The sequence below is a fragment of the Hibiscus syriacus genome, unplaced genomic scaffold, assembly GCF_006381635.1.
Source record: "Hibiscus syriacus cultivar Baekdansim isolate YM2019G1 unplaced genomic scaffold, ASM638163v2 tig00112864_pilon, whole genome shotgun sequence".
Lineage (NCBI taxonomy): Eukaryota > Viridiplantae > Streptophyta > Magnoliopsida > Malvales > Malvaceae > Hibiscus > Hibiscus syriacus.
The window spans coordinates 358,472-502,650 of NW_024063414.1; the positions used below are offsets into that span (position 1 = coordinate 358,472).

A 144,179-nucleotide genomic window follows, 5' to 3' on the forward strand; every position below is an offset into this window, starting at 1 on the left:
AGAGATAGCCGGCCGTTGACCACCACCATCGCCGGCCACCGTGAGCGGTGGCCGGAACTCCCAAATCCCCCAAAATAAAGCTATGAACACCCTAAGACCGATTCCAAACTCCTTTTCTTCTAAAAAGCTGTAAAATTACCTAGATCTATGGAAATACGTTCGGTATTTCGGCTTCTTTAGTGGCTCGTGTAGGTTCCTATGGCCGTGCTCCTTCCTCGGTAAGTGCTTCTCTTCTCTTTTCTTTCGGTTTTTTTTTTGGTTTTGGTTTCTGTTGATGTGTTCCTCGTTACTGCATCTCTCTCGTTTTTGGTTGTGGCTGTCCTCTTCCGTTTTTTTCTTTTCTTTTCTGCAGGTATGGTCGATGGCTTTTATAGCCATCGACGGTATGGCTCTCGGACTGGTCTCAAATGGTGACCCTAGGTGAGTCACCGGACTATGGTGGTGACTCACCATAGGGTTTCAACGTGGGGCAGAAACGAGGTGCTTCTGGAGTCTTCTGTTGGTGTCGACAATGGCGGTGGAGGTGTTGACAGTGGGGCATTGGACCACCTGGCAGTGAAGCGACGGTTGGAAGCTTGGAGATAGCTGAGGCGGCGCCGCATGGTTGCCCTAGGGTATCATACCCTAGGGTTTTGGTCTGGAAGCATTAGAACCGTTGGATTTTGGCTAGATCCAATGGCTGTGAGCAATGGCGGCTGGGGCATGAAATGAGAAACCCTAGTTGGGTTTTAGGGTTTTTGTTGGGCTTCTGTATCTGGGCCAGAATTGGGCCGGTCCAATCTAATTTGGGCCTGTAATAATATTTATTAATAATAATAATAATAATAATAATAATGATAATATAAATAATATTTAAATGAAAAAAAATGAGTATCTTCACTCATGAGGGATTGCTTGCATATGTTAATGCTCCAAAAAGCTTGTAAATATGGTTAAGTTCCTTCTCGAGCGTGTTTGTTGTTCTATGTTAACGCTCCAAAAAGCTTGTAAACGTGGTTCAATTCCTGCATGTTTGTCTGATTCTGTTAAAGCTTTTAGTTTGATCTTCACTGTATTTTACCCTAAAAATATATATTTGTTTATTTTTCTATTAAAATATAAAAAAAATTGCTTCATATATTAAAATATATTGAAATAATACATTATAAGGCGACAAAAATACATACAAATTACAAAAACATAAGAAAATATAGAACTAATCAAATCAAATTAAATATTTGATTATTTATTATTAAAGTGTGATTCAAATTTAATTTGATGTTATTTTTTTTAATAGAATCTGTTAGTATTTTTTAAAAAAAATATCCGAAATTACAATAATAGTTTACAATTATCATCGTAAACTAAATACATAATTTGGACTTTTCCTATAACATTGAAACTAGTCACTTTAGATCATACAAGGATTATACATGAAAAAAGTTAAAAACTCAACCAAGAGACTAAAATAGATACAAATAAATCTAATTGCATCGGTAAACGAACCACAAAAGGTATTTAAGCTATTGAAAGACCACCGAGAAATGCATATCAGAGCCGAGTGTCGTGACAAACTAACCACAAACGCAAAATCACGCATCCAAATTCAATCCGAAGGTCCATAGCATGGAAGATCAACAAGATTTCGAATAAGTGCAATCCAACCCCGAGAAAATATAAATAAAAGAACGGACAAACGACAGAGAAAAAAATATTGAAAAACGTGTCACAAAGGCATATAAACGTGCAACACAAGCAAAATTATTTTTAATAAAGAACAAAAGAAAAAATAAAGAGAAAAGAGAATCGGGGACTGGCATCAAAGTCGATTTCACCGTCGATTAAAGAAAATCAAAGAAGAAAAAGTTGATATGTTCTATAAAAAATGATACAAACTCAAAGGAAAAAAAAGAGAGAAAAAGGAAGACAAAAGAGGAATAGAGCGGCTAAGGAAAGGGTGAGCGACTCCGTTTGATGTTATTCTTAAATTCTTAAATTTATGATGAAGAAATAAATAAATTAAATTTATGAAGAAATAAATTAAATCTTAAGTTTGAAGTTCAGTTTGTGTTAAGACAGAGAATAATAGTTGTATGATAGACGTGCGTTTTGTCTTTCGGATGCGATGGTCCTTTGTATATAGTATTACTCCTAGTTGTATTTACTCTTTTCTTTTAACTAGAATTAAAAAAGTTTTTAACGAGGTTCATAATTAAGTTTTAGACGCTTATAATATTAAATAAAATTAATTTATCGAGAAAAAAATATGAGAGATTACATCAAAGGTTAACTGTCGAGATTAATTTGAAAATAAAAAGGTTAATTGTTGAGATTAATTTGAAAACAAAGACTGTGTCCACTTCCAACGTCATGGTATTGATCCCTCTTGATAAAAAAAAAAATTAATTTTGATCCTTCTAAACCTACCGAGAAAGGGAAAGAAAAACTCATTTTGATTGAAAAGAAAGAATGAAAAAGTTAACTCTTTTACCCTTAAATTTACAAGATGAAAATTATAAGATAATTGTTTGCAATAATGAATAAAGATTTGAGTGGATCTCATAAATATTATTTATTTATTTATTAAGAATAAAACCATTTTGATACACAAAATAAATTAAAAAATATATATTTATACTCTTGAATTTAAACAAGATTTTATAGGAAAATATATATTTATACTCTTGAAAAAATATATTTTAATAAATTTTTATATAATTAATATTTTAGTCATTTAGTCATCATATTTTGTATTTTATAATCATAGATTATGCACGTGAATTTTTTAATAAATAATTCATGGTTGGATATATAAGTGTACTTCCGGTTGCCGATGGATAACACGAAAGGCTCATTTACGGGGTTTCATTGGCTTCTACGTAAAACAAGAAGCTTAACATCCAAGTGATTTCCAAAGAGATGGTGAAGCTTGTTATGTTTGACTTGAAATTAAGTTTGGCAATATTGGAAATTTTATCTTGGTTGGTGGCCAACTTATTAAAAAATTAATCTTGGTTAGTGACCAATTAATTGGAAAAATCTTTAGTAGGTGGCCAACTCATTAGAAAAATCTTTAGTAGATGGCCAACTTATTTTTCATGTTTGGTCCTTAAAATTTTAGGTTATTTTTAAGTTTAATCCATATAACTCAACTATAAATAGACCCAAGTATTTCATTAGAAATCATCCTAAAAAATAAGTTCTCTCTTCCTCTTATTTTCTTCATTCTCTCACTTTGGGAATTCTAAAGAATTACATTTGTTGTAATATTTATTGATAGTGAAGTTATCATCCGGTGTGGTGCCCGAGGAGTAGACGATATTCTCGTCGAACCTCGTAAATTTGGTGTGTTCTCTCCTTTATTGTTCTTTATTCGATTTTTACATTGTGTTTCAATATTCAATAGTTTGACGGGTTTATCCGCTGTGCAACCTTTGGTGGTTTTGATCTTGACATTTTAGGACAATTTTGAAACTACGTTCGTGTGGGAAATAACTTGGTTTCCCCAACAATTGAAATCAGAGCTTCGGTTGAGGTTATCCTAGTGGTTCCGTTGCTGAAAAGATACAATTCGTGATATTGAATATTATTCGTTAGAATTAAAATGCCAAAATACGAATTAGTTGAGACATCAAGCTCTTCATCTGGGCCGGTGAGGAGTGTGATGTCAAATGCAAATTTCTCGGTGGAGTTGTTCAACGGATCCGATCATTTTGACATATGGCAAGGCGATGTGTTAGACGTTTTATTCCAACAAGGTCTAGACATCGCCATTGGGGAAGAAAAACCCGAATATATGGAGGAGAAAGAATGGAGAACAATAAATCGTTTGGCGTGCAAGTAAGATGTGGAAAGTATTGGAGGAAAATTTCCTAAAGAAAGCTCTCAAAATCGTCTCCACATGAAGAAAAAATTGTTCAGATTTGATTATCAACCAGACACCACTATGAATGAACACATCACTGCGTTCAATGAGCTAGTGGCAGACTTATTGGGCATGGATGAAACCTTCAATGATGATGATTTAGCCTTGATTTTGTTGTTATCTCTTCCAGATGAATTTGAGCACCTTGAGACAACATTACTTCATGGTAAGGATAATGTTACCCTTAAAGATGTAACTGCTGCTTTGTATAGTTATGAGCTCAGGAAGAAAACCAAGAAACAGAGCAAGTATGAAGCAGCGGAGGCCATGGTGGCAAGAGGTCGCTCGAAAAGTCAAAAGCCAAAGTGGAGAGGGAGATCAAAGTCAAAGTCTAGACTGGGAAAAGATGAATGTGTCTTTTGTCATGAGAAAGGCCATTGGAAGAAAGATTGTACGAAGCTGAAGAAGAAATGAAAAGCTGCTCCAGATGCATGTGTTGTAGAGCATGATGCAAATGACTATGACATATCATTGGTTGCTTCATCAACAACATTCCATTCAGATGAGTGGATATTAGATTCGGGTTGTACCTATCATATATCCCCTAATCGAGAGTGGTTCTCCGATTTATTAGAACTAAATGCAGGAGTTGTTTATATGGGCAATGGCAATGCCTGTAAAACTGTTGGGATAGGTTCAATTCGATTGAAGAATCAAGATGGATCAACCAGAGTTCTGACTGATGTCCGATACGTGCTCAGTTTGAAGAAAAATCTCATCTCATTGGGAGCCTTGGAATCCAAAGGCTCAGTAGTCACTATGAGAGATGGAGTTTTAAAAGTCACATATGGCGCACTTGTGATGATGAACGACATCAGGAAAAATAATTTGTATTACTACCAAGGTAGTACAGTTATTGGAGTAGTTGGAGCAGCTTCCGGAGGTGATTATTTGGACGTAACCCAGTTGTGGCATATGCAATTGGGACATGCTGGAGAAAAATCCTTACAAATTCTGGCAAAGAAAGGATTGTTGAAAGGTACAAAGGCTTGCAAATTGAACTTTTACGAGCATTGTGTTCTGGGAAAGAATAAGAGAGTGAAATTTGACACCACTATACATAATAAAAAATGTATTATGGATTATATTCACTCAGATGTATGGGGTCCTTCAAAGACATCGTCTTTGGGATGAAACCATTATTTTATAACTTTTGTAGATGACTTTTCCATAAGAGTTTAGGTGTATCCGATGAAGTCTAATGATAAAGTGCTTCGAATTTTCCTGAAATGTAAAAATATGATCGAGAACCAGACTGGTAAAAAGATCAAACTTCTTAGGACGGACAATGGAGTGGAATATAAAAGTGACCCATTCTTTGACGTTTGCCATGAGTATGGTATTGTTTGACACTTCACTGTTAGAAATACACCACAACAGAATGGGGTGGCAGAGCATATGAATCGAACACTATTGGAGAAAGTTCGATGTATGTTGTCTAATGCTGGGTTAGGCAAGGTATTTTGGGCTGAGGCTGTGACATATGCTGGCCATCTCATCAATCGTCTGCCATCATCAGCGATAGGAGGAAAAACACCACTGGAGGTATGGTCTGAAAAACCTGCTACTGATTATGATTCCTTACATGTATTTGGATCCACTGCTTATTCTCATGTGAATGAATTCAAGCTTGATCCGAGAGCAAAGAAGACTCTCTTTATGGGAATCACCCATGAAGTGAATGGATTCCGCCTTTGGTGTTTAGACACCAAGAAGATAATTTGTAGCAGAGACGCTACCTTTGATGAATCTGCCCTAGTAAAGAAGGTAACAAATGAAGTTGTCCAGACAAGTAGTACTTTGCAGCAGGTGGAGCATACTCTAAAATAGGTGGAGTTTCAGCAGACGATGATCCCAGAAGTTGATGTAGTTGATTCTTCAACTCCAATAGAAGAATCAGAAGATGAAGAGGTTCAAACCCAAGAACCATTGGAGACACCAGAACCACTTGTAGTTACAAGGTCGATGAGAGAAATTCGTAGACCTGCTCGATTTGTTGATATGGTAGTCTATGCTCTTCTAGTTGTTGATGATGATATCTCTATCACTTACCAAGAAGCAATACAAAGCTTGGAAAGTGATAAGTGGAAAAGTGTCATAGATGAAGAAATGTAATCTCTCCAAAAGAACAACACTTGGAAACTGGCACAATTACCGAAAGGTAAAAGAACAATTGGATGTAAGTGGGTATTTGCAAAGAAAGATGGATCTCATAGCAAGAAAGATGTTTACTACAAGGCACGGTTGGTAGCTAAAGGCTACGCTCCAAAAGAGGGAATCGACTACAATAAAGTATTTTCCCCGGTTGTGAAGCATTCCTCCATTAGAATATTGTTGGCCTTGGTAGCACAGTTGAATTTAGAGCTAGCTCAACTTGATGTAAAGATGGTTTTCTTACACGGTGATTTAGAATAACAGATCTATATGACTCAGCCAGAAGGGTACAAAGATGGTAGTTGTGAGAAATGAGTTTGTAAGCTGAACAAATCACTATATAGATTGAAGCAATCTTCGAGATAGTAGTACAAGCGATTTGATAGCTTTATGAGGAGGCAAAAGTACACTAAAAGCAAATATGATCATTATGTGTATTTGAAAAAGCTTAAAGATGGATCTTTCATTTATCTTCTCTTGTACGTTGACGATATGTTGATCGCTTTGAAGAGTCAAAAGGAGATAGACAAATTAAAGACTCAGTTGAATCAAGAGTTTAAGATGAAAGATCTAGGCGAGGCCAAGAAGATTCTTGGTATGGAGATAAACAGAGATAGACAGAGAGGGAAGCTTTGTTTAACTCAGAAGCAATATCTGAGAAATGTATTACAATGTTTTGGCATGAATAAAAATACCAAACATGTAAGTATCCCACTGGCTTCTCACTTGAAACTTAGTTCTCAATTATCTCCTAAAACTAACGAAGAACGAGAGTATATGACAAAAGTTCCATATACTAATACAGTTGGGAGCTTGATGTATGCAATGGTGTGTACGTGTCATGACATTTCACAAGCAGTTGGAGTTGTGAGCATGTACATGCATGATCCTGGAGAAGGACATTGGCAAGCTGTGAAATAAATTCTACGGTATCTCCAACAAACCATGAATATTGGTTTAGTTTTTAAACAGGATGAAGCACTTGGTAAGTGTGTGGTTGGATATGTTGATTCCGACTATGCTGGTGATTTGGATAAGCGTCGATCAAGTATTGGGTATTTGTTTACTCTTGTTAAAGCCCCAGTATGTTGGAAGTGTACTTTACAATCTACAGCGGTTTTGTCTACTACAAAGACAGAATACATGGCAGTTTTAGAAGCTGTAAATAAAACAATTTGGCTTAACGGGTTGATGGAAGACTTGGGAGTTGTTCAAAGTCACATTAATCTCTATTGTGACAGTCAGAGCGCTATTCACTTAGCGAAAAATCAAGTCTACCATTCAAGGACTAAGCATATCGACGTGAGGTATTACTTTGTGCAAGAGATCTTTGAAGAAGGAAAGATTATGCTTAAGAAAATTACGACAGTAGAAAATCCTGCAGATATGATGACCAAGGTAGTATCAGTAATCAAGTTCAATCATTATTTGAACTTGATTAACATCCTAAAAGTATGAACACCTTGGGGTGTGTGGCACTTGTGAGCGCAATTAGAGGCACAACATCAAATTTGGGGAGCTGAAGAAGTTGAGTAGGCTTGGTAATTTCAAGCCAAGGTGGAGATTTGTTATGTTTGACTTGAAATTAAGTTTGGCAAGATTGGAAATTTCATCTTGGTTGATGGCCAACTTATTGAAAAATTAATCTTGGTTGGTGGCCAACTCATTGGAAAAATCTTTGGTAGGTGGCCAACTTATTTTTCATGTTTGATCCTTAAAATATTAGGTTATTTATAAGTTTAGTCCTTAGAACTCAACTATAAATAGGCCTAAATATTTCATTAGAAAACATCCTAAAAAACAAGTTATCTCTTCCTATTGTTTTCTTCATTCTCTCACTTTGGGAATTCTAAAGAATTCCATTTGTTGTAATATTTGTTGATAGTGAAGTTATCATCCGATGTGGTGCCCGAGGAGTAGTCGATATTCTCGTCGAACCTCGTAAATTTGGTGTGTTCTCTCCTTTATTGTTCTTTATTTGATTTTTATATTGCGTTTCAATATTCAATAGTTTGATGGGTTTATCCGCTGTACAACCTTTGGTGGTTTTGATCTTGACATTTTAGGTCAATTTTGAAACTACGTTCGTATGAGAAATAACCCGGTTTCCCCAACAAAGCCATCATCTCCGACCACCGACCAACCTCACCACTACCGGTTGTCGTTCCTCGATCAATTAACTCCCTCACTCTTTAACCATTGGGTCTATTTCTATCCCAAAATATACGACATCAGAATTGTAATATCTCAAAATCCGGGCTAGTGACTAAAATGAGAATTTTGAAAGTTTTGTGCTCAATTTTGAAATAAGTTAAAAGTTCAGGGACTTAAGTAAATAATTTTATTGATGGATTAAATAGCATAGATGGATGAATTAAAGGGGTAATTTGGTCTTTTCAGCTTAAAAGATATTTTCCCCCTTTAAATAAGAGTTAAAATGTGGGTTTGGGAGATTTCTGGAAGTCTTCTTGATTTCTTTTTTTCTTCTTCTCATAGCTCAAGCTTAAAGGTAAGTTTGATTTTAGTTGTTTAATTCTTGGATTTATAAGTTAGTTTTGATTCTATGGGTGTTATATAAGCTTAAGAAAAGCTTATATAAGTTTAAAAATCAAGGAAAGAGTATTAGAAAGGAAATTATATTAAGGGTTTATAAATGAAATTTTGATATATAGAGGTTTTTAAAGTTCTATTGATGAATTTGACTTGTCATTAGAAGGAATAAGAAGATTGAAACATTAAAAATGAATTTAGAAAATGTGGAAAGTTTGATAAAATTCTTTGATTCAAGAATTATTGTTAATTATGAAAGATGATGAAGTGTTATAGTGTTATAAAAAGGTTTAAACATGTATAGATAAGTTTTAAGGCATAAGTAGGGATTAACAAATAGAACTTGGGGGAAAAGTGTAAAATTTTCGGGTAAACAAGTATATTATGTGCAGGGTGTATTAGTACCCTATGAACAAGTATCGATACATTAAGATCAATTTTGAAGAACATCTTCATGGTGTATCAATACATTAAGGAGTGTATCGATACCCCCTTGAGATAGAAATATTTTGAATGTGATTTGTGTACCGATACATAGGCAATGTAACGATACACTAGTGAAGGGATCTATTGATACCCTATATTGTGTATTGATACACTTCAAAGGGAAAATGAAATTAGATCTTTCTTTTAGTTTAAGAAATGAAAGATTAGAGTATGTCAAGTGGAATGTTGATATGTATATGTTACGTGTGATTGTGTAGATATCAATCGAGAGCAATGTCCGGACAAAGTGTCAAGTAATGGCTGTCAAGAAGTGATAAGAGAGCAATATTGAATAGTGAGGCCAGGTGAGTACATATGCATTGGTATATGATGTGTATGGAAAAAAACTCGCAATGAGTCTATTTCCAATATTTGATTGCATGATTTATGAATTGTTAATATAGGTGATATGATTATTATGTATGCATGAATACATGAATATAATTATATGTGATTTCATGTGCAATAGGTATATGTAATGATATGAGGATAAGGTATAAGATATGTGACAAGATATGTGTAATACATGAAAAAATGATATAAGTTGTGTAATAAACCATGTGAACTGATATAAATAAATAGGTGACGAAATCAAAAAGTGAGATAAAATAAGTAGTATTTATTTATAAGGTAAAATAAAATTATATGAACATATAGTATTGATAGGGTATTGAAATAGTATAAATAATCTATGTGATTATATAAGAATACGAAATAAGAGATAAAATAAGGAATTATATGAGCATGTGACATAAATTATAAGAATTATATAATATATATAGATGAACATAAAATAACTCAAGGGTAAGTTATATGATACAGTATAAAGGATTACTCAAGGAAGGTTAGGAACTCAAGGAGACATGAATTCTATGATCAAGGTAAGCATAAGAGAACAAATATAAACTATGTAATATATGTGAACAAGATTAGACATACATATTGATATGAACACATGATAAGTGTTATGAGCTATGTGACATGAATATGAGATTATATGAAAAGTGATATGAACTATGTGAATGTGCCTATGTGACAAGTAAACATGTGATATGAGACTCTATGAGAGTATTACAAGATATGTGATATTAATGTGTATATGTGAAGGACATAAGTGACAATGCCCATGTTATGTGTTATGAGAGCTAGGGTATAGTTGGCATGCCAAGAGTCGAGGGTTCTACGTGGTCATTCGGGACATATGTGATATGTATTATATGTGGTCTTTCGGTACATAGTGGTCATTCGGGACAAATTCTACGCACCCCTAGTGAGAATTATACGAGCTGTGGTGACAGCATAGTGCACAACCTCTATGTACTCACATACCTTAAGTTCTCAGTAATGTATATGGGCAACCAAAAGATAATATAAATAAACTTGATATGATCATGCGTTGTGATTTGTGTGAAGTGGTACATGTGATATATGATGTGCATGAATAAAAATTGTTATATGAATAGTTATATGATATTTATATTAAGTCAATATATGAAATATGTTACAGAAACATATATGATGATATACATATGCATGTGTGTATTTGTTATATGAAAAATTATATGTTTGTAGATGATATAAGCGTATTAAGTGTTCATGCATTGTTATGAGTTAGAGTTTCCATTATATGTTTATATGCCTCACGAAGTCATAGACTTAGCGTGTGAATGTTTCACACGTAGGTTTGGAAAGCGAGAAAAGAAGTAAAGAAGAGCAAGACATGTTAGCATCTCCCTTATGAAGATCAGATCAGAAATATATTGAATTTATGTATTTTGTTATATAGAATTTAGTTGGTATGTAGTTACAATATTTGAATTGAATATGCTCTGATCGGTTTTGAAAAACAATTTGATTTTAATTATTAATGTAAAATACCCATTTTCTTAAATGATGAATTTAAGATTTTGCGGATTTGTAAAGAACAGAGTTTTGAAAAGTCAATGTGACACATTGGACTTGGATACGGGTTGAAGGTGTTATAAGAATCCCATAAATATTTCTGGAAAGCATACCAAAATGTTATTTTAATAATTTTAAAATTAATATTTTATTAAAAGAACAAAACATTTTTGGGTGACCCAATCACACCCTAAACAAAGATTGGTGGCGACTCCCTCAAACCATCATGATTTTTAGTCAAAACGAACCCCTAAAATCAAACCCCTCGATTTCTCGGGACGTTGCGACACCATCGAAAGAAGAAGAGAAATCATCAATTTCAGAAGGGGAACAAGAAGAAGAATACTCAATCGTGCAATCTTCATTTCAACCACCACCACCAACAGTTGAAGAAGAATATGAATACTCAAGCATGCAATCATCATTTCCACCACCGCCAACAACTGAAGAAGAAGAAGAAGAATATTCACAAATGAGACCGACTTTTTCTTCTGGAGAAAACCGACTTGGTGAAGATGGAAAAGACCGACAAGGGAGAACCACGTCATGATTCTACTAATGAAAGATAGGTTCCATGGAAGGAACAATAATAGAGAAACTGGGGAGCCTATGGTTATGGATGTTCGAAAACAACATGCAGCAAACCGGCATGCCTGTTTTTGGATAGGTTTGGTGGTACTGGTGCTTGCTTTGAAGAGAGGAGGAGAAAGAGGGAGAGAAGAAGAAGGAAGGAAGGAAGAAGGAAGGAAGGAAGAAAGAAGAAGAAGAAGGGTTAACTGCTATGTCTGCAAAAATAAAAGAAAATTAATTGTCACGTTAGCAAAAACTAATGGAAGATAACGACAGAGAGAAAAATGAAAACGAACTACAAGTTCGATAAATGTATTGCAATTTTCAAAAGTTGGGTGACTAAAATGCAAGTGCCCTAAAAGTTCGTGGACTATTTATATCCTTTACCTTTTTTTAAATGTCCTTATCAAGATATGAAATATTTGAGTTTAACTAAAGCCGACCGAAAGTAGTCCAAACACTGAAAAGCATCTGTTGTCACCTTGTGTATGTATGCGAGTGTTTCAGATTTATATATTTTGTCTTAAAATCTTGGTCTCTGTCTCAAATTGGACAATCGAATTTTTTATCAGATTAAAAATCAGATTGAAAAAAATCGGATAAAAAATTAGTTTTTTATCCGGAAAAAAATTCGGTCTGGGGTTTAAAAAATTGGATGACCGGATTTTTTACCATATTAAAAATCGATTTTTTTAAAAAATGATTTTTTTCAAACCGAAACCGGTTACACCGCTTACATCATCCGGCCCTCCAAACCGATTATGATCCGAACCGATTTTTTTATAAACCATTTTTTGACTTGATGAAAAAACTGGATTAATTTTTATCTGATCCGAATCAGATTTAAATCCGGCTATGTGCATCTCTAATTGTCACCTTGTGTATGTATGCGAGTGTTTCAGATTTATATATTTTGTCTTAAAATCTTGGTCTTTATCTCAAATTACGTTTAATTTTAATGTTAATTCTTGATATAATATCTATAAAAAGCCAAATATTTTTAGTCCTTTTAATTTATAACTTTTTATCAATTTCACCCTCAAAAGTTGTAAATTTGGATAATTAAGAAACTCTATTATTCAATTAGTGGTAATTTATTTATTTTTTAAAAAATTAAAGTCACATTGATAAAAAAATTATAAATTTATACGACTAAAATTTTATTTTATCATTATAACTTTCAGATTAACAATCAGGAATAAAATTGAACAAAAATTATTAAAGACCAAGTTTTCAATTATAAATAATATAATAAATGTTGATTATAAGTGGTAGTATATGTTCTAAAAACATTCAACTATTTGACAATAAACGTTCAAAAATTAATTTTATAATATTATTAATTTAAAATATGTTAGGTTGTTAAAGTATAAAAGCATATAAATAAATAAATGTAACCAAAATAAAATAATATAAAATGATAGATTAAAAATGATAAATACTTTTAAAATAATATGAATATGAATGATTGAAAATGAGTTTATGTTAATTATTTATAAATATGAACGAGTTTGAATAGATTTTGAGATTCATATTTTAAGTCAAATTAGATTTAGACAATGTTAAATATATTAATCAATCAACAACACCTCAACAATTTTCATGTCAATGCAATATATCATATTTATATTTAAACTTTTAATTAACGTGTCAATTAAGTTCATTTTATACGTCATCATTTTAAGACATTTTACATTTTTTAACGTTTCTAACAAAAAAAATAAACCTACAAGTGTCTTGAATAACGTGTAAATAAATTTTCTTACACGTATACTCAATCATATTTAAGTAAAGTTTACAAAGATTTTTAATCACGTAATCATGTTTTAACAAAATCATGTTTTGAGAAGTTACTAATTATGAATAATCTCAAACAATTATGAACTTCTTTATATCTCGAACTCATTTGACCGACTAATGCATATCGAGTACTGGAGAGGCGGGGGCGACCCTACCAATCCAGTTTGCTCTATTCACAAACATCAGGATTCGAACTCCTGACCTGTCTTAAGGTACCTAGTGTTTCATTCCACTAAATTAACTGATTGTTGGTTAATCTATATTCTTTTAATTTCTATACTAAATAAGTTTAAAGAATGCTAAACTCGTCATAGCATCTTTACAAAAATGAACGCATTAAATAATAACGACTAAGTAAGTTACTATGAAAGAGAAGTAGTACGCTGAACACGCTTAAATAACATGTCTTTCATAGAATTAATTCTAGACATGTATTTTCATATGTTTTCTGTATGTCGTTTATGACTTATTTTTCTTTCTTTAATTAATGTCTCTTAAAGAATTAGGTTTAATTAACGTCTAAAAACGTTTGAAGCAATTAAACGAATATATAAGCCTCATTTATGGATCGTATATATATAATAATTTAATCTTCAGATTTTATACCAAGTCATCCTATATATGAAGTGTACTTCCACCGGCCAATAGATAACACAAAAGCCTCATTTACAGGGTTTCATTGGCTTTTACGTATAAAATGCAGCTTAACGTCGAAGTGATTTCCAAAGAGATCGTGAAGCCATCATCTCCGACCGCCGACCAACCTCACCACCTCCGGTTGTCGTTTCTCGATCAATTAACTCCCTCACTCTATAACCATATTGTCTATTTCTATCCCAGAATATGCGATATCCATGCCGATGAAATCACGATTCCCGATAGGCTAAAGCACTCCATTTCCGACGCTCTCGTCTATTTCTACCCTCTGGCTGGTCGGATGATGGAGGGCCAACTGTTGGTCGATTGTAATGATGAAGGGATACCCTTTGTGGAAGCTCTAGTGAAATGCAAACTTTCAGATGTTCTAAACAATCCAGTTCCCAAGGAGCTCAACAAGTTGCTTCCTTTCGAAATCCATGGCGACCACAAAATTCTCCTCGGAATCCAATTCAATGTTTTCGACTGTGGGGGAATAGGGATCGGTGTGTGTGTGTCTCACAAAATCGGAGACGCCCTCTCTTTCTTCTCGTTTGTGAAAAAGTGGGCGGCCATTGCTCGAGGGGAGACGAAGATAACCGCACCGAACTTCGAATCGGCCTTGCTTTTCCCACCACGAGAACTTCCGGGATTCTCACCGAGAATGACTCATTTGGAAAAGGACAAACTTGTAACGAAGAGATTTGTGTTTGAAGCCACCAAATTGGAGGAAATCAGAAGGAAATATGCAGACAATAATAACCAGATACGCCCAACTCGCGTTGAGGCCTTATCGGTGTTCATATGGGAATGTTTGTTTACTGCCGTCGGTGCAAAATCAATGTCCGATAAGCTTTTCTTTATTACTCACACGGTAAACATACGTACAAGAATCGAGCCCCCGTTGCCCGAATCTTCATATGGAAACCTACACAGCGTTGCACTGACATTCCCATCAATGGACAAGAACATAACTACCCAGATAAGGGACTCCATAAAAGCAGTGAACGATGAGTACGTGAAGAAGCTCCAAGATGGGTATAATCACTTCAAAAGATTCAGAGTGATAGCAGCAACTTATGGGAAAGACCAGATTGTTCCCTTTGGTGTGACGAGTTTATGCAGGTTTCCTCTATACGAAGCTGATTTCGGTTGGGGGAAACCCGTTTGGGCAGCTTCCGGTGATAGACAAATCCAGAACACAGCTGTTTTCTTGGACACCGTAACTGGCCATGGAATAGAGGCTTGGGTTACACTAAACGAGGAAGTGATGGCGAAACTTGATTCCAATGAGGAATTGCTTGCGTGCGCTGATGCTAAAAAACTCTTGTAATGATGATTATATAAGAACTTCCTGCATGTATGTGTTTGTGTCGAAGCTTTTTAAAACCGTGAGCTGTGAGAGTTATAAGGTGCTACGTTCTACTGTAAGGTTAAAGAAACATGCTACTTAAAATAATATAATAATTTAGGTTGTGCGTAACTTAAAAATCATATTTTTTTAATAGTTTCGGTTACAACCTAAAATATTACGAAAATGATATATTTTCGGTTAGGTTGCAGTCTATAATATGTTTACAATCGGAAAAAAAAAAGAAAAAGTTAACATTTTAAATTGTGCGTAAATTAAAATATTATGTTGTTTTATAATATTTAAGTCACACCTTATATTAATTTTATAATAAGTGATTGTACCGTAGAATTCTCCGAGTCCTACCTCCCCTTACCCCATTACATATGGGAATAAAGTTCAGTTAATTATATCATTTAGCTTAAAGCCTCTCTTTGAGGGTCGAGAAACAAGTTTTGAAGAAATTCAATTCTCTATAACCTTGTTGTCCGGTAATTCAGTAACAGTTAATTACTTTAATCTGTTAATAAAATCTTATGAATTAATATTAAAGCTACATTAAAAACATTTGTTTAGTATATAGTATATCCGTTTAAGCATTGACACGACGGTTTAAATCTAAATGATGTTCTAAAATTTGGATTTAATTCACAAATCAACTCATATTAGTTGTTGATTTTCTTAGAGGTCATGGGTTCGAACACAAACGGTTGCAACATGGTGATTGAGCGTTTATTATCATTTTCATAGAGGTCATGGGTTCGAACACAAACGGTTGCAATAGGGTGATTGAGCGTTTATTATCAAATGATTGACGGTATTTAAAACAGATACTACTTTATAATCTCCTTTAACTTAATAAAAAAAAGTTGGTTTTAATTGATTTTATTAAAAATTCAAGAATTCAATTAATTTTAAAAAAAAATTATAAAATATTTATTTTAAAATTAAGATGATTTAGAATACTTTTATAAATTTGAACAAAATTTAAAACTTATATTTTAAATCAATTTAAATTCTTTTTTCAATAATTTTAAATGATTAATTATAAAATAATATATGTAAAACTTAAACAAACATTAAATATATTAATTTCATGCATTCACTCAACCTAGAATTGGTGTCACGGATTAGTAAGATATCAACTCAATTAAAAAATGAATTATATATCTTTTTTAATGTTAAATAATATTATTATAAATATAGAAAAAATTTATTATAATTTTAGATAATTTAAAAAAAAATTAAAAGTATTATTTAAAAGTTAAACATATGACTAATAAATTTATATACAAATCTCCATCCCTTTAATTATATCTTTCATTAAATTACTTTTTTATATATAATGTTTATATTCACTCACATAATTTAATGCCACAATTTATATACAAATCTTCCACTCAATCAACCGCAAAACTCTCAAAAAATATATTAAACTTTAGGATGCTTACTAGGGATGGCAAACGGGCGGGTAGGGTGCGGATACCCCCTCCCCCATCCCCATACTCACCTAATATTTTTCAATCCACCACGCGTCCACCACCCATGATGGGTACAAATTTTCAAATCCACACCCGCCCACGCGGGTACATTTTCAAATCCATCCCCACACCCACTACCCACTAGCGACATACCCATCTAGACCCGCCTGACAGCAAACTAATGGGATGTTGGAGTTGGTTCCCAGATAGTTCGTGATGGGGTAGCAGCGCATGCTTCAATTTGTCAGAGGAGTAGCTCTACAAATGTTATGGAGACAGATTGTAGGGAGCATGTAGTCGCAGAGTTGGATTGTTGTGCTGCTTTCGATGTTAATGCTCATAGTGCGCCTAATATGGGTTTTGAGGGGCTAAAGAACATGGAAACTGCTGCTTTTGATGTTAATGCTTATAGTACGGCTAATTTGTGTTTGGATGGGCAACATGGGCTAAAGAACATGGAAAGTGACGTGGTTAGTGGGATTATGGGTTTAATCAAAGAGCTGAATATTTCCCTAATTAAAGACCAGATTAAAGACTAAGCGATTTTCCCGATATATCACCGGTGAACAGTATATTTCCCGATCTAACACCGGTCAGATTATATTTCCCGATCTAACACCCTTAGCAGTAAAGCGCGCCCCCTGCACTGCGCTATACGATGATTTGGCGCCACGTGGGGTATAGCGCGCCCCCTGCACCGCGCTATACGGTGATCTGGCATACACGTGGGTATAGCGCGGCCCCTGCAGCGCGTTATACGCCACGTAGGGGTATAGTGCGGGGCAGGTACCGCGACATACCTTTACTCCTGACATAATTTTATATAGCGCGGGGCAGGTACCGCGTTTTGTATAACTTTCCTCGCTATAAATACCATTCTCCGCCGGTTAAGTTTCTCACATCTCTCATCTCAACTTATAAATTAATACAACAATTCCGTCAACGAGTCAATAATTCTGGCAATCTTCTCATATTTTATTTAGAAGTTCGTGCTATTTTTCGTTATAAGGTAATTTTGTTATAATTTTTTATTATATTTATTGTTTATTATGATTATTTGAAAAAATATTATACTAATTATTTTCAATTAATTTTTATGTTTGTAAAATTAGAAAGCGGGAGCATACGTCGAAATAGTTTTGCGGTGCAGGTAATAATATTAAATTAAATTATTTAATTTATTTACGTTGATGTGTAAAAATTTTATTGTGTTATATGTTCGTTCATATATAATTTATTAAATCAGGTTTGTTTCATTTATTTTTTTTACAGATATAATAGTGTCGCACTTTTAAACTCAAATAATGGCGCGACTTTCAGCTATTGTTTATTATGATGGTGAAATTCGAGAATATGAAACCGGCGTTGTTTTCGTATCAAATGAGCGTGTTAAAATATCATTAAAGATAAACATAACTCTTGAGGAGCTGATAACGAAGATTTCGAGGAAGATTCATGTTGAAAGTAGTAGAAGAGTGTCGTCGTTGCAATATAGATTTCCAACATCATTGTTGCCATTAACTTATACATCGTTCGAACTTTCGAACAATGATGATGTTCAAATGATGGTTGAAGCTCAAAGTAATTATTCAGACGACTCTATTGAGATGTATGCACATTTTGTTCAAGTGCGTGCTGTTCGGGGTCAATCATTAAGCTCCCACTATGGGCTGACTGAACAAGTTGATCAAGTTGACAACCCAACGACAGTAATGTGTAATGATTTTAATGCCATAATGGGGAGATATTCATCCGCAACTCCTTACGATATGTACTGAGGTAGGTCGACGAACAATCCGTATGACAACATCGCATCCAGTTCAAGGGGAAGGTATTCATCTGCAAATCCCTTTGACCTTAATATGGAGATGTCATCGACGCAACCGTCTGTGCAGTTTCCATTTGACGCGATAGCTTCAAGCTCTAGGGGGAGGCATTCGACTGTGAGCTTTTTCGATCTCAATGTCGATATGCCTTCCATTTCAAGGGGAAGGCGTGCAAGTAGTAGGTTCTACGACCTAAATGTGGAGAGCATGAAGGAATCATCATCTCTACCAGAAGAACCGCTTCGTGAGCCTGGTGCGGATGGTGCTGAGACTGGACTATTCATTCACCCAGAATCACCGTAATTCAACTCTGATGATGATGAAGTTCCAGGAAATGTGGCACAAACTGACCCTCCTGCACACATGTATGAAGTTGATTATGGTGCAATGTACGGGCCAGAATTTGCGGATATGCCTCATCTCGGTGACTATGGGTATTACTCATCAATAAATAATGGTGAGTTATCTTTAGGCATGGAGTTTTCAAGCAAAGAAGAAGCGATGATGGCTATAAAAAATTACAATATCCGTAATTCTGTTCAGTCCAGAGTAGACTGCTCCACGACCGAAAAATATGTATGCTACTGTGCCCAGTATGAAGAATGATGCAATTGGATGGTTCGTGTATCGAAGAGGAAGAGGAAAAACAACAGATGAGAACTAACAATATACAACGGTCCTCACACATGTTGTGCTGGAGGGGTCAACCAAGATCATCCCAACTTGGACTCTGAAGTGATATGCCAAGCCATCATGCCCATGGTCAAAGCAAGCTCTCATATAGCTGTTGCAGTGTTGATTTCAGCTATACAATTGTAGTATGGGTACACTGTCTCCTATAAAAAAGCTTGGTTGGCAAAACAAAATGCCATTGTCAAACTTCATGGCGAATGGGATGCATCTTACAACGAACTTCCAGGTTGGTTTAGGCTGGTGCAGACATTGAATCCTGGGACAATTGTGGACTTCGAAAGCTCCTATGCATACCATAATGATCTAGTTCTTCGCAATCGATGCCAATTCTACCGGGTATTTTAGAGTTACCCACAGTGCGTTAATGCTGTCAAATACTGCAAGCCTGTGGTCCAGATCGACGAGACTTTCTTGTATGGAAAATACAAGCAAGTTTTATTATTGGCAGTTGTCCAAGATGGCAATCGCAACATTCTTCCAGTTGCTTTTGCTCTTGTCGAAGGAGAACATACAGCTTCTTGGGCTTTTTTCCTCCGAAATTTACGGGCACATGTTATCACGAGGGAAAACATCTGTGTCATTTCAGATCGCGGAGCTGGGATCAAAGCAGCAATGGAGTCTTTGGGTCCAATGTGGCAACCACCATTTGTCCAACATAGGTATTGTCTTCGACACATTGCCGCGAACTACCATGGAAGGTACAAGAAGAATGATGAGCGTCAATTAATTGTGCGCATGGGTAAGTGAAACTTAGCAAGTTTATTTTCTTTCGATCATTTTAATTTTGCAAAGACAGCAAGTTAGTTAGTTATACATTTTTTGATCAGGTTACGAACTACTTCCTTGAACGTTTGAATCAATGTTTCAAGAGTTACGGGCGAAGAATGAGGAATGATATGATTACATCAGCCTCATCGATAGAGAAATATAGACGAACGCATATGATGGTGGATATCGATATGGACACATGACGACCAACTTGGCAGAGGCAATCAATTCAACCTTAAAGGGTGCACGTCACTTACCAGTAGCAGCTTTGGTAAAGACTATATATTTTCGTTTGGGGGCACTTTTAGCGAAGCTCGGGGGACAAGCTCAAACCTGGATGCAAGGCGGTCATATCTATCACCCTAGATTAGTTACAGATATACATAAAAAAAAATTGATGCATCAAATGGAATGTCTGTAACAAGCTTCTCTAGAAGGCATGAAATATTTCGTGTCACAGAGTTGCCGCGACCTCTTCAAGGGATTGAAGTTGTGTCGTTAAGAGTAAATCTAAGGGACAGAACCGGGTTTTTTCAAGCTCTGAAGTATCCATGCTCTCATGTGATAGCAGCTTGCTCGCATACATGTCAAGACTATAACCATTTTGTGGATCCCGTATACCTATTATCTGAAGTTTTTAAGGTATACGAATTTGAGTTTCCCCCATAGGTAATGATAAAGACCCTGATGAGGTTCAAGATTGGCTTTCGATTGTACCAAAACCGAGTTTATTGAGGGAGCGTGGTCGTCCAAATCCAATCGAATTCATTGCGATATGTATATTAGAGAAAGATCTAGACAAGACAGAAGATGTGTGCATTGTAGAAACCCAGGACACACTAGAAAAACATGTCCACTTCTGTTGTCATCAAGTAACAACTGATGAGGAAATGATGTATTTTATTATCAAATAATAATTCTTGTACTTTAATTTGCATTTACTTCAAGTTAATGTCATTTGATAATCACCGATGAAGATTAAAAAAACAAACACAATCATTAAATTTTAACAAACTAATAACAATAAGTATTAAATGGTAAATGATAACCAAATTACAATAACTGATATTAAATGGTAATAAACAAAACGAACTGAAATACATTAAAAAAGTCTAACAAATTTAACAAAATAAAGTAAGTATTAAATGAGAAATAATAAAAAAATTACAATTTAACAAAATAAAGTAAATACAAATATAATAAAAAACAAAAACTATCGATGCCTGCGGTGCGAATGTGTTCCGCAGGGCGGTGGCTGTCGGTCTCGAGGAGGATTTCTTCGTATCATTGGTTCTGACTCCTCGCTATCATCATCATCACCATCGTCTTCGTCATCGTCGTCGTCGTCTTGCGCAGGTACATTAGGTTGATGATGAGCTGATGACGATGAAGCACCTCCGTAGAATAAGAACCCTGAAGGTGTATGACTGACTATCCCACCGGCCTGCGAAAACTAGGAAAACTCATAAAACCCAGAGATCGCTGAGTGTGAAAACTGTACAGGAGGCGGTGTCTGTGCTGCGGCCATGGGTGATGAGGCTAAACCCGCCAAATATCCAGCATATGAACCTCATGTCGGATCTGCAAACATAGACCCATAATAGCCTCCAGGAGGGGTCATCTGTGACGGTGGCGGTGGCGGGGTCATAAAACAAGGTGAAGGCGGCGGCGGTGGCATCTGGTAATGGAAAGGCGATGGCGGCATCATATATAGTTACGGCATCATATATGGCTGCGGTGGCTGCTGGGAAGGTCCTGTTTGTGCAGTTGAGGATGAACCGGAAGCACCTGTTCTCCGTCCACGAGTCGGGGGACGATGGTGCTGTGTCGGTGAACGTCTCTATCGATGTCGTAGAAATGTCTGCCCTCGTGCATCCTCGGGAAGTAGAAACGGTTTCCCGTTACTGTTGAACCACTCATAATAATCCTCATCATACATCAAGAAGTTAGTAAAAATAGGCTCTCTACGTGGAAGGCGCCGATGTCGATCCTCCCACAACACGATCCACCCATGATGCCTCACCATTCAATCTGTATCTGTCTTACCGCGTCTATCTAAGCTATGCAACTCGTCCATATTGCGAGGTGCTTTCGGAATTGGTTGAAAACAACCAAACTACCGAAGCACGCGATCAGTGGAGTGCCACTCGACGGTCGCATAACAGATCAGAGGGACCATCGCCATCCAAACATCTAATAGACCCCTCAACTCAGGTGGGATCACCGCCCTCACATCATCAGTAGAATATGGCACCCATTCAAACTAAAACAAATAATATATAATTTTTATCAAAATAATAATCTAATTATATAACTATAATCTAAAATCGATTTTTTAAACATTAAAATTCATACATGTGTGCCAACCTTCTGATCGATTAGAACCCTAATCTTTTCTAAATCATCAGGTAGCTCCTGATGATTTTTCCTATCAGTAGACCACCTATTCAAGGACAAAAATTTGTTATATGCTGTATAAAATTATTAATATACAAAAAACAGTTTTATAATTACCTCAGAAGTAGTGGAAATACGAATGGGTTCTTCACAACGGATAAAAAGGGTAATCGATACCATGCCCAAGACTGCAGCAGCAGGAGACATCCGCCGATAGCATTACGCCTGTAGTCAGTGGCTCTATACATCTCCCTGTACAGCAAAGCCAAAACTGCCGAGCCCCAACTGAATGATCCGGCGAGACAAAAGTCGCTAAGATGTCGCAACCACATGCAGTGAACTAGGTTGCGCGATTTGTCCGGCATCAGCAACCCTCCTATCAGCTGCAGTATGCATGCCCATGCATACATCTTAACCTCATCCTCAGAGGCGTCTGCGCTCAACTCCCGAAAATTGGCATCTAACCAATTTAACGGTATCCTACCTCCGATAAAATTTTTCGGGACACGTCCTAGACTATCCCGACACAAAGTAGTCCAAGAACCGGAAGCTATCCCCGATATCACATCTCCATCCACCGGAAGCCCCAGGTGCATAGAAACATCCTCAAGCGTGATCGTGCACTCTCCGCATGGAAGATGGAATGTGTGGGTCTCCGGCCTCCACCGCTCTACTAAGGCAGAAATCAGGTCTGGCTCTATCATACAATGACCCTAATATCTACCTATGTAACCGAATCCAACCTCTACTAAATACGACAAGACACGGCTGGGTATCACTAACTTAAGATTTCTAATAAAAGGATCTAACACACGGTCCTTCTCCTAAAAATAAATAATTACAAAAATTAATTCTTAATCTAATAATCATGCATTAAATGCATCAACTAATTATTACTAATAATTTAAATTAAATTAAAACGTTAAAATGTTATTGTATCAGCAAAGTGTAGAGATATATGATTTCCATCCGAGCGAAGTAGATTGCCTTCCATTATATATCTGCAAAAGAATTATATTAGTAAAATATTAAATAAAGTAAAAATATAATAGTAAAAAATATTATAAAATATACCTTAAAAAGAGAGTATTTGAGAGAAATTTAGAGAATTTGAGAGAATTTGGTGTGATAAAAGTGATTGAGGATGGGGGTATTTATAGGGAGGATGGGGACGGGTAATTAGGGGTATAGCGCGCCCCCTGCACCGCGCTATACCCCACGTGTCAGATATCCAGGTATAGCGCGGTGCAGGGGGCGCACTATACCCCACGTGGCGCCAAATCATCGTATAGCACGGTGCAGGGGGTGCGCTTTACTTCTAAGGGTGTTAGATCGGGAAATATAATTTGACCGGTGTTAGATCGGGAAATATAATGTTTACCGGTGATATATCGGGAAAATCACCCATTTTCAAATTCATCCCCACACCCACTAGCGACATACCCATCTAGACCCGCCTGACAGCAAACTAATGGGATGTTGGAGTTGGTTCCCAGACAGTTCGTGATGGGGTAGCAGCGCATGCTTCAATTTGTCAGAGGAGTAGCTCTACGAATGTTATGGAAATAGATTGTAGGGAGCATGTAGTCACAGAGCTAGATTGTTGTGTTGCTTTCGATGTTAATGCTCATAGTGCGCCTAATATGGGTTTTGAGGGGCTAAAGAACATGGAAACTGCTGCTTTTGATGTTAATGCTTATAGTACGGCTAATTTGTGTTTGGATGGGCAGCATGGGCTAAAGAACATGGAAAGTGACGTGGTTAGTGGGATTATGGGTTTAATCAAAGAGCCGAATATTTCCCTAATTAAAGACCAGATTAAAGACTAAATATCCTTAATATTTGGATAAATTATATGTTATATATTATACAATATTAAAATTTATAAATTAGTCTCTAAAATTACACCTAAATTCATAATGGTCCAAAATTTAATAGATATTTAACGGGGCGGGCGGATGCGGGTAATGTCTCAAAACCATTACCCGCCCACCACCCATGACGGGTACCACTTTATAAATCCACACCCGTCCACTACCCGCTAAAATTATACCCATCCCCGCTCCAATTGGAGCGGATGCGGAATCCACGAAACTGTACTCGTTTTCCATCCCTAATGCTTACCAGTGGTAATATATGTTTTATAGACTTAAATAATCATCATTCAAATTATTATTTAATAGTAATAATTAAATAATCAATAATTAAATAATAAAATCAGATACGAAATTAATTTTAATTATAATTTAATTTAAACTATTATTTTTGTCAACATCGATCGTTAAAACTTGGTGGTTTCAAATTCAAGCCAAAATTTTCTAATCTTATTGGCTTGTTGCTAATGGTTAAACAAAAGAAACAATTACTACCCTTCCAAATAAATGAAAACAAATATATATATATATATATATATATATATATATATATATATATTTTAGTTAATTAACGTTGATTTTCTATGTTTCTAGCGTATGTTTTTGCATGAATTGCAAGAATAATAATACCGCCTGCCGCCTCTTATTTATATAGTGTAGATACACTAACAATTTGGTACACAGAAACAGGGTTTAGCATGGAGCTTGACGTCGAAGTGGTCTCCCATGAGATTGTGACGCCATCGTCCCCGACGGCAGACGGACTTCGCCGCTACCAACTATCGTTCCTTGATCAACTAAACCCCTTGCTCTATAACTCTCTGGTCTATTTTTATCCGAAAATATGTGACACCGACGCCGATAAAATCACGATTTCCGATCGGTTAAAGCGATCCATTTCCAGTGCTTTGACGTATTTCTACCCGTTGGGTGGTCGGATGACGGAGGACCAACTGTTCGTTGATTGTAATGATGAAGGGATACCCTTTGTGGAAGCTCGAGTGAACTGCAAACTTTCCGAAGTTTTGAACAAGCCAGTCCCGAAGGAGCTCAACAAGTTGCTTCCTTTCGAAATCCATGGAGACCATAAAATTCTCCTCGGAATCAAACTCAACGTTTTCGACGGCGGCGGGATAGGGATCGGGGTGTGTGTTTCCCACAAAATCGGAGACGCCCTTTCGTTCTTCTCGTTTGTGAAAACATGGGCAGCCATTGCTCGTGGGGAGACGATGTTGATCGGCCCGGAATTCAAATCAGCCTCTCTTTTTCCACCACGGGATCTCAAGGGATTCACACCAAGAATCAGTCAGTTGAAGATCGAACAACTTGTAACGAAGAGGTTCGTGTTTAGTACCACCAAAGTGGAGGAGATCAGAAGAAAATATTCCGAGAAAAATACCCAAACACGCCCGACTCGCGTCGAGGCCTTATCGGCGTTCATCTGGGACCGGTTGACTACTTCCATTAACGTAAGATCGAAACCCAACACGCTGTTCATGATTAATCACATGGTGAACATACGTCCAAGAATCGAACCCCCTTTGCCGGAGTATTCAATCGGAAACTTTTTTAGCTTTTCACTGACGATCCCATCAATGGAGGACGGTAACCTCGTTTCCCAGATGAGAGACTCCATAAAAGCAGTGAACAATGAGTACGTGAAGAAGCTCCGAGATGGATATAATCACTTGGACTGCTTTAAAGAGAAGACAGCGAGTTATGGAAAATGCGAGATCGTTGCGTTTACTTTCACGAGTTTATGCAGGTTTCCTCTATACGAAGCTGATTTCGGTTGGGGGAAACCCATTTGGGCAGGCTCCAGTGATCGGGAAATCAATAACGTGGCTACTTTCATGGACACCATAACCGGTGATGGGATCGAGTCTTGGATTACCCTAAAAGAGGAAGAAATGGAGAAATTCGATTCGGATGAGGAATTGCTTGCATATGTTGATGCTCCAAAAAGCTTGTAAGGATTATTTACTTGTTGTATGTGTTTCTTGTCTGCTTTAAATATTGTGTACACAGTTCTCTGTGTTTGTTGAAAGGGGTGTTTATAATTCCGTTTAAACTGGATTAATCGAACTAATCAAAATTTTAGTCGGTTAATCATTGATTATTTTTGGATTTAGTCGGTTAATTGTTAATGATGTTTTCAAACTTCAATTATCGATTAATTCATTTTAAAATCGCTTAATTAATCTAATTAAACTAAATTATTAAATATTTGATATATTTTATATTATTTAGCTTCAAGGGTGTTTAAATTTTGGTTTTAACCGAATAAACAAAAATATTAATATTTAATATATGATATATATTATTTATAAATTTCAGTTAATTTGGTTAACCGACCAATTAATCGAACTTACTTCGGTTCAGTTAATTTTTTTTGAAAAAATTTCAATTCGATTAACTATTAACTAAAAAAAATTCAGTTAATGAATTTTGGATAATTCAATTGAACAAAATTAATCGATTGAACATCTCTATTTATTGAAGCACTGGGGTTTTAAGAGTAATCCAGCTCAATTCCAATAAATCCAAATAAATATTCTCTAATTATAAACATGTAATCAAGCCTAGAATGTACATATCATAAACTATAAACAAATCAAAACATTAGTAAATATTAAGATTTGAACATGACCCTAAGTGAATATTTTTAATTTTACAAATTACCTGAATGATAAAGAGAACTTTTAATTAATGTTGTAGCATTCACTCTATTTAAAAAATAATCTTTCCATCATCTCCTACGAAGAAATTGATTTTTAGTAGGTTGTCACGAAATATCATCTTAGAATGTTAGATTATTAAAAGTTTAAAATGAACAAATTGTCAAGTTTATGGATGATTTTTTTTTGTAAAAGGGTACTTTGTATTAGATAATACAAAGTACACCACCTCATGGACCTCATTAAAAAACCTCCCTAACCTTAAATGGAGGAAAAAAAGTGAACCAAGAGGTGGAAAAGAATAAAATCATGTATATCACAAAGCAACAAACCATTCAAACCCAAACCGCACCAAAACTCACACAAACGCCCATAACTACTTAACATGTTACATAAGACCTTGACAATCAACAACACTCAACCCAACACACAATAACCAACAATAACATCCTAAAGACCCTTTTGAAGTAAAATCAGTGGATAATCTCAAAGAACACAACCCTAAACTTCACACAATCCCAGACAATCATGCACCAACCTCAAAAACAAATCTCGTGCAACCCCAAATTGACCGTGTCACTCCTTATTAACTAACACAACCCACCTTTTTTAATTATCAGAATTAGATAATGAACTATCAGATAATTCAGAGGGATTTTTTTCAAAAAAAAAAAATTCAAGGACTACAAATTTATTTATACGTAAGAAAACTTGAAATCTAGATATATAAAATTTGAAAATATTATTGGTAAATGGCAATTATTAGTTGGTTTAACAAGATTAAAGGTTTGAGTAATGTGAATCAAATTAAAATGGTTGCTCTAATAACGAGTAATAATCCATAAATAAAAAAATTCGGGGAATTTTTGCATTACACTACACGTGTCTGTATGTCTGATCATTCATTTCTTCGTGTTAGAAGTCATTTGGTCTGCTAAAACAGGTGCCAAATTTCACCGATCTCCTGTTTCCGTCTCCTCCAAAAATAATAAAAATTAAAAGGAAAATAAATTCACTTCCTTTTCTCCACCTCAGCTCCGTCTTCCTTCTCGCGTTTTCTTGCCTTCCATAGAAAATAAAAACCTCTTCTCGTTGCTTGTTTGATCGGGTTTCCAAGTTTCTAAATTTGGGTCGAAATTCGAAGAGATTTTTGAAGAAGCGGAAGTTTCTTTGATCCATTTGATTCGTCGTGAACCCTGATTTAGACACATCCACTAGAAGATAAATGTGCATTCCCTCATGAACTGAAGACATGTCTATCAAGAAATAGTTTCTACCCTAATAGAGGCATCTAAGAAATGAGGATTGCTATAGGTTGCTTTATGTATGTTTTTCTTTTCTGCGCAATCAACCTAAGTGTAAGTCCAATGCATTTATGGAACTAATCAAAGTTACTGTTAGCTTTCTTAAATTATTGTTTACCTTCTATTTGGCTAAGGTGCTTTGTTGCCTAACTCTAAATCAACATCCGATATTGCATTTGAATGCAATGACATACATAGATTTTATTTTTATATATATGTGTGTGTGTTGAGTTCTTTGTTCAGATTGTTGGAGGCTACAAATAAAACCTTGATGTCTCATTTCCAAAATCTCGTGTTGCATGTATTTCCGAGATAATATCATGTTTTCTTGTGGATGGTGAGTGCTGAAGTTGGTGGGAAGCTCAGAGTTTTCCAACTCGACAACGAAGCACTCATCGACTTGACACGGTAGATCGAGGAAATACTTTTGGTCTCTGATGCAGGTTGGATTTGATCGTGATCGGTTTTCTTGCTGTATGGCGCTTTGCACGGCAGGCCCTGGTTTTTCTGCAAGCAGCGGTATACCATATCCGATCTCTTGAATCTCAACTTGCTTCCATAATAATTGGAATGTTTTCTTTTAACTTCCATGCTTGGGATTGGAATTAGCAACGGTGCAACTTGTTTCCTATTTGGTACTTGATTCGTAGTTGCTCTTCCATTGGATTGTATTAGACATCTGAGAATATATACTGCTGCTGTACATTTAAGAAAAGTTGAATGGATTTTATGAAATAAAGCCTTTACTTCCTCATCTAAGCGTAAATATAATTTTTGGTATCAAATTTCAGTATTTATGTATAACTAGACATCTCACGTTCTTCCTTTCATGCAATTAGCCACCTAAGATTTTGTTTTTAATTACACGTGCTCAATTTGATTTGTTCATACTTAAAATTATAACATGATTTAGCTAAAGAGAGAATATAAGTTATAAATTCAAAAGTTAACCATTAAAATTCTAAATATAAATAGTATTATATACCTAATTTTAACATATAAAAGTTAGATATCATGTTACACGTAAATACTAAAATTAAATGAAAAAACGACATTTACCTAAAATCTCGAAATCTTAAAGATATTAAGATGGTCAATATGTACTCATTATTTCTCTTATTACAAAGTGGAATTGTATCTCTTCAGTATTCTTTCTACTCTTATTATCATTAAGATGTACGACAATAAATTAACGCAACAAATCTCAAAATAACCTAAATCGATATATCTATAGTTTTTATTATTAGTCATTTATTAATCCGTTAATCTGAATTGACACGAAAAATATCAACTATATAAAAAATTATCCGTCTCTCTTAAAAAGAGAGAGAGTGCTCTCCCATCTCTCTATTCTTTCTCATACTTAAATCACCGAACATGGACACATACTTTAACCCTACCTTCGACAATAGTGAACAACAAATTTTCATTAAAAAAAATTTGCTATATATATATATGATCAAGGACGGATGTTAGATTTTATGTTGGGAGCGAATTTGAACTTATAAAATTTTATAGACGAAAATATATTTTCAATTGAAAATATATAAAAAAAAATCTAAAATAATTTTAAATTTTGAGGGACGACTACCCCACCTCCCAGGTCCATCCCCGTATACGATCACAGGAACCACTTTTCTTCAATATTGCGCTGCAAAACTCATGGATTTAGCTTATTCCAAACCTTTAGCTTTATTATTTTTCTCAATTGCGTTTAGATTTATCTTCAAACGGTTAGGAATTCATTTTCTTACTAATCCAAAGTTATTATCCGAAACATATGGATGCATGTCTTGTTTTCCAGCATGTTTATATTCCTTGGGGAACATGAGATATTAATCATGAACATACATAAATTTCTTCAAATGGGAATATACGTAGAAAACCATAATACAAAGAACAGTAAATGGATAAGAATCTTTATAGGGTTATGATCAGGATCCATCCATGGGAAGGTTTAATCTCATTCTTCTTGTTTACTTGTCATTCTCCTTTTGCTTACCTTTCTTCCTCAACTCTTTAATCCATTTGAAACTCAGAAACGACTTGCTAACCTTGACCTTGCCGGAACCTTCCTTCTTCTTCTTCTTCTTGTCGTCGGAAGCTTCCGTTCCGGGGTCTGGGTTTGGATCCCATTGATCAGCCCACGATAACCCTGAATCCATTTTCTTCTTCCCCGTCGAATCTCTTGTTAAGTGCTTCTCTTTATATATCAGATTTTGGTTTGACCGGAGAAGACAAGCTCGGCAAAAACTTGGTTATTTTGTGGGTGACCAGCATTGATCTTCGTTCGACCTTTTCTTTTTAGGTTATTTTTGGAGTTCAACGTTTGTTGTGTGTGTTTTTCTTGCATGATATCTATGTTGTCTATGGCTTAAACAAAATGCTAGGTTTAGCCATTACATTAATGTTATTTGTTGTAACATATTTAGTTAAGTTTAATGGACCCGACTCAACACGACATCTATAGTTCTAGTGAATTATATCTATTAATTTTAAAATAACTACCCACTTATTATTTTTACATAGGAAAGAGGTAAAGATTCACGTTGGAAAAAAGATGAAATTGAAAAATATTATTAATTGAGACCAAAGATGATGTGATGAGCCGAGTCCATCTAATAAATTTTAAGTTTAATGGGTTTATATAGGTTATTTGTTGTAGGTGATTTAAAAATATTTAAATTCAAGAGATTAATTATGGATGGTTATGTTGCGCAACAATTAATTTAAAGTTAATTCAATATGATTTTTAACTTAAAATGTTATTATGTTCCTCTAAAATATTATACACATATAAACATTTTCATATACAATTAAAAATATTACATTATGTTAGCTTTAGGGTTTACATTAGAATAAATTTTACAAATAACCAAAATAAAAATAATTTAATTTGTTTATATACTTATTGTTGAATGATGATATACTCTCGATTTTTTGTGCTTGTATGGTGATCTTTTATGGTGTTAATAATTTTGATTAAAGCATATTGCTGAAAACAGTGGAAAATATTAAATTACATTAAATTGAAGAATATAGTTTTAAAATTATAAATCAATTTGTATCGTACTCAATTCAAATTAATTATTTATATTGTTTATTTGAATTAATTAAAATTAGTAGTTACACATATTCTCAATTTCATTAGGTAAATAATAATTTAATTAAAAAATATAGAGAGAAATATTATAACAATTATCTCTAAATATATAAATGACATTTATATTATTATTCTCGAATGGATCAAATTGATTACTTTTACTCTAAAGTTGAATTTGACCCAAATTTTAAAAAAAATTGAATCTATAAAATCAAATTGAATATAACTTATCAAATTAATGAAATATATATATACTGGTAAATGTGATAAAAAAATAAAACAATAATTAAATATTAGATATGATTTTGAAAAAATTGAAAGTTTAGTTATTAAATCAGAATAAATATTAGGTACTAAATGTACAGTTTACCCTTATTTTTAATATTATAAATTTACAAAAAAAAACATCACAAACTCTCTTAAGACATTTCGACCGTCAGATCACTTACCACCGCATATCGACCAATAATCTTGATCTTCCATCACCAACTTTATTGAAGACACTGTAGACAATTACTCCCCATCTTGAAATTCCTCTGTTTACCTCTGAATTGTTCCTGGTTTTTTCACAACAACAACAACAAAATCAAATTCCCATATGTATGGGGTAAGGGGGAGGTAGGGTAGTAGGCTGCCCTCAACGTCAGGTTGGGAGTAGCTTCCGTGAAAGACCTCCGACAGTCAGAAAATTAAAAATATAGATAAAATGCAATGCATGTATAAATAAATACATAGCTAAACAGTATTCATATGCAGTCATTAAAATTATATGTGCGTTTGTAATGGGAATTAATCCCTGTAAAATAATCCCTGCGAAAGAATCTCTGCATATAGACAGAACCATAAGACCCAGCTAAATTTAAAAGAGGAAACATGAAGAGAATGATAAACAAACGTCAACGATATCAAGTCCAGTTCCTGGTTTTTTCAGTTGAGTCGAATCGCGAAGCATCAAGGATCATTGGCGGCATTTTACGCTATGGTACGCCATACTTCCAAACTCTTATTCCTTTCGTTTTTTCACTCGCGTTGGGTTTCTCGTCGATTCATCTAACTGTTTGATCGTAAAATGTTGTTTGTTTCTCGTTTATTCCTAGATCCAATCGATTGCTTTTTTTTTCTTATTTATATTCTGTTTTGATGCGGTTAACCTAGTGGCAAATGAGCGCACAGGAGAGAAGATTTTAGTTTTCATTTGCTAGAAACTAAGTTTTAGGGTTATGGAATTATTTTTAATTATTGTGTGTTTTAGTTCTGATTGTTCATTTGCATATCTCAGTGGAAGGAAGTTGAGGTGATTATCGAGGAGTTAGGAATTTTTTTAGTTGCTTAAAAAATTGGATGCGACTCATATTTTGCAATCCAGGAAGTAGTTTCTAAATTTATTTCTCGGGGAAATGGTTTAGTTACATTCATAGAGAAGTCGACTTAAGTTTTGACGGACTGATTAATTTGTATAATCGAAGTTGATGGATCTTTTGTTATTTTTGTTTCTTTATTTTTGTTGCTGCTGGCTGCACTGAGTGTATTATTGGCTTCCAGTTGTCTCTTCAGTGCTCCCCTTGGACTATTTGATAGGCTTTTCCTATGTCAGTTGCTTCATTCTAACATGTTTGCTACTTCATATTTGTTATTTTCTTCTTTAGTGTGTTGTATTTGTTAGATTTATTTCTGATAATTAGATCATTTCATGGAAGCTGAGAAATTGATTAGTTATGTCCCAATGTCTTTTTGGGGGTGGGGGTGGATGCAGTGGCGGATCTAGAAATTTAAAAATGGGGTGTGAAATTTTAATTTTCTTTTCTTAAAAATAATGGGTATGCAAAAATTGTAATTTTTTTTCTTTTTTCCTTAACACATTAAGCTAAATTTAACCAATTTTCCAAAATAATAGAGATGCACTTGGCCCCTATGGGGCTTAGTGCATCCGCCACTGGGTGGATGTTCAATGAAAAAGGAAGGATAAAGAGGTTACTAACGGTTGTTATTTCTTTGCGTAGGCACCCATTAAGGTCATTCTTTCCTTGCAAAGGGCTGCATTGTTCAGAGCTGGCAGTGAGAGGTGGAAAATAGGCATTAGATCGTTTAGTACTCAAGGAGAAACGACTGCTGGTGCTCCACAGCCACCTCCTTCGCCTCCGCCACCTGAGAAAACCCATTTTGGTGGTCTAAAAGATGAAGACCGTATTTTCACCAACTTATATGGGTTGCGCGACCCTTTTCTCAAAGGTGCCATAAAACGTGGTGACTGGCATAGAACCAAGGATTTAGTACTCAAGGGTGCGGATTGGATTGTCAATGAAATGAAGAAATCTGGACTCAGGGGACGTGGTGGTGCCGGTTTTCCATCGGGCCTAAAATGGTCTTTTATGCCAAAAGTATCTGATGGCCGCCCTTCTTATCTTGTTGTCAATGCTGATGAAAGTGAACCTGGAACCTGTAAGGATAGGGAAATCATGCGCCACGATCCTCACAAACTATTGGTGGGATGCTTGATTGCTGGGGTTGGGATGAGAGCTACGGCTGCTTACATCTACATCAGGGGTGAATATGTGAATGAACGTAAGAACCTTGAAAGAGCTAGAAAAGAAGCTTACGAAGCTGGACTGTTGGGGAAAAATGCATGCGGTTCTGGTTATGATTTTGATGTTCACATCCATTATGGTGCTGGTGCTTATATTTGTGGTGAAGAAACAGCACTTCTAGAGAGCCTTGAAGGAAAACAAGGGAAACCTAGATTGAAGCCTCCTTTCCCTGCTAATGCAGGGTTATATGGCTGTCCAACCACTGTCACAAATGTGGAGACAGTGGCTGTTTCTCCCACAATATTGAGACGTGGTCCTGAGTGGTTTGCCAGTTTTGGGAGGAAGAATAATTCTGGGACAAAATTGTTTTGTGTCTCAGGTCATGTCACCAAGCCTTGCACAGTTGAGGAAGAGATGAGTATCCCACTTAAGGAGTTGATAGAGAGGCACTGTGGAGGTGTCAGAGGTGGATGGAACAATTTACTTGCAATAATACCAGGAGGTTCTTCTGTTCCACTTTTACCCAAACACATATGTGATGATGTCCTGATGGATTACGATGCACTCAAGGCTGTCCAGTCAGGGCTGGGAACTGCTGCTGTAATTGTGATGGATAAATCGACCGATGTAGTAGATGCAATTGCAAGGCTTTCTTACTTCTACAAGCACGAGAGTTGTGGGCAGTGCACACCCTGCAGGGAAGGGACTGGATGATCATGGAAAGATTGAAAGTCGGGAATGCAAAGTTGGAAGAGATTGACATGCTTCAGGAGGTGACCAAGCAGATTGAAGGGCACACAATTTGTGCTTTGGGTGATGCAGCTACTTGGCCTGTGCAGGGTCTTATACGACACTTTAGGCCAGAGCTCGAGAGAAGGATTAGAGAGCGTGCCGAAAGGGAGTTGCTGGGGGCTTCTGCTTAGTTTCTGCCCAGGTTGCTTCTGTCATCTTTTGACTTTCAATTTTTTGGTGCAGTTTTTTTTTCCTTCCAAAATATGTAAGCTTGCATTATTTGGTATTTATAATAATCAATTTCCATTTTGTCACGTGAAGTTTTTTTTTCTATGGAATTCTGTATTTGATTGTCCAATTTCTTTTCGGTCATCCACATTATGCATGCTTTCACAACACATTGTACCCTCTGATACGTATGTGAATTGTTTCATGACAATTAACCTATTTCCTTTAGTGTCCTCGAGGAATTCATTGTAATTTTCCCTTCATATCAGCTGGTAGTGTCAACCGGTCCAGTAGTTGCCTGGTTACTTAGAAATGGTCGAAAGAACTTTACATAGTTGCTTTATTAATTAATATCTGGTTTCCTGGTCTCAAGATGATTTTGTTGAAATAATGTGAAAGAAACGGCAAAGGAGGCATAAGATATAATACGCAAATCAAGTTTAGTCATTTTCAAGTGGAACATGGCATATAGGACACAAGTTTATTGAGGCAGTGCATGCTTAACATTTAGTTCCCTCTTTTTAAGCCATGGAAATTAGTAGGATGGTATATATTATCACCATGTTTCTTTATCCGTTGCATATTCATATATATCAGTTCACAGCAATTGCTAGTTTAAATTTTGAAGTTTTTGACAAGTTGTTTCATTCTATGTAGGGAATTAATTTCCTATTGCAAGTGGCTATTATGGAATAATAATCAAAACTCGGAGCATAGGCGATTCTCAGGCATCTGATGGTGTCTGGTAGTGTATTATTTGTTTTATCCTAAGATGTGTTAACAACGTTTCATGTTTTAGAAAAATAATGAACGTCTCTAATGCCTAGGCGGGGATACTTGTTTTGTTTCTCATAGCATCCACAACATTTTCCTTTTTTCCTGGCCATTTTGATGAACATAGTTAACGATATCGGTATTCATTCTTTATTTTGAACATATAATGATGTCTGTTTTTCAGTGATCATAGATGTGGCTTCTGGGGTAACCGGCGAAAGGATAAAAACAAAAAATTTCCCTATAATTAAAAGTGGTTGCATCATGTAGATTTTAGATATTGAAATGAACGGTCATGGAATAAGAATAGCTTGGATTGTGCTAAGCTCTGGAGTCGCAGGTGTAATTGAGTCGAGTCGAGTTTAAGTTGCAAGATTCTTGACTTGAGTTTAATTTGGAACCAATGAAGTAACATTTTAAGTTTGGAATTGGGGTTCGTTTGTTTTGTTTTTTTCAAAATGTTCATGTCGTAAATATCTAGAAATAAGAATGTTCCAAGAATGGATGCTTTTCACATGTTATTCAAAGACCTTTTCTGCACATTTTGTTCTATAGAATTATGAGTTCATAGTTACAATACAAGACGGTCCAATAAGGGTCTATGGGTAACTAATGCGCTGGATTAGTTTAAATAGTAAAATTTGAAGCATTCAGTTCAAATACATTTACAAAGAGAGAATGATATGTTAAGGATAAACAAATGAAGAAGACTGTTGGATCATAAACTTGATCCATTATGGGAGCCTAAACCCAAACCCAAACTAAATTGATGTCATTACTTACATCATTTAATTAAAGATGTCATTGCTTACATCATTTAATTAATGATGTCATTGCTTACATCAATTTAGTTAGGTGAGAGTTAGATATTTGTTGAATTTGTAATGGTTTAAATTAGTTTATTTGTGTGGTGTAGGATTGTTCTTGAGTATAAATACCCCTTCCCATTTTAGTTTTAAGCATCAAGAAAAATTAAGAGCTTCTAAGTGAGTGAAGAAGCAAAGTCTTATAAGAGTGAGTTGTAGTTCTTGTTTTTGAGTGAGAGTACTCTTGTAATATTTGTTTGAGTTTCAATAAAAGTTGTTTGTGTGAGCGTTTTATTTCCAACAAAGTGGCATCAGAGAGAGTTGGAAAGATCGAAGGTCTCGACGAGGAATACGCGCTGCCAGAATTTTCTCAATCTGAGTTCTGACGCACCGCCACGCACCGCCGGAAGACTGCTGCCAGAAAATCGAGTTGACTCACCGAGTTGAGCCGATTCAGCCGAGTTGGAGCCCTTGACCGAGGTGTCCAAGTCCCTCCAAAGTTTTTTTTTTTCATCGTTCCGGATTCATCCGTGCAATCGGATTTTACAAAATCTCATTATATTGAGAGATATGGCAATGGTATGGCACCATTCCAAGTTCCGACACTCAACAACAACTACGACAATTGGAGTATCAAAATGAAGGCACTTCTTGGATCACAGATGTGTGGGATATCATAGAGAAAGGCTATAATGAGCCTGCGGATGATGATGTTTTTGCTACTCTTACACCAGATCAAAAGACAACTTTGAAGGATTCAAGAAAGAGAGACAAGAAGGCTCTCTACCTCATCTATCAAGCATTAGATGATGATGGTTTTGAAAAGATTTCAAGTGCAAGCTCTAGCAAGGAAGCGTGGGAGAAGCTGCAAACCTCTTACAAAGGATCCGAGCAAGTGAAGAAGGTTCGTCTCCAAACATTAAGAGGTGAATTCGAATCCTTAAACATGAAAGCATCTGAGTCTATTTCAGATTATTTCTCAAGAGTAGTAGCTGTTTCTAATCAATTAAAAAGAAATGGTGAAAAGTTAGACGATGTGAGGATAATAGAGAAGATACCGTTCGTTGGATCCCAAATTTGAGCACATCGTCGTGACGATTGAAGAAACTAAAGACTTGGAAGAAATGAAGATCGAACAGCTCCAAGGATCATTGCAAGCATACGAAGAGAAGCATAAAAAGAAGCATGAGTTTACTGAGCAACTCCTCAAGCTGAACTCAAGGATATGCATGAGAGCCAAGCAATGATAGAAACCAACGTGGCCAAGGCAGAGGTAGAGGCCATGGACGAGGTGGAAGTCGAGGTCGTGGACGAGGCTGGAATTACAACAATAACAATTCCAACAACAACTATGAGAAAGGAGAAAGCTCAACACGAGGCCGTGGAAGAATTAATCCAAACTCAAAGTATGACAAATCTCAAATTCGATGTTATAATTGTCAAAAATTTGGGCATTATGCTTCAGAATGTAGAGCTCCCAACAACAAAATTGAGGAGAAGGCCAATTACGTGGAGGAAAAGACAGATGGCAAAGAAACTCTTCTTCTAGCACGAAAGGAAACTGATGGTGGCCAAGCAAATTCCTGGTATCTTGACAGTGGTGCAAGCAATCACATGTGTGGAAGGAAAACATGTTTGTGGAGCTAGACGAGTCAGTAAGTGGAAATGTTTCGTTTGGAGATGATTCCACAATAGCAGTGAAAGGGAGAGGTAACATTCTTATCCGTTTGAAAGATGGGAGACATCAATTTATTTCAAATGTCTATGTGCCCAATATGAAAAGTAACATTTTAAGTTTAGGGCAACTGGTAGAGAAAGGTTATGATATTCATATGAATAATTATAATCTTTCTATAAAAGATGATAAGAATAACTTCATTGCTAAAGTGCCGATGTCAAAGATAGAATGTTCTTGATCAACATACAAAATGATGTTGCAAAGTGCCTGAAAGCTTGCTACAAAGATGCATCATGGCTTTGGCATCTTCGATTTGGGCATCTCAATTTTGGAGGTCTAGAGCTATTATCTAAGAAGGAGATGGTGAAAGGACTACCTCACATCAACCATCCTGACCAACTCTGTGAAGGGTGTCTAGTCGGGAAACAATTCAGGAAAAGCTTTCCAAAGGAGTCAGAGACAAGAGCTAAGAAGCCACTTGAGCTCATCCATACCGATGTGTGTGGACCAATCAAGCCAAGTTCTCTCGGTAACAATAACTATTTTTTCTCTTCATGATGATTTTTCAGAAAAACCTGGGTATATTTCTTGAAACAGAAGTCAGAAGTTTTTGAAGTATTCAAGAAGTTCAAAGCAGCAGTGGAGAGAGAAAGCGGTAGAAAGATCAAAGCCATGAGATCCGATCGAGGTGGAGAATTTACTTCAGGGAGTTTCAAGAGTTCTGTGAAGCAAATGGAATTCGTCGACCAATGACAGTTCCTAGATCCCCCAGCAAAATGGTGTGGCAGAAAGAAAGAATAGAACAATCCTCGACATGGCACGAAGCATGCTCAAAAGCAGAAACTACCCAAAGAATTTTGGGCGGAAGCAGTATCGTGTGCAGTCTACTTGTCAAATCGATCTCCAACAAGAAGTGTATGGGGAAAGACACCGCAAGAGGCATGGAGTGGAAGAAAGCCTGGCATTTCCCACTTGAGAACCTTTGGAAGTATAGCCCATGTTCACGTACCAGACGAGAGAAGAACGAAGCTTGATGATAAAAGCGAGAGTTTTATCTTCATCGGCTATGATGCTAATTCGAAGGGCTACAAGTTGTACAATCCAGACAATAAGAAGTTTGTGATTAGTCGAGATGTGGTCTTCAACGAAGAAGGAGAATGGGATTTTAACTCCCATACAGATGACTTCAATTTCTTTCCTCAGTTTGAAGAAGATGAGCAGACAATGAGGGAGCAACTAGATGAATCTCAACAAGAGCTTGCAACTCCACCCACTTCACCAACATCAACCATCAAGGAGACTCATCACCTTCATCATCGTCAAGTGGGAGTCAAAGTGAAAGAGTTGTGCAACGCACAAGAAGCCTTAGAGATCTCTATGAGGTAACTGAACGACAAGATAATCTTACATTATTTGTCTGTTTGCCGATTGTGAACCAGTGAGCTTTCAAGAAGCGGTACAAGAAAAGAAATGGAGAGATGCGATGGACGAAGAATCAAGGCCATCGAGAAGAATGACACATGGGAACTTACCTCACTTCCCAAGGAACATAAGGCGATAGGTGTCAAATGGGTGTACAAAACAAAGCAAAACGCCAAAGGAGAGATTGAAAGGCACAAGGCGAGGCTAGTTGCTAAAGGCTATAGTCAAAAGGCTGAATTGACTATGATGAGGTATTGCTCCTGTTGCTCGATTGGAGACTATCAGACTAATCATTTCTTTGGCAGCTCAAAAACAGAGCATGCTCTATATATCAAGATCAAAGATGAAGATATTTTGATCGTGTGCCTCTACGTGGACGATTTGATCTTCACTGGAAGCAACCCAAGCATGTTTAATGAATTCAAGGATGTGATGATGAAAGAATTCGAGATGACAGACATGGGGCTCATGGCGTACTACCTTGGCATTGAAGTTAAGCAACAAATGATGGAATTTTCTGTAAGCCAATAAGCACACCGGCAGAATACGGGATCAAGATGACCAAACATGAAGAAGGCGAAAGTGTAATCCAACATTCTTCAAAAGTTTGGTAGGAAGTCTACGCTATCTAACTTGCACGAGACCCGATATTCTTCACGCAGTTGGATTGGTTAGTCGCTACATGGAATCCCCAACAACCACCCATTTTAAAGCCGCAAAGAGAATTCTTCGCTATCTGAAAGGTACAATTGACTTTGGCTTTCTATTCAGTTTCTAATGATTACAAGCTTGTTGGATATAGCGACAGTGATTGGGGTGGAGACATAGATAATCGAAGGAGCACTACTGGATTCGTATTTTTCATGGGAGATATTGCATTCACATGTGTCAAAGAAACAACCGATTGTCACATTATCTACTTGTGAAGCGGAATATGTTGCTGCTACCTCATGTGTTTGTCATGCAATTTGGCTTAGAAATCTATTGAAGGAGATTGGTTTGATACAAGAAGCCTACCAAGGTTTGTGTCGACAACAAGTCAGCCATTGCCTTAGCGAAGAATCCAGTATTCCATGATCGAAGCAAGCACATTGATATTCGCTACCACTATATAAGGGAGTGTGTTGCAAGAAAAGATGTGAAGTTAATATGTGAAGTCACAAGATCAAGTTGCTGATATTTTTACCAAGCCACTGACCAGCGAAGACTTCTTAAGATTAAGGAACCTACTAGGGGTCACGAGATCAAGTTTAAGGGAGGGTGTTGGATCATAAACTTGATCCATTATGGGAGCCTAAACCCAAACCCAAACTAAATTGATGTCATTACTTACATCATTTAATTAAAGATGTCATTGCTTACATCATTTAATTAATGATGTCATTGCTTACATCAATTTAGTTAGGTGAGAGTTAGATATTTGTTGAATTTGTAATGGTTTAAATTAGTTTATTTGTGTGGTGTAGGATTGTTCTTGAGTAGTATAAATACCCCTTCCCATTTTAGTTTTAAGCATCAAGAAAAATTAAGAGCTTCTAAGTGAGTGAAGAAGCAAAGTCTTATAAGAGTGAGTTGTAGTTCTTGTTTTTGAGTGAGAGTACTCTTGTAATATTTGTTTGAGTTTCAATAAAAGTTGTTTGTGTGAGCGTTTTATTTCCAACAAAGACATGCTAGTGTTAACTCAGACGGGGCCTGATTAATGCAACTTGGTATTCTTCGAGCAATAGTTGAGTCATGAGGAGTGGCCTTGGAATTAAGGAAGCGTTCAGCTTCTGCGTTATCGGAATCTACTTCCAGGTTTCGAATACCATGTTTCCAAGCAATATGGAGACCCTCTAAAGTTGCCCTTAGCTCCGACTGTAAAACGGTCGAACATCCGATAAACCTTTGATCCAATAGACATTTGTATTCCGGATGATACAAACACTTGATGCTTTAATCGACGAGGGGTGCACCCCGCCATCCGTAATAAGTTTGAAGGTACCAGGAGGGGGAGGCTTCCATGTGTTCGGCTCCTTGGCCGCTTTGTTGTGTTGCGTACGCTGAAGAGTTTCCATGATCGTCCTCGCCCAAACTTTGGTCTCGTGAGTAATGTCCATTGCTGCTCGGATCTTCCCATTGAAGACGAATTCATTCCGGTTCTTCCACAGCTTCCATATAACAACGCCAAAGAGATGTCTCCAATACCACTCCTCGGATTTAATGAACTCACCTTTTTCTTCAAGACCATACCTTAGCTTCATTATGAATGCAAAACCGGAAAATGAACAATTGAAAAGAAAAGAAATTGAGAGAGAACCATAATTCTCTGATCCAACTCAACCAATAATTCGTAAAAATTAACAAATCGGAAAAGCAAAAACAAATCGCCCACCATGGGGCTCGAACCCACGACCACAAAGTTAAGAGCCTTGCGCTCTACCGACTGAGCTAGACGGGCAACTTGTCCATCTCAATGAGCACCAATAAACTAACCTAGTCCCACCTTAAACTCCCACTTCTTCTCCAATTGTGAATAAACACACAAGTATTACGCGTAGATTTTGCCTTATATAGCTTTGAGCTTTTCTTAGATATGTCTTGGCCTGGATTGGAGGGAATCATCTCTTACCTAAATTGTTTTGTATCAAATATATATATAATGATTTATTTACATAGCATTTTTTTTCGGTGAATATCTTTTTATTTTCAATTATTAATATCAGTCTTTAATTTATCTCATTTAATAATATTAAAAAGATATAAAACTAAAAGAGTTTATATATATATTTGGCATAAACCCGAAGGCTTTATATTCGAACTCTGCCATTCTGAACCCGCTGTTGCATTCGGATCATACACCACTGTTTGATCACCCTCCGCCGTGAAAAGTAGAAGCTTCCCACCCTCGTTCCCCAATCGGAACCCTACACTCGTGGTCCCCCTCGATGGGACCGGAACCCTCTTCCATGAACCGTTATCCGGGTCGAATATTGCCACCTTCCACGGGTTCTCCCACTCTATGCAGAAGAGCTTCTTCTCCACCACCACGTGTGGTGACAATGACACAACCGCTTTTCTTCATCTCGCACCAGCGGCGCTTCTTAGGGTCGTAAACATTAACGAACCTTGAGTTTTCGATTGTGAAGCTCGACCTTACACCAAAGATGTAAAGTTTCCCATTCAATCCGCATGCAAAGCAGCCCCACCGTGGTCGACGGAGGCTCTCGATAACAGTTCATTTACCTGTATCTGTACACCTCAACGGTGGAGAGGCCTTCGCCTTCAACACCGTACCCTCCGACGACATAAACCATGCCATTTACCTCCGTGCAGGCGAAATCGGCACGAGCAACGTTTAAGTCTGCTAACTTACTCCATCTGCAATTGAATATTGGCTCAAATTCTAATTGAATATAGGATATTTTATGATTAGGGTTTATAAACAAACCTGTTGAGGAAAGGATCATAATGGTAAACATCCGGGGAAGCAGAAGCAACCCCATTGATGACTGAGTAGCCCGCAATGCAAAGAAGCTTTCCTTTAACGACTGTCACCCCAAAAGCCATTTTTACAGGCCCAGGCATGGGCGGAACAAGCTGACGTTTATGTCCCAAACGATCAAAAACCTCCCACCGCCGATCCTTTCCATCGGAATCCACAGTCAAAACATAAAGCCACTCCACAAGCACCCCCGCCAACGTTCGTTCCCGTACGAATTCCTTGCTTTGAATGAACGATCTCCACGTCTTGCAAATGCCGCCCATGGCCGGGAAGCTCGAACGAGGAACGAGAGCAAGGCAGTACTTGGCTACATCATCCGGAAGATCGGGAAGCAATGGGATGCCTTCAAATTTATAGCCGTTATCCAGGGAAGTAAGACAGTCATTAGAGCCTTTGGTCCTCTTGCTTCCTCCCTCAAAACCAGTCATTTTTCTTTCTAAGATTTTTATGTACAGACAAAACAAAAATACAGACAAGTGTTTTTTCGGAATATGTAAGAGGATTTATAAGAAATTAATATAAATATAGCGGTGAAGATGGAAGAGACAGCGCGTGACGACGTCAGTCATGATTTGGATAAGATGGGTACATTACGTGCTGACTCCTACATGATAAGCTGATTTTAAATAACTCTCATTCGACAACGGTAACATTCTTTTTGGATAACGACTCCAAAAGACACCTACGTTGATTCTCATCGGTCCCTAAATTAAGGCAAGATTATTAGTATTGTCGTCATCATTTTTATCTAAAACTTCTGATGTTCGGAGGTTATACAAATTTTATGTCTGAAATTAAGTTGTGGAATTCGGGTTATTTGAATCATGATGTGAATAAAATAAGCCGAATTGGAAGAATTGTCCCCATAAAAAACATCTATAATACCCTGTTATTGTATGCTTCAAGAAGAACACTCTTCCATTAATTGTTTCATAGTTTAAAAAATTCAGGGAAATCAAGTAGATTATTGGTATCCTTCAAAGCACATAAAAGAAGAAAACATCGCTTCAGTCCCCTAATCAAACTCAAATGGTGCTAAGATCAAATTAAACGACCTTACTTCTTGGAGCCTTTCTTTTTCGAACTCACAGCCATCTGCAGCTTGGGATGCTTCTCGGCTTCAATGGGATCCAACCATTTGACTGGGTGGCGATTGAATGAAGGCCAATTTGGAACAGTGATCAATGTGGTGAGAGTCACGCCACCCGCATATACGATCATCATCATTTGAAACGATCCCAACACATACCCTGCGGCGAATGCAATCACCGCCGACAACAACAGCATTATCTGCTCTGCTAACTTCTGCCCTTGCCAATCCATCTAACATTACAATTCAACAACATAAGCCAAACTCTAGTGAACCAAAAAAAAATCCCTAAAAGAGACCTCAGTTGTACAAGGAAGTGTTGTTCTTACTAGAGGTCCCGGTTCAAGCAGAATCGTTTACAGATTTTGTGTGCCTTATCAGTGGCTAAGAAAGATTCTAAACAAATATTACATTATAATACCCGAGACTATTCAAACTAAAAAAAACATTATTACTAGCCCCCGGTAAAATTTCTACTGAATTAGCTTTTTTAGTTTGCCAACGGAGAAACATGGCATAAATCTTTGCTTCGTTTATTTCCGATTCTGCTACTACAACAGGCATCTATACCTATCATATGCAATTTTTTCTGTACACATGAATCCAATCCCCAAATCGGTTCCTCTAAGTTCCATTTTTGGTAAATCCTAGAGAGCATTGACTGTGATATGGGATCAAAGATCGATAACCTAAAACCCTAGAAGATGTTTGGTTCAATGTAAACATTGAAACTCGCAATAAGAAGATCGGAAATCAAGAACTAAAAAATCGATGGCCAAAATATTAAGGTTATAATTGGTTTCCTTTATTTTCGTCGTAATTTTAAATTTTGATCAACAAGCAAAAACATAATCAAATCAGAAAATTTAAAGAGGAGGAGGGGGAAAGCGTGAATCAATTAGGAAGCATAAACCCTAGAACTTCAATTTTACTATAGAATGAAAGAGCAAAAAGAGTGAAAACCTACCGCAAAGTGAAGTGAAGAAGCGAAGAGAACGAGAAGATGCCTGAAAGTGAAATTCGGTAACGAAAAAGAATTTTTTATATACTGGGAAGACGATAATTCATGGCCCCACGATCAAAAGCAAGAATGGTGTGACAGCCGTTGGATCAAATTGTGAATAACGTAATTGCATCTTAAATTAATTAATTCGGTGATATAAAAATCTTAAATTAATTAAATGTAGCTTACTTCTTCCCATTTAGTCCATAATATTGAAGATTTACAAATTCGTTGACACTAAAAAACCTTAATGTGTGCATCAAAATATTATTAAAAATAAATATATATTCTACAATTCTCAATTGATTGAATGATATAACCTTAAAATTTTATTATAATCAAAAATATAAATTTTGGAGCAAATTCGGGAAAAAATATATCAAATTTATGAATAATTTGTATTAGCTTTATCCTAAATTTATTCAACAATCTCCTTAATAAAAGAAATATTATTCTTTTTAGATTTTAAGTTTAAGCGGTTACATCTGCAAGATAAAATAATAATTCTAAATCATTTCAATTGATCAACATTACGATAATCATTTCATTTTAATTTAATTGGCATTTTATGTGCATAATTTCTAAATCATTAACAATGCAAAGGGCAGGCCAAAGATTGATCATTTAAAAGATCACATAAAGATGACCAACATAAATCTGAGATAACATTAAGACTAAATATGGTTTTAAAATAAGCAAAAAATCCAAATCACATATAGATAACAACTCAATTCTATTTTGAAAAATACAAAAAGCTTCCTCAAAAGCAAAATGTATCAAACCAACTCCTTTCACTCGCTAAAATATGGCAACTTTTAGACTCAAGAGGAAGCACCGCTGGACTTCTTGGACTTGCTCGCTGCCAATTGAGTTTCAGGCTGAAAGGAAACAAAGATTTTATCAATTTAATTACAAAAGAAAAGTGTAGTTTACATTCATAGAAATGTAAACTGAATCTTCGTTATTTGGACTACAGTGTGAATGTCGGATTTTATATCCTTATACCCAAGTCTGAATACGTCGATGTCACGACGAGTACTTCAAAGAGAATGGAAGAATAAGGGGGATTAACTAAATTACCTCTTTCTTGACAGGCTCTTCCTTCTCGGATAAAATCAACTCAATGTGGCATGGAGAAGACATGTAAGCTGGCAAAAAGAATGATACCATTAACATAAGAATATAAGAAAACAAAGTAGATTCAAGGTAACAATTAAGTCGTGATTTGATTACGTACGGTTGATTCTTCCATGAGCACGGTAGGTTCGACGTCTCTGTTTCTGAGCCTGGTTTACCTGGATATGAGAAATATAGAGTGCATCGACATCCAAACCTTTAACCTGCGAAATTAGTTTAATATTGTTAGAAAATGGAAGTGTGCAACAAAGCTGTTAAAAACTGAATCCACAGGATAGGAATACCTCAGCATTGCTCTCGGCATTCTTCAGCAAATCCAGGATGAACTTGGCAGATTTTACAGGCCAACGACCTTGTCCATTGGAATGCCTGTTCTTTGCCTGAGCTGTACGTCCAACACCACGACAAAAGCGTCGGAAGGGTATGGCCTGCTTGTGGGCCAAAACATCCTCCAAATACCTCTTGGCCTTAACCAAAGGCAACTTTCTTATGGCAAAAGCTGTCTCCCTAGTGTTCTATAGAACAATGCCATCAAAAACAACTCATTAGTTACCACAAGCAAGCAAGAATAGCACAAGATGGGCAAACATCGTGAAACCGATACCATAAGAACTCATTCCAATATCATAACAAAACAAGTTCCTTCAAAACAATTGGAAGATGTGTGGCATCATTTACTGAACCTTCAATCATTTCATTCACCAAGAAAGTCTAGAGGTTCACCCAATAACAATGAAAGCAAATTTGCATGAAGTTTATAAGAATCTCGTTCACAAAAGGAAACAAGAACCTTTCTTTTACTTCAGGTTTAAAACGCAAATAACAAGACAAAAAAGGTATAGCCATAAACGACACCAATTCAGAATTCTCCCTAAATTTTAAAAAAATGAACATTTTAAAGAAATTAAGAGAGAAGTTGCACAGCAGCATTGAATTATTAATCATGATAACAGTAACTGTACAGATGCTTCCAACAAAGCTACAGTTCAAAGCTAATATACATTTATCAGTGTCACACGATGATCTACTGGATCTCATAAACACTCAAATCAATACCCACAACTTCACATCAAGAAGCAAATAAAATTATATTAGATTATGATGTAATACCTTAAAATGAACCCTAAGATCTGATCCCCTTGCCTTGCAGGCTGCATGAAACCAACAATAAACATCACTGGTTGTTAAACCAAAATACTGGAATTCAAAATTTAAAGGGAAATCCTCCAGAATAAAGTAAAGAGTGGGCTCTTACACTTGGTGGGGTTATCAGGCTCCTTCGAATACTTCACCTGAAAAACGATTCAAAATAAAATCGAGTTCAATGTTATAAATATCATTTTTTTTAAAAACAACAAAATAGAGTTCAGAATATGAATTGTATAAGCTAATGAAGCAAAATCAGTACCATGGCTGCTGATTTGGTTGTTACTTGCGCTGTCTAAGGTGTTGTTTTGATGTCCGACTAGCCGAACTATCTAACACTTTATATAGGGTTCCTGTCTTTTAGGGTTTTAAAGTAGCCTGGTTTTTATAATCTAGGGTTTGGATTGGGGTATTTTATAGCAAAGTGAATTGAAAATAGAGGATCCAACCCAACTCTTTGATTTAGGGTCCATTGCTCTAATCTCTGGACAAAATTGGCCCAGTACGGTCTATGAGCCTTTTATTTAGTGTATTTTGGGATCTACAGTATTTTCTACCGTAACATAAAACTCGTCACGTCGATGTGATGAATTCTAATAAAAAATTCAATTTTTTAACTTGATGTGATAAATTTTAATAAAAATATATTTTATTAAAAGTTTGAACAAAAAAATATTTTTATTAGAACTTATTACTTCGACGTGACGAATTTCATAAATATTTTAAAAAATACCGTACGTCCCAAAATAAACTTTTACTTGTCATATTTTATCAAATAATTTACCCATTTGCCCTATTGAAAAAAAAACTAAGTTCTGCAATAAACATGAAACATTACATAGCAATCCGTTAGGTAAACTATCTAATAGGTGTCTCTATTATAGAAATCTATTCAAATTAGTCCAGTTTCTACTAAATAGATCTCTCTACTATTAAACAAAATATAATACAAACAAATACTCTTAACGTTTGACAATATATACAATTTTACCTTCTTTTTTTAAAACATTTGACCCCACGTTTCCTTTTGATCATATGGACTTTGACTCTATCTTGACTCGATCACCAACTCACCACTCACAAATACACAATACCCGCTTTCCTTCACTCTTTCCGTGATTAAACAATCATCACGATTTTCAACATAGCGATTATAATAATTGTTATTCAATCTATTTGGGAAGGATTAATGCATTAATCATTAAGAACATTACGTAAAGCAAGTCGTTGGTCCGCCCCGCCATGCGTGCCTTGTTATGTTGCAATACAAAATACAAAGCTTCATCCGTTGACTCGATTATTAAAATATTAAAATAAGAGTTTAAACTATACAATTTTCTTAAATATGTGTCTAAATTATGTTTTAACTCATTCAGATGTCTAACGTTACAAACATTATACATTTAAATGCTTGGACAGTAAACGATGTTGATTTTTCCGTTAAGTGACAAGTGACACAATATGATAAATTTAAAATTTTTATTTAAAACTAAAAAATTAAATTATATATTTAAAAAAACATAAATTTTGAAATAAACCCAAAACTTTAAAAACATTTACTTCAAGCCCTAAACCTACGCTTTGCCATCGGTGAAGCTCCACCCGACCTCCCCTCCCCTTGGTGACCAAAACCCCTATGAAATCGTGACCGACCGGTGGTCGATCGACGACGAATCTACGCTTTATACCTCGCGAACCCTAGGTTGAAAATCGTGATCTCACACGATTTTAACAGCCAATCGACGACAATCACTGTAACGTATGACTAGGAGGATGGAAAGTACTGCGTCGGCGATGATGATCATGGCAGGAAAGAGAGACGGGTGATAGGTTAAGGTTAGGATTTGAGGATTCTATGGATTTGAGTGCTATTCTATAATGTAAGAGAAATTAGGATTTTATTTAACGTCGTTAACTGCTCATACACCTAAATGGGTAACGTTTGACACTTAGATGAGTCAAAAAATAATTTAGGCAATTGAGAAAAGAAACATAATTTAGGCTCTTATTTTAGTATAAAACTTAAAAAAAATGTTATCTTCTCTAAATATCTCGAATTTGAACAATCACGTTTATAGGATACATATGCATTATCAATGACCTAAAAAGATTTTAAACAAAAGTTATATTATGATCTCCTCGTGCTATTAAAAAAAATCAATAGTAATCTCACCAAAAATATTAGATTTACCGTTTACCCAAAAAATAACTATTAGATTGACTATTTACCGGAAAAATAACTATTAGACGAAGAATTTTGTTGTCTCGTCTTGATAAACACTGGCTTCACAGTTGAAGCCTTCTAGAAAGATGAGAAAACTTCCTTTCAATCAACACAAGCCCAAACCAAGGCCGCAGTATATTGCGGGCTAAATGAAGATGAGAGTTTACTTTATTACTCCATTTCATAATAATTACATGAACCGGGGTTTTTTTTTTCTACTGCTTTAATTATTATTTAAAAATCTGTCAACGGATCTACCAGCACATGCCTAAACAAATGTTGAAAGTATACTTAAAGCTATCTAAATCATTCTTTAATTAAATTGCTATGTTGTTGACTTTTCTAGATCATCTCTGTAGCACCTTCCTAATAATAAAACAATTTAACTTAGGTATAACTCATAAATATACCGGTAAAAAGGACAGAGAATAGAGCGGAGTTAATTATGTAATTATGTATCAGGTTTTTATTATGTAATTATGTATCAGGTTTTTATTATGTAATTATGTACCAGGTTTTTATTATAAACAGAGATGTAACATAAACGTATGAGATATATTTAATAAAACTTCTAGCGTCGTCTAGGCACCAAGGGCGTAAGCACATTGTCGAACCTCGTTAAAATTCTCGTGTTCTTTCGTTTTCTTTACCCGATTCTTCAACAGTAAAAATAAATATTCGAAATATACTTAAAGTTAATTTTAGGTATTTAAATAAAATTTTGTTAAAAATAAGTGTTTCACGCTTTTAACGTTACACTTTTATGTGTCTAGATCATTACCAATGCTAAATTAAATCATTTAGTGATACGTGTTAGACATAAAAATTTTAAAATTTTATAAACCTTACACGTGTCACTTAACGATCGATTTTAACAATAGACACCTGATAGTGTAACATTGGAAACGTTAATCACTTATTTTTAACGAAAAATTTTATATACAGCTAAAGTTAACTTTACTTATTTTTGCATTAGGCCTAATAAATTACGGGTAAATTACTCATTTAGTACCTAAAATTTAGGGATAGTTTTGATTTTAGTTTTTATTTTATTTTAGTATTCCATCATTGAAAATTTAAGTTTTTGTTTCATTTTTGTACCAATTTAAAATTTAAAGTTAAGTTTTGAAAAGATAAAAAATTTAGGTATTAAACGGACCAAAACTGATAGTTTAGGTACTAAACGCGTTAAGTTTTTAATAGCAGTGTACTAAAATGAGATAAAAACTAAATGTTAGGTATGCTTTTAAGAAAAATGAAAGTATAGGTATTAAAATATACCAAAACTAATATTTTAGGTATTAAGTACATAGTTTACCCTTAGGGTGCGTTTAGTTCACGAAATGTAAGATTACCAGTAGGAATGTAATATTACCAGGGAATAGAATTACTAAGAATGTTGTATTTTGTGTTTGGTTGGCTTAGCAGGAATATAAGATTATCGTGTTTGGTTATAGGAATAAAATATTATTGGAATATATATTTGATCAAATTGTCCTTATTATATATTTGTTTTTCTAACAAGTTGAAAAATAATTATATATTTTCTTTAAAAAATTTAAATTCATAAAATTTATATAATTTTTTTACAAAATTGAAAATATAAAAAGGTTTAATGAAAGGATAAAATTTTATTTTAACCCCTGAACTTCATATAAAATTTTAATTATAGATTTTTTTTGTAAATCTAAAATAGTTTAAGGATAAATTTTTAATTTAACCTTTGTAGAATTTTTATTATTCAATGACAGAATAATGATATTTTTGAAAAAAAATTATGGGCATTTTAGTCCAAAACGTCGGTAATCCAGTAATACATAAGGAAAAGAAGGTAATAACATTCCCGGTAATATATTCAAAAAATCCACTATTGGTAATCTTACATTATCGAAAATGGGATTCGCGAGCTAACCAAACGAGGGAATGTAGATTCCATTCCCAATAGAATCTCACATTCCTCATCCAAATCAAGGATTGTGGTCTCACATTCCCATGTTTGGTTGGCCGGGAATCTCATTCTCGGTAATGTTTTATTACCAATAGTAGATTTTTTGGGTATATTACCGGGAATGTCATTACCTCCATTCTCTTAGGTATTGTAACATTACCGACATTTTGGACTAAAATGCCCTTAAATTTTTATTTTTTTTAAAAAATATACTTCTTCTGTCATTGAATAATAAAAATTATATGAAGGTTAAATTACAAATTTATCCTTAAATTATTTTAGAGTTACAAAAAAAATCTATAATTAAAATTTTATATGAAGTTCAGGGGTTAAAAAAAATTTACCCTTTCATTAAACTTTTTTTATATTTTTAATTTTGTAAAAAAATTATATAAATATTATGAATTTAATTTTTTTAAAGAAAATATATAAATATTTTACAATTTGTAATATTATACAAATATATAATAAGGACAATTTGGTCAAATATACATTCCAATAGTCTTTTATTCCTTTAAAAAGACACGGTAATCTTACATTCCTGCTAAACCAACCAAACACAAAATACAACATTCCCAGTAATCCTATTCCCTGGTAATATTTTATTTCCACTGATAATCTTATATTCCGTGAACCAATCGCACCCTTAAAGTTAATCCTGAAATCAGAGTATAATCAGTTTTCAAACAAATTTAATCACTTAAAACTGAGCAAAATATTTTATTTAAGTGAACCCTTGTTGTTTAATCTACATCCATGATCCAAGCATTTGTTTACAAGCAGGGAATAGCTTATTAGGGGTCAAACATGAACATGCCACTCCATCAATGGAGATTCATCTTTTCATTTTTAAAGTAATATCTATATTTAATTTCCGACACAAGTGAACCATGGCTGAAAAGGAGTGCCTCTAGCAAAACTGAGCGCCGTCGTGGCTGCTCATGTCAGCGGCGGACGGAATCTCAAAATGCCAAAGTCTACCGACGGTCTTGACCAAGAATTTTCTACACAAAAACTCCTCGGCGAAAGTCTTCTCTATCTTCCGATCAACGTCGTGCAAGAACACGTGCGTGACACCGGGACCTTTCCGGTTCCTCGCCATGACGGCCGCCGAGAAAATCGCCGCCATTCTACCGGGCGCCTCCGGGAAATAGCCACGCGGCGCATCGATCATTATTAAATCCCACTCCGTGTCGTAGAACTCATCGGGGAACCCCGTCAAGGCAAGCTTGCATTTCTCGTTGCCGCGCAAGTAAGCTTTCGAAGGGAAACAGCTCGGCTCCGAGCGGTAATGGGAGAGCAAACGGTCGGCTTCCATGAGCTGTGTACGGTACTTGACGGGATGCGCGTGCAGGTTCGGCGCGTCTCGGAGCACCGTCTGGACCCATTTCGGATCCTCTTCGAGGAAAACGGTGTTGCCGTTCGGGTTGAGTGAAGTCCACATCAAGGAATCGTACCCGAGTCCGAAGACGAGGAAATTACACGGAGAACGCTTCTTGAGGACGTCCAACGTAACGGAGATCTCCCCGAAGTTTTGCTGCGGCACGATTCGCGACGTGGCGTAGTGGACGATGGCTTCGAGCTGGACCGGCGTGGCGGAGTTTTCAGCTACGGCTGCTTGAGAGGATGGTCTGATGTTGGCGACGGAGCACAGCAGAGAGTAGTCGGCTTCTTTTAGGAAACTAGAGGTTAGTATAGCTCCGGCGACGAGGCCGGCGATAACGAGAGGGAAAATCCATCTCCTATCGGCCGGGAAATGCCCACTTCTAGCAGTCTCTTCTCTGTTCATTCTCTCTTTGTTTCACTTAACCAATAATCTGATTAAATGAAGAAAATAAGAATAAATTCTGGATTTAAATTTTGACGTACTCTTCTTATATAGAAGATGGAGGAGAACAGAAAGGTTATGGAATAGGCGAACCACATAAGAAATAAAATAAATATATTTCTTTATTTGATCTGGGAGCATCATATACATATATAATTAATATAATTAAACTACTTGTAGTAACTAATTTAGTTTATTTATAGATTATTCTGAACTAAATCTTACCAAATTTATTATAAAAATAATTGATAATATTGAATGTTAAAATTTAAATCCCTATAGTTATTTAAAAAATTTAACATTTTATCTCAATATATCAATTAATAATCAATATCATTAAAGTTAATTTAAAAATTGACAAAATTGTAATATATATATGAATTCCTTTGAATATTATTATTAAAATATATGAATTATTAAATTTTATTTTATATTTTAAACATTTTTTGCTAATGTAATTAATAATAATTTGGGGGAGAAGGGGGGGGGGGGGAGTTATTATAGGGCACCTCAGGAGTGGGAAGCATGATCCTATAGAATATCTGTCCCATGTTATGCTTGAGTCTTACCTTGTCTCATGGCGTAGCATCTGGTGGTTGGTGGATGTATTGCTGTGGGGTCCACACTTTTTTACTGTACGTTTAAATAAAAATATCTATATTATATTCATTTTTTATCTTAAATATTTATTTTCTTATAAAAATAATCTAATTATATTTGGTTATTATTTTAACTCTTCTTTTTTATATTAATCCGGGATAAGTTAAAAATAGTATATGTTCGAAGATAAATCTTAATTATTTGATAATTGACATTAAACGCTCACGATTATGATATTCTTGATGTTCAATATGGTATTGATTTTATTTAAATTGTTTTTAAATTAAATTTAAAAACAATAGATTCTGAACCTATTTATATTTTTTTTTACTATCTCTACCATTAGTTTAAAATCCGTCCATTTTATCATTCGCAATCACTTCTATTTCCATTTTATCATTTGATAGATCGTTAATTAAGTTAAACTGTATTCAAAAACCTTTAATCAAACTAAAATAATTTACAGATAAATCCTTATCGAACCAAAATAATATATACGGAAATAGTTAATTTTTTTTGAATTAATCATTGTTATCTGATCTATTGACCGACTAATCTAGATCGAGTACTGCAGAGGCGAGGGAGATCCTCCCAACCCAGTTTACTCCATTCGAAAAACACCAGGATTCAAACCCCTAACTTTGCTTAAGGAACTTAGTGTCTCATCCCACTAGATCAACTGGTTGTTAGTCGAAAATAATTAATTTAATTCAACGAATATCTTTCCAACTACATACGTGAATAAATACTGAAATAAGCTATCTCCTTAATTTATCAACTCTTTATGACTAATTTATTACCATAGCTTGTCTAGTTGGTGTTGTTAAATGTTAAGTATTATTTTTGATTTGTTGCCAGAGTACTCCCGGCCCTTCCTGCTCTTAATCATACCATGGACAAAACTAGATTGGCTTATATATTCAGGAAGTCCTTAAGCTACTATATCTTATTCAAATTAGTCCTTGAAGTTCTTTAAACCAAAATAAACCCATATTCTTTAATGCATGTTCATGAAAGTTTGATTTTGATCGGTTGGCATTTTCCAAAGCTCATCGCAAATTTATTGGTTGCAAAAGATCTGCATAACCATCCAAGCATAGCGAAATGTATTTTATTAAAATTATTTTAGTATAATAAAAGTTTAAAACAAAATCAAAAAATTATTTGCTTATCTATATGAAAGTTTTATTATTTTCCCCTTTTTTCGTTATTCTTTTTGTTTATAACATAAAAATATAAATAATTTCTTAATAGATTAATATATAGAATAAAAAATAGTTTAACACTTTTTGAAGACAATACTAAACGTGGCTTATTCGGAAGTGAGACATTAAAATAAAAAATAACATATAAAATATAACAAAGAGACAAGTAGTTGAGGTCTTATTCAAATTCTAAATGTATCATATGTTTCCTACATAACCAAATTTAAAAGAGAAAGCCAGGCAATTTCCTGAAATTGGGTTATGAGGGCTTATGCAAAGCCTCCGCTGGTCGCCGTCCTGATAATCTGGAAGAGAGCTGTTATAAAGAATGAAAGAAAGAAAATTTTCAGTAAAATGTTATATCGTTCCGACTTCTCATTTTTCCAAGTACATGCATTGTACATTCGTGTTCAACATATAAATACAAAGATATAACATCCAAAGATCCTTGGAACTGTGTCCAACATGTACTCGTATCGGAGACTCGTAGATCTTTAGGATGGGCAAGATGTTCTCGTTGCCAAATATATATACCTGGTGGTAAGCTATTGCTATAAAGACTATTTACTTAAGAAACAAGCATAAACAGCAAACAGGCATAAGCATAGACGCAGTATGCCATGTATTTTCTATCTGCATTACCAATGGCACTCTGACCATACTATGGCAAAACTCAAGCCTTGCATTTGCTATTTTAAAAAGTTACCGTGGGATATATAAGGGAAATATGATCGTTAAAGGATTAGCTGCAGAGAATCTTACATGATCCAATGACAACGAACACGAAGAACCCAAGCAGTACAGGTCCCACAGGATAGTCCTTCCCTTTCTTTGTGGTCGTTTCGGGCACAGCTCCTCTCTTCGTTATGTTCTTCTGGAATTTCTCCACCTTCTTCTCTGCAAGGCGCCTTGATGTAGTCTGCACATATAAAAAAGGACACCATGTAAAGGGATAATATTTTTTCCCTACAAAGTTTAAAGCATTTCGTTTGCTACCATAGAAAGGCGAAATGTGTTTTGGTCATAATTTTAGCATTCGATGCACAATGAAAAACCAGTAGTTTCAAAATTTTGAGATAAATCACAAACTATACATGAATTTCAAATCAAGGTGTAATTTAATAGGAAATTATGATACTTTTATTTTGATTCAATTTGACATATTACTATTGTACATACAAATAAATCTATTGAATCAAATCAAGGTTTATCGCAATTCACATTGGATAAAAAGAATCATATCTCATTTAAGGAGTTGTATTTTTGAAATCTGAAAAGAAAGAGAATTATGAACTAGAGTTCTAACCATCTGCAGTTGATCATATCAAGAGTTCTAAATGGATGATACAGCTATGAAAGGTACTACTAGTTCAGGAAATAATGCGATTAAATTTTGTATCCAATAAAAAGCTAAATAAAGGTTATCCGAGCTAATTTATTCGCATGTTATGGAGTTTGAACGCATACATGATCAAATATTAGTCATATAAATCAGCTAAATTGAGATCTACAATCAAAACGCGCGCTCACACACATATAGATCAGATCGTTTCAGGTACAAGCAGATTAACGGAAAAATGAATTCATAAAAGAGAATTGTGAAAATCGATACCCGATGATCATAAAACAAATTAACAGTTTCGAAAAAGAAAAAAAAAGAGGAAAAACAAAAAAATTACCATGGCGACGGCAAGATCAGGCAGTCGGGGACGATTGCAGCGATAAAGTGTACGAATATTCCAGACGATATGTTAATTCTTCCCCCGAGCAAGATTTTCTTCTCTAGTTTTCTCGCGAAAAATCTCCCAAATTCATAGAAGGAAATGACAAACGAATTCATCCGCGTTTTATATAACAGAAATGATAATTTGGTAAACTACTGAAATAGTCACTTTTAGTTCATAAATTTTTATCCTAGTCACTAAACTTTTAAAAATTACATTATAATATTATAACGATTTTTGAGTCGGCCCAAAAGGGAGAGCACCATGGGTTTTTTTTGGCCCATTACGCCTTACGGGTTTATTATTTATTTAGCCCAACACCGCCCTCAACGAAATAATTTTGGAAACTACGACATTTGCTACAGTGCACTAGGGACTCGTCATCTCGAAATGACGAGTTCCCTCAGATATTATTTTAAATGGTCCTACGTGATGGGCTCCATGTGGGCTATTATTTTATTCTCAGTAAAATGACTCGTCACGTCGAGGTAATGAGTTCATTAAAAAATATTTTTTAAATTACAAAATAAAAATAAATTTTAGAAAATTAAAAAAAATCGAACAACCTCGGCACTTCGAGTTCCTTCAAATTAAAAAAATAGTCGTTTTGTATCCGTTGGTCAACGAGCAGAAGGGCAATAGTCAGCAACAATCACTTGAAACTCATCACCTCGATGTGATGAGTTCGGCCGGATAATTTTTTTAAAAAATAATAAAAATAAAATTATTTATATTTTAAAAATACAAAGTAAATAAATAATTGTAAAAAAATAATTTTTTTTACAGAAAAATTACTTAGAAAATTTATCTATATTTTCTAAATTCTTGACGATGTCTAGGAGTTGTCGAATGATAATGACACGGGGCTCGTCGAGTATGTTGGGTCGTAAGCATTGATGAATATCTTCGTCGTCTTTCTGAGGAGGTTTACTGAACGTACTTTGAGATCCAACTTAAAAATACGGGGATAGGGGTATGATACTTGACACCATCATCGCCGTAACTGATTCGATTTGGCTACTAATTTGTTTACCATATAGGATATGGTCCTACTCACCCGCAACCACATGTTCTTTCGAAGATGTTTGATTGTATTGCGGTGCATCCCATGAACCTCCAACTTAATTTGGTCGAGTCTCGACTGAAGTATGAAATAGAGGATAGAAATCAAAACTAGACTGAGATGTATAATAACACTCTTCAGTTGTAGATGCTAAAGCGGAATATGATGACAACGCTTTCTTCTTGGACTTGGACTTGGCGCATGTGCCCTAGTGATGTTCCAATTCTCCTCTCTTCTGGTGTCGTCAGATATGGTTTCTCATTTGCTTCGTAATTTCTGAGATAGGGAGAATTGTCGAAATCTAGGTCCAGCGGTGTAATATCGTGACGCAGGGGGAGCAATAGTTCACGTTGATTCCATAGCTCGATGTAGAAAGCGTGTTTCACTTGCCAATTTTCATTATGTTTCTCACGCGTATCAATTCTATGGAACGCGTCCATATCAATCATTTGCGTAGGAATTGGCTGGTGCGACGCAAACTGTTGCATCACTTTATCAGCGACGTACCACTCAACAATCGCATAATACAATAACAACGTCACGACACACCATAAGTGAGACCCCTCAAAATATTGCACCGACAATAACTGGTTGATCTCCTCGTCAACATACGGAAGCTAAGAAAACTATAAATATTAAATATCAAAGTTAGTATATATAAAGTTAAAAATAAAAAATAAAAGAACAAATGCATACCACACATCGACCGACGATGTTGATCCTCATTCGTATATCTCATGCAGTGGCACCTGCCAACTTCGTCTCGGATATTTTATAACGCCATCTAAAATATTTAAAAATTATTTAGTTTAACATGATATCAAATTTTTTATTTTATAAATTACAACAGTTGTTACAGTGGTTTAGAATTCATCACGTGGGCATGATGTGTAAAATATATTTTTATTGAAATTTGTCATTCTGACGTCACAAAATCTAATAAAATAATTTATATTTTATCATAACTCGTCATGTGGTCGTAACGAGTTTGCCTTGCACTGTTACATTTTCCGTAGATCCCAAAATAATTTTGGAGATAGCCTAATTGGCTAATTTTTCACCCGCATGACCTAATGGGCCAAAAAAAAAAACCAACTTTTTATATTGTTTGGACTGGAATATTAATTTTTAGATATGAAAAAGTATATAAGATAAATATATTCATTTTTTTATTTTTTTATTTTTAGAATTGTCGAGTTTTTGAAAGATCATATTCCCATACAATAATTATAATAGATGTTAAATATAAATGTAGAATTCAAATATCTTTAAAGAAAATGGAGAGCTGGAGCATTTCCTAAAGGAATAGGAGGTTGGGTGCATGTTGCCATGATTTGATAGTGATGAATATACATACATACATGTCTCGATAACTTTCTCTAGAAGCTCTACTCAGCTCATGAACTGCATATGTATGCAAATGAAAGCTATGGGACTATTTTATCATATGACATATCCATCTAACATGAAGCAATTATCTCTTAGTTTGAGTTAAAAGCTTTTAACTCATCCCATTGATCTGAAACTTTGTAATTTAGTCTCTTCAATCTTCAAACTGAAGTTTTCATCATTTAAATTGCTGATATAATACCTTCTTTGATATGTCTATTGATACATAATGTCCCTAAAGAGTTATGGATGCTAAATTATGCTTAGCAGACATGCAAAAGTAGGGTGAAGGTGCATAAAGATATGCCCACCCTTGTACTATTCTACTACTCTCAGAATTACAAACGAAGAATACGTATAACGTATATATATATATGTTTAAGAAGTTATACACAAAATTTAAAAATATAGAATATTTCTAAAAGGGCAAAAAGAGTGGAGCTTGTGTAATGTCCTCACCAGTCACCACTCACCAATGAACTTGATCACTTGTTGCATGTAATAATTGTGATAGGGAGATTGATGTCTTCCTCTTAGTGTCACTTTCCTTTTACTGAAACAACAATGATTGAAACTACCACATTTGCTTGGCCTGCAGATTGCGACTACAATGACCAACCAAACTGCTGCAAGTGCTTTCTGCACCAGCCATGGTGCTGATTGTCAACCATGTGTGAAAAGGAGAGAGAGAAAAAGAAAAGAAAGGTCACTTTTTCAGTGTTGGATGAATGCCACGTGTTGTGGCCGTCATTATCTGCATATTCCAAGTTCATCTCCCGTCATGATGAGTTTCATGTTAGGAAAGGCGTGCCCTTTATGTTCTTTTATCTACTCTACGGGTCGTAGCTCTTTTGGATTCACTTTTTACACGTTAAACTGATCGTCAACCATGATTTACACATAAAAAAAAAAGGCTGAACACGATACGATTTAACTGATACATCCGGTTATTCAGGGTTCTATGACGTCGGTCGCTCGCGAGCAAACTACAGAAAGATCAGATTAAGGGAGGATCGAGGTAATTTGAAGGGTGATCGTCTCTTAAAAGTATAAACATATATATTAATAACATAGAATTTTAAATGGAATGAATACAAATAGAATTTTAAAATAAATATCAATGTTAAATTAAATAATTAATCAAAGAAAATTTGAATTTTAATAAAAATACCGATCTTGCCAAAATTTGTTCTAATGTGAACATGTTCCTTCATCCTTTGTTTTTCTAAAAGAAGTGGCTGTTCGTTGGTCAATGGCCGAACACCCGCAAGCGTACAACGGAGGAAAGTATAGGATAAGACGCAAGACAGGGGAAGGCTCCCGTAGTGCTTACGTGGCAAATATATGAAAATTAGTGTTTTTATGTATTTTATATTATAGTTTTGTATAATATCGTGTTTTTTTAATTATTAAATTCATTTTTGTCAAAGACAAGAAATTAGTGCACCGAGGCTAGTCTCCTTGGTGATAATGGTTGTACTAGGATGTGGTTCAAATTATGGGATAAAATCTCAACTGTGGTTTGAAGCTCCACCTCGTTACTACCAGTTCATTGGTTCCGAGAGAGTTAGCGAGTCTTGGTGAAGGAAGCTCTTGCTTTCCTGGGTGATTTGTTGGACTGTGGTTTCCATTTGGATCTTCTGTTATATGAGCTCTCAAGCTACCGAGAAGAGGAAGGAGACGCTCGCTAGCATGTGCGATGAGAGAGCTCGGATGTTGCAGGATCAGTTTAATGTGAGCATGAACCATATCCAGGCCATATCGATTTTGATCTCGACTTTCCACCATGACAAATTCCCTTCTGCTATTGATCAGGCAAGTTATTTCCTCTCCATGTAACCTTTAGTCGGGATTATAGAACTAGTTGAGATGAGATATTATGTGTTTGTTGTCCTTAATTACTGTCGCATGCTTGATTGAAAGTGATTATGCATTTGTTGTGCTTGATTGCCATGGTTTATTTACTCTGTCGTATGCTTGGTTCAAAGTGATTAATCTTGTTGCTCTTAGTTTAGAATGGAACTAGTCTTGTATGGCAATTTAATTTGCTCTATCTATATGAAATGTGACACCAACCTGATGTTTTTGACTGTCTTTAATTATTCAAATTCAACTGAAATCGATACTTTGAATTTTATATCGAATAAGAATTTTGTCAAATTGATAATCATTCTTGCTTCAGATTGTTAAACGCGGTTGTTTTTAGCTTATTACACAGGAAAATATTCAAGTGGCTTTAGTTGTGGGTACTATGATTACTTGTTTTTAAGTCCATAAAGGGAGCTCACTTCATGGATGTGTAGACAATTTTTGCGAGGTACACGGAGCGAACTCCTTTTGAGAGGCCCCTCACTAGTGGCGTGGCATATGCTGTAAGGGTGCTTCACTCTGAAAGGGAACAATTTGAGAGTCATCAAGGCTGGACTATTAAGAGGATGGATACACTTGAACAAAATCCAGTTCATAAGGATGACTATAATCCCGACCTCTTGGAACCATCACCAGTTCAGGAAGAATATGTGCCTGTTATCTTTGCACAGGATATCATATCACATGTGGTTTCTATGGATCTGCTGTCGGGAAAGGTAAGTGGATTTACTCTTTTAAAAGGTTTATTTTTTACATACCCAAAACTGATAAATTGCACTGAAAGTTGCACCGAGAACCTAATTAAGTACTTTTAGTTTCTCAAGAGCACTGTCACTGGTTGAATAAAGAAAATCAGGAAAGGGGGTCTCAAAACAAATCATCTTGGAGTTATTTTGACATTTGCGGTCTACAAGAGGGATCTTCCCTCGAATGCAACTCCTAGTGAAAGGGTTCAAGGAACTGATGGGTATGTTTTCACTGTGAACAAAAAGTAGGAATATTTAACCGATGTTCCCTTTATTTTACAAGATACTAGTAGGAAGCTGAACGCCTTAAGCTTCCCATCTCTGTAAACGCACATGCATGCATGCATAAAACAGTTAAAAGTTGTTAGAAGAAATCTGATAGCTTAAGAACTCTAAATTGACCGTATGCATAAATCAAAATACGTGCAATGACGAAAAAAAGTGAAACAAGCTATTTTTTGATAAAAGGTCTCTGATGTGATGCCTAGTTAATGGTTTGGATAAGTAGATCACATTAGCTATCAAGAAGTTATCTTTAGACCATCATTTCTCAATCAGGTATCTTGGTGGAGTCTTCGATGTTGAGTCACTCGTGGAGAAGTTGCTACATCAGCTTGCAAGTAAACAAACTATCCTCGTTAATGTGTTGGACACAACCAATCAGTCTCACCCTATCAGTATGTATGGTTCAAATGCATCAGATGACGGGTTGGAGCTTGTTAGCCACCTTAATTTTGGAGATCCTTTCGGAAAGCATGAGATGCGCTGCAGGTAGTCCATCAGTCTTGGATCACCTTTTGATCTCGGTTTCACCTACTCTTTGAAATGCACCTCTACTGTTCAACCTGTTTCTGTTCAATATAAATTCTGTTATTTTCTTTAAAAACAAAAGATTGACCCTTTTTAAGAGCATACCAACCTTTATATAATTTTCATTGCTGTCTGTGTCCATACAACGGGGGGTAACTTAATCTTATAAGAGGTTTACATTTCTGATCGAGTTCCCGAGATGCTAATTGTGTTGGATCATAAACTTGATCCATTATGGGAGCCTAAACCCAAACCCAAACTAAATTGATGTCATTACTTACATCATTTAATTAAAGATGTCATTGCTTACATCATTTAATTAATGATGTCATTGCTTACATCAATTTAGTTAGGTGAGAGTTAGATATTTGTTGAATTTGTAATGGTTTAAATTAGTTTATTTGTGTTGTAGGATTGTTCTTGAGTAGTATAAATACCCCTTCCCATTTTAGTTTTAAGCATCAAGAAAAAATTAAGAGCTTCTAAGTGAGTGAAGAAGCAAAGTCTTATAAGAGTGAGTTGTAGTTCTTGTTTTTGAGTGAGAGTACTCTTGTAATATTTGTTTGAGTTTCAATAAAAGTTGTTTGTGTGAGTGTTTTATTTCCAACAAAGTGGCATCAGAGAGAGTTGGAAAGATCGAAGGTCTCGACGAGAGGAATACGACGCCGCCAGAATTTTCTCAATCTGAGTTCTGACGCACCGCCACGCACCGCCGGAAGACTGCTGCCAGAAAATCGAGTTGACTCACCGAGTTGAGCCGAGTCAGCCGAGTTGGAGCCCTTGACCGAGTTGTCCAAGTCCCTCCAAAGTTTTTTTTCATCGTTCCGGATTCATCCGTGCAATCGGATTTTACAAAATCTCATTATATTGAGAGATATGGCAAATGGTATGGCACCATTCCAAGTTCCGACACTCAACAACAACAACTACGACAATTGGAGTATCAAAATGAAGGCACTTCTTGGATCACAAGATGTGTGGGATATCATAGAGAAAGGCTATAACGAGCCTGCGGATGATGATGCTTTTGCTACTTTTACACCAGATCAAAAGACAACTTTGAAGGATTCAAGAAAGAGAGACAAGAAGGCTCTCTACCTCATCTATCAAGCATTAGATGATGATGGTTTTGAAAAGATTTCAAGTGCAAGCTCTAGCAAGAAAACGTGGGAGAAGCTGCAAACCTCTTACAAAGGATCCGAGCAAGTGAAGAAGGTTCGTCTCCAAACATTAAGAGGTGAATTCGAATCCTTAAACATGAAAGCATCTGAGTCTATTTCAGATTATTTCTCAAGAGTAGTAGCTGTTTCTAATCAATTAAAAAGAAATGGTGAAAAGTTAGACGATGTGAGGATAATAGAGAAGATACTCCGTTCGTTGGATCCCAAATTTGAGCACATCGTCGTGACGATTGAAGAAACTAAAGACTTGGAAGAAATGAAGATCGAACAGCTCCAAGGATCATTGCAAGCATACGAAGAGAAGCATAAAAAGAAGCATGAGTTTACTGAGCAACTCCTCAAGCTGCAACTCAAGGATATGCATGAGAGCCAACGCAATGATAGAAACCAACGTGGCCAAGGCAGAGGTAGAGGCCATGGACGAGGTGGAAGTCGAGGTCGTGGACGAGGCTGGAATTACAACAATAACAATTCCAACAATAACTATGAGAAAGGAGAAAGCTCAACATGAGGCCGTGGAAGAATTAATCCAAACTCAAAGTATGACAAATCTCAAATTCGATGTTATAATTGTCAAAAATTTGGGCATTATGCTTCAGAATGTAGAGCTCCCAACAACAAAATTGAGGAGAAGGCCAATTACGTGGAGGAAAAGACAGATGGCAAAGAAACTCTTCTTCTAGCACGAAAGGAAACTGATGGTGGCCAAGCAAATTCCTGGTATCTTGACAGTGGTGCAAGCAATCACATGTGTGGAAGGAAAGACATGTTTGTGGAGCTAGACGAGTCAGTAAGTGGAAATGTTTCGTTTGGAGATGATTCCACAATAGCAGTGAAAGGGAGAGGTAACATTCTTATCCGTTTGAAAGATGGGAGACATCAATTTATTTCAAATGTCTACTATGTGCCCAATATGAAAAGTAACATTTTAAGTTTAGGGCAACTGGTAGAGAAAGGTTATGATATTCATATAAATAATTATAATCTTTCTATAAAAGATGATAAGAATAACTTCATTGCTAAAGTGCCGATGTCAAAGAATAGAATGTTCTTGATCAACATACAAAATGATGTTGCAAAGTGCCTGAAAGCTTGCTACAAAGATGCATCATGGCTTTGGCATCTTCGATTTGGGCATCTCAATTTTGGAGGTCTAGAGCTATTATCTAAGAAGGAGATGGTAAAAGGACTACCTCACATCAACCATCCTGACCAGCTCTGTGAAGGGTGTCTAGTCGGGAAACAATTCAGGAAAAGCTTTCCAAAGGAGTCAGAGACAAGAGCTAAGAAGCCACTTGAGCTCATCCATACCGATGTGTGTGGACCGATCAAGCCAAGCTCTCTCGGTAACAATAACTATTTTCTTCTCTTCATTGATGATTTTTCAAGAAAAACCTGGGTATATTTCTTGAAACAGAAGTCATAAGTTTTTGAAGTCTTCAAGAAGTTCAAAGCAGCAGTGGAGAGAGAAAGCGGTAGAAAGATCAAAGCCATGAGATCCGATCGAGGTGGAGAATTTACTTCCAGGGAGTTTCAAGAGTTTTGTGAAGCAAATGGAATTCGTCGACCAATGACAGTTCCTAGATCCCCCCAGCAAAATGGTGTGGCAGAAAGAAAGAATAGAACAATCCTCGACATGGCACGAAGCATGCTCAAAAGCAAGAAACTACCCAAAGAATTTTGGGCGGAAGCAGTATCGTGTGCAGTCTACTTGTCAAATCGATCTCCAACAAGAAGTGTATGGGGAAAGACACCGCAAGAGGCATGGAGTGGAAGAAAGCCTGGCATTTCTCACTTGAGAACCTTTGGAAGTATAGCCCATGTTCACGTACCAGACAAGAGAAGAACGAAGCTTGATGATAAAAGCGAGAGTTTTATCTTCATCGGCTATGATGCTAATTCGAAGGGCTACAAGTTGTACAATCCAGACAATAAGAAGTTTGTGATTAGTCGAGATGTGGTCTTCAACGAAGAAGGAGAATGGGATTTTAACTCTCATACAGATGACTTCAATTTCTTTCCTCTGTTTGAATAAGATGAGCAGACAATGAGGGAGCAACTAGATGAATCTCAACAAGAGCTTGCAACTCCACCCACTTCACCAACATCAACCACTCAAGGAGACTCATCACCTTCATCATCGTCAAGTGGGAGTCAAAGTGAAAGAGTTGTGCAACGCACAAGAAGCCTTAGAGATCTCTATGAGGTAACTGAACGACAAGATAATCTTACATTATTTTGTTTGTTTGCCGATTGTGAACCAGTGAGCTTTCAAGAAGCGGTACAAGAAAAGAAATGGAGAGATGCGATGGACGAAGAAATCAAGGCCATCGAGAAGAATGACACATGGGAACTTACCTCACTTCCCAAGGGACATAAGGCGATAGGTGTCAAATGGGTGTACAAAACAAAGCAAAATGCCAAAGGAGAGATTGAAAGGCACAAGGCGAGGCTAGTTGCTAAAGGCTATAGTCAAAAGGCTGAAATTGACTATGATGAGGTATTTGCTCCTGTTGCTCGATTGGAGACTATCAGACTAATCATTTCTTTGGCAGCTCAAAACAAGTGGAAGATACAACAGATGGATGTAAAGTCCGCCTTCCTAAATGGAGTTCTTGAAGAGGAACTTTACATTCAGCAACCATCAGGCTATGAAGTCAAAGGGCATGAAGACAAGGTGTTGAAGTTGAAGAAGGCTCTTTACGGACTAAAACAAGCACCAAGGGCATGAAATAGCCGAATCGACAAGTACTTCCAAGAGAATGGTTTCAACAAATGTCCCTACGAGCATGCTCTATATATCAAGATCAAAGATGAAGATATTTTGATCGTGTGCCTCTACGTGGACGATTTGATCTTCACTGGAAGCAACCCAAGCATGTTTAATGAATTCAAGGATGTGATGATGAAAGAATTCGAGATGACAGACATGGGGCTCATGGCGTACTACCTTGGCATTGAAGTTAAGCAACAAAATGATGGAATTTTCATTTCACAGGAAAGCTATGCAAATGAGATACTGAAGAAGTTCAAGATGGAGAACTGTAAGCCAATAAGCACACCGGCAGAATACGGGATCAAGATGACCAAACATGAAGAAGGCGAAAGTGTAGATCCAACATTCTTCAAAAGTTTGGTAGGAAGTCTACGCTATCTAACTTGCACGAGACCCGATATTCTTCACGCAGTTGGATTGGTTAGTCGCTACATGGAATCCCCAACAACCACCCATTTTAAAGCTGCAAAGAGAATTCTTCGCTATCTGAAAGGTACAATTGACTTTGGCTTGTTCTATTCAGTTTCTAATGATTACAAGCTTGTTGGATATAGTGACAGTGATTGGGGTGGAGACATAGATAATCGAAGGAGCACTACTGGATTCGTATTTTTCATGGGAGATATTGCATTCACATGGATGTCAAAGAAACAACCGATTGTCACATTGTCCACTTGTGAAGCGGAATATGTTGCTGCTACCTCATGTGTTTGTCATGCAATTTGGCTTAGAAATCTATTGAAGGAGATTGGTTTGATACAAGAAGAGCCTACCAAGGTTTGTGTCGACAACAAGTCAGCCATTGCCTTAGCGAAGAATCCAGTATTCCATGATCGAAGCAAGCACATTGATATTCGCTACCACTATATAAGGGAGTGTGTTGCAAGAAAAGATGTGGAAGTTGAATATGTGAAGTCACAAGATCAAGTTGCTGATATTTTTACCAAGCCACTGACCAGCGAAGACTTCTTAAGATTAAGGAACCTACTAGGGGTCACGAGATCAAGTTTAAGGGAGGGTGTTGGATCATAAACTTGATCCATTATGGGAGCCTAAACCCAAACCCAAACTAAATTGATGTCATTACTTACATCATTTAATTAAAGATGTCATTGCTTACATCATTTAATTAATGATGTCATTGCTTACATCAATTTAGTTAGGTGAGAGTTAGATATTTGTTGAATTTGTAATGGTTTAAATTAGTTTATTTGTGTGGTGTAGGATTGTTCTTGAGTAGTATAAATACCCCTTCCCATTTTAGTTTTAAGCATCAAGAAAAATTAAGAGCTTCTAAGTGAGTGAAGAAGCAAAGTCTTATAAGAGTGAGTTGTAGTTCTTGTTTTTGAGTGAGAGTACTCTTGTAATATTTGTTTGAGTTTCAATAAAAGTTGTTTGTGTGAGTGTTTTATTTCCAACAAATTGGTGATCCTGGGAGATTCAGACAAATAATCACCAATCTAATGGGAAACTCGATTAAAGTATGTGATTGGTTTTCCATTTAATTATATAAAGCTTGTTGGGAATTAAGAAAGCTTTCCTAAATCATTTAATTCCGTCTTGTGGATGTTTCACTTTAAGTTTGGTTGTTTGGATTACGCTTTAGTTGCTTGAACTCGTTTACTTATTTGTGCAGTTGACTGAGAAAGGGCACATCCGTGTTACGGTTCATCTCATGGAGGAGGTAATTGATTTAATAGAAGTTGAGACAGAATCTTCGCCAAAGCATACCTTGAGTGGCTTCCCTATTGCGGATAGAGTTCAGAGCTGGAAAGGATTTCGAACTTTCAGTCAAGAAGAATCCATTCAGCCTCTCTCTGACAGCATTCATCTTATTATATCGGTTGAAGATACAGGAGAAGGAATCCCTATAGAAGCACAGTCTCGAGTTTTCACGCCTTTTATGCAATTTGGCCCTTCTATTTCCCGAACACATGGGGGCACGGGCATTGGACTAAGCATAAGCAAGTGTTTGGTTAATCTAATGAAAGGAGAAATCGGTTTTGTTAGTATTCCTAAGATTGGTTCCACCTTTACATTGACTGCTGTTTTCACTAGCAGCTCCTCTAGTTCAAAGGAGTACAAAAGCCAGCGAATCGACAACCAGACCAACTCAGTATCCTCAGAGTTTCGTGGGATGGGAGCATTAGTTGTGGATCCTAGACCTGTCCGGGCCAAAGTGTCGAGATATCATATCCAGCGGCTGGGAATTCATGTTGAAGTAGTTTCCAATTGGAAACAAGGTTTATCTATTATAAGCCAGGGGAGTAATGTTATACACATGGTTCTCATTGAACAGGAGGTTTGGAATCGAGACCCAAACAGTTCGTCTTTCTTCATCAATAACTTGGAGAAAATAGATCATAGTACCCTCCGAAGGTATTCCTTTTGTCTAATTCTATCAGCTCTTCCCGAGCAAATCCTACTACTTCCGGTGTTTGTAACTTGACCGTCATCCCGAAGCCCTTGAGGGCTAGCATGTTAGCGGCATCTCTACAACGAGCCATGGATGATGGGAACAAAGGGAATCCTCGTAATGGGTAGTTACCAAGTCTGTCTCTTAGGAATCTTCATCTCGGGAGAAAAATTCTAATTGTAGATGACAACAATGTGAACCTAAAAGTAGCTTCCGCTGCCTTGAAGAAATACGAAGTTGATGTGGTTAGCGCTTCAAGCGGAATGCAAGCCATTGAACCGCTTACCCCACCTCACCAGTTCGATGCCTGTTTCATGGATATTCAAATGCCTGAAATGGATGGGTACGTAATCCCCTGATTGCATTAAAACGAACTTATGCAGCTGAAGTGAGCTTTAAAGCCTTACAAAATAAGAGAAAAAAATAATATTTTCTTGTTGGTTTAATTCGCATTGATGTTGCCTTTTATGATGTCTTGGCATTTTACAGGTTTGAAGCTACAAAGAGAATTCGGGATTCAGAACAGAATATCAATAATCGTATCCACTCATCGGTCCAAGCTTATAATAATGTTTTGAACTGGCATGTACCAATTTTGGCTATGACCGCAGATGATATCCGGGCCACGCATGATGAATGCCTACGGTGTGGAATGGACGGATATGTGTCGAAACCATTCGAAGCTGAGCAATCATACCAGGAAGTTTCACGATTTGCGTGCATGTCTCATATTTATTTATATTTTAATATAAAGTTACATTTTATAATTATATACAATTTTGATATCATATTAATGGTTGTTCTTTTTTAAGATCCAGACATAGTAGCCAAGGCGTTCGTCGACTACAACTACGCATTCAATTTGAACCAGGATGGTCAAGATCCAAGGCTCCTGGGGCATCGTGTTTCATGATTCGAATGTTCGCACCCAGTGATGCATTCTGATAATCTAATGCATGAACTCTGCTAGGGACATTGAAGGTCATGGAAGGTGGAACACATACTTCCTCCACTGCGGCTGGCACGGACTATGTTGATAGAGTATTATTTTTTTTATGATGCTACCGGCGCGGCAAGGTGGAACACATACTTCCTCCATGGGTCATGACAGTTTCAGCTGGCACCATATATCGTTATTTTGCAGGAATCGTGTCTCTAGGAAGTGGGAAAACCATCACAGGATGGACCTACAGTAACTTTGCTATGTGCTCATCGGAACATCAACAGCTTGCCCTCATGAGGCTGTGTAGCTGAACGGAGCGCGGCTGCTACAAGGTCTGCCATGGTCAGTATCACAAATCCATTATACAACACTGAAACAAATCATGACCATCACACGGTCTAGCCGCTGCAATAGTTTGAACCCTTCTTCCTATACAAAAGGAGATAAGCCCCAAACCATTCGATTAAATCAATTAATCAAGACCCCAAGAAATCTCTAAAAGAACATAAAAAAAATATTTGAAGAACGTCCTATGAATTCTAAAGAATCCTTTGAAAGGTGCTCTTCAATCTTGTGTCAAAAAGTTGCTTTTAAGTTTAGATTTTGACAATTTTTAAGCGGATTCATCTGTTTAAGAATGAGTCTCAAATATACTAGTTAATTATATCAGTCAAACAAGCTTTAAGAACAAGTTTCATCCGCAGCACCTGTTAAGTGCCTCATCCTTGAGAAAAATCTAAGACTAATATTCATTTACGCTGTCCATATTCATAACCACCAAGCATCCATCATGTAGATGAGTATTAGGATAAGCATGAAAGAGTTGCGTAGTGTAAATGCAACAGCAACTGCAAAGCCTCTTTATTTGACCTGTCCTTGGACATTGTCAAATGCCATGTTTGCCAGTTTGGATAAGCATTATCCGTGCTGGTTAACTGCATTTGTGCAATACAAATCCAATAAGAAAACAATATGGAAATCAACCCACTCCCCCATGGTTTCTTTTTCCTGGTAAATAAGAATACAATACACACGGGTAAGGTGAAAAATAATTTACAAAGTCACTATTTCAGCTAAACAATATTCACCTGGTTCATCTTTCAAAAAAAATAAAAATATTCACCTAGTTCAGCTAACATCCCAAATCAAGAGCCGTCTGAATTTTCCAGTTTCGGTACCCGAAGTAGCCTGGTAAATTCATCCGCCCCCAACCCTGTATGGCATCACTTGCTAGAACCCAAATGTGCTGCTCGATTCTTAATCTATCAAAGGCCTCCCCACCACCTTTTCTCTTCACAAACAATCTACCATGCTGTAATAGAAGAATCAGTTTGGTTCGAAACAAAATCGTGTATCAGCAATCTAGCAAATGTTGAATACATTCAATACAAAACACAACCAATAACAAAGCAATACCAAGAGAAGACATATCAGATACAGAATTAAGCTATGGTTCAAAATATTGTCAACAATTTGATATCATGATGAACCCCGGCTACAGGTTAGACTTATTCAACCACAAGCTCAATGCAGCCAGTCTGCTTCAAGTTTGATAAACAAAAAACACCATCATCGTCATCTAATGCTAGATTTCAGCAGAAAGTTGAACAGATCATATGCATTGATAACTCGGGGAAAATGAGATTCAATCCACAACGATCTATTTAGTACTCTGATAAACAATATAAACATTTTTCATTCAGCATTCAATCGACCATCACAGTTCCTATAGCATATTGACACTACTATTATGGAATTGAAGAAATCAAACTAGATAATCTAGAACAGGATATGATTTTTCCTCCCTAGTTATCAAATCCCAATGAAGAAAAGGAAGAAAAAAAAACAATTACCAGGAATATGTTTTCGAGGTGAAAGAGGGGCCAAGGCGATGCGAACAATAGAACGACCCAACAGGGAAATGACGGAAACAATCCCAGCAACGTAAAACACCATTAACAAACCAACAACCCAAGGCATCAACATGAACCCTATAAAGAAAGTGACCGATCCACACAGCATCATCGCAACCGATATGACCAGCATCAGCCAAACGAATCCCGCCGGAGATATCGTCGATACATCTAGAATATTAGACCTCCTCTCCGACACCGAAGATTGATCGGTGAAAGGAACCGGCGGCGACCGTATAAGATTCATAACCAAAATCGACAGCTCGTAGAATACCCTGGATTGCTGATCCTGATGTCGATGGCTTTCCTGTTCTCTTCTCATCATCTTTTCCCCCCTCAATCCAATCAAAAATTCAAAGATGATTTTTTCCCTAAACCCTTTTATTAGAACTCAGACGATAAAAGTAAAAAAGATCCGAGATACTCTTTTTACCAAAAAAAAAAAAATTACATTCCTTAAAAAATTCACCTACCATATATCTATTTCTAATTATTTTTCGATATAACACTCTTTTTCAAGAGAGAGAATGAGATGATGTACACGGAATACACGATTGGTGGTGGAAGGAGAAAGCGTATCGCATGAAATATGCCTCCCACCTAAGTTGCGTCCTAGGAAACGTGTCTTCTTTGAATGGCGCGGCACGCGCCTCCTTTGATCAGTAGTTTTAGATTTAGGGTTTTAGTTTAAGACGATTTTAAGGTTTTGATTAGTGGTTTAGGTTATATTTGTATGGTTTAGAATTTTTAAATAAGTTTAAAATTGGTTGTATGTTAGAATGTTTGTGTTTTTAGTTGTATATTAGATTGTAAGAAATACATAGACATAAGAAATAAAAAAGCTGAAATCACATTAATCGAAACTAAAAGGAAATGTAATAACATAAATTGAAACATAAGATGATATGATTATATAAGTATTGTCTTGACATCTCTTGAATATCCATATCACAATGAATTTGAGTGAATTTTGGATGACCTGACTCCCTTAATAAGTTTGGATTCAGTATAATTGGAATCCAAGTCTGAACTTTATTTGGTTCTTTTTCATTATCTATGGGGGGAAATCATATTCATATACCTTTAATACTTCAGAAAGTTGGTATACAGGATAGACATAACGCTTATAGTCTTGATGAAAATGAGCAAGCTGCTATGACATGGGAGCATGTATACTTCAAAGCTCGGAAAAACCCACAATCACAACATCTTTCCCTTAGATTAACTCTGAAAGAGTTAGATTCAATCCCTTGCACGGGTCGTGGCATTTCTATAACCCGAAATAATTCTTGGGTGCGAGGAAAACTTATTACAGATATGTTGTTTGATGTTGCAACCTTTTGTTATAGATCTGCTACTAATCGTGGGTAATAAACATGAGCGTTTTGTATCCAAGCAAGAGCTTGTCCCCCGAGCTTGACAAAAAGTTGACCCAAACGGAAATACATTGTTTTAGCCAAAGCAGTCACTGGTAAATGACGGGCCCCTTTAAGGTTGAATTGATTATCTCAGCCAAGTTGGTTTTCATATATCCATATCGATATCCACTATCGTATGCGTTTGTCCACTTTTCTTTGCTGATTTCGTTAATGTAATTGTATCCATGTTATTTTTTTCCTCGCAATTCATGAAGCATATCCTAAAACATTTGAGGTGAGAGTTCGTAACCTAAGCAAAATGAAGTAGTTAGCATAAAAAAATGAAAATGAGTGAAATGAAATTGGGAAAAATGTAACATACCCATGCATATAATTAATTGTCGTTCATCATTCTTCTTATATCTCCCATGATAGTTTACAGTAATATGTGGAATCCAGAGACGATGTTGGATGTTTGGGGGTTTCCACATTGGACCCAAAGAGTCCATTGCTACTTTGATCCCAGCTCCTCGATATGAAATTATACAAATATGGTACCGGGTGATGACACGTAGCCGTAGATTTCTTAGGAAAAAAGCCCAAGACTTCGTATATTTTCCTTCAACAAGGGCAAAGGTAATGGGAAGAATGTTGCGATTACCGTCTTGGACAACTGCCAATAATAAAACTTGCTTGTATTTCCCATACAATAATGTACCATTATTTTGGAGAATGAGTTTATAATATTTGACTACATTAATGCATTGTGGGTAAGTCAAAAAACACGGTGAAATTGGCAGCGATCTTAAAGAACTCAATCATTGTGGTAGGCATGGCAAGTTTCGAACTCAACTACTGTCTCAGGATTAAGTCGTTGAATCAGATTAAACCAATTGGGTAGTTCGTTGTAAGATGAATTTCATTAATCATCTAGTTTTATAATGATATTATGTTTTTCTTTCCACATTTTTTGTAGGAGATAGTGTACCCATATTGAGATTGTATTATAGAAATCAACACTACAATAGGTACGTGGGTGCTTACTTTAACCAAGTGCATGATGGCTTGGCAAATGACGTTGGAGTCCAAGTTTCAATGGTCCTCGTTAATCCCCTACGCACAACATGTAGAGGGTCGATGTATTTTGATAGTTCCCATATGTTGGTCTTCTTTCTCTTTGAAATACGAACCATCTAGATGAAATCGTTATCACGTTAGACACAATAACAGACATAATTTTCAGTAGTAGATCAGTCGACTCTGGAGTGAACTGAATTATGAATATTATAATTCTTAATTGCATAATTGCTTCTTCTTTAGATGTGAAATCCATTCTATGATATAAAACACCATCATTAATTGATGAATACCTCTCATAGTCTCTAAGATGAGGCATATTGAGAAATTATGGCCCGTACATCGCATCATAGTCAGTTTCATACATGTTTGTTGGAGATTCGTATTGTACCGTATTTGTAGGAACTTTATCCACATCATCATTAGAGTCCATGTTGAATTACGGTGACTCAGGTTCAACGAATAATCTAGTTTCAACACCATCTGCTCCTGGCTCATGAAGAGGTTCTTCTGAAGAATATGATAATTCTTCTATGACTTCGATGTTTTGTTATAAGAAGTTCATATATGAATGCCTTCCTTTAGAACTTGAAGGGATATCACCATATGAGTTATGGATTGAGTGTTGTGTGAAATACATGGCCATATCGAGGTCGAAGGTGTTGGCAGATGAATGTCTTCCCTGAAATTGGAAGGCATTTCCATGTTGAGGTCAGAAAAAGTGGCAATTGAATGCCTTCCCCTAGAACTTCATGAAATGCTAACATCAGGTGGGTTAGCCATTAATGACGTGAAATCATTACATATTGTTTGAATTGGACTATCAATTTGATCAATAGGTTCATGCAATCCATAGTAGAAGGAGAATAACATACCCCGAACTGCATACACATCAACAAAAGTGTCATACATTTATGTAATATAGTTCGAATTTTGATTGAAAGCATCAACCATCATAGTAACATCATTGTCGTTTGAGAGATTGAACGATGTATATGATAAGGAAAAAATTCAATTTAAAATTTGTACTGAAGTGTAACCAGTCTTTAACTGTTTTCAACACAAGCATTCCTTGAGATTTTTGTGATTAAATCGTGAAAAGTAATGTTTCTCCTAAAGAATAGAAAAATATAATGATCTAATCGGAAAACAACCCCGTATTATTCTTCCCCAATTTCTTCATCATAGTAAACAACAGCTAAAATATGATTCATTTTCGTAGTTTGAGCGTTTTGAAGTTTGAAGTTTTGAACGTTTGAGAGTTTAGAGTTACTGAGTTTTAGAATTTAAGAGTTTAAAATATTTAGGGTCGGGGAACGATTCATGTTAATTATGTGAAGTGGCAGAAATTCTCTGAATAATAATGGAAAACACTTTCTCCAAAATGCACATTTCATTTCGGATGTGATAGAACACTCTGACATGGCAGAGATTCTCTGAATAATAATGGAAATCGTTTTCCCCGAAGCATGCCTTTTATTTCAAATGGGATAGAACACTCTGACATGGCAAATATTATCTGAATAATAATGGAAAATACTTTCCCTGAAGCACGCCTTTCATTTCAAATGGGATGGAACACTCTGACATGGTAAATATTCTTTGAATAATAATGGAAAATACTTTCCCCAAAACACGCTTTTCATTTCGGATGTGATGGAACACTTGGACATGCCAGAGATTCGCTAAATAATAATGGAAAAAGCTTTCATTGAAACATGCCTTTCATTTTGGATGGGATGAAACACTCTGACATGACAAAGATTACCTAAATAATAATGGAAAACACTTCTCTCGAAACACGCCTTTCATTTCAGATGAGATTAATCACTATTATAATTCAAGATTCTCTGAATAATAATGGAAAAATGCATCCCCTGGAATGCGTTTTTCCTTGTCGGTAGATTTTATCTTAGAATCTTAGTGAACTAAAGTTTTATCTGTTGGTAAGATAAGAACACTTCGATTGAAACACGCTTTTCTTTTTCTTCATATTGTATCTTATCCAGCGTCAGACACTATATATATATAAAAGATGAAGCAAGTGGTCCTCAGTACTATACTGTAACACCCCCAACCCGTATCAGATTCGGATACGAGTCCGAAGTGTCACATTGACTTTTCAAACATTTATTAGTATAAAATAGTGAGTAATTTAAAAACTTTGATAACATTTAACTTATTCAAAACGTTTACAAAATATATCAGAGTTCATAATATTTATATCTTTAGACTACATGTCAACTACACTCTATATACAGTACATATATTTTTTGATCTGACATTTAGTAAGGAGAACTGACCTGTCTTGCTCCGCATTACTCTTTACTCTTCTCGAAACCTACGTGTGAAACAATCACACGCTAAGTCGTTGACTTAGTGAGGCATATAAAACATATAATATTTCATATAATATAAATCATACATAAACATATACCATCATTATCATTAAGAAACACACATAACATCATATGGTTCATGTAACACATTTCAAACCACTTACCTTTGATAACCATTTATAAACCCATCGTATACATATCACATTCAGTATGCTTGTTTAATCACTTTATTAGCCCATGTACACTAGTGAGAACTTAAGGTATGTGAGTACATTGAGGTTGTGCACACATATGCTGTCACCACAGCTCGATCAATGTCCCGAAGGACCAGTCCATAGATTCCGAAGAACCTAGGTAATCAGTCCATATGTCCCGAAGAACATAGGTAAACAGTCCATATGTCCCGAAGAACATAGGTAAACAGTCCATATGTCCCGAAGAACATAGGTAAACCCTCGACCCTTGGCATGCCAACTATACCCCTAGCTCTCATATCACATAACATGGGCATTATCATTTATAACAGTTCACATTATTTATTCATATTCTTTCTCTTATAAACACATATCTTTTCATTTCAGTCACGTATCACATGTACGTGTAATCATTGATCTCATAATCACATGTTCCTTCTCTTCTGTCACATACCACATGTATGTGTAAACATATATCTAATATCATATGTTGCATGTAATCACATAGATCGTATCATATAGCTTTTTTCACATATACATGTAATCACTTAGTCTATTTTCATGTAATTCTTTTCACTTCTCATATGATTTTATATTCATATCTCACATAACATATACAAAGCATATCATTATCTTTAGTCATGCATACATACAATCAATGTAATACAGATAATCACATATAATTATAACAACACATAATCATGTCCATGTCTTCATGCATATTACTCTAGGAAATAAACTCATCGCAAGTCTTATTTCCATTAAACACTACATATCACTAGTATGCACTCACCTTGGTCTCACTAGTCAATTCCAATCTCTTATCTTTCCCTTGATCGATCTTACTTGTCAAATGTTCCGGAATTACTTTACGCGCAGAATCTACATAAATGTACATTTTGAGGCAATCATTAGATACCTACACCTTGTAATTGGATACTAGCAACTTAAACAAACTTATTAAACCAATATTCGCATTTTTCCTTTAGGGGGAATCGGTTCCCTCCTGTGGGGGTATCGGTTCCCCTCTGGCATTCTGGAATTCCATGTTCGTTTGATGGGGTATCGATTTCCCTTGAATGGGTATCGATTCCCCTAGCCCAGAAATCTTATTTTGAGCTCGAAATTCACTTCATTTCAGTTTAAACCTTCATATTTTACTTCCTTTAATATTCCTAACTTCCATACACATATTTAAACTCATCTCTATTCCATAATCACTTCTTTAAACCCAAAATTCAATCATTTACATGGCATTCAAGAATCATACTAAATTTTCAATGTGTTCTAATTCCAATTCTAACACTTTATACTTCTTAATTTAACCATTGACAAGTCAAATTTAACTTCCAATTTAAGAAATGAACTTTATTCCAAGATTTCATTTGTAAACTTTAAATCTTTAATCTCTCCTAACTCCACCATCATTTGCTTTTAAGATGATTTAAGCTTTACTTAAGCTTAGTTATCATCTAATAATTAAAACCCAATCTTAAAATCAACAATTCAATTATAAACAAAGAAACTTACCTTTGGCTCTTGGCCTCCACGTGAAGAAGAAGAAGAAAGGAGAAGAGAACTCTGGAGAATTCTCTCCCTTTCCACGTGCATTTATCCTTACCAATCCCATTTTTAATTCATTTCTTGGTCAATTGACCCTTTTTCCCTTTATTTTCTTTAATAATTACTAAATAACCTTCATCATATATATCCAATAATCATTGAACTATTTCATTCTTATACTTTAGTCACCAAATTCTGAAACTTTACAATTTGGTCACTAACCCGGTATTACGGATGTTACAAATCTCCCCTCCCTTTTAAGAAAATTCGTCCTCGAATTTTCACTGGACATCTTGATAAGAACATGTCTGCTAATGTTCTCATGTTGTTTCCTTTACTTAATCTTTCTTTCCCTTAGTTCTTTAACTATTTTTTTTACATCCCTTATCATGTCACTTATCATATAACCAATATCATCAGTTCTTATCACTCAAAATCATCAATCAATCAAATTCCTTATCAATCTTTAATTACCTTGCAGTAATAACGAACTTTTATTCCATCAACGCTTAATTACTTCTTAAATTTCCTTAATACATATAAATTATTCTTTATTCCTCTGACTAAATCTCCTTGACCAAGAAATATAACCTTTATCACATCTGATTCTTTAAACTTTTTCCTTTCATTTCCTTATTCCATTATTCCTTTATTCATTCAAAAATCAAAATCTCCTTATACACAAATCATATATATTTTCTTTCATGCTCACATACTCTTTTCTTCTCACTTATGCTCATCTCTGATTACTAATCTTTATCATCTATTCATAACTTTGATAATCAACACTCCTTTCACATACCTTATTCTTCATGAAGTCCTTATTCAAATCATAATACACACATACTTGACTTCTTTCAAACATATTAATCCTTTACTCTTTCCAGTCGAACTAACTCAGCATTAATTTATTTGACTCATTCAACTCACATTCTTACTCATTCACAATGCAATTCCTAGGTTCAAACTCAGGCATTACAATTTCCTTTATCTTATAAATCAATCATCAATGCACCTATATCACTTGATCCTTTTTAAATAATTCTACTTTACCTATTTTCTAGCAGAACTTTTAATCCAATCCATTACTTTCCCTTCTGACTTAACTTCATATTCATTCTTAACTCCTTATTTAATCTTCGAGTACCAGACTCTACTATTCAAGCGTATCTGTCTTTCATCAAGTTTTGATCCTTTTCTATGGAATACAACTAATTCAAACCGAGTCTGTAATTGACAATCATAATCTATGTCTCTCTTCGATAATATCGATTTTTATGAGATACGAATTCTCTTAATTCTTCTGAGATCTCTCTAGATCTTTAATACAATTCATCACTTCTTGAAAAGAACAATTTTAACATCAATAATATTCTTTTCGTCTAGGCACAAACCCTCCATACCTCACTTACATACATCATTTTTTCCTTCAAATAACTTAACAATAATTTCTTCGACTTATCAAACTACATTCATATCCCTACACGTTACGATTCCTCTGTTTTCAAACTTAAGCATTCTAACTTTCTCTGTCTTATAAACTGATTGCTGATATATATTGATACTTAAACTTTTCTATTACTTTATAACTTTCCTTAACCATATGAATCCTTATCTCCTTCACTACATCACATTTACATGGTCGAGATACACAACTATATCCATATCCGTTTCATATTCGGTTAACTTATCCTAATAATATCTTCAAATCCTTTAATTTCAATACACTTTTCGCCACATAAGCTAGTTAGCCAACGCTAACTCTTTTCATCTAGAATGTAAACCCTTATAATATCCACATTTTGCTTATACCCAGTACTATCTCTTTGTTTCAAATTCATCACACTAATTGCATTTATTTTATAAACTGGTCACTGATTCACTTATTCTTGAACTCTTCTACAATTCTAGCCACATACTTAGATCTTTTAACTTTCTTTTGGTGACACTTTCATTCACCATATTTTATCTTATCTACGTAGTAACGAAACTTCTCAATTTAATTTCTCATCTTTGGAGAAATGAACACCTTCTAGCATTATCTTCATATCATTTATCCAAAGGTCTGTAGCAACAGAACCTTTCTCAAATTCACCATTGAACTCGGGTGCACTTAACTCTATTAGATACATTCATTCTATGAGTTAACAAAGTATACAATTTAAAACACATCGGAATATCATTCAACATCATGAATCATTCTCTAATCTTATACAGGCATTCCCTAAGGTTTTCGCTCTTCTCCCTGCCTGGCCAGGGCAGGTGAATGCTATTACCTTCAGGTCTATCGCCTTGTGCTTCACTTTGGAAGCTCTCATATATTCATATACTCATATCCTTACTTTTATCACATATCACGTATGCATATGATCATCCAATTCATATCATATAACATATGTCATCTGTATATGTTCACATATCATCTATCATATTATATAAACATATATATATCTCATAACTCATTCTCAGTATTCACTTATCTTATATAACATAAAAATTTAACTCTATTAACAGGACAGTACACTCCTTACCCTATCAGATCAGAATTTTTTTTTCACTTTGTGTTGTCATGTACACTTTTTAAAACACTTTCGACTTCATTTTTAGCCTAGAATCGGCTAAACCATAGCTCTGATACCATTAAATGTAACACCCCCAACCCATATCCGACCTGGATACGAGTCCGAAGTGTCACATTGACTTTTCAAACATTTATTCGTATAAAATAGTGAGTAATTTAAAAACTTTGATAACATTTAACTTATTCAAAACGTTTACAAAATATATCAGAGTTCATACAATTTATATCTTTAGACTACATGCCAACTACACTCTATATACAGTACATATATTTTCTGATCTGACATTTAGTAAGGAGAACTGACCTGTCTTGCTCCGCATTACTCTTTACTCTTCTCGAAACCTACGTGTGAAACAATCACACGCTAAGTCGTTGACTTAGTGAAGCATATAAAACATATAATATTTCATATAATATAAATCATACATAAACATATACCATCATTATCATTAAGAAACACACATAACATCATATGGTTCATGTAACACATTTCAAACCACTTACCTTTGATAACCATTTATAAACCCATCGTATACATATCACATTCAGTATGCTTGTTTAATCACTTTATTAGCCCATGTACACTAGTGAGAACTTAAGGTATGTGAGTACATTGAGGTTGTGCATACATATGCTGTCACCACAGCTCGATCAATGTCCCGAAGGACCAGTCCATAGATTCCGAAAAACCTAGGTAATCACTCCATATGTCCCGAAGAACATAGGTAAACAGTCCATATGTCCCGAAGAACATAGGTAAACCCTCGACCATTGGCATGCCAACTATACCCCTAGCTCTCATATCACATAACATGGGCATTATCATTTATAACAGTTTACATTATTTATTCATATTCTTTCTCTTATAAACACATATCTTTTCATTTCAGTCACGTATCACATGTACGTGTAATCATTGATCTCATAATCACATGTTCCTTCTCTTCTGTCACATACCACATGTATGTGTAAACATATATCTAATATCATATGTTGCATGTAATCACATAGATCGTATCATATAGCTTCTTTCACATATACATGTAATCACTTAGTCTATTTTCATGTAATTCTTTTCACTTCTCATATGATTTTATATTCATATCTCACATAACATATACAAAGCATATCATTATCTTTAGTCATGCATACATACAATCAATGTAATACAGATAATCACATATAATTATAACAACACATAATCATGTCCATGTCTTCATGCATATTACTCTAGGAAATAGACTCATCGCAAGTCTTATTTCCATTAAACACTACATAGCACTAGTATGCACTCACCTTGGTCTCACTAGTCAATTCCAATCTCTTATCTTTCCCTTGATCGATCTTACTTGTCAAATGTTCCGGAATTGCTTTACGCGCAGAATCTACATAAATGTCATTTTGAGGCAATCATTAGATACCTACACCTTGTAATTGGATACTAGCAACTTAAACAAACTTATTAAACCAATATTCACATTTTTCCTTTAGGGGGAATCGGTTCCCTCCTGTGGGGGTATCGGTTCCCCTCTGGCATTCTGGAATTCCATGTTCGTTTGAGGGGGTATCGATTCCCCTAGCCCAGAAATCTTATTTTGAGCTCGAAATTCACTTCATTTCAGCTTAAACCTTCATATTTTACTTCCTTTAATATTCCTAACTTCCATACACATATTTAAACTCATTTCTATTCCATAATCACTTCTTTAAACCCAAAATTCCATCATTTACATGGCATTCAAGAATCACACTAAATTTTCAATGTGTTATAATTCCAATTCTAACACTTCATACTTCTTAATTTAACCATTGACAAGTCAAATTTAACTTCCAATTTAAGAAATGAACTTTATTCCAAAATTTCATTTGTAAACTCTAAATCTTTAATCTCTCCTAACTCCACCATCCTTTGCTTTTAAGATGATTTAAGCTTTCCTTAAGCTTAGTTATCATCTAATAATTAAAACCCAATCTTAAAATCAACAATTCAATTATAAACAAAGAAACTTACCTTTGGCTCTTGGCCTCCACGTGAAGAAGAAGAAGAAAGGAGAAGAGAACTCTGGAGAATTCTCTCCCTTTCCACGTGCATTTATCCTTACCAATCCCATTTTTAATTCATTTCTTGGTCATTACCCTTTATTTTCTTTAATAATTACTAAATAACCTTCATCATATATATCCAATAATCATTGAACTATTTAATTCTTATACTTTAGTCACCAAATTCTGAAACTTTACAATTTGGTCACTAACCCGGTATTGCGGATGTTACATTTACCTTCACTGTTTCTTTATTTGTATATTATATATCATTTTTATTGACTTTTCCATCATTTTTAATGGTAGTTAAGTGTTCATTATCTTATCTCCCAAATGATATATTAGCTGATATTTTACGTTGCGTTGCTTCCAATTCTATTGAGGACTTTCTCCACATTCGTTTAACTTGTTGGGACTTTTTTTTGGCATCCAATTACATAATCATATTTGCAAATGTTTGACTTCATCAGTATGCCTTGAAACCTTTGGATCATTGTGAATGGCTGCTCGTACGAAATACTTATATTTCCATAAATCCAGATACATTGTTTAAGGAAGGTATAGTGGAGTGTTTTTCAAAATATTGTGACAATGTTGAACTTGGTTTTCATAACTTGAAGGAAGCCTCTACTAAGGGTGTCATCGAAGCAACTTACGCTTTAGGCATTCGATTGCTTCATATAAAAGAGATGCAATAAGAATGATGCCAAGTGTTGTCCTGCCAAAACCCAATTCATTTAAAGATGGAGCAAAAAGAGATTCTCCACTGTATAAGTATGACTATGTCAACTATTTCTAAAATATTCTTGGTTTCTTACATAAAAAAGATTCGACAAACATATTGCGCATGTGATGGCACATTTAGAGGTTGTTTTTATTGTTTCTGGAATCGTGAAAACAATCTTGTAATTGATTTTGTATTTTGTTCTTAGTATGACTAATTAAATTCAATACAACATTTGTTATAGATTTGGACTATAAAAATAACAAACCATGAATATTACATTAAACAACAAACTATTAATCATGACATTAAGAATACCAAACCAACGAGTTAGAAATACGACACATCTGCCACACACCTTAGGCAGTAAATAAAAGCATAGTAATACACCTTAAACAATAAATATAAGCATAGATGTTGTCTTAAAACATACTTTGTTAATGTTGTTACGATGTCCAATTGCTTTTGAACCATGCTTTCGAGTCTTCATCATCTATCTCTGTGTTCTCAAACTCATTCAATTTTATGTGTTCGGTAGTCGAACTCGAAGCATCATCATCAACATCATCAAACTCTACTAATAAATCCATATAAGATACAGAAAGAGAGTAGTATGTCTCAATCATTCCACAAAGGTCGACATCGTCGCTCAGAATAAACCTATTAAATGAAACATGCAACCTACAATATAGCAAAGAGATTATTCTTTTCCCACCGAGTTTAACATTTTTTTTTCTATTTTACGCTTCAACTCCTCAAGTGAATTTTTGTTGTTGAAAGATATGCTTAAAGTTATGCAATAAAAAACATTTGCCTGAATAGTAGTCATCCTAGCTAAACAACTCAAGCTTTTGCCTGGATATATTAAAATTAGCTTTCACCTCGCACATATATATAGCCCTTACAAAGAATGTCTTATAAAACGGGCCTACCCAATTTATTGTATCCTCTTTTTTTCCATAAAAAACATTAAACGTCATTCAAAAGCATACTTTTCATAAATACATAATAACGAATGAAGAAACATAACAAGATGGAAAAACCATATAAGCGACAAAAACATAAAAAGAAACATAACAACTTGATACAAAATACATAATAAAACAAAATAAGATTCAAATACATAATAAATAAATAATTAATAAAAATATTACAATTTTATTATAACTATCGATGTCTCTTAGAATGTGTTCCGTAAGGTGGTGGTCGTCTAGTTCGAGAAGGGTTTTTTCTTATTTACTGCTGCTTCTCTTCACTCTCCTCCTCATCATCATCCTCGTTGTCTTCATCGTCATTATCTATCTCAACAATATTATCTTAGTAAAGGGTGAATGTCGATGTTTCACCTCGGTAGAATAAGGATTCTAGAGGTGTTTGAGTAATTATCCCACCACTCCCTAAGAACTATAAAAATGTGAAAAAACTGAACATAAATGTATGCGATGCATACTGTGGATATAGTGTTCTGGTGGAGGACCACTCGTAAGATAACTCACGTAGGAATTGAATGTCGAATCCACAAGTATAGACGAAAAATACCTGCCAGGGGGTGTCATAAAACTCTGCAGCTTATGTGCATAGCCATACGGTTGTGGAAAATAAATCGACGAATTTGAAATCTCAACTGGTGGATATGGCATATGAATTGACAGTAAGGGTGTCTGAAACTGAGGCAGTGTCCCCATGTAAGATGGAGGGCTAGGATGTATACCGATGTCGCTGGCGGTTGGTGTGAATGTTCTGGTGGCATAGATGCAGATGACCCGGAAACGTATGTTCTTCATCTAATAGTAGGGGGATGATGATGTTGCGATGTCAGACGTCTTGGTCACTGACGATGAATTGACTCCCTCGTGTTTCCTCTGAAATTAAGAATGACTTCCCGTTTACGTTGAACCATTCTATATAACCAGGTTAAACCATGCAACCAGTTTCTAATATATATTGTTAATGGGGCAAGTATTGATGTCGGATCTCCCATATCACCAACATGTCACTGTGAACGTTATGCATGTTGTCCATATTTCTTGGTGATTCGGGAATGTATTATGTAAACCCAAATTGACGAAGCATACGATCAATCAGATACCACTCAACAACAACATAAGAAATAAGGGGCATAATCGCCATCCATACATCCAATAGGCCACTCAAATTAGGTGGGATGTAAACCCTCAATTCTTCGTCTAAATACGACAACCATTTGAACTAAAACAAAAAATATATATTTCTTATCATAATTAAAATGAGATTCAAATTATATCAATAAAATTAAATAAAAAATTATAATAAAAAACATACTTCTCCACCAGTTTTCTGGTCAATCAATAATCAAATATCTTCTAATTCTCGTGGAATATCATGATGATTTTTCCTTTTATTTGACCACCTAATTAATACATATATGTCATTCTATAATAATAAAGAAATATTATTTAAAAATAAATTTAATCTTGATACCTTGACAGTAATGGAAAGACATATGAGTCATTCACGATCGGGCACAAAAAGGTATGCAGTACCATACCCACGATTGGAGAAGCATGAGACACCCGCCAATAGAAGTCGTACTATATTTTATTGATTGATACATTTCTCTAAATAAAAATACTAACACCACAAACCCCCAACTCAATGTATCAGCTTCTTCAAAATCAATCAGATGTCGCAACCACATACAATGCACCAACTTTCGAGATTTCTTGGGCATCAATATCCCTCCAATGAATTATAGAATATATGCCTGACAAAATGCTTTTGCGTTGTCCTCCGAACAATTTTTGGGCAACTCTTTAAATTCACTTTTCAGCCACGGTAATCTTATTCGACCACCGTTGAAATTCGACAACATCTTCCCAAGATACTCTATGCATAGACCCTTCCTTAATCATCATCTGCCACATCACATATGGCATTTCCATCTACCAGTAGCCCGAGTTGCATTGAAACATCCTCCAGTATAACCGTGCACTCCCCACATGGTAGATGAAACATGTGTGTCTCTAGCCTCCATCTCTTAATAAGTGTAGAAATCAGAGTTGGTTCAAGTTTACAACCTCTTTCAACTTTTGCTAAGTGACCGAATCCAGCCTTGAAAAAATATGGTCATATACACCTCGGTGTTGTCATCTTCTGATTGCAAATAAAAGCTTATAATATACGATAATTTTCCTATCAAATAAATTTTGAGCATTAAAATTTGAACAACTATTTTTGTGTTCTTTAAATAAATTCTAACAATTTAAATCATATATAATTGATTACGTAATATTTATAAATTTAAAAAAGAATATTGTTATGTATTCTTACCGTATCTGCAAAATGACTCAAAATATGTTCAGCATCCAATCGCAACAATGCGCCTTCCATTTTTTTACCTGCAATTAAAAACATTAATTAAATTAGTTTATAATAAATACAAAATAAATAATAAAAAATTTATTAGAAACTAAATAATTATATAAACAATTATACCTTGTATATATATAGAATAAATTGAAGGAAGATAGAATTTAAGTGTGTTTTTTTGAGTTGGGGAAGGGGGTTTATATAGGGAGTGGGTTGCGGAGTATAGCGGGAGAAATCGGGTGGGAAGGTTCAAACGGGAAGTTTCGAGCGGGAAAGAGGGCGGGAAGACGCGAGGGTAGTGCCTGTCAGAAAATTAAGGGGAATGTGCATCTGCCATGCGCCTTCCAGGGGATAGCCAATCCAAACGGTTTTACAGGTAAGACGCGTTTCACCAGGTGCGCCTTACTATTTTCCCCGGTAATGTGCGTTCCCTCAAATGCATCTCTTTCTCTCAGGTGTTAGATCGGAAAAATTTTCGGGATCGGTGACTGATCGGTAATATTTTATTTTAAAGATATTTTTTGTCAAAAAGCCCGAGATGATACTATGAGATTTTCTTTAATGGATAAACTCACAGACAAAGACAAATATCTAAACCACTGTTTGATTGTAGAGTAATTAACAAATGGAGAGTTATGACAGCCAAAGCTTTGTTTGTTTCTCGGGAAATTATGGAAAGGGGAGGGGGAAGAAAAAGTGACGCGACGATGCTATATTATTCAGATTAAATTGACATTTTCAGTAAGTGAAATTACACCAATATTGTAGTTTACCTTTTTTTAATTTTTAAAATATAACATTCATGTTTTTATTTTTGGATCTATTGTATTTTAAACAGTAATCTAAAAGATGGTTTGAATACGATTCATATTTACTGTTTATTTTATTTTATTTTTGAATAAAAAGTTATTGAGGGATGATTTACAATTTATCTTCACTATTTGCATAAAATTTCATTACTACAGTGAAGATGGTTGGTTTACAAGTCGTCTTTATTGTTTATAGTTACTATATATATATAATATAAAGACTACAGTGAAAATGGTTGGTTTACAAGCCCCCTTCACTATTCATAAAAAAGAGTTATAGTAAAGAAGGTTGGTTTACAACCAGCCTTTACTATTTATTAAAAAAAAAATTTCATTCAAAGGTTGTGTGGCAGCTTGCAGACTGGATGGCAATGTAACAGTCCAGATGCACAGGGTTTAAGAATAAAGGCTGATAGGGTGGTATTGATATATAGGATATGGGTATTAATTATTTATTAAAAATTAAATTATATTGTGTAGGGGTAGATAATATGGGTAAGTAGCGAAAAAATAAATTATTTTGTTGAGAGAGTTGATTTTTTGTGTTAAAAATGTGAGGTTGAAGATAAAGTGAAAAAAATGGAGTAGAGAAGAAGAAGAAGAAGAAATAGGAAGACGGAAAGAAGATTTAGAGCTTTAGTAGAATATTTTGGAGCAAACAAGTAACTTGAATTTGGTATTTTAATTTTTATTAAAGTAATATTATATTTATAATTTTATTTTAAATTTTTAGATTGTATATTATTGATATAGTGTTAATTTTACACATGTAATTTCGATAGATTTTGAGCAAAAGGAAGGAAAAAAGATTTGGATTTTGGAAAAATATTTTGAAGCAAACAAGTAAGTTGATATAGTTTTTTAATTAATTTTTTATTATATGTATTCATCCATTATTATTTTAATTTCCTCATAATCTCGAATTTAAATTTTATGTCTTATTTTTATTTATAATTTTAGTGATTTTCAAGTAGTATGTTTTTAATGTGTTATTATTTATTAATTAAGGTTAAATATTTTTGTAGTATATTTACATTATATATGTTTTAAACATGCATAGAAAATGAGCAACAACTTTCTTAGATTGTCCATTACAATACACAAATTGTGAAAATTGATGTCGGGGTTGTATGAATCTGAAAGCTCTATGAACATGATGTTTAAAAGGGATATCACACTTCAAGAAATAAAGGGAATGATAAAAATGAAAATTAGAGCTGAGATCGATGATTTGTGGTACAAGTGGAAGACATATCACAATCTAATTAGATATTTTACAATATCTATTCAAGATGATAGTGATGTTGGAAGCATGATTACAATATATGAATCAACAAATACTCAAATTATGGAGTTATATGTTGAGGTGTAAATTCAAATTTATGACTATAAAAAGTTATAAAATGATCACTTGATTATTCATATATTTCAAATTCGTCATTTTTTTTTGTTAAAAAGTTCTTCTGAATTAAACGTTAACCTACTAATTAAAATTGATAAAATTATAAATATATACTTCCTTGTAATCATCTTATACTATTACAAAAACTTGTATATTTTACTATTCTCTCTCTCTATTTATATATATATATATATAACTGTAATCATCTTATACTATTACAAAAACTTGTATATTTTACTATTCTCTCTCTCTCTTTATATATATATATAGTTAGTTAGTTAGTTAGTTAAAGTCCACTTACACAATGTAAAATTATTTAGTTTTATACAGATTTAGGACCGTCGGATGAGTAAAAATAAATGGTTGAGATTTACTCATTGTTTTTTTAAAATTGAATATCTTCTCATTTACTACTGTTAATCTCATACATAGGGATGGCAAAAAAACCGAACTCGTCGGGGAAAATCGAAAACCAAATTAAACGGGTTGGGTTCGGAGATGATAAATGGGGACGGGGACGGGAAAAAACCGCATGTTTTAAATGGGGACGGGGACGGGGAAAAACTGAATGTTTTAAATGGGGACGGAGACGGGGACGAGTTTGGTAATCCCTGCCCCGATTACCTGAATACCCAACCCGATACTTGGCCCGACAAATATTAAAAATAATTATTATATATATATATATTTATATATATATAATATTAATAAATTTAATTTAAGTTAAAAATATATATATATATATATATATAATATTTATATATTTAATTTAAATATATATATTCGGCCTGATACTCATTTAAATAACCGTTTATGCTAAACGGGGATACCCGTTTCCCCGCGGTTTTCCCCGATTACCCGATGGGGATCCCCATTTAAATCCTCGCGATTTTTTAAGCGGAGACGGATACATGTTTTTTAAACGGGGACAGGGACGGGGGGACCAATCCCCGGCCCGAAACCGCCCCATTGCCATCCCTACTCATACATATATTTTCACTCATCCAACGGTCCTAAATCTATGTAAGACTAAAAGAGTTTTACATTGTGTAACAATATCATATACATGTAAAGTAAATTTATCATGAATTATTGAATTTGTATTAGAAAAAATTCTAAAGTATAAATATAAAACTTAAGATAATCTTTAATTTATAAACAAAAAATTTAACCATCATTTTAAATTTATACAAAAACAGTTTGGGAGTCAAATTAAATATCAAAGTCAAAATTAAGTGTCAAATTACACCCAAAAATATCAGAGATCAAATAGCAACTCAATACCAAAGTCAAGAGCCAACTTACAATTCACGTAGTTTCTATTAGACTTAATTAATCATAACCAAACAAAATCAAACAGGTAAGCAATCCTAATTAAAGACATTAACAACGACAATAATATTAAATACATGCCAAAGTTGTTTCACAAAATAACATACTACTAAAATGTCTGATTCTTATGATGGAATGCATACCATATATCACATGCATGCATGATTTGCTCATGCTTTCTTCTTTTTCTTCTTGTTATATATTCACACATGCATGATACATCATGGTAGCCATCCTGTCAAATAATTACTCACACTCGGACCTGCCGCAGTTGCCGCCGACATCGGATCAGGCTGATATCTGTTGTTCAATAAATCCACACAATTAGTAAAGATAAGCTATAGTTTTATCCTCAACCTGAACATATACATACTATGTTTCAAATTTAAGAAAAAAAATTGTCGGAATCTGACCCGATGTTTAATGTCGGTTCAAACTACAATGGGTGGAAGAAGCCGTGAACCTGAGGTTGGTGAGATGGTTGTCGGCCATAACTGATATCTTCAGGATTTGGGTTCAACCGGAGCGAATGTACTTGGTAGCCTTCTATCAACTATACAAACCAACCAATGTCATCGATACATGCAAAGAGAGGCACGCTTCGTTCACATCGTGTAAATCTTTTTAGTTATACATCATTTTCACATATAGATAATTTAAGTAGTCTATTTTCAATTTTAATGTTTAGTAACCCTATATGAGTTCCGTGAAGTTGTGGAAAATGACATACCCTTTGTTTTAGGGTCTGATTGGCTTCACTGAGTAGATGCTCCTGCAACAAGGAGAAATGAAGAACACTGCATTGATGAAATGAACCCGAAAGACAATTCGCTTTACCTTCCTTTGGAGCTCAGTGAGTTGATCCACCATGTATTGGGTCTACAACACAACAGTAATTGATCGAAACGAGATAATATTCAATGTTTATTTCTTTGATTAGATGATTGTTTAAGTGAGTCAAATCAAGTACCCGCATTGATCTGACGAGTTTCAACGATGACTCGAGCTGTTTTTCGAGTGATTCAAGCTCTTTAATGCTTGAAGGACCCAGATCCTCCCCTAGTAAATTCCTAATCAAAATCAAACAAATGATTGACTCATGTTGAGTTGTTAACCCCAAAGTGTTTTTGTGGTCAATATTTTATTGGATTTACCTTGAGGACCTTTGTAGGACTTCACAACGTGCTTTAAGCTTCAAATATTCCTGTTGACTGCTTATTTCCTGTGTAGAATGCATAATACGTAGATCTCAAAAGTATTTACAATTTTATTTAAATTATATTCGTATTAATTTTCATATCATGCTCAAAATAATATCTAGAAAAAAAATCAAAGAACACAAAAAAAGGCAGTCCAAGTAAAAAATAAAGATGCAGAGAGGTTAGAATTACCAAAGTGCTGCCGTTTCAAGCTTTATGGGCTATGAGGAAATGCTAATTTAAGTCCTTAATTTGTTTGTATATTTTATTTGTAGCCACCGATTTATATTAATGAACACTTTCTCTTGTGGTCTCATATATGTGATTTCTTACATTTTGGTCCCATATGCTTTTTATTTATGTTCATGCTATTATTTACATTTGATACGTGTTTTGATAATTATTATTTTGTTTCATATATGATATTCATGATTTTATTGCAATTTTAGTATATATATGTTGTGTGACGTTGGCAATTTTTTTAATTTGATTCTTGCATGTTTACTGTTATCTATTTTAATCTTCTTATTAAACCCATTTCGTATGTACAAATGTAGTATCATTTATTATGTATATGTTTGGTCTATGTATTTGTAATATGGTATGCATGTTTAGCGTTTTTGGAGTATTATGCATGTATTAAATATACTTATGTATTATGTAGTATAAATATTTATATGTGTATACAACGTTGCCCTGTATGCTTATATGTTATAGGCATATTACTAAATTTTGTGTACTTTGCATTTATTATTCTTTTTGCATAAATAAATATTCGTATGTTTTATATATATATATGTATATAAATACATTTTGGTTTTGATATATTTTGTAGGAATTGTTTTAAAATATTTTTAATGTCTTTTTGTGTGGGGAATTTATGGAAAAATCTCTCAGATCTAAGGGAAGTGTGTTTCCAAAGATTACTCGCACGGAGTAGTCTTATTTTATCTTTTTAGAAAGGATCATAATTTAAAGACTAGTTTAAATTTTCAGTTCGGGCGCTGTGGGGGTGTTCATCATTCCCTACACGTAATCGACTCCCGAATCCTTTTTCAAAATAAGCCTCTGGTTAAACGCATACTAGTTTTTATCTTTTAACTTGATTTTTCATAAAATTATTTTAAAAGTCATTTTTAGATATTCGATCTACCTAACCCAAAGGTTGATGACGACTCTAAAATTTGTTTTCTAAACCTAAGTTGATTCGATCCCATTTCAGCCCCAAAAAGTTTAAAGACCCTTCCGACAGCTTGACGACTCCGCTAGGAACAGTTAGAGAGTTATGCCATAATTGATTATACTATGTTTTTATGTTTTAGAATTGTAAGTTTAAATTAGAATTTAAATTATGATTTTTTATTTATTTTGCATCACATTATGTCATATGTCATTTTTTATTTAATTATTACTAATAAATAATTGTACTAGTGTTTGATTTTCCATGGTTTCATACTTCTGATATTTTCTTTCATGTTATTTCATTCTGGATCGAGGCAAAAGATTATGAGTTTTTCCTGATGTTCCGAAAACCATTAGGATAGTAAGAGCTTACTTATTGTGCTCTGTCCCATTAAATAAGGGTGAAAGTTTCGCCTTCGTGAGAAAATTGGTTATCCGCATGAGCGTTAGCTATTAGCCTCTGGGGTTCATACCCTATGTCTGTGAGAAAATTGGTTCTCCGTATGGGCATAGGGATATGTATCCTCTCCAATTGAACTCAGTCTACTTAAGCCTATAGTGGGTGAGGACTAAAGGTCTAGCAGGCCCAAGGGGACACCAACAAAAACAAGTCGAATACCCTTTTAGTGAATCTATATTCGTTTGTATTGAAATGTTGTCAAAATTCTGCACCAAATTTTTGTTCTATGGTAACAAAGGGAAAACTCGTTCTAACCTTGCTTGAATCTGTTAAGTTAATCGATTGATGGAAATGGCCAAGAGGGGGTGAATCAGCAATTAAAAATTTTGGTGGAAGCTTTTGTAGAAAATTGAAAATATTTGCACAACGATTTAGAGTGGTTCGACTTTCTCAACCAAAGTCTATGTCCACTACCTTAGCTATCCACACTAAGGATTTTCCAACAAAGTTACTAATTTGTTCTTTCTTTTGAGGACAAAGAGTAACCTTACAACTCCCTCAAGAATTATACCCCAAATTCTTGAGCACACTCTTTTTCAAAGAGAAATACACAAATTTGCAAACTTACAAGGAAAACCTCACAAGGTAAGATGTTTGCACAATTCTAGAACAAGAAAACAACACTCACAAATAATTACAAATGAGCACAAATGGTGTTCTTTGAAAGAAAAATGAATATTGAAAAGAAAATTGGCTTGATTTGCACAAACTTGGTGTTTGATGCTTTCTCTCTTGTTTCTCTATGATTTCTTGTTGATCAAAGGCTTCAGAACTTGTTTAAATACACCTTGAATCACTTCTGAAAGTTGGGGATCATTAATGAAGTTATTGGAGCCGTTTAAGTGTGAAAACAATTAATACAATAGCTTGGAGCGTGGGGGGAATCGGTACCCCTCATGGGGAATCGGTTCCCTAAGTGTAAAAATTCAAATATTTCGACCGTTGAATAGTGGGGGGAATCGGTTCCCTTCGAACATACTGAAATTCTCGGAGCTAAACCATTTAGGGGGGAATCGGTACCCCCTTGGGGGGAATCGATTCCCTCTGAGCAATCTGGAATTTTTGGCTTTGAAATGGTTCGAAATATTTTGTAAAATCGTTTTGAAATTATTTTAAGATTAAAACTTAATTTTACACTTGAGTAAGGATTTAAAATTAACTTTGAAATACTTTGAGTAATATTTTGATATTCGATTTAATATATCGAATATGCTTAGAAAAATCTTTTTCAAAATTAAAATTCTTTTAATTTAATTTGTTATATCGAAACATCAAAATGTTTTCAACAATCTCCCCCTTTTTGATATAACAAAACATTTTAAGATTTTCTAATTTCAAAATGAATTTTGATTTTGAAAAATACTACTCCCCCTTACTTTAACACTACTCCTCTTCAAAAATACTTTTAACATTTCTCCCCCCTTTTTGTTAAATCAAAAAAGACTCGTAAGAGATTTTAAACAAGGTTTTGAAATCATTTAGCCAATGGATTATAAATATATATAGCTTAGACTGCTAAGAACACAATCAAAACAGAGGTTAGCCATTAGTTCCATAATCCAATATTCATAAACAATGTGAAATGACAAAAATTGGTCATAATGCAACTAATATGTAAATGATGCAAAAATAAACATTAAGCTCAAAATGAAAGTGAAAATCAAACCAAATATATAAGCATGTAAGTTCAAATATCCAATTATCCAACAAATTTAAACACCCAAAATAAAACAATCCATGAACATCAAAATGTTTCACAATTAAAAGTTCTGAGTTCGGGACGATAAACCCATTGACCCAAAGACCGAGTTTGATAAACAAATTACTAAGGAGACAACCATAAACCAAGGTTTTTATATTCTTGGAGGGAACAATGTTTATAGAAATTCACTAAAGATGATATGTGACAGATTAATCTTCTTTTTATGTTGAATACAATATATCCACCATATATCTATGTTCCTAAAGGAGGAATATCTATCTTCGGATGGTCTAAACCACCAAGAGATCAAATAATAAAGGAATCTATCACGATGAGTTCTTAGGGTACTCTCACCATCCTTAGACTTATAGGGTGAATCCACAGTCTCTTTTTCATTAAACCTGAGTTATCTAGTCCAAAATGGGTAGCGATTGTGCCGGAGTCAATAAAAATGAATTGTCCTAAAAGATAGGATCGAATTCCTATAGTTTCAGATCGGAGCTCGTTTTGGACACATACCACGTTGGAATAGAAAAATGTGGACTAATTGATGATAAACCAAAGGTTTGAGTTTAAAGAGTTTATCAAACTTCTAGGATTTAAGAGTAGGAAGATATTGGAAGTCCATATCTTCTATAGCTTGGATCGAAGGGGATACACTCTTCCCAGATTTTATATGACTTAAAACAAGTATGATACATATGGTATAGATCTTGTCCACAACCAGTTACGTTGAAACAAGAGTTCAGAATGGTCATATTTGGGTTATTTGGATTGGATGGAGGAATAAGAGATCGGTTTTGACTTGAGCGACTAGACAATGTCTTAGGTCTTTTAGGATTTGACATGGTTTAAGAATCGAAATAGAATATGCAACCTGCAAATTTAAACACATGTGTATGCAATATACTCAAACCCCAAACTCAAATGAGTCCTTAATATTTCAAGGTTCTCTAAATCGAATCCTAAAGGGCAATGTTTTGAAAAACTATTTGGAAAATAATGTTTGAAAATCATAATACGCATAGTTTTTATGAAAACAATATAATTGAATCAAAAACATCAATTAAAACAACAATTCTTGATTTTTTTATTTCGAAATTAAAAACAATTGAGTGTTTTTGACGAAATTGGTTGTAAAATCATCATATAACCAATGCCCGATGTAATGTTCATCTTAGAACTAATCAAAACTAGTCCTAAGTTCATAAATCAATGAAATAGAGGATTTTGAAATATTACCTTGAAAATTTGGATTTTATGAGAATGTGATGTTGTTTGCAAGGATTAGAAGTTGAAGAAAGATCTAATTTCGACTTGTATTTGACGATTTTGGAAAAAATGGAGATTTAGAGAGAAAGAGAGGATGAACAACGTTTAAGAAAGAAGAGAGGTTTTGAGATAATGGGTTTTTCTGGTCGTGATATATCTAGAACCCGTGGGGGTATCGATTCCCTCAAGGAGGAATTCGGTTCCCATTCAAAGGGGGAATCGGTTCCCTTATGGGGGTATCGATTCCCTCTGCCAAATGTTTAAAAAATCTGTATTTTAAACATCAAATAGTGCTAAAATTATTAATCCTAGTGGTATTGGCAACTCATATTTCGAAAATTAACTATGTTCAAACAATTAAATTTGTCATTAAAATATCATTTGAACAAATAATTAATTTTCACTAATAATCATAAACTCCCCCTAACTAATAGCAATGAATGCAATCAAAAATTACCATTATAAGCATTTTTTATTTATTCTTAAAAGTGGAAAAAATATTTTAAACACTAAGTGAAGATAGGTCAGTTAAACCTAATTATCTCCTAAGTGTCCAAAATCTTTCATTGTCTAAAGGTTTTGTAAAGATATCCGTTAATTGGTGCAAAGTATCAACAAATTCTAGAACTACATCTTCCTTAGTGACATGGTCTCTAATGAAGTGATGTCTAATTTCAATGTGCTTAGTTCTAGAGTGTTGGATGGGATTTTTAGTGAGACAAATAGACTAGTATTGTCACACTTGATAGGAATAGTACCTACTTCAATTCCATAATCAAAATGTTGTTGTTTCATCCATAAAACTTGTGCATAATAACTACCGGCTGAAATGTATTCTGCTTCAGTGGTAGATAATGCAACACAATTTTGTTTCTTTGAAAACCAAGAAATCAACATATTTCCAAGGAATTTGCAAGTACCGGAGGTGTTTTTCCTATCTAATTTGCATCCTCCATAATCCGTATCAGAAAAAGCATGCAAGCTAAATCTAGAGTCTCTAGGATACCAAAGTCCTAAACTAGGAGTGTCCTTAAGGTATCTAAATATTCTTTTAACAGCTATAAATGTGATTCCTTAGAGCGTGATTGAATCTAACACATAAGCAGATACTAAACATAATGTCCGATCTACTTGCAGTTAGATAAAGTAAAGATCTAATCATTGACCTATATAATTTAACATATACACATTTACCTCTTTCATCTAAGTCAAGCTTTGTTGAAGAGCTCATTGGAGTGTCATGAGGTTTGCCATTCCAGTCCAAACTTCTTGAGCATATCTTTGACGTACTTAGCTTGATTGATGAAGATGACATCTTTTCTTTGCTTGATTTGGAGTCTCAAGAAAAATGAGAGCTTTCCCATCATGCTCATTTCGAATTCGCTTTGCATTAGCTTAGAAAATTCTTGGCAAAGAACATCATTAGTAGAACCAAATATTATATCATCAACATAGATTTGAACTACTAATAAATCTTTACCTTTATGCTTTAAAAACAATATAGTGTCAACCTTCCCTTTTGAAAAACCTTTTTCAATTAAAAAATTTGACAATTTTTCATACCAAGCTCTAGGAGCTTGTTTTAAACCATAAAGTGCTTTTATCAATTTAAGAACATGATCCGGAAATTTTGAATCTTCAAAACCTGGAGGTTGTTCCACATGCATTTCTTCTTTTATAAAACCATTTAAAATGCACTTTTAACATCCATTTGATATAATTTAAATTCATGAAAACATGCAAATGCTAATAACATTCTAATTGCTTCCATCCTAGCTACGGGAGCGTATGTTTCATCATAGTCTATTCCTTATTCTTGAGTATACCCTTAAGCAACAAGTCTAGCCTTGTTTCTCACTATATTACCACTCTCATCAAGCTTATTCCTAAATACCCATCTAGTACCTACAGTAGATTTATTACTAGGCATTTCAACTAATGTCCATACTTTACTTCTCTCAAATTGATTTAATTCTTCTTGCATAGCCATAATCTAATGTTCATCATTTAATGCTTCTTTAATATTCTTAGGCTCTATGCATGAAATAAATGCAACATAAATACAAATATTTCTAAGAGAAGATCGAGTTGTTACCCCTTTGGATGGATCACCTATAATCTCACCATCCTAGTTGTACTCTCTTGGATAAGATACTTCCCTTTCTTCAATGGTTGGATTCTCGAGAGGATCATGAGTTTCCTCATCTTTTGTTTCTTCCTTTGATCATGGTTCTCCAACATCATGTCTAATGTCATTTATAATGCCTACATCATCATTCACACAAGAATCCTTCCTCGGAAGGAGATTATCATCGAAAACAACATGTATAGACTCTTCTACAACTAAAGTTCTTTTATTAAATACTCGATAAGCTTTAGAATTTAAGGAATAACCCAGAAAAATTCCTTCATCACTTTTAGCATCAAATTTGCCAAGGTTTTCTTTATCGTTGTTTAAAACAAAACATTTACATCTAAAAGTATGAAAATAGCTAATGTTAGGCTTTTTATTTTTGAAAATTTCATATGGAGTTTTCTTTAAAATTGGCCTAATCATTACTCGATTTACAACATAACAAGCGGTATTTGTGGCTTCCGTCCAAAAATATTTTGGCAAATTATTTTCACAAAGCTTGGTTTTAGCCATTTCTTCTAAAGTTCGATTTTTCCTCTCAACAACTCCATTTTGTTGAGGAGTTCTAGGTGCTGAAAAATTATGGCTAATATCATTAGAATTACAAAACTCATTAAATCCAAGATTTTCAAATTCAGTGCCATGATCACTTCTAACACTAGTGATACATTAGCCTTTTTTGTTTTAGATTACTTTTGAAAATGTGATGAAATTTTCTAATACTTCATCTTTAGTACTTAAGAATAGAACTCAAGTATATCTATAATAGTCATCTACCAACACAAATGCATATTGTTTTCCACCCAAGCTAGTAGTCCTAATTGGCCCAAAAAGATCTATATGGATCAATTGTAATACTCTACTAGTTGATATGTCATTAATGGATTTAAAAGAAACTTGCTTTTGTTTTCCTTTAGCACAAGAATCACAAGTTTTATCATTATCAAATTTTAGTTTAGACAGCCCTCGAGCCAATTCTCCTTTAACTAACCGTTGCAAAACACTCATACTAGCATGTCCTAGTCTCCTATGCCATAACAAATCATCATGCTCATCCCTAGCAACTAGGCACAAAATAGTCATATAATAAAATCTAATGCATCATGTATATATATATCCCTATTTTATGACCAACAAGCATAATCGAAAATAGAGCAACGTCAATCAATTTGCAATCATTTAAAATAAAATATTGTATCTTTATCAAATTTATTTTTCAAAGATTATGCTTTTAACCCATCACATATAAACATGCAATGTTGATTATAGAGATTAAGAGCACATACATAAAGTTTTTGAAATGTTATCATTAAAACTTTAAATATTAAACAAAAATCTATGCATAAACATTAAGAAAAATTTCAGGTCAAAATTTGCAAAACCAAAGTTCTTGAAAAATCAATATCATTTGTTAAAGAGATATCAATTACTTTTAAAAACAATTTTGACCAAAACTAATATGATGAACTAGAGTTATAAAACATTACCAAAAATTACCATGGTCATCATACAATATTTTTCAACATACATGAGATAAAACAAATTCAACATCCCATACTTGTCTAATTTTAAATCGTTTTCCTTTCTTTAAAGGACAACTATGTTCCTTATGACCATGATAATGACAATGTGAACATATTGTTATTATTGAACTAGATGAATTATTTAGAATGATCTCTTTTTCTTTTGTTAAACATTCAAGCTTATCTTTCAAATTGAAATTTCTTTTTCAATACTTTCAAATTTCATTTTGAGAGTTCTAATCCTTCTTCAAGATTTCATTTTGTTTTTCAAAATCCATTTTCATTTCTAGAAGAAGTTTGTTTAATTTGAAAATTTTGTTTTCAAAGTTTTCAGATTTTATTTTTGAAAGCTCTAACTCTTTTCTCAACATTTCATTTTGATTTTCCAAGTCTGTTTTAGCTTTCAAAAGAAGATCATTTTTAGCATTAAATTTAGAAATCAATTTATTCTATTTGGAGTTCATGGTCTCAAACTCTGAAAATAATTTATCATAAGCATCTTATAACTCATTAAAAGATTTTGAATTTGATATATTTGAGTTAGAAGATACCTTTGGCTCTGTGAGAGCTAATAGAGACATCACTTTTATTGGTTCTTCTTCTTCCTTATCTCTATAGATCTCCTCAAGCTTATCCCACATTTCCTTGGCACTTGAACAATAAGAAACTCCTTTATATACATTAGGATCAATTGCATAACACAACATGTGCATAGCCTTTGAGTTTTGTTGAGCTTCCTTCCGTTCTTGAACACTCCACTTCTTTGCCTTCTTAGTATGAGATGAATATCCTTTCTTGATTATCATCCAAGCTTCCATATCAAATGCTTTGATGAATATCATCATACACCTCTTCCAATGATGATAATTTGTTCCATTTAAGTGTGGAGGCACGTCAATAGGTATGGATTCTTCCATGGAGAATGAACAGGAAGTAGAAGCCATCTTTATCGATTTAACTCTTCCCGGATCGACTCAAGAGGCGATTAAACCTTCAAATGAGTGAGGCTCTGATACCAATTATTGAGTTAATCGATTGATGGAAATAGCCAAGAGGGGGGGTGAATTGGCAATTAGAAATTTTGGTGGAAGCTTTTGTAGAAAATTGAAAATATTTGCACAACGATTTAGAGTGGTTCGACTTTCTCAACCAAAGTCTACGTCCACTACCTTAGCTATCCACACTAAGGATTTTCCAACAAATTCACTAATTTGTTCTTTCTTTTGAGGACAAAGAGTAACCTTACAACTCTCTCAAGAATTATACCCCAAATTCTTGAGCACACTCTTTTTCAAAGAGAAATACACAAATTTGCAAACTTACAAGGAAAACCTCACAAGATAAGATGTTTGCACAATTCTAGAACAAGAAAAGAACACTCACAAATAATTACAAATGAGCTCAAATGGTGTTCTTTGAAAGCAAAATGAATATTGAAAAGAAAATTGGCTTGATTTGCACAAACTTGGTGTTTGATGATTTCTCTCTTGTTTCTCTATTATTTCTTGTTGATCAAAGGCTTCAGAACTTGTTTAAATACACATTGAATCACTTCTGAACGTTGGGGATCATTAATGAAGTTATTGGAGTCGTTTAAGTGTGAAAACAATTAATACAACAACTTGGAGCGTGAGGGGAATCGGTACCCCTCATGGGGAATCGGTTCCTTAAGTGTAAAATTCAAATATTTCGACCGTTGAACAGTGGGGGAATCGATACCCCTGGGTGGAATCGGTTCCCTCCGAGCATACTGGAATTCTCGGAGCCAAACCATTCAGGGGGAAATTAGTTCCCTCTGAGCAATCTAGAATTTTTGGCTTTGGAATGGTTCGAAATATTTTGTAAAATCATTTTGAAATTATTTTAAGATTAAAACTTAATTTTACACTTGAGTAAGGATTTAAAATGAACTTTAAAATACTTTGAGTAATATTTTGATATTCGATTTAATATATCGAATATGCTTAGGAAAATCTTTTTCAAAATTAAAATTCTTTTAATTTAATTTGTTATATCGAAGCATCAAAATATTTTCAACAGAATCCAATTTTTTTTCTAAAATCATGAGAAATAGAAAAAATATGTGGTTAGAGTTTTTTTGTTAAAAACATGAGGATAGATACCATATTTGGGGTAGAATTTTATAATAGAGAAAATAACCTCAGTGACCGAAAATCCCTTATAATATACGATTTTAATCAATTTTTTTTGGATTTGCCAAAATGACCAACAAAATCGCAATGCGATCTCTAAATCGCAATGCGATCTCCAGTATCGCAAATAAGTTTTCAGATTCACAACGCGAATTTGGAAAATCGCAATGTGATTCTGACTATCGCAATGCGATAGTCCAAATTTGCGTTGCGATAGTCCGAATTCGCGTTGCGATAGTCCAAAATCATTGCGATAACACTGTTCACCGTTACGATAGCACTGTTCACTGTTGCGATAGTCTGAATTCGCGTTGCGATAGTCCAAAATCATTGCGATAGCATTGTTCACAGTTGCGATAGCACTGTTCACCGTTGCGATAGCACTGTTCACCGTTGCGATAACAATGTTCACTGTTGCGATAACACTGTTCACTTTTGCGATAATATTGTTCACCATTGCGATAGCACTGTTCACATTGCGAATTTACGATAGTATTATTGTTTCCTGTCCAGAAGGATGCAAAAAAGCTTTAAACTTGAAATTTTTTTTGTTTGAATTCTCTTTATAAGGTTTTATGATAGAATATAATTTTTTAAAAAATAAAAATAAATTTTATAATGTTTATTTATGATAAACTATAAATTTTAAATAATATAAAATTAAATAAATATAAATTCTAAATTATTTATGATAGAATAGAATATAATTATTTATTTATATTTAATCTCTTAATTTTCTTTCTTTTAATTCACCGTTAATCTCTCTTTCTTTCTTTCACTCTTTTTCTCTTATTACGCTCGCAATATCTACATCGATCTGATCGCAAATAATTTAATTACAAATGATCTCTATTTCACATATTTAGTTTATAAATCTCTTTTATTTACAGATCAAGGATTTTAGTTTTCTTTGTGCAATAAGTCTCTTTAATTTCTTATAAAAATTGTTCAAGTTTTATCTTATTTTGTACAAATTTTTATCTTGTTTTTGAAAATTTTTTCCTTTCAGTGTTATTTTTTCGTCACTTTTCGAATTATTAATGGATGCTCAATTATTTTTCAGCATATTAACTAATTACAGATGATTCTTGCATCCTTATGGACAGGAAACAACAATTCTATCGCAAATTCGCAATGTGAACAGTGTTATCGTAATGGTGAACAGTGTTATCGTAACGGTGAACAGTGTTATCGCAATGTGAACAATGCTATCGCAATGGTGAACAGTATTATCGCAACGGTGAACAGTGTTATCGCAATGATTTTGGACTATCGCAACGCAAATTCGGACTATCGCAACGGTGAACAGTGCTATCGCAATGGCGAACAGTGTTATCGCAATGATTTTGGACTATCGCAACGCGAATTCGGACTATCGCAACGGCGAACAGTGTTATCGCAATGATTTTGGACTATCGCAACGCGAATTCGGACTATCGCAACGTGAATTTGGACTATCGCATTGCGATAGTTAGAATCGCATTGCGATAGTTAGAATCGTATTGCGATTTTCCAAATTCGCATTGCGAATCTGAAAACTTATTTGCGATACTGGAGATCACGTTGCGATTTAGAGATCGCATTGCGATTTTGTTGGTCATTTTGGCAAATCCAAAAAAAGTTGGTTAAAATCGTATATTATAAGATATTTTCGGCCACTGAGGTTATTTTCTCTTTATAATAATGACTGGGTAGATGGCATGTGGGTAGGTTATAATAATACTGCTTTTGATTATATGCTTAAGGTACTGACATTTTTTCTTGTTTTGTTGTTCGGTTATTTATTTATTTATTTTGCATTGTATGGTCATATCATGAAGAAGGATGTTGATTTGCAAAGTGATCAGTAAAGTGGACATCGTTCGTTTATGGATAAGGGTTTTAATAGCTAGTCAGATCGACATGAAGTGGTGTGATATTGGTCTAAAGAGGTGTAGAGAGCAAAGGGAGGGGTATATCTCAGTGCTTTTAGATGATGCATTCATTAATGTTGAGGACAACGATCTTCGAGAGCTAAGAGAAATATGGGATAGATAGGGAATTGGCACGCAACGGCAGTTCCACCAAAAGTATGATGATATTGCTCAGGTTTTGTTTGTAGAAGTCAATAAGGCCTTAATCAATTCCATGGTCAGATTTTGGAATATGGCTTACAATAGCTTTGCATTCAACAAGGAAGATAAGACGCCTACCATCGAAGAATATACAATTTTGCTCAACTTTGAAAGCATTAAGGTAGACAAGATTTATGCGAGAATGTCAAAGGTTTAAGCATTTAAAACCAAGCTTGTAAGCATCACGGGAATGTGTGATAAGTGGGTAGAATATCGCCTCCGGAACAAAGGAAAAAGTGAGCATCCCTCGGTCAAGCTTGGTGGTAGTAGTTCATACTCATCAAGACATGGGTAAGAGAATGGATGTATTTTCTTTGGGCATCTATGGGGTGGTCATTTTCTCGAAGGACAAGGGGCATATTGAAGTTGGTGTGGTAGACTTCTTCTACAGAATGAAGTGAGGGATCAATCCAGCTCCAACAATCCTGACAGAAACTTTTAGGTCTCTAAGCAGTTGTAGACATACAGAAATTGGTCGTTTTGTGTGTTGTGCTTGGTTTCTCACTATATGGAGTCGCAACCATTTTTGGAAAGATGAAAATTTCACTATCAAGCGAACCTTGGCCGGCTATTCACCCCTGAAAGAGTACCTCACTAAAGAGTGGCCATGAGATATAAATTCGCCCCTAAAATTTTATAAGTTCAAGTTTATCCCCCTAAAATAAAATCATGTGTGAATCTAGTGGGCCTTGGCTTGGTACAGTCTTCTGTTCATGGAAAGTACTAGTCGACTGCTTCGAGCTAGCATAAGAATATACCGACATCCTCGGAATCGATGAATCAATCGCTGATGATTGCGTCGAGTAGAGAACCACCTTGCTGCTGCCGTCGCTGGTGGACCTTGGCTTGGTAAATAGAGAGAAAGACTTGGCTAACTTGCCTCTCAAGAATTCCTTCTTTTGAGCTGCCTCCATTTGTGAACTGTTTTAGTCGACGATGAAACTGTTGCGGAAGACGGCTATCGAATAGAGTAAAATCGCAACTGATAATTTGAAAAAATAAAAATAAAGATAAAGAAGACATAAAATTTACGTGGAAAACCCCTAAATAATATAGGGTAAAAACCACGGGCAACGGTAGAAGAATTTCACTATGAGAAAATAGGAATTACAACTTCTCTCGATCTACCAAGGAGAAAACAATGATAATTCTCTCTTGATAAAAAGAAGAAAATAACTCTCAAGAAACTCTCTAAATTCTCTTTAGTATTGGAAGAAAGCTAGAATGCTTTGGGATGATTTTGAAGCTAAATAAGCTAGGGTAGTTATAGTTGAAACTTAAGGACTAATTTGTAAATATCCTAAATTATAATGACTAAAAATGATTTTACCATTTCCAAAAAATTCAACAAGTGCCATGTGCCATTAATTGTGCCCACTCCACCTTTCGGTGGATTTGTTTAGTTTTCAACAATCTCCCACTTGAAGATTTGATTGGAACAATCATATCTTCACACCATTCTTTCTACATTGTACCATCATGTTTCTTACGTCTCTAACATGCCATAAGAGGATCGACACCAAGTAAATTTATCGGCGTTAATCGCCTTCGTCATGAAATCTGCTATGTTGTCTTTGGTATGGATCTTCTGCATATCTAATGTTCCTTCTTCCACCTTTTTACGAATGAAATGGTATTGAACTCGTATGTGCTTTGTCCTTGAATGAAATGATGGATTCCTTGCTAAATGCAAGGTGCTTTGACTGTCACAAAACAGAGAGACATACTCTTGATTGTGCCTAAGCTCCTCCAATAGCATCTTCAACCAAACTGCTTCTTTATTAGCTTGTGTAGCTGCTACATATTCTGCTTCTGTTGTGGATGTAGCCACAACTGACTGAAATTTTGAAACCCAGCTTACAGCTCCACCAGCAACTTTGAACACATATCCTGTAGTAGATTTGCTTTTATCCAAATCCTCTGCATAGTCAGAATCTACATACCCATTGATTAGTAAGTTTGATCCTCTGTAACATAATGCAACATTTGAGGTCCCTTTGATGTATCTCAGGATCCTCTTTACTGTATTCCAGTGCTCTTTGCCTGGATTCGCCATGTACCGACTAACCACTCCCACTGCTTGTGCAATGTCTGGTCTTGTGCATATCATAGCAAACATTAAACTTCCCACTGCTGATGCATACGGTACTCGAGACATCTCCATCCTCTCTTGTTCACTGCTAGGACTCATACTGGAGGATAATTTGAAGTTAATAGGAAGAGGGGTAGAAATTGGCTTACAATCTTGCATTCTGAATCGTGACAAGATCTTCTTCAAGTAATTCTTTTGTGAAAGCCAAATCTTCCTATTACTTCTGTCTCGGTGAATTTCCATCCCTAGAATCTTGTTTGTTGATCCCAAGTCCTTCATTTCAAATTCTCTAGCCAGTTGTGCCTTCAATTCTTCAATATGATCTTTGTTGGGTCCTGCAACCAACATGTCATCCACATACAACAGCAATATAACAAAATCATTATCACCAGACCTCTTGAAATAAGCACAAGGGTCTGCATTAAGTCTGTTGTATCCAAGGCACATAATGAAGGAATCAAATCTCTTATACCAACACCTCGACGCCTGCTTTAGACCTTACAGAGATTTGTTCAACCTGCAAACCAAGTTCTTCTTTTTTTTTTCTTCAAAACCTTCAGGCTGGAGCATGTAAATCTCTTCTTCAAGATTTCCATGAAGAAAAGCTGTTTTAACATGTAGCTGCTTTAGATGTAAGTTTAATATAGCACACATTGTCAAAACTACTCAAACTGTTGTTAGTCGAACCACAGGAGAAAATATTTCATTGAAATCAATACCTTCTTTTTGAGCATATCCTTTGACCACCAGTCTTGCACGATACCTCTCAACTTGATCGTCACCATTTCGCTTGATTTTGAAGACCCATTTGTTACCAATTGGCTTCCTTCCTTGTGGTAGTAGCACAAGGTCCCATGTATTATTTTTATGAAGGGCTTCAATTTCTTCTTGCATCGCCATCATCCACAGTGAAGCACCTGAGTTGTTTATTGCCTCCTCGTATGTTGATGGCTCACCGTCCTCTGTTAAAAGGCAGTATGCAATATTTCCTTCTATAACATAATCTGAGTGCCAATTGGGACGTCTTCTCACACGATCTGATTGATGAGTTGTTGGAGCTTCAGAACTCTCTGGTTCTTGTTCATCATGTGATGGTTCTGCTTCAGAAGAATCTCCTTCTTCAACCTCCTTTTCCACATGTATATGTGTAGTCTCTGACTTTTTAGTGCTATCATTGTCTTCTTTTCTTTGTAGTTTATCTTCTACAAAGATAACATCCCTACTGATGATCACTTTACGGGCAGTGGGATCCCACAAGCGATACCCCTTGACTCCATCAGCATATCCCAAGAATTTGCATTTCCTGGATTTTGGATCCAGCTTTGAGATTTCTTGGGAGCTGTACATCACATACACAATACTTCCAAATACATGGAGGTTTGAATAATCAGCTGGTTTACCAGTCCACATCTCCATTGGTGTCTTCAACTCTATTGCAGTTGATGGAGCTCGATTCACCAAATAACAGGCGGTATTGACTGCTTCTGCCCAGAATGATTTTTCTAGGCCTGCATCCCTCAACATTTCTCTTGTTCTTTCTAACAAGGTTCTGTTCATCCGCTCTGCCACTCCATTTTGTTGAGGAATGTTCGCCACTGTGAACTGTCTTTTGATGCCTTCTTTCCTGCAAAAGTCATCAAATTCTTTGCTTGTGTATTCTCCTCCATTATCTGTTCTGAAACACTTGATCTTATTTCTAGAATCAAGTTCCACCCGCGCTTTCAAGTTTTTGAAAGTGAAAAACACATCTGACTTCTTCTTAATAGGGTACACCCAACATCTCCTGGAGTAGTCATCATTAAATGAGACAAAGTATTTTGCTCCGCCTAGGGATGTAACTGGTGCTTGCCATACGTCAGAGTGAACCAATTCTAGAACAACTTTTGCCTCTAGAATTTGATGTGTTGAATTTCAACCAGTGCTGCTTACTTGTTATGCAATGCTCACACAAAGGAAGTGATACATTTGTTAAGCATGGAAGTAGTTTTTGCTCCACAAGGACTTTCATTCCTTGTTCTGACATGTGTCCAAGTTTCTGATGTCATAGCATTGCAGAATCTGAACTACATGAGGCAACAGAGGCTTATGCTTCTAGCAAAGTCTCTCCCTTCAACATGTACAAGTTTGTTGCTATCTTTTCACCTTTCAGCACCACAAGCGCTCCACGGAACACCTTCATAATTCCTTTCCGTGTTTCAATCTTACTTGCATTATTATCCAACAATCCGTAGGATAATAAATTTTTCTTCAGGCCTTTCACGTGCCGCACATCTCGAACAACTTTAATTGTTCCATCATACATCTTCAATTTGATGGTTTACACGCCAATGATCTCTAAGGCGTGATCATTGTAACTATACACAGATCCTTCTTAGACAGGTTCATAATGATGGAACCATTCTCTTCTTGAGGTCATGTGATATGTTGCTCCCGAATCAATGAGCCATATGTCTGCATATCTCTTTCTACCTTCCACGGTGGTTGACGCTTCACAGCATAGAGCATCTCCATCATCTGAAGTGTTTGTAGTATTGCCTTGTGGATTGGAGTTTTTATTTAGTCTCCAACAATCCTTCTTCAAGTGACCCTTCTTTCCACAGTTGTAGCACTTTAAATGTCTTGCTTCTTGACTTCGATCTACCATGTTTGTGACTGCTGCTTTGGCCACGTTCTGTTGATCTCCCTCTCATCGTTGTCAATGCTTCTGCTTGTTGCAGATTTACTTGTTTGTCTTCCTTATTCTTGCGCCGATTTTCTTCTTGTAGAACAGGAGCTGTAACGTCATCGAAGACTAGACCGGTGACATTACTGTTTGTCAAGTTGATGATGAGTTGATCATACGAATCCGGTAGACTTTGAAGTAAAAGATCAGCACGTTCTTGTTCTCTTATTTTACAGCTTAAGGATGTAAGCTGAGAAAATAAGGTATTCAGTGTATTTAAGTGCTCCGTCACTGAAGTAGATTCTGGCATACGGAGAGTGTACAATTTTTTCTTAAGGAAAATTTTATTGTGCAGCGATGTGGCCTTGTACAATTTGGTGAGATGATCCCATATCTCCTTAGCTGTCTTCTTCTCCTCGATGCTTGACAATACTTCATCTGCTAATGCTAGATGAAAGTTTGCCATAGCATTCCCGTCCATTTCGATCCATTTGTTGTCGTCTGTGAAATCTACCGGCCTTTCACTGATAGCTGCTAGACAACCGTCTTTCTTCAGGATGACCTTCATCTTCAATTTCCACAATGAGAAATTTCTTCCATTAAATTTTTCAATATTAAATTTCGTTGCCATAGCTTCTATTACGGATAGCTCCCACTATTTCACCATCGTGAATAGTTCTCTAGAACCTTTAAAGAATGGGTAATACCTTCTTACTTTCTTATGTTGGAGGATCCACCTTTTGGTGGCAACCACAAAGACAATAAGTAGATATTACACACTCAAATCTAGTTTGATACCAATTGTTGCGAAGACGGCTATCGAATAGAGCAAAAAATTTCCACAATGAGAAATTTCTTCCATTAAATTTTTCAATATTAAATTTCGTTGCCATAGCTTCTATTACGGATAGCTCCCACTATTTCACCATCGTGAATAGTTCTCTAGAACCTTTAAAGAATGGGTAATACCTTCTTACTTTCTTATGTTGGAGGATCCACCTTTTGGTGGCAACCACAAAGACAATAAGTAGATATTACACACTCAAATCTAGTTTTGATACCAATTGTTGCGGAAGACGGCTATCGAATAGAGCAAAATCGCAACTGATAATTTGAAAAAATAAAAATGAAGATAAAGAAGATACAAAATTTACGTGAAAAACCCCTAAATAATATAGGGTAAAAACCACGGGCAACGGTAGAAGAATTTCACTATGAGAAAATAGGAATTGCAACTTCTCTCGATCTACCAAGGAAAAAACAATGATAATTCTCTCTTGATAAAAAGGAGAAAACAACTCTCAAGAAACTCTCTAAATTCTCTTTAGTATTGGAAGAAAGCTAGAATGCTTTGGGATGATTTTGAAGCTAAATGAGCTAATGTATTTATAGTTAAAACTTAAGGACTAATTTGTAAATATCCTAAATTACAATGACTAAAAATGATTTTTCAAAAAAATTCAACAAATGTCATGTGCCATTAATTGTTCCCACTTTCGGTGCATTGTTTAATCCACCTTTCGGTGGATTTGTTTAGTTTTCAACAGAAACTTAGGACAGAAGTTGCTTTTTTTTGTTGAATCTTGTTACGGTGATGGAAATGAACATATAACACACATGATACACGTTGGAAGAGTGTGCTTTAGCTTTTTGGATAAACATGAACCCCCCAAGCTAACCCAAGCCGTCCATAAGCTTAAAAGAAAAGATTAATGGCTGTCCCAGACCGAGTAGGTATTGGATATATTCCCTTTAGCTTTTCCATGACTGATATACAATGATCTATATAGCTTCTTTTTTAAATGATGTGTGGTGTTCAGGCGATGTTGTTTTTGTTGGTTTTAGGAATAAAGAGTGGCATCTTCTTCAGAGATGGGATCCATTGATTATCACTGACATGATTATAATGGTGCTAAAGAAAATGCCAAGCCATCACCAACTGTTGTCTAAATCCTAAATTTCTCTGGTTTTGCTCGTTATTTTTTTGTTGTTCTGCTAATATGATTTATTTCTAGCTCGGTGCTTATCCGCTTTCAATGGTAATACGTGAAGCCAGGGTTTTTAAAAAGGGTCTGCGACCGCGATATAGTGGTTTCGCCGCCGTCCGAGTTATCCGCGACGGCCGCAATAGCGTCCGCGACGACCGCAATAGCGCCCACGACGGCCGCAATCACGGTAAATCCAAAATAACCAAAAACGTGATCGCGACCGCGATTTGAAACCATGCGTGAAGCCTCAGTGGTAATACGTGGGATAGATAGGGAATTGACACGCAACGGCAGTTCCACCAAAAGTATGATGATATTGCTCAGCTTTTGTTTGTAGAAGTAAATGAGGCCTTGATCAATGCCATGGTCAGATTTTGGGATCCGGCTTACAGTTCCTTTACGTTCAACAAGGAAGACATGACGCCTAACATCGAAGAATATACAATTTTGCTCAACTTTGAAAGCATTAAGGTAGACAAGATTTATGCAAGAATGACAAAGGTTCAAGCATTTAAAACTGAGCTTGTAAGCATCACGGGAATGTGGGATAAATGGTAGAAGATCCCTCGGTCAAGCTTGGTGGGAGTAGTTCATACTCATCAAGACATGGGTAAGAGAATGGATGTATTTGCTTTGGGCATTTGTGGGTTGGTCATTTTCCCGAAGGACAAGGGGCATATTGAAGCTAGTGTGGCAGACTTCTTCGACAGACTGAAGCCAAGGATCTATACGGCTCTAGCAATCCTGCCAGAAACTTTTAGGTCTCTAACTAATTGTAGACAGACAAAAATTGGTCGTTTTGTGTGTTGTGCTCAGTTGCTCACTGTATAGATTCGCAGTCATTTTTGGAAAGATGAGAATTTCATATCAAGCGATTCTTGGCCGGCTATTCACCCCTGGGAGTACCTCACTAAAGAGTGGTCTGGAGATATAAATTCGCCCCTAAAATTTTATAAGTTTAAATTTGTCCCCCTAATATAAAATCATGCGTCCATCTCTGGTGAGTCTTGGTTTGGTACATTTTCCTGTTCATGGAAAGTTCTAGTCGACTGCTTCGAGCTAGCATAAGAATACATCGACACCCTCGGGATCGCTGATGATTGCGTCAAGCAGAGAATCACCTTGCTGCTGCCGCCGCTCGTGCGCCTTGGCTTGGTAAATAGAGAGAAAGACTTGGCTTACTTGCCTCTCAAGTGTTCATTCTTTTGAGCTGCCTCCATTTGTAATCTGTTTTAGTCGACGATGAAACTTAGGACAGAAGTTGCTTTTTTTTGTTGAGCAAACTCTCAAATATATAAAGAGAGAACATTAATTAATTGATTATAATACAATATATTATCTGATATGGCAAATCAATCAACAAATCCCATGCAGAATCTTGTTACAGTGATGGAAATGAACATATAACACACCTGATACACGTTGGTAGAGTGTGCTTTAGCTTTTTGGATAAACATGAACCCCCCAAGCTAACCCAAGCCGTCCATAAGCTTAAAAGAAAAGATTAATGGCTGTCCCAGACCGAGTAGGTACTGGATATATTCCCTTTAGCTTTTCCATGACTGATATACAATGATCTATATAGCTTCTTTTTTAAATGATGTGTGGTGTTCAGGCGATGTTGTTTTTGTTGGTTTTAGGAATAAAGAGCGCCTGGCATCTTCTTCAGAGATGGGATCCATTGATTATCACTGACATGATTATAATGGTGCTAAAGAAAATGCCAAGCCGTCACCAACTGTTTTCTAAATCCTAAATTTCTCTGGTTTTGCTCGTTATTTTTTGTTGTTCTGCTAATATGATTTATTTCTAGCTCGGTGCTTATCCTCTTTCAATGGTACTACGTGAAGCCTCAGTGGTTAAAAGAAGAGCATAATTTTTCATTTAAGTTTCGAATTCGAAGAGTTACATTTACACGGTACGTGTGTATTGTTAAGAAATATTACTAATTGTATTGTCATGTAATACTAAACCTGGTGTAAGAAATTATATGTTGAAGAACAAAAGCATCAAATGCCATGGGGCAACTACAACTGCAGAAGCAAACATAATTTTGTCTCAAAGATTCACACATTATTCCCCACTCAGTCAAACAGAAGTTCATTAAATATTCTAAAACCAAAACACACTAATAAGTTCATATCCAAAACCATCTGATTTTAAGGTAAGATTGGAAATGGCAAATATCTTTACTCCCATGAGAAGGAGAGTGTCTGGTGAGCACCAGTTGCAGATGACCCTGGGTGTTCATTTTGGAACATTTCATGGCCATGGAGAGTGGTGTTACCACGACCGTCAGCGGCCAAAACTGCAGTTCCGACTTGCTCACCTCCTATTCCTCCTAAATCATTATAATGCAAGTTTGGGATCAATGATGAAGCTGAGCCATGTTGCACCAAGGGGCTCAGACCAATCTCCCGAGTCTCAACCGGTTGGGATGACAGAAGAGAGAGAGCACGATTTGAGTCGATAGTTTGATTTATCGCGTTCGGAAACATTTTCCGGCTGCTGCCACCATTGCTTGACGAAGGAATCGCATCGAGAAACGGTTGACAAACTGAAACACTTCCTGGGAGTGACGAACTAGCAGTTTGTAAGAATGAGAACTGCTTTTCTCCTTTGTAGTTATCAGATGAGAATACAGGGAACAAGCTAGTTCTGCCGCTGAAGTTTATCAAGTTCATATCGGTTTCCAGTTTCAGGGTCCCCATCCAAGAAGACGTTACGGCAGTCGTCGAAAATATTTGGGGGCTGCTGATCGGAAAGTATTGAGTACCTGCTGCAGAGTCACCATTGATATCAAACACTCGCAAATTGAGGGTGAAACAAGCTTTTGCATAAAAAAATTTCAGAAAAAAACCAGTTCAACCTTGGTGACTGGATAGAAACATCCCTGAATTCACAGACAGAGAATCCGGTTGGGGCTTTCTCCGTCGTCGGTTATGTCCGTCGAGACGTTTCCTACAGCTTCGTTTCACCTCATCAAACTCCACCAACGAATGAAACCTAATAAAATGTATTCACCATAAACTAAGCTCCTATATTCATCAATGAAGCATAGGGTCTTGTAAGGAGAAAATCACATTAGAGTATAAGCATCTAATCTGTACATGTCCGGATATGAACCAGACATGAAATCGAATACTTACACGATGAAAACATATCAGAATTCAGACAGAGCTTAAATCACTACATAAACTGCAGCAAATCCATTTACCTGCTACACTGCTGGCAGAATCGTTGTTCTTGACCCCTAATTGAAACTTTTGGGGTCTTAGAGTGAACTTCACATACTTTATGGCGTCGATGGTAGTCCCTGCATTTGCTGAGGTCTGCAGTGCAGCCATCGACCAAGCACGACGGCACTAGGCTTCCGTGGCCAGGCGCCCGGGCCCTTTTAAACGATGCGGATTCCATCGAATGATGTCCAGAAAGTGCCCCCCAACACTCTAAAGAACACCAAGCCAAACCTAATTCACCTACTGAGCTACTGGATTTAACAGCTCTAGTTCTTCATAATCAAACACCTGTCATGTTAATCAAATTTTTACGCCCCACTCAAAATCAAACACTTGATCAAATCATCAAGGGTTCTTCATAATCACAAAAGGTGAAAATTTTGTATCTAATTCAACATTATGATTGTTTTTTGGTCAGAAGTCAACACCCTTATCTTTGCTAAATGTCTAAAAGAATCATGACCAAGAAACATCCATTTTCCAAGGGAAGAAACCAAATGAGAATTTTCTTCTTATGGTCCCAAGTTCAATCATCAAAGATGGAGCATCAAGTGAAAAAGAAGAGCATGAGAGGACTAAACTCTAAAAAGGAAAGGGTGGGGAATGGGGGGAAGAGCCTTAATGGGTCATTAAACTCCCAGTAATAATAAAGTTCCAACTTTTATTGTAGCTATAAATCCTGTCAACATCACTGGAGTCAACACTCTCATCCCAACCACAAATAGCATGGAGGAAAAGTATTACTATTTTTTTAAATAAAACTCAACTCAAAATCCCAATTGTTGAGCTTAAAAATATCCCACAAGCTGGATGCTTAATTAGGTTTGAAGTACAACGGGAACCACTATCATCAGTAACGAGAAGAAAGCCAAAGAACCCTACTTTTATAACCATAATTTTATATACTTACTAGCTTGATCTTAGGGGGGGGGGGAAGTAAAGAAATTGGAAGAAAAGGGTACCTGAGAAAATCCCAGAAATCTGACAGAGAGGGAAAAATCATATGTGGGTAAGCTGTGGACTGCCACCAGTCTTCAGCTAAACCATCAAAGGGAAAAAAAAAGAGGAAAAGTTGGAAGTGAAAATGGAAAAACTGGGGAACCGTGGAGCTTAAAGTTTACTGATTGAAGCAAGTAAACATTAAAGTGAAGTTAAAAAGGGAGAGAGGGGAAAAGGGTGGGTTTCACTTAGTAGGATGCCAGTGATAGTCTGACAACAGTTGCATCCCCATGGGAAGAGCAAAAAACCAGAAGCAAAGAGGAAGAGACTGAGCAAAAGGATAATCCAAATGGGAATTATTTGAAGAGAGAGTGGATAATGTTAGCTTTGAAAGTACTGAATGGGGGGAGAGAGCATTATGAATGAATGAAAAATGATGAAAGAGAAAAAAAAGAAAGTAGGGTTTACTGTTGAGCTTCCCAACTTTTCGCCTTCCTTTTTCAGGCTTGAGAGCCTCGAAATTGGTTTGGTTTTGAACATTAAATAATGGAGAGTTGAGGGTTTAGGGTAAAAAGCAGAAGAACAAGTGGCAGGGAAAGTTACAGCGTAGTTGCTTTTCAGCTTTTTAAATTGTAAAAAGAAAAGATAAAGATAAAAGAGAAAGTACAGTGAGCAAGGATGGAAACAAGGATGGCACTGCTATAGAGGTAGTTGTATTGGTTTTTGTTTCAGAATGTATTTTTTTTTCTTTTACATTGATTAATTATTGAATTAATGTATCATATTTTATAATTTAAATTTTATTTAAATTTTTTTGAATTGAATTATTTAAACTTTTATTTAAATTATAATTATTTTTAAAATTATGATACGGATTAATTCTAATTTAACTCTCTAAACAAATAAGACATATATATTTATTGATATTTTTTACAATTTAATTTATCTAATAATTAAATATAATCTGAAATTATAATATATATATATAATTTTATTTTTTTAAATAATAAATTTTGGGTACAAAATATGATTGAGAGTACAAATAAGTCAATAAATGCATGTGAATAAAAAAAATTACACAAATTACGTTAAAATTAAATTGAATAAAATATAAAATTGATGGATTAAAACAAAATTATATAGATATTTTATAGAGATAGAAAAATATTTTATTCAAATTTGATAAAAATGGACTTAACATAGAAAAATAATTAGAGATGAGTATTCACTCAAGTTCAATTAATCAAATTGACGTGTTATATCTTATCATTCAAATTTTATTTAATTTTTAAGTTAATTTAAATCATTTTTTTAAAATTAAATTAAATTTTATTCACTATAATTATTGTTCAACAATAATATAGTTTTAATGTTTAAATTTAAATTATCGTTGTTATTTTAATATAGTACATGATATTTGTTAGTTGCATGTGTGTATTTTTCACATGTCACTAAGATTAAGTAAAGAAATCAAATAAAATTTTAGGGGTTACCAAGTGTTTAACTTTATGTTATTTTTTTTTTCCGATTTAAATCTAAATAAATATTTTTTCCATTTTGATTTATTTCTTTTTCGCATATTTTAAAGCGATTATTTTTTATACATGTATGGAACAACTCTTTGTTTGCTTTTATGGCACAATTTTATCTATCATTATGATAGTTTTAGTGTTTCATATTGCATTCATCATGGTATACCATATGATCATGAAATGTCTATGGTCTCGTATAGTTTTTTTTTAAGGAAGGTATTGTATAGTTAAATCTCCTTTTATGTCGGTATATCAATGCATTCAAAACTGTTCATCGACCAATATGTTAGACTGATTCTCTCAATCTTCATGTTTACTTTAGTATTATGTATATGTTTGAATAAAGACGGAGATACTATTAATAGTTACTAAGGGTCCGTTTTGTTTTAAAAAATAATAGACTATTTTCATTTTTATTTTTCTAAAAAAAGTTGAAGAAAATGTGTTTTATTGTAAAATTAGAAAATGATTTATGGAAAATGAAAACAAAAATATGTGAAAATATGAAAATATAAAAAAAGATGTTTTCAGTATTTTCATTAAGCTTGTTTAAAATTTTTGAAAAATACGGAATCATGATATATAGATTTTTAACTTAACTTACACAAGTTTAAATCATTCTAAAAATAATGGTTTGATTTAATTATATTTGAAATCCTCAAAATTTTATAAAAAATAATAGGGTCCCTAAACTTTTTTGTACACTCAATGTAGTTCTTAAATTAATTTTTTTAAATAATTTAATTTTGTAGTATTCTATATTTAATGTATTGATTATCTTAATAATTATTTATATTTTATATTTTTAATCTAAATGATTTTTTATTTTTATTTTGAATTAAACAGGTCCTCAAACTTTTTGATAACCAATTAAGTTCATCTATCACGTTGTTGTTCATCAAGTACTACAACAACAATATCATAAATCGTCACATCAAAATTTTAGATTATCATGTAAGTTTATAAACTATCATGTAAGCATCATGAATGTTAAGGTTTGATTCATCTATTTAAAGGGCTAGATTAATTTTTTTTTCTAAGTTTAAGAATCATATTTGATGCAAAAAAAAATTAGGGACTACACTAATTATTTTCCCCCAAAATTTTGAGGGTCTCAATTACCACTAAAGATATTTTTATGTTAATGACACTTTTTTATGCTATTGCATATAACAAAATTTTGTGTATTTTTTAAATTTAATTGATGTTCAATATACATTAACATTATATTTTTAATATAAACTAAAATAAATTTTGTGTTATGAAATTTCTTATAAATTTTATTGTTTTATATTTACATAATTCACCTATTAAATTTATGTAATGAATTTTTTAATAATTATAGTTTAATTTAATTATTTAATAGTTATTTATTTATTTCTATTTTAAAAAATTAGATACAACATAAATTTTTATTATTTTAGTTTTGAATTATAGTTTAAATTATTGGATCATAAATTTAAGTTTAACAAATTATGAGGGCATTAGGTGTCACCTCTCTTAGCAAAATATCATAAAAGGATAATAAAAAAATCCTATAAACTACCCGGTGGCGGATCAGAAATATTTTTAAGAATAGACAAATATATATCAACAATTTAAAATTTTTAAATGGGATAGGTAGAAATAAAATTTTAGGGTGGGCACAAACAGTAAAATAAGTAACTAATCGAAGAAAACTCAGATTTCATGATGGGCACGAAAAATTTTAAGGTAAGCACCATTAGTAAAATAAGTAATCAATCGAGAAAAAAATTGAATTTCAAGATGGACACATATCTACCCTCACCAATATGCGGCTAGTACACTGAACTACCCCATTCTTCTTTTGACAAACAATTATATGAAGTTGCCTTTTTTGAATGGTACATATGATATTATCATAACACCACACTTGGTTTAACTGTTCATGGGTACTTAAAAAGCAATATTCCAAATTAAAGTCCCAATTCTCCTAATTAAATATTAATATTTTCTTAATTAACATTCATGATTACCATTAGGAGATTTGATTATGTGTTATAACATCCCTATATGTTATCACATGGGTGCTTTGTGTAGAAATGTGGCAAGCACCAAACCGTCGAGAGAAGTGTTGTTAAATAACTTTATGTCATCTCCGGCTCTCATCTCTACTCTACAATATTTCTATCTCTACTCTAAAGATGAAACAGTAATTCATCTCCAGCATTATCTCTACATTATCACTAACTCTACTTTATTCACAATATTTAACTATTATAATATTGATTTTACAAATATAAAATAAAACATATACATTTCTAATAAATATCAAGATAAAAACATAAATAAAACATTCATAAATAACATTACAAAAATACAAATAAATAAGAAAATTACAATTCATAATAATAATAAAAAAACATAAATTACATAATTATATATTTTAATTCTCTAAATTAGAATATTCATTCTACAAATGTTCAATTAGTGTATTTCGTAGAGCAAAATGAGCATTTGCATCTTTGATTTATTTAAATTAGATAAGGAATTCTTAAAATTAAATCTCATAAAAATAACAAAAAAAAATTAACGCAACTACATTACCACGCTAGATGTAGCGTGAAACTAATTGCCACGCCAAAATAGAGAAGGAAAGTGGCGTAGCGTTGGAGTCTTCGAAGTAGAGATTCAACTCCACTCCAACGCAGTGTTGGAGTTGCTCTTAGGAGGGGAGAGGTGATCTTTGTTCACCTAATAAAAATAATAATTAAATTACAAATTAATTGATACTATTATTAACTAAATGAAAATATTGTCGTTATAATATCAATATTAAAAGTTGACGCGTAAATCGATTATTTAGATAAAATAAAAAGCAAAAAAAAAACAAATAAAAGAAGGAAAATCAAGACATAAATTCTGTAAGTTGACAAAACCACGTTAGTTAATCTAACTCGTTCTTTTAATAATGGGTTTTGCCACTACAACATGCATGAAAAATCAAACAAGAACTTGGTACTTTGTCGTATAAGACACGTGCGTACAAATGATTGCAGACTCCTTAGTGCTCACTTCATCCTAGAAAATTCTACCCCAAATAGTTTTCCTTTAACTACTCAAGTAGGGTTTTTCTTCTTCATATAGGCGTGTTCCCAATAGAATATTTTATAGGCAAAAAAAGTACCAAAGTTATCCGAACTTAAAAAAAAAAATTAATATGACTCGTATCGTATTTCTTAGATCAATATGATTTTCTAACTCGAAAAAAAAATCAAAATGGCTCTTTTACTAATATTATTTCGTTAACCAATGACGTTATGTTCGAATGACATGGCACGTTTTCCACATGCTTAAAAAATATGTTAAATCGGAAATCAATCGTCGGTGACCGTTCCCCAGAAAACAGTCCCGATCATAGTAAATCTACAAAAAAAAAAAAAAAAATAGTATCGGCTGCCGAAAATGCCACGAATCGAGACACGAATATTCCCACATGCGGTGAATATTCAAAACTACATTATCCAAAAGTTTTGTTTATATCAGTTGTAGTGATAATATGATAGTTTTAGGGCAGTGGGCCTGTTAATAAGAGTGAAGCCTTGGCAACGTGTATAACTGTGGATTAGGGTCGGCTTTAATTTTAGGCCCATCGGTCACTTCATAAACTTGAAATTAAAATGTAAAACTAAATTTAGAACCTCGCCCAAAATACACACAAAAATTATATATATCTTTTAAAAATTTATTGTATTTAAAAAATGGGTAAAGCACATCAATGGTCATCCTACTATAGGATACTACTTTATTAAGTATTCCGACTATTAAAAGTTACAAACTGATCATTCGATTATTCATTATGTTTCAAACTCATTCTTTTTCATTAAAAACTTGACAATCGTGTGAGTTGCACGTTAACTTGCTGATCGAGATTCGATAAAATCTGATCTCATAATCTCAAACGACTATCATATCTCAGTCAGCATTTTAACGTCCAACTCAGACAACCGTTGTTTTTTTTAATGGAAATGGACGAGTTTTGAACATAATGAACAGTCGAGTGATCATTTTGTAACTTTTAATAGTCGATGGACTCAACAAAGCAACTCCCTATAGTCGAGAGACCATATTGTAACTTTTAATAGTTATGAGACTTGATAAAACAATATCCTATAGTCGGAGGACCATTTGTGTACTTTACCCTTAAGAAATTAGAACTTATTAAGCGACCATAGTGGTAAAAGAAAGTTTCGTTCTCTCCGGGAGGTTTTGAGTTCGAAAAATTATATCTGCATAATATATATACGCTGATAATAAGTAAAAATAACTTCTGAATAGATACTACTTTATAATCATCGGAATATTTTGATGATACAAATTTGGTGGGACATTTCTCAACCTTTTATCCATCAGTTTTGTTTTGAGGCTGAATGTCCCAACACCACACAGAGAACAAAACAAACAGAGAATGTCTGAACACAAGGCATTAATGCATATAATCCAGCCATAAGCCCATAAGGCAGTAGTACCGTGTGTTCTGTTTGATTCCTCAAGTTACATCCTCGTTCGGCATCATCACTTTGTTCTCTCAACTTGCATTCATCAGTAAAAAAATGAGTAGATGTTTGGGTAATTTTGGGGTTGGCATTTTCACTCTTTAACCTTGACTTTACCAACAATTAACCCCAGCTTGTCCCTTTCTGTAATAATTAAGAAAAAGCAGGCTTTCACCTAATAGCATTGACTTGTCATCAGCGGGCATTAATCACCTCAGGTTTCATTGTCGGTCCACGAGAGAGACATTTCAACCCCACGGTGAAAAACCTTGTTACCATTGTTTTCTCATGTGCGATTTAATGATATGCATCAAACCCCTTTTGGACAGTAAAATCTATGTTCCATTACATTGTCCACTGAATGGAGTATACGTGTTTGTACTTTTTTTGGGCTTACTTTCTTCATTTACCCTAATTTAACTAATTAAGAAGTTTGTTTTCTGAAAATATGTTGATGGGAGAACGGGTTGTGACAGTTTTTAACCGTTCATTCTTAGGCTTAATTATAGAATAAGTGCCTAAACTATATTGCTTTTCAAGAATAAGTGTCTAAACTATTTTTTGAACAATCTATGACTTCTAATGTTATAAATGTTACCACTTTAGGTGTCCGGACCGTAACTGTCTTTACTTTTCTCTATTAAGTGACATGTATCACATTCTGATAATTTTAAAATTCATTTATTCTAAAAAATAAAAATATTATTATATTTATATAAAAAAGAACCCTAATTTCTCTTAAGTTAAAAAAACCCTCGAATTCCTAAAAACCCCTAACCCTAACTCACCACTACTATAATTTTCAGCCACGACCAGTACCGTCAACATACTCCCTGTCATCCTCCTCGTCATACATTGTCTTCGTTGACCATTGGAATCACGTGGTATCACGATTTTCATCCTAGATTTCGTGGGGTACAATACGTCGATTGGTCGTCGAACGATCGCGATTTCATAGAGGTATTGATCGTTGGGGGAGGTGAGGTCAGGTAGAGCTTCCTCGACGGCAAAGGATGACGGTTAACGTGGCTTAGGGATTGAAATGAAGGTTTTCAAAGTTTCGGGGATATTTTCAAAAAATAAAATAAATATAATTTAGTTTTTTGATTTTAAATAAATTTTTTAAAATTACCATAATTTGGAACATGTCACTTAACAGAGAAATTAACGATATTTACGGTCCGAACACATAAAATGATAACATTTGTAACGTTGGGCACCAGGATCATTTAAAAAATAATGTAGACACCTATCCATGAAAAATGTTATAGTTTGAGCACTTATTTTATAATTAAGCCTTTTTTTAATTTGGACATAAAATTACGATGATGGTTCTGTAAATTAGGTAGAAAGTAAATATTATGGCATGTTTTCCTCAAAAGAACATGTTACCGTGGCCCATGCAATGTTTTACCAAAATTGTGCTGGTGTCCAAATGGAAAGATAGTCCTTATCTCAACTGGATTTCACAAGAAATGGACAAAATCATCCCTAGTAGAGCAACGCTTTGCCAAAAAAAAATTAGGCAACTTTGGGATCCTACCTTCATCCAAGACAACAAAAAAGGATTAAATGGTATTTTAACTTTTTTAAGTTATATTATCTCACGCCAGATTTAGGGACCAAACCCGAAGTAATCAAAAGGGGAGCACCGAATAAAATAAAAAAGATTCAGGGATTATTAAGTGTATTATTTCAGTATAATTAAAATATTATATAATTTACCACCCAACTCTATCTTCTATTCAAACTGGCCCTCCACTCTGCCAAACTATCTTACCAATCATATATGAACTAATTCCTAAGAAAAAAATGGATTAAATTAAAATTTGAAATTGTCATATCAATAATCAACTATTCACTCAATGCTCAAAATAGAAGCAATTTATAAACATTCTTTTTCCTACCATGAAAACGACAGCTCGACGGAAAGTACATTAATGCGAAGGACCACCGCCGACCTCCCCCTATATTCCGGCACCGATGTATCCTTCTACGACCCACAAAAAATATAATGATAAAAATTTCCTCATTTTCAAGGTCTCGAATTTCGAAAAAGAAATAAATTTACACATTTGGATTCCAAAGACCCCATAAACGAGAATTGAATAGCCCTAACACGTCCGGTAAAACCTTCCGAGCCAGACCCTTGTGGTTGCTCGTCGCCGCCGTTGTCACCGTCGCCTCAGATGTTCCCATCGTCTGTACGTCTTCATCGGAAACTGCTAAAGGAAACACTTCAGTCACCTCCGCCTTTTCAGCTGCCTCTTCTTTAACTTCTTTATCATCCGTTGAGGCAGCAAAAACCGGTGCGTCCTTGTTGAGAAGCTCCAAGCCAGGAGCTTCGTGGTCGGGTTGACCAGGTGGTTCGACGACCGAAACATCGGCGACCCGAGTGGCCATTTTGCCGTTGCCGTCCTTTCTCTTGAGACGCGCGCTTTTCTTCGAAGGCTTCTTGGTCTCCCCGTGGGTTAAATTATCTTCGAAAGCTTCAATAACTTGATGAATACGCTCACGGTTGGGGGATGAGTCCCAGCGAAACCAATAAATCGTGTAGCAGTCAAAGCAATCGCAATCGAAAATGGGTGGCTTATGGGCGGAACCGCCACCCTTTGAGCCCATCTTCTCCGCGTCCGGTGGTGCCTTCTTGGAAGTTTTTTTCTTGGAAGAAAAATCTTGGCTCATCAAAGACGCGGCGGCGGTAGTTGTGGTGGTGGTTTTGAGGGACCTGGTTATCATATAGGCCAAAACTTCCCTGTCCTCAAGAGAAAGGACCGAAGCTATAGCTAAAATGGCGGCCGGAAGAAGCTTCAAAACGGAAAGATAGTCTTCGCAAGAAGATGATGATGAAAAATAAGAAGAAGAAGGAGATGGGTATACCTTACCTATGTTTTTGAGCTTCATGGTGGCTAGTGGGGTTTGCAGAGAAGAAGATGAAGTGGTACCGGTGTTTTTGAGAAAAAAAAATAAAAGCAAAAAAAGATCAAATTTTTGGGGGTTCGAAATCTGATAGTATTTGTTTACGAGACGAGGAAGGGATAGTAAAGGGAGGTGACGGGTCTCTGTTTTTCTCACAGGTTAAATAATTACACTTTCTGTTTCACGCCACTTTGTTTGGCGCGTGCACTTCACATGATTATCTTAAAAATAAAATATTATACTTTTTATTACATTTTCGATTCAATTATTTCTTATCGTTTTTAACCTTAAATTAGATGATTGAATTATAGAATATAGAATATCCCATAAATTTAAGAAAAAGATGAAAAAAATTAATTACCAATTGACAACACTTTAAAAAGTTAATAATTATGAAGTTAATTGAATTTTAAATATTATAATGATTACAATAATTTAGATTTTATAAATTTAGATTAGTTTAAATATATTTGTATTGCGGATAGTTTTATCACATTATTCGCTTTTAATTTATAATTTATCGGTGATTTTTTAATACTTTGATTAGATATATTAGTATTTATCTTTTTGTTTGTGTTGATTTAGTTAGATTTTTTTAAACTTTTTTCATGTATAATTTTTGTATGATTTTAAGTTGTTAGTTTTTTTGTGTTAACGATTATAAAAAACACCCTTATTATATGCTTAATTTATAATTATAATTGCATGGACCAAATAGCTTATGTAATAAAGTAATTGTTGTTATTCTTTGATAACTTGAGTTCAAGCACCCTAGATGCTAGATGTGTGAGTATTTAATGTAAAATTATTGATGTTTATCTGCAAACATATATTGTTTTGTACATATCCCAAATTAATAAAAAATTTATAGTTATAATTTAAATATTTAATATTTTTAATAAAAATTATATTTTATAAAAATAATTTATGAATTAAAAATCATATTAATTTATGTATTATATAAGACAATTATGGGATGTATTTGTCATTTTTCACCATTGGAGGGTCCAATTAAATGTAAAAAATCGTTAGTGATTTAATTTATTTTACTAATAAATCTTTTTTTTATATCTATATGAACCAAAAAGTATTGGTTATCTCCAAATCAAACCTAGAAGGGGAATGAAACTTTTTACCTAATAATATTCATTAACATAAATTAGTTGATTTTATTTCCATATGTAATGGGGTAAGAGGGATGTAGGATAGTAGGCTGTCCCCAACGCCAGGTTGAGAGTAATTTCCGTAGGAGACATCCAAATTATAAAATGACCATCCAGCTCAGTTGGTAGAATACAAGATTCTTAATCTTGGGGTCGTGAGATCGAGTCTCACGGAAAGATTTGAGACATCTAATCCAACATATCATTTGAATAAAAATATCAACTTGTATTCAATTTTCTCTCTTTCTCTCTCTTCCTGAATAAAAGCGTTATTTATTTTAAGGTTTTTTTTTTCATATAAGAACTTAAAAAGTTATAAAGTACGACACTTTTAATATACAATTAAAAAAATATTATCATTTTTTATTATTTAAATATTAAATTCGGTAAAAAATTATCTGAAATATTATTATTTTCATTTAAAGCATCAATGTTTTTTAACGTTTTCGATAAAATGTCCAACAATAACAAAATTGGTAGAAAAAATAACAAAACCGAACGTCCAATAATAATAAAACCGGTAGAAATAATAATGTCTTCGATATTTTTTTTATCAATTTTATTATTTAAATAATAACAAAACCGATAATACATTTTTTTAATTATATATTAATATTGTCGCACGTAATTCTTTTCTACTAATCCTATCCAACAATTACTGAATGAATATTATTAGGTACACTCGTAATAAGTTTTTAAACATTAATCAGAGTTGTAAAACTGTCACGTGTATTTAAATTATAATTAAATTAATATGAAAAAACAATAATAACATCTTATGTTTTTTAAAAGATAAAATAGGACAATTCCTATTATTTAATTAAATATTTTAATATCAGAATATAATAATAAATTTTAAAAAATACATAAAACATTTAAATGATATTTATGGATTTGGAAAACTTTATAGTGCACGACGAGCAGAGATGAACACTACTAACAACGAGACCATTAATTTAATTTATAAGAATTTAAATTCTAAATGGCTCAATGAATAATTGTAAATTAGTTAAAATTTTAAATTATTTAAAATAAAGGGTACGACGAGCATGGATGAACACTACTAACAACGAGACCATTAATTTAATTTATAAGAATTTAAATTCTAAATGGCTCAATGAATAATTGTAAATTAGTTAAAATTTTAAATTATTTAAAATAAAGGGTAAAATATATTAGTGACACCTAATTATTATCCTTTTTCATTTTGACTAATATTTTTGAAATTTTGTCAATCATGTCACTCAACTATTTAAAGACATTCAATTAAGACACTTGCCGTTAATATTTAACGGATAAGTTGATGTGACAGTTAAAATATTTAGTATAATTACACATTTAGTCAATGTTACTTATATATTCTATCAATTTGGTTATAATTTTAATAAATTAAAATAAACTTAACCTTCAAATCTTTAATTGTAATTTTTTAAAAAAGTTACGACATATTCTATATTTATAACAAAACAATTTTTTACTAGAAATTTCATTTATGGTTCTCAGAAGCATCCCGTCAATGGTACTATAATCTCTTTTGATTTTAAGGAAAATATAGTTGATTAGTCCATACATATAAAGTTTGTTGGACAAAATTTTGTTCATACTACTATTTGTAAATTACATTCTACTAGAAAAAGGTGACACAATCTAACCTGTAAAATTAAGAATGTAACACCCCCAACCCGTATTCGACCCGGATACAAATCCGAACACATTGATTTTTCAAAACTTTGACTCTTTGAAAACTTGTTGAAAATTTAAATTTTTATTAATATTTTAGTGGTGAAACCCTTCAATTAAAGTAAATATTAAAAACTTAAACTTAAATAGGAAATAAATACTTAATAATTTACATAAATGAAATAAATAAGTTTACAAAAATCGATCAGAGCATATGCGATTTAAACATTTAATTACATGCTAACAAAATTCATTAAAACAAAATAACCTACTATTCAAATCGTTTCTGATCTGATCTTCAGTAGAGATATGCTGTCTTGACTTGTCCTAGTTTCACTCTTCCGACTTCTTTGAACCTACGTGTGAAACACTTACATACTAAGTCTTTGACTTAGTGAGGCATAAAGTGCAAAATAAAACATTAAAACATTTAATATTAAACTTAACTTTTATAAAAAAAATCATAGAATAAAGTAACCATAGTACATTTCACAAGACAAAATCATATATTATCATCAACTGTTCATTCATGTCATTTATTTTAATAGCCCATTGTACATCACTGAGAACTCAAGGTATGTGAATACATTGAGGTTGTGCACTGGGTTGCAGTCGAAACTGCCACATAGAATTGCACCGAAGTGCCGCGTAGAATATGCACCAAAGTACCATGTAAAAATGTCCCGAAGGACCACATAGAAATGTCCTGAAGGACCGCGTAGAAATGTCCCTAAGGAACGCGTAGAAATGTCCCTAAGGACCGCGTAGAAATGTCCTGAAGAACCACATAGAATTATCCCGAAGGACCGCGTAGAACCCTCGACTCTTAGCATGCTAATTATACCTTTAGCTTTCATATCACATACTTTTGGGTTTTACCATTTATACATTTCTCATAGCTTATATCACATATTCATATAATCACATAAATCAATAACACACAGTATGAAATATAAACAATGCATGTACACGTAACAACAAAAATCAAAACTATTCTTGTAGTCATGTAAACATGTAATCATATTATTCAATAAACTTTCAAAATATTATTTTATTCAAAATATTGGAAATAGACTCATCGTAAGTCTTCTTTCCATATAATAATATATTCTAGTAGTATGCACTCACCTTGCCTCACTTAATCAAAACAAAACCCTTATCACTCTTGGTTGATCTTATAATGTTGAATCGTTTGGAACCTGTCTTCGTTCAATATCTATACAAATAATACGATCGAGATGAATATTGAAGTTCATATTACTATTAATCATTCATCAATAACTTAAGCTAAACGAAAACCTTATTCAAAATTTCAATCTGAATAGTATCGGTACCCTAGGCCCAATATTGATACTTCCTTACTATGGTATTGATACTATACTTCAGTATCGATACCCTTTTTATATTCTAGAATTTGTCTCCCAAAAATGGTACTGATACTTGTCCATTAGTATTGATACCCTTAGTATCAATGCTACTCATTCAGTATCGATACTGCTCTACTGATTCATACCATTTCACCTTAAGATATCGATATTGTTCTTCCAGTACTGATACTCAAACCCATATTGCACCTATTTTTGCTTTGAAGTATCGGTGTTGTTCATCCAGTACTGATACCCTTGCCCAGAAATTACTTATTTCAACTCGAAAATTTACCAAAACTTACTTAAATCTCCCACTTTTAACTTATTTCAGGCCTTTAAACTCAACTACACTTATTAAAACCAACTTATATCAGTTTAACATTCTTTAACATCCAAAATCCTCCTAAATCCCTTGAAACTAAGAATCTTCCCAAATAATTAACATATCCCAAATTTATTTCCAACACCTTAAACTTCTTTTTCTAACTTATGAAAAGTCAATTATAGCTTCAAAATCCATTTACTGTTTATTTCTCATCAATTCTCTGAAAAACCCTTTTTACTAAATCTCCAATAACTTATCCATTTTTTAGTTTCTATTTCTCTTTAAACTTTCTCAAGTGTTGAGTTAATCGATTGACGGAATCGACCAAGAGGGGGGTGAATTGGCAATTAAAATTTTGTGGAAGCTTTTGCAGAAAATTGAAAGTAATTGCACAGTGATTTAGAGTGGTTCGACTTTATCAACCAAAGTCTACGTCCACTACCTTAGCTATCCACACTAAGGATTTTCCAACAAATTCACTAATTTGTTCTTTCTTTTGAAGCCAAAGAGATAACATTACAATTCCCTCAAGAATATACCCCAATTCTTGAGAACACTCTTTTCTCAAAGAGAATATTATAAATTTGCAAACTCACAAGAAAAACCTCACAAGCCAAATATGTTTGCACAATTCTAGAACAAAGAAAGAACACTCAACAATAAATACAATTGAGCACAATAAGTGTTTTTGAAAGCAAAATGAATATTGAATGAAAAATAGGCTTGAAATGCTCAAACTTGAGGTTTGATGTTTTATCTTTGATTCTCTCTTGATTCTAGTTGCTTGATGTTTCTTGTTGTTAATCAATGGCTTCTAAGCTTGTTTAAATACACCTTGAATCACTTCTGAACGTTGAGGATGATTAGTGGAGTCAATAGAGCAGTTTAAGTGTGAAAATAATTAATAAAATTAGTTGGGAGCGTCAGTGCATCGATGCATACCCATGGTGCATCGGTGCATCAGTGTAAAATTCAAATATTTTGATCGTTGGACCCTTAGTGCATCGATGCATCAAGTGCATTCGATGTTTCAAAATAGCCAGAGTGCATCGATGCATGGCTGGTGCATCGATGCATCAAATGCATTCGATGTTTTCATAAAATTCTCAGTGCATCGGTGCATGGTATGTGCATCGATGCATGAAATGCATTCGATGTTCAATTTAATTCATGGTGCATCGATGCATGGATTGGTGCATCGGTGCATCACTCTGAAAATTGATTTCAGGCTTGATTTTAGTTCAAAATACTTTGTGAAAATTGTTTCAAAAATATATTAAGTATAAAACACAATTTTACACATTTAGTAAGGTTTGAAATTGATCTTAAAAGACTTGGAGTAATAATTTGATATTCGAGTAATTAAATCGAATATACTTTTAGAAAATCATTTGTAAAATCTTAAAATTCATTTAAATTAATTTGTTATATCGAAACGTCAAAATGTTTTCAACAATCTCCCCCTTTTTGATATAACAAAACTCTTGAGTAATTTTAAGATTTTCTTTGAAAATAAGTTTTGAAATCAATTGAAAAATTACTCCAAATTACTCCACCTTACTATAACACTTCTCCCCTTTAAAACTTTTAACCCTTAACACTTCTCCCCCTTTTTGTTAAATCAAAAAGACTTAAAATCGATTTAAACAAGGTTTTGAAAAACATAGCCAATTGATTAAATATCTATATATATATATATATATAGCTTAAGCTACTAAGATCACAATCAAAAGAGAGATTAGCCATTTGTTTCATAATCAATATTCATAATAAAATGTGAAATGGTAAATTGGTCATATTTCAACTAAAAAATAAATGATGCATATATTGTAACAAACCAAAATATATATGAAATAAAATATCAAACAATCATCCAACAATCAAAGAAATACAATCCAAAATGTTTTAACAATTCAAGTTCAACCCAAAAACAATCAAAGCAAGATAAGTCTATTCATCCATTGAAGGATCGGGAGGAGGAGGAGGGTAACGAGCTCTCATCTCAAGCGATAGTGCATCCAAACGATCATTCATATCTTGTTGTCTAGCTCCCAAGGTAGAGAGCTGGGACTCAATAAATGTGAAGCGCGAATCCATGGACGTATACCGTAAATCAAATGTCTCAAAAAATGAACGAAAATACGGAGACATTTGTTCTTCTTGTGGAGCTTGTTCCGGTGCAGGCTTGTCATCAGGTACGTGATCATCGATGTCTTGCATAAGTTGTTGAAATTCAGGATCATCTTCATCAGCCGGAGCCAGAGGAGGAGGAGCACGAGAGGAGCTAGGAGCAGTTCGTGAGGAACTAGCTCCCGAAGTTTGCTTGCCTGGTCTAAAAACCCATTGATCGGTTACCTCGTCTTGTTTCCAATCCTCTTTCTTCAAGGATGTGAGATTGATTTGATTTTGAAGTGGGATATGATTGTCAAGAGAGACGTCTAGACCAAGTTTGATAAAGAGGTTACTAAGACGACATCCATAAATCAATGTTTCAACAAGTTTTGAAGGAACAATGTTTATGATGTCCACTAATTGACTGAATATAATGTGGGGTAGATTTATTTTGATTTTATTTTTAAGACAATACATCCACCATAAATCCCTAGCACGAAGCGTGGAGTACCTACCTCCGGATGGTCTAAACCACTAAGAGATCATCAAATGGAGAAAACGATCGTGATGAGATCGTAGAGTACTAACACTGGAGTTTGGAACATAGGGATGTTCCACATTTTCATTCTCATTATATACACCACTATCATCTAACCCAAATCGGAAAGCTATAGTCTCGGGGTCAATATTAATATATTGGCCTAAAAGATAGGATCTAATGGCTATAGTTTCACATTGAGTTTCATTTTGAATACACGCCGCATTGGAATAGAAAATGCGGACCAATTGTTGATAGACGATATGTTCAAGATGAAATAATTTATCAAACTTCCAAGCTTTAAGAGTCGGAAGGTATTTGAAGTCAATGTCAACCATGGTTTGAAGCGAAGGAATAGGCTCTTCGCGAATTCTATAAGTTTGGAAAGAATTTCTGTACCTATAGTACAATTCGTCTCTACGATGCTCAGGCATGTTAAAACAAGATCCTAATAGAGATGAAGGTGGAGGAGAAACGGGATTAGGAGGTTGGTTTGAACGAGAACGACTCGATGAAGTTCTAGGGCATTTAGGATTTAACATTATTTAAAGGAAATCGGAATAAGGAATATCACCTGCAATTTGAAACACATGTATGCATAATCAATCCCAAAACTCAAATGAGTCCTCAATAATTCAAGGTTCTCTAAACCATATCCTAATGGGCATGTTTTGAAAACTATTTAATAATATTTGATAATCATAATATAGTTTTCATGAAAACAACACAATTAAATAAAAAATATTACTAATTTTCGAAATCAATATTTTTTTTAATTTCGAAATTCAAAGAAAAATATTGAAAAATTATTTGTTTTTGACGAAATTGATAGTAAAATCTAGTTTAGAACCAACAAACAATCAATACCCGATATAATGTTCATCCTAGAACTAATCAAAACTAGTTCTAAAATCAAAAATCAATAAAATAGAGGTTTTTGAAATATTACCTTGAAAATTCGGATTGAGAGGGATGAGGAGTTATTTTGCATGATTTAATGATATAAGTAGGTTTGAAATTTGAAAAACTTGAAGATTCCGACGAAAAAACCGTTGATTTTGAGCAAGAATGGAGATTTTTAGAGAGAGAGGGGGATGAATGACGTGAGAGTTTTAGTTTTAGGGTTTGAGAAAATGAAGAAAATGAAGCATTTTAACCCAAAACCCGACGGATGCATCGATGCACATTCAAGGCGTGCATCGGTGCATCAACATGATGAATCGATGCACATTCAAAGGGATGCATCGATGCATTGTTAAGTGCATCGGTGCATGAAGCACAAAAAGTCAAAAATCCGTTTTAAATACTTAAAATGCTAAATTAATTAGCTCTAGTGGTATTGACAACTCATATATTAAAAATTAATCATGTTCAATCAATCAAATTAATATTTATTTGAACATAAAATTAATTTTCATCAAGAATCATAAACTCCCCCTAACTAATAGTAATGAATGTAATCAGAAATTACTATTATAAGCATTTTTCATTTAGTCTTAAAAGTGCTAAAATTATTTTAAACACTAAGTGAAGATAGTTCAGTCAAACCTAATTCTCTCCTAAGTGTCCAAAAACGTTCCTTGTCCAAAGGTTTTGTAAAGATATCCGCTAATTGATGCAAAATATCAACAAATTCTAGACTACGTCTTCCTTAGTGACATGGTCTCTAATGAAGTGATGTCTTTTTTCAATGTGCATAGTTCTAGAGTGTTGGATGGGATTTTTAGTGAGACAAATAGCACTAGTAATGTCACACTTGATAGGAATGGTACCTACTCCAATTCCATAATCAAAAAGTTGTTGCTTTATCCATAAAACTTGTGCACAACAACTACCGGCTGAAATGTATTCGTCTTCAGTGGTAGATAATGCAACACAATTTTATTTCTTTGAAAACCAAGAAATCAACATATTTCCAAGTAATTGGCAAGTACCAGAGGTGCTTTTCCTATCTAATTTGCATCCTCCATAATCCGCATCAGAAAAGGTATGCAAGCTAAAGCTAGAGTCTCTAGGATACCAAAGTCCTAAACTAGGAGTATCCTTAAGGTATCTAAAGATTCTCTTAACAGCTAGTAAATGTGATTCCTTAGGGCATGATTGAAATCTAGCACATAAGCAAACACTAAACATAATATTCGATCTACTTGCAGTTAGATAAAGTAGAGATCCAATCATTGACCTATATAATTTAACATCTACACATTTACCTCCTTCATCTAAGTTAAGCTTTGTTGAAGAGCTCATTGGAGTGTCATGAGGTTTGCCATTTTCCAGTCCAAACTTCTTGAGCATATCTTTGACGTACTTAGCTTGATTGATGAAGATGCCATCTTTTCTTTGCTTGATTTGGAGTCCCAAGAAAAATGAGAGCTCCCCCATCATGCTTATTTCGAATTCGCTTTGCATTAGCTTAGAAAATTCTTGTCAAAGAACATCATTAGTAGAACCAAATATTATATCATCAACATAGATTTGAACTAGTAATAAATCTTTACCTTTATGCTTTAAAAACAATGTAGTGTCAACCTTCCCTTTTGAAAAACCCTTTTCAATTAAAAATTTTGACAATCTTTCATACCAAGCTCTAGGAGCTTATTTTAAACCATAAAGTACTTTTGTCAATTTAAGAACATGATCCGAAAATTTTGAAACTTCAAAACCTGGAGGTTGTTCCATATACACTTCTTCTTTTATAAAACCATTTAAAAATGCACTTTTAACATCCATTTGATATAGTTTAAATTCATGAAGACATGCAAATGCTAATAACATTCTAATTGCTTCCATCCTAGCTACGGGAGCGTATGTTTCATCATAGTCTATGCCCTCTTCTTGAGTATACCCTTGAGCAACAAGTCTAGCCTTGTTTCTCACTATATTACCACTTTCATCAAGCTTATTCCTAAATACCCATCTAGTACCTACAATAGATTTATTACTAGGTCTTTCAACTAATGTCCATACTTTACTTCTCTCAAATTGATTTAATTCTTCTTGCATAGCCATAATCCAATGTTCATCATTTAATGCTTCTTTAATATTCTTAGGCTCTATGCATGAAATAAATGCAATATAATTACAAATATTTCTAAGAGAATATCGAGTTGTTACCCCTTTGGATGGATCACCTATAATCTCACCATCCTTGACATAGTTGTACTCTCTTGGATAAGATACTTCCCTTTCTTCAATGGTTGGATTCTCAAGAGGATCATGAGTTTCCTCATCTTTCGTTTCTTCCTTTGATAATGATTCTCCAACGTCATGTCTGACGTCATTTGTATTTATAATACCTACATCATCATTCAAACAAGAATCCTTCCTCGGAAGGAGATTATCATCGAAAACAACATGTATAGACTCTTCTACAACCAAAGTTCTTTTATTAAATACTAGATAAGATTTAGAATTTAAGGAATAACCCAGAAAAATTCCTTCATCACTTTTAGCATCAAATTTGCCAAGGTTTTCTTTACCGTTGTTTAAAACAAAACATTTACATTCATATAAACATATAAGGTAAACGGTAACTAATAATCAAAGACTACTATCATTTCATATAAGGTAAACGGTAACTAATTGCACATATAAACAATTACCATATAAACACTTACACGCTAAGTCAAAGACTTAGTGAGGCATATAAACATATAAGGTAAACGGTAACTAATAATCATACCTAAACAATTACTACTATCATTTCATACCACTCATACTTTTACATGTAACAAATATATGAATACATATATGTCATTATCATTCATATCTCTTATCTCATGTTCCTATAACATATACTATAACCAATTGCACATATACATATCATGTCATGTAAACCATATATATATACTATCATAAAACACGTACACCCAAGCAACTATATTATCATCTTCATTTCTTTCTTATTTTATCACTATCATTGATTCCTTTCATCATATGGTCTTATAAGTTACCATTTGTACAATCAATATCACACATGAAATTCCACAAGGAAACAAACATATTATCATATCACTTTATTAATATTATCTATTTAATAGCCCATGATACACATGTGAGAACTAAAGATATGCGAGTACATAAAATGTAACACCCCAACCCGTATCCGACCCGGATACGAATCCGAGGTGTCACATTGACTTTTAAAAACATGTACTTGTATAAAATAGTGAGTAATTTAAAACTTTTATAACATATAAATAACTAATTTACATAAAAGACATTTTCATTATTACAAAACCAACCAGAGCATGTATCTTTCACTTATAATTTACATATAACTATTCGAAACATTTATAAAACGGTTCATAGCTTAAACAATAGATTCTTTTGAAAACATGCCAACTAGAACTTTATATACTAAAATACCTATTATTCACATCTTTTCTGATCTGACCTTTAGTAAGAAGAACTGACCTGCCTTGCTCCACATTGCTCTTTACTCTTCTCGAAACCTACGTGTAAATCACTTACACGCTAAGTCAAAGACTTAGTGAGGCATATAAACATATAAGGTAAACGGTAACTAATAATCATACCTAAACAATTACTACTATCATTTCATACCACTCATACTTTTACATGTAACAAATATATGCATATATATATATCGTTATCATTCATATCTCTTATCTCATGTTCCTATAATCTCTTATGTCCATATCATATAACATATACCATAACCAATTGCACATATACATATCATGTCGTGTACACTATATATATATACTATCATAAAACACGTACACCCAAGCAATTATATTATCATCTTCATTTCTTTCTTATTTTATCACTATCATTGATTCCTTTCATCATATGGTCTTATAAGTTACCATTTGTACAATCAATATCACCCATGAAATTCCACAAGGAAACAAACATATTATCATATCATTTTATGAATATTATCTATTTAATAGCCCATGATACTCATGTGAGAACTAAAGATATGCGAGTACATAGAGGTTGTGCACTAATGCTGTCACCACAGCTCATATAATTGCACCGAAGTGCCACATATAATTGCACCGGAGTGCCGCGTAGAATTGCACCGTAGTGCCATATAATAATTGCACCGGAGTACCGCGTAGAATTGCACCGTTGTGCCATATAATAATTGCACCGGAGTGCCGCGTAGAATTGCACCATAGTGCCATATAATAATGACCATAAGGATCACATATCATTCCTTAAGAATCATATACATATACAAGGGATCAAGTATGTGTCTCACCAGACTTCACACATGTTCCAAATAATACATATATGTCCCGAAGGACCACATATCATTCCTTAAGAATCATATACATATGCCAAGGATCAAGTATGTGTCTAACCAGACTTCACACATGTTCCAAATAATACATATATGTCCCGAAGGACCACATAGACCCTCGACTCTTGGCATGCCAACTATACCCCTAGCTCTCATGACACATAACATGGGCATTATCTTTTATATCCTTTTTCATATTCATGTAATGGTTTCCTTCACATATACATGTAATCAAGTAGTTCATATCCATTCTCATATGAGTTCATATTCATATAAACATAGGATTCACTTTCACATATCACATATACTTTCTCTTTCATATAACTCATGTCTTGTGATCATGTAAACACATATCACATAAAATAACATGTCAAACATATCACACAAATGATATAATATTCTCATATATTCATGTAGTTCAGTATCACATATCATATGAATCATATAAATCATGTCACATATACTCATGCATACATAAAATTCACAAATCAAATAACATTTTAAGAGTTACTTATTACCATAGTAACTCCGTCACTGGCTCATTGCAAGCCAATGCTTATTCGATAACATAAGTAAAATGAAATTGTACTCACCTGGCCTCACTAGTCCATTCCAATCTCTTATATTCCCTTTTTATCGATATTACTTGTCAATGATTCTGGAACTCGTTTAGGCTCTGAATCTACATAATTATACATTTTAAGACAATTATTAGATACCTACACCTTGTAATTTGATACTAGCAACTTAAACGAACTTATTAAACCAATATTTACAATTTTCCTTTAGGGGGAATCGGTTCCCTCCTGTGGGGGTATTGGTTCCTCCTTGATATTCTGGAATTCTGTCGTTTGAGAGGGTATCGGTACCCCTTTGAATGGGTACCGATTCCCCCTAACCCAGAAATCATTTTTCAGCACGAAAATTACTTCATTTCCTCTCAAACACTCCATATATCATCCCATTTTTCATTCTTAACTCTAGTACACATACTTAAACCAATCTATATTCATTTATTTCATCTTAAACCTCAAAATCCTATCTTCCATATGTAATTCAATAATTACATCAATTCTGCAATATGTTTCAAATCTAATTCTATTACTCCAAATCTCTTAATTTAACTATTGACAAGTCAAATTCAACTTAAAATTCAACTTATCAACTTTATTTCAAGATTTCATTCAAAAACTCAAAATCTTTAATCTCTCCTAATTCCACCATCCTTTGTTTTTATAAGATGATTTAAGCTTTCCTTAAGCTTAGTTATCATCTAATAATCAAAACCCAACCTTAAAATCAACAATTCATTTATAAACAAAGAAACTTACCTTTGGCTCTTGGCTTTCACGTGAAGAAGAAGAAGAAAGGAGAAGAGAACTCTGGAGAATTCTCCCCCTTTCCACGTGTATATAATTCCATTTTTAATTACTTAAATGATCAAATAACCATTTTACCCTTTATTTCCTTTAATAATTACTAAATAACCTTCATCATATATATCCAATAATCATTGAACTATTTCATTCTTCTACTTTAGTCATCAAATTCTGAAACTTTACAAATTGGTCACTAACCCATAATTTGGGATGTTACAACATAGAGGTTGTGCACTAATGCTGTCACCACAACTCATATAATTGCGCCGAAGTGCCACATATAATTGCACCGGAGTGCCGCGTAGAATTGCACTGTAGTGCCATACAATAATGTCCATAAGGACCACATATCATTCTTTAAGAATCATATACATATACTAGGGATCAAGTATGTGTCTCACCAGACTTCACACATGTTCCAAAGAATACATATATATCCCGAATGACCACATATCATTCCTTAAGAATCATATACATATGCCAAGGATCAAGTATGTGTCTCACCAGACTTCACACATGTTCCAAAGAATACATATATGTCCCGAAGAACCACATAGACCCTCGACTCTTGGCATGCCAACTATACCCCTAGCTCTAATGACACATAACATGGGCATTATCTTTTATATCCTTTTACATATTCATGTAACCATATCATATATTCGTATAAACTCATGGTTTCATTCACATATACATGTAATCACGTAGTTCATGTCAATTCTCATATGAGTTCATATTCATATAAATATAGGATTCACCCTCATGTATCACATATACTTTCTCTTTCATATGGCTCATAACATTTTTCATGTATTAATATGACATGTAAATCATTGTCATCTTATCATGTTATCACATAAACATATCATCTTACAATAGACACAAAAACACATCAATACCTATATTCACATATACCTATCATTTCATTATCCTTATTATTATTCTTATCATCACCATTAATCCCTTTTACTTACCATATTCATATCAATAACACATATACTCATGCACACATATAAATCATAACAAATACATACTTCTATGAATTCATGTTTTTCACTATTGGAAATAGACTTATCACAAGTCTTATTTTCCCTTGAACCTCATATACTAGAGAATGTGCACTCACCTTAGCCTTATTTTCTTTGAATCAATCTTAATCCTTAGATTGTTCCGGAACAAGCTTTATTCTATATTTACATCATAATAATACATTGATACATATCAGTATACTAATTGATATCTTCTAAATTGTCACTTCTTAGGCTAAAAGAAAATCCCATTTCATCTTTTAATGAAGGTATGCATCGATGCACTGCACAGTGTATCGATGCATTCCCTATCGGTGCATCGATGTACTACCTGTGCATCGGTGCATAAAATACATTCGATGTTTGTTTATTACTGGGATGCATCGATGCATGCCTTATGCATCGATGCACCAATTGCATTCGATGTTTTTAGATTAAAAGAGTGCATCGATGCACTACCTGTGCATCGATACACCTTCAAACAATTTCTGGGTTTTAACCTTGATGCATCGGTGCACTATGAATATGCATCGATGCACTCTGCCTAGAATCCTCTTTTTGAACCCGAAAATTCATTCTTTTTGGATTAAATCCTTCATATTTCAACCCCTTTCATATTCCTAACTTACATATACATACTTAAACTCATTAATATTCATTTATCTCATCTTTAACCTTAATATCCTCTCCTCTTTAGGAATTTCAAGAATCATACCCTATTTTCCACATATTTTAAATCCAATTCTAACACTTAATACTTCTTAATTAAGTTGATGACAAGTCAAATTTAGTTTCAAGTTCAACTTATCAACTCCATTCTAAAAATTCACTCAAGAACTCCAAATCTTTAATCTTTCCTAACTCATTTATCTTTTGATTTTAAGATAACTTAAGCTTTCCTTAAGCTTAAGTATCGCCTAAGAATCATAACCAACTTTTAATTCAACAAATAACCAACTAATTAAGAAACTCACCTTTGAGCTGGAGCTTCACGCACAAAGAAGAAAGGAGGAGAAGAGAATTCTGGAAACATTGTTTTTGGTTTCCTACACTCCCATTTGTAAAAATATATATCCCCACTATCACATTTTTAATTCCTTAAATGATCAAATGACCATTGTACCATTTAGTTCCTTTAATAATTACTAACAATTTTTAGGAAATACTTCCAAATAAATCACTGAACTAATCCATTCTTCTACTTTAGTCACCAAATTCTAAAACTTTACAATTTGATCACTAACCCATAGTTTGGGATGTTACAAATCTCCCCTCCTTTTAAAAAAAAATCGTCCTCGAATTTTCACTGCACATCCTGAGAAGAACATATCTTCTAACGTTCTCATGCTGCTTTCTGAACTTAATCTTTTGTATCATCTTTAATAACTTGGTTCTTATCATTTCAATTATTCGACTACCTTTTTACTTTATATCTCCTATCATGTCACTTATCAGATAGACAATAACATTAATTCTTATTACTCAAACTCATAAATCAATCAAATTCCTTGTCAATCTTCAATTGTCTTTCAAGAATCATCAAACTTTTATTTCATCCTTACTCGACTGACTCCAAAACTTCCTTAATACATATAAATCTTTATTCATTTATCTGACTACATCCACTTGACCAAGAAACATAACCTTAAATCTTCATCATAGCTAATTAAACATACACTTTGCATAACTAAACAATTTCTCATATTACCTGACATACCTTTCTTACTTCTAGTTAAACTTATAATCTATATCTCAACATAACCTTTATCACATCTAATTCTTTAAACTTCATCCTTTCATTTCCTTCATAAATCAAAATCTTCTTAGACACCAATCATATCTTTCTTTCATGTTCACATACTATATTCCTATCACTTAAACTTATCTCTGATTACCAATCTTTATTATATCTTTATAACTTTACTAATCAACTTCACTTATACAGAACCTCATTCTTATCGTATCTTGCTTGTATTTTCTTCCTTCAAAATTTTCTTTAAAACACATAAATATTTATCTCCTTGCCTATATCATATATATATGATCAAAATGCACAACCACATCCAGATTCGTGTCTCATTTGATTAACTTACTTTATGTTTCCTTCAAATCTGATAACTCTAACATCCATGCCATTACAGCTAATTAATAACAACTTTTCAATCTAGGGCGTAAGCCCTAATCAAATTAATCATAAACATCATTTCAGTTAAAATCAACCCAGTGTAATTCACTTATTGAACCCATACTCTCATTCATATACAGTATTATGCCTTGTCTCCTTTATTACCTTTCATTTCAATGATTAAAATACATAGCCATATCTCAATCCACACCATACATAATTAGCTTACCCTGAAATCATCTTCTAATCCTTTAACTTTAATACACTACTATCTTATAACTCTGTTAGTCAGCATCGATTCTTCCAATCTAAAACGTAAACCTTCATCAAACCATTCATATACATTCTTTGTAGTCAGAATTATTTCAACAATAGTTTACTTAACTAATCAAATAAACATTCAATCTCATACACCATGTCACTTCCATTATTCAAGCTTAACATTCTAACTTCCTTTATTTATAAACTGATCATTGATGTACCCATACTTAAACTCTTCTTATCAATCCTTAGTTTTACTCAAACATTTACTATAATCACAGTATACAACTGTATCCAGATTCACTTCATATTTGGTTATCATAACCTACCATATCTTGAAATCTTGTAATTTCAATACATTCCGTCCCATAATCTTGTTAGCCCACGCTAACTCTTTCCATCTTAAATACAAAAACAATATCTACCTCACTTGATACATTTAAAATACTTCTTATCCTTCACATTATTTAATTTCTAGCAAAACACTTAATCCATTCCTTGGTCTTTATCCATTTATCCTTTTATAATCTGCATTGTCTTATACATAACTAAACCATATCATGTTCTTCATACTCCCATGCTCTTTTATATCACATATATTTATCCTTAACTATCACTCCTTATCACATTTTCATTACTTTGATAGTCAAATTTACTTGCACAAAACCTTATTCTTTACCATTCTTATACTTATGTTTTCTCCACTTGTTTCAAAAAAATCACCAGATTTCAATACTCATATAATCCATTTAAAATACTTTTTCTGCTTTGATTTACATAACTTCTAAAAGAGCTTTTAACCCAATTCACAAGGGTTGTCTTTAACCATGACTTATCCTCAATTAACTCTTTGTTTAATCTTTCAAGATCAAACCTACTGTTGGAGTCTGTCGAACTCTCATCTGATTTGATTCTCTGACGGAGAATACAAATAATTCATGTCTGGTTTAAAGTTGAACCATGATCTCTACCTTTCTTTGATGGTGCTAAAATTCTATGAAACACTAATTCTCTTAATCATCTGAGATTTTTTTTCCCAATCCTTTTATTCTTAGCTCTCTCTAGAGCTTTAACACGATCAACCATTTCTTGAAATGAGAATAATTTCAAAACCAGTAAAACTCTTTTAATTTAAGGCACAAGTCTTAAACAATCAATCACATGTATCCTTTTTATCCTTCTTAATCAGAATCAATTCAGCAATAAATCTGCTTAACTTATCAAACTTACTTTCATACACATGCATGGGTAATTCCCTTGCTTCAAGCTCATATATTCAAGCTTCATTTATCCGCCATACTCTAACTTGTCAAAGTAGTAACGAAACTACTCAATTTAATTTCTCCTCTTTGGAGAAATAAAAACCTTCTATCATATCATCTAACCATAGGTCTGTAACAACAGAACCTTCTTCAAATCCATCCTTGAACTCGGGTGCTCTTAACTTTTCAACTAATTCGATACATTCATTCTATGAGTTAAAAAAATATAAATTGAAAATTCATCAGAATATTCTTCAACATGGTGAAGACATTCCCTAAGTTTATACAGGTACTTCCTAAGGTTTTTCGCTCTTCTCCCTGCCTGGACAGGGCAGGTGAATGCTATTACCTTCAGTCTATTACCTTGTGTTTCACTTTGGAAGCTCTCATGATTATACTTCTAATATAACATAACATTTTAATTCTATTAGCAAGACAATACACTCCTTACACTATCAGATCAGAAATTATTCACTTTATGTTGGCATGTATACTTTTTAAAACACTTTTTACTTCGATTGATGCCTAGAATCGGCTAAACCGTAGCTCTGATACCATTAAATGTAACACCACAACCCGTATCCGAACCGGATACGAATCCGAGGTGTCACATTGACCTTTTAAAACATGTACTTGTATAAAATAGTGAGTAATTTAAAACTTTTATAACATATAAATGACTAATTTACATAAAAGACATTTTCATTATTATAAAACTAATCAGAGCGTGTATATTTCACTTATTTATTTACATATAACTATTCGAAACATTTATAAAATGTTCATAGCTTAAACAATATATTCTTTTAAAAACATGCCAACTAGAACTTTATATACTAAAATACATATTATTCACATCTTTTCTGATATGACCTTTAGTAAGGAGAACTGACATGTCTTGCTCCACATTGCTCTTTACTCTTCTCGAAACCTACGTGTAAATCACTTACACGCTAAGTCAAAGACTTAGTGAGGCATATAAACATATAAGGTAAACGGTAACTAATAATTATACCTAAACAATTACTACTATCATTTCATACCACTCATACTTTTACATATAACAAATATATGCATACATATATGTCATTATCATTCATATCTCTTATCTCATGTTCCTATAACATATA

General features: G+C 34.4%; 10 protein-coding genes, 2 long non-coding RNA genes, 1 other non-coding gene and 4 pseudogenes across 15 annotated transcripts; 4 read left to right on the forward strand and 13 right to left on the reverse strand.

Moving 5' to 3' along the window:
* Positions 1–14,021: 14,021 nt before the first annotated feature.
* LOC120184266 (stemmadenine O-acetyltransferase-like) lies at positions 14,022–15,335 on the forward strand. The gene has a single exon (XM_039188768.1). The coding sequence runs from the start codon at positions 14,064–14,066 to the stop codon at positions 15,333–15,335; it is 1,272 nt and encodes a 423-aa protein (XP_039044699.1). The 5' UTR covers positions 14,022–14,063.
* A 9,755-nt stretch (positions 15,336–25,090) lies between these two features.
* Positions 25,091–26,387, forward strand: LOC120184296 (stemmadenine O-acetyltransferase-like). Its single transcript, XM_039188797.1, has one exon. It carries the CDS (start codon positions 25,091–25,093, stop codon positions 26,363–26,365), a length of 1,275 nt encoding a protein of 424 aa, XP_039044728.1. The 3' UTR covers positions 26,366–26,387.
* Positions 26,388–30,287: 3,900 nt separating this feature from the next.
* Positions 30,288–30,539, reverse strand: LOC120184339. The gene has a single exon (XM_039188835.1). It carries the CDS (start codon positions 30,537–30,539, stop codon positions 30,351–30,353), a length of 189 nt encoding a protein of 62 aa, XP_039044766.1. The 3' UTR covers positions 30,288–30,350.
* Positions 30,540–32,398: 1,859 nt separating this feature from the next.
* LOC120184327 lies at positions 32,399–35,898 on the forward strand (annotated as a pseudogene).
* Positions 35,899–42,009: 6,111 nt separating this feature from the next.
* TRNAK-CUU lies at positions 42,010–42,082 on the reverse strand. Its single transcript has one exon. It is a non-coding gene; the product is annotated as a tRNA-Lys (tRNA).
* A 317-nt stretch (positions 42,083–42,399) lies between these two features.
* On the reverse strand, positions 42,400–43,598 carry LOC120184267 (annotated as a pseudogene).
* A 387-nt stretch (positions 43,599–43,985) lies between these two features.
* Positions 43,986–45,218, reverse strand: LOC120184330 (probable signal peptidase complex subunit 1). Its single transcript, XM_039188825.1, has 2 exons — positions 45,184–45,218; positions 43,986–44,449 (listed from the first exon to the last, which is right to left on the reverse strand). The coding sequence occupies exon 2, from the start codon at positions 44,447–44,449 to the stop codon at positions 44,183–44,185; it is 267 nt and encodes an 88-aa protein (XP_039044756.1). The 5' UTR covers positions 45,184–45,218; the 3' UTR covers positions 43,986–44,182.
* A 787-nt stretch (positions 45,219–46,005) lies between these two features.
* On the reverse strand, positions 46,006–47,831 carry LOC120184329 (60S ribosomal protein L17-2). The gene is made up of 7 exons (XM_039188823.1): positions 47,765–47,831; positions 47,612–47,648; positions 47,467–47,507; positions 46,641–46,871; positions 46,457–46,559; positions 46,300–46,367; positions 46,006–46,097 (listed from the first exon to the last, which is right to left on the reverse strand). Exons 1-7 carry the CDS (start codon positions 47,765–47,767, stop codon positions 46,041–46,043), a joined length of 540 nt encoding a protein of 179 aa, XP_039044754.1. The 5' UTR covers positions 47,768–47,831; the 3' UTR covers positions 46,006–46,040.
* On the reverse strand, positions 47,017–47,157 carry LOC120184359 (annotated as a pseudogene).
* Positions 47,832–52,556: 4,725 nt separating the features above from the next.
* Positions 52,557–53,487, reverse strand: LOC120184328 (probable methyltransferase At1g27930). Its single transcript, XM_039188822.1, has one exon. It carries the CDS (start codon positions 53,461–53,463, stop codon positions 52,585–52,587), a length of 879 nt encoding a protein of 292 aa, XP_039044753.1. The 5' UTR covers positions 53,464–53,487; the 3' UTR covers positions 52,557–52,584.
* A 1,938-nt stretch (positions 53,488–55,425) lies between these two features.
* LOC120184301 (stress-associated endoplasmic reticulum protein 2-like) lies at positions 55,426–57,163 on the reverse strand. Its single transcript, XM_039188802.1, has 3 exons — positions 56,987–57,163; positions 56,070–56,226; positions 55,426–55,623 (listed from the first exon to the last, which is right to left on the reverse strand). The coding sequence occupies exons 1-3, from the start codon at positions 56,987–56,989 to the stop codon at positions 55,577–55,579; spliced, it is 207 nt and encodes a 68-aa protein (XP_039044733.1). The 5' UTR covers positions 56,990–57,163; the 3' UTR covers positions 55,426–55,576.
* Positions 57,164–60,925: 3,762 nt separating this feature from the next.
* LOC120184268 lies at positions 60,926–70,774 on the forward strand (annotated as a pseudogene).
* On the reverse strand, positions 62,360–62,858 carry LOC120184358. The gene is made up of 2 exons (XR_005522011.1): positions 62,640–62,858; positions 62,360–62,480 (listed from the first exon to the last, which is right to left on the reverse strand). It is a non-coding gene; the product is annotated as an uncharacterized LOC120184358 (long non-coding RNA).
* A 537-nt stretch (positions 70,775–71,311) lies between the features above and the next one.
* Positions 71,312–73,596, reverse strand: LOC120184356. The gene is made up of 3 exons (XM_039188850.1): positions 73,584–73,596; positions 72,078–72,462; positions 71,312–71,536 (listed from the first exon to the last, which is right to left on the reverse strand). The coding sequence occupies exons 2-3, from the start codon at positions 72,460–72,462 to the stop codon at positions 71,529–71,531; spliced, it is 393 nt and encodes a 130-aa protein (XP_039044781.1). The 5' UTR covers positions 73,584–73,596; the 3' UTR covers positions 71,312–71,528.
* A 17,739-nt stretch (positions 73,597–91,335) lies between these two features.
* On the reverse strand, positions 91,336–92,130 carry LOC120184317. 2 transcript variants are annotated; one of them, XR_005522005.1, is made up of 4 exons: positions 92,062–92,130; positions 91,878–91,977; positions 91,638–91,679; positions 91,336–91,460 (listed from the first exon to the last, which is right to left on the reverse strand). It is a non-coding gene; the product is annotated as an uncharacterized LOC120184317 (long non-coding RNA). The 2 variants fall into 2 exon arrangements; XR_005522006.1 differs by lacking the exon at positions 91,638–91,679 and adding an exon at positions 91,745–91,786 and having other exon boundaries at positions 91,342–91,460.
* A 21,346-nt stretch (positions 92,131–113,476) lies between these two features.
* LOC120184324 (squamosa promoter-binding-like protein 16) lies at positions 113,477–115,676 on the reverse strand. Of its 2 annotated transcripts, XM_039188820.1 has the most exons (4): positions 115,590–115,676; positions 114,606–114,915; positions 114,258–114,394; positions 113,477–114,164 (listed from the first exon to the last, which is right to left on the reverse strand). In XM_039188820.1, the coding sequence occupies exons 2-4, from the start codon at positions 114,803–114,805 to the stop codon at positions 113,578–113,580; spliced, it is 924 nt and encodes a 307-aa protein (XP_039044751.1). In that variant the 5' UTR covers positions 114,806–114,915; positions 115,590–115,676; the 3' UTR covers positions 113,477–113,577. The 2 variants fall into 2 exon arrangements, with proteins under 2 accessions (XP_039044751.1, XP_039044752.1); XM_039188821.1 differs by lacking the exon at positions 115,590–115,676 and having other exon boundaries at positions 114,606–115,020.
* Positions 115,677–123,517: 7,841 nt separating this feature from the next.
* On the reverse strand, positions 123,518–124,664 carry LOC120184332. The gene has a single exon (XM_039188827.1). The coding sequence runs from the start codon at positions 124,517–124,519 to the stop codon at positions 123,683–123,685; it is 837 nt and encodes a 278-aa protein (XP_039044758.1). The 5' UTR covers positions 124,520–124,664; the 3' UTR covers positions 123,518–123,682.
* Positions 124,665–144,179: the final 19,515 nt, after the last annotated feature.

Bases quoted from the DNA above. Each gene is read 5' to 3' on its own strand.
- LOC120184328 (XM_039188822.1), bottom strand. From the start codon at position 53,463: ATGAACAGAGAAGAGACTGCTAGAAGTGGGCATTTCCCGGCCGATAGG.
- LOC120184324 (XM_039188820.1), bottom strand. From the start codon at position 114,805: ATGGAATCCGCATCGTTTAAAAGGGCCCGGGCGCCTGGCCACGGAAGC. The intron at 114,395-114,605 runs GTAAATGGATTT...ACATTTTATTAG, and splicing joins TTCTGCCAGCAGTGTAGCAG to GTTTCATTCGTTGGTGGAGT. The intron at 114,165-114,257 runs GTTGAACTGGTT...ACTCTGCAGCAG, and splicing joins GTTTCTATCCAGTCACCAAG to GTACTCAATACTTTCCGATC.
- LOC120184330 (XM_039188825.1), bottom strand. From the start codon at position 44,449: ATGGATTGGCAAGGGCAGAAGTTAGCAGAGCAGATAATGCTGTTGTTG.
- LOC120184296 (XM_039188797.1), top strand. From the start codon at position 25,091: ATGGAGCTTGACGTCGAAGTGGTCTCCCATGAGATTGTGACGCCATCG.
- LOC120184329 (XM_039188823.1), bottom strand. The intron at 47,508-47,611 runs GTAAGAGCCCAC...GGTTTCATGCAG, and splicing joins GCCTGATAACCCCACCAAGT to CCTGCAAGGCAAGGGGATCA. The intron at 46,560-46,640 runs GTATTCCTATCC...CTAATTTCGCAG, and splicing joins ATGCCGAGAGCAATGCTGAG to GTTAAAGGTTTGGATGTCGA.
- LOC120184266 (XM_039188768.1), top strand. From the start codon at position 14,064: ATGCAGCTTAACGTCGAAGTGATTTCCAAAGAGATCGTGAAGCCATCA.
- LOC120184339 (XM_039188835.1), bottom strand. From the start codon at position 30,539: ATGGATTCAGGGTTATCGTGGGCTGATCAATGGGATCCAAACCCAGAC.
- LOC120184356 (XM_039188850.1), bottom strand. From the start codon at position 72,462: ATGATGAGAAGAGAACAGGAAAGCCATCGACATCAGGATCAGCAATCC.
- LOC120184301 (XM_039188802.1), bottom strand. The intron at 55,624-56,069 runs GTAAGATTCTCT...TCTTTATAACAG, and splicing joins GTTCGTTGTCATTGGATCAT to CTCTCTTCCAGATTATCAGG.
- LOC120184332 (XM_039188827.1), bottom strand. From the start codon at position 124,519: ATGAAGCTCAAAAACATAGGTAAGGTATACCCATCTCCTTCTTCTTCT.